At 53.5% G+C, this 132286-nt stretch overlaps 2 protein-coding genes across 6 annotated transcripts; one reads left to right on the top strand and one right to left on the bottom strand.

Annotated features, from left to right (window-relative positions):
- Window positions 1–7221: 7221 nt before the first annotated feature.
- Window positions 7222–15363, bottom strand: CREG1 (cellular repressor of E1A stimulated genes 1). 2 transcript variants are annotated; one of them, XM_079106573.1, is made up of 4 exons: window positions 14946–15363; window positions 10792–10911; window positions 9704–9892; window positions 7222–8399 (listed from the first exon to the last, which is right to left on the bottom strand). In XM_079106573.1, the coding sequence occupies exons 1-3, from the start codon at window positions 15297–15299 to the stop codon at window positions 9704–9706; spliced, it is 663 nt and encodes a 220-aa protein (XP_078962699.1). In that variant the 5' UTR covers window positions 15300–15363; the 3' UTR covers window positions 7222–8399. The 2 variants fall into 2 exon arrangements, with proteins under 2 accessions (XP_078962699.1, XP_078962698.1); XM_079106572.1 differs by having other exon boundaries at window positions 9708–9892; window positions 14946–15361.
- A 40740-nt stretch (window positions 15364–56103) lies between these two features.
- RCSD1 (RCSD domain containing 1) lies at window positions 56104–106356 on the top strand. Of its 4 annotated transcripts, none has more exons than XM_079106585.1 (7): window positions 56104–56484; window positions 90617–90718; window positions 91556–91645; window positions 95155–95226; window positions 97880–98083; window positions 99396–100079; window positions 104972–106356. In XM_079106585.1, the coding sequence occupies exons 1-7, from the start codon at window positions 56329–56331 to the stop codon at window positions 105002–105004; spliced, it is 1341 nt and encodes a 446-aa protein (XP_078962711.1). In that variant the 5' UTR covers window positions 56104–56328; the 3' UTR covers window positions 105005–106356. The 4 variants fall into 4 exon arrangements, with proteins under 4 accessions (XP_078962711.1, XP_078962712.1, XP_078962709.1 ...); XM_079106586.1 differs by having other exon boundaries at window positions 56108–56476; XM_079106583.1 differs by lacking the exon at window positions 56104–56484 and adding an exon at window positions 56500–56841.
- Window positions 106357–132286: the final 25930 nt, after the last annotated feature.

Genomic DNA, 132286 nt, shown 5'->3' with positions numbered 1-132286 from the left:
CTCCCGCAGAAGGGCTGCTTCGCACTGTACCTGCTCCTCCTCTGGGAGCACGGGCATGGCTGCTGTCCCTCTTCCTCTCCAATGGAGGAGGTGTGCCCAGGAATGAAGCCAAGGCAGAGGAGAGCAGAGCGAGAGGACACTTCCGTGCAGGGCCCGGATCGCCCTGCCCCGTGGCCTGCCCCGGCTTCCCCATCATGAGCCAGGAACTTGGGCGGAAGCCATTTGGCTCTGGCTCTGTGGCCTGCACCTGAAAAGGCCCCACGTATGGCAGATGCCACTGATGGCACCCTGCACACCCGGCCTGGGTCCAGCCTGCTGGGGGCTCACATCATGGGGCCTCCCCTTCAAAAGATAACTGTCCTTAGGAAAATCAAGCCACAGGACTTCTCAGTGAGATAGTAAGGAGGGAAAGCAAGCTTGATGTCCAAACACACCGGAAAAGCAATAAGCAAAAATAACAGACGGCGAAAAGACGTAAATGACAAAACAAGACGACAGAGGCACCGGGGACGGGCGGGATCAGGCAGGCAGCAGAAGGGCTGAGACGGAGGGCAGCCAGGAAATGCGGGCTGGAGGGCCCCAGGCGTCCCCCGAGGAAGCCCTTCCCGCTGCCCGCTGTCGGGGGCCTCTGTTCACAGACCCCTCCCACTTTTGACAGGTCAGTCTGTGACCGTGTAAGGCGGCCATCACCGCACAGCGAAGGAAACCCAAATCCGCCGGGTCACAAAGCCTGTGAGGGCTGGAGGCTGGAACCACAAGTCTGGGTCATGGTGGTGGAGCTCCAGCTCTAGAAGAGGTGGCTTCCAATTCCTGCCCATCGCTTAGCGCGGCTCACGTTTCTGAGCAAGCTAACAGGCGCCTGAGGGCCCTTGTCCCCAAGGGCTCCCAGGCCACTGCTTTGCGCTTGTGGAGGAAGGAGGAGTCCTGGGTCGGGACCCAGGTGCTGGGGGTGTCAGCCCTCCACATCACCTGGGGTCCGGGACCACACCAGAGGGTCGTCCGGGGTTCTCAGCAGGAGCCTGGTGCAAAGATCTCCCCAAGAGACAGACCCCAGAATGAGGAGTGGGCTGCGCTCCCTGGAGAGAGGGGAGGTGCAGAAAGCCCTTCCACAGGGCAGGCCGGCCCCGGGGAGCTGCTCTGCGTCCCACTTGAGCCCCAGGCTGGGGCTTGGTGTCTGCCGCACAGTGGGGACCAACGGACCATTCTGCTCCTGGAGTGACTTCAGCCTGAGAGGCCAAGAGCGTCGGCTCTGGGCCACCCAAGCAAACTCCAGGTCTTCTACAAAATGAGAGTGCTTTGTCCCCGGTCCCTCAGCAGCCAAGGGCCTTGCTGGACGCCCGACCCTCAGCAGTGACGGGAGGGGGGTGTCTTAGCAAGGTCCTCGCCTCTGCTAAGGTCCTCACTCTGTCCCCACAGGGGGTGACAGTGCAGCTGCATGGGACCACCCCAGCCTGGGGCCCAGCTTCTCCTTCACTGTGTGCCACCTGGACAAGTCACTTAAGTCACTTTCCTGCTTTGGGCCTTCCTATCTCCACCAAGACGGAGGGCCTGACCCAGCTGGCCCCACAGTGTCTCCACCGCAGGCTTCGAAGCAGTGCTGTCCCTGCCTCTCCCCTCCCCCCAGCCCCACCAGCTGTTACCTCACAGAGGGCAGGGCCACTGTGTGTGTCCCAGGGCTGTGCCCTAGGGCTCTGGCCGCTCGTGACAGGAGCAGGCAGTTGGGTCTCCATGCAGGGCAGTTTCATGCAGGCCACATCTCTGTCATTCCCAAAAGGGGTGACAGAGGGGAGGTGGCTGGGAAGTCCTCACTGACCCCGGCCTGGTCCCCATGGAGTGGTGGAGAGGCCAGCACAGGCACCTCTTGCCCCAGGAAGGACAGGCCTGCAGGGGACCACCTCGGGGGGCTGCCCACTGAGGACCCAGGGGTCCCAGCAGGAGCCCTCAACAGGTCCCCGTGGTGGCCAGCCTGAAGGAAGGGACTTGAGGAAACTGGGGCAAAGCCCATGGCCAGAGGGGCAGGTGGGCTGACCCAGAAGGAGGGCGGTAGGGCAGGTATGGCTTTCCACAGGCCCCTCAGGGCTGCAGGCTCCTGCTGAGGCCCTGGGCTCCTCCCAGGCCCAGCCTGTAGGTCTGATCTCCCTCCACAAGCCTGACCCAGCATCCATGCCTGCTCACTTCAGCTCTGTCCCCACAGCACACACAGCCAGGTGGTGTCCCCAGTGCCCATGCCAGCAGGGGACTTCCCACACTAGTCCCTGCTCAGTAGCTGGCTCTCTGCCGTGGAACTGTGGACTCCTGGGCCAACCACTGGGCATCCTGGCCCCTGGGAAACAAGAGCACAGTGTGTGCCTGTCTGGTCCCAGGCACAGAAGTTGGGGAGGTGCCGTGGCTGAACGCAGTCTATATATCTCGGCACCTTGGCAAGCAGAACTTTGTTTTTGAGAAAACTCCATGAGTTACCAAGTGGCATTTGAAGCAGAGGAAAGGAAAGCAGATGGCGTCCACGGCCGTTGAGTTCTTGCCCATTCGTACTCTGTTGCCTTACAGAGAGGCTCAGCGCCTCCCGGGCCCCACCGTCTGCCGTGCTGCTCAGTGGCACCGCGGCCGCCACCGGGGCCTTCCTCCCCAGCCCAGGGCTCCCTCTCCTTCACCTCTGGGCCCTCCTGCACAGGAAGCAGAAGTACTGAGTAGGAAATGTCCCCAAATCAGGCACTGCTGGCCCAGGGGCCAGGTGACTTTAGACAGGACACCCTGGATGCCGCCCACCCAGTTTGGGCCGCCCTCAGCCTGGTGCCATCTTGTGGGACAGCACGGACACATGGTGGCTGTGCACGCCTACAGCCTCAGGTGGGGAGCCAGCCTGAGGGCAGACCGCGTGCAGCGAGCCAAAGCTTTTCCTCAGGAGAGCTGCACCACGGTTGAGCCGTTCCTCACCCGTCATTTTGAACAGCATCTACCACCAGGTTTGGAGTACAGAGACACAGACGTAGTCCCTCAAGTCTAAAGTCCAAAGCATGATAATTAACTCATCCCAACACCCTGCTTCTTCTCTTCCTCCTACTCCTCTGGGCAGGGAGTGGGGTGCAGAGGACTGAACCCAGGGCCTCACGTGTGCTAGGCGAGTTCTGTACCTCCGACTGCGCCCCCAGCCCCATCCTCTGCTTCTGCACGGACCATCTGCAGGGGTTGCTCAGGACCCAGGAAGCAGGCGCCTCCGTCCAAGCTGTAATGTGGAGCTTGACTTCGGGGGTGCTAAGCAAAGTCTCCATGAAGTTTGCCAAGCTGGGGTTTAAACATGCTTGCACTGAGTGAGTTGGAAGGCCAACCTCCATTTTCCACTGTATTCATTAAACTTTTGAGTAGAAAGTGTGCAAGCAAAACATTTGTCGCAGTGTCACTGAGGCCTGTGACACGTGATGGACCACCGACACTGGTGTAATGCGGGTGAAGCCGCAGATCATCAGCGGCTCAGATCGTCAGCAGCTCTGCCGGCAAGGCCAGCACCCTCCTGGGGGTAAGGAGGGGTGGGCATGGGGAGGAGCCCGGTGGGAGGAGCCTGTGCAGAGGCAGAAAGCTCCCTGCGAAGGCTTGGGCCCTGGCCAGTCCACTGTGGTCACAGCATTAGGTCCGCTGAGCAGCGGGTGGCAGCGGGCGTTGGAAGCCAGCCGAGGCTTCATTGTGGTGGACCTGAGGCTTCAGCTAAGAAGCGTGCACGAGGCCTCCGGAGGCTGGAACGTGAGCCCGTCAGCAGAGCCAGACTCTGCCGACCCCGGTCCCTGTCCCAGCTGAGGGCTGCCGAGCCTTCAGAACACACTGTCCTGCTAACGGCCAAGCAAGTGGAGGAGGTGGCGCTAACTCAATGTCCTCCTACTGTTGGGAAATTCAAGTTCAAATTTGGGTTCACAGCTAGACTAAAAGATCTAAGTTCTAAATGTTCTAAAGTCCATCAAGAAAGGGACAAATGCTTTCTAAGTGGTTTGAAAAGTTTAAAGGTAAAAAATTAAGCCACAAAAATGGAAGAAAATCAGAATTGATACTTGTTGAATAGGAACAGAATAAGGTTTAAAGAAAATTAAAGAAAGAGAAATTATTAGTCTATGTTAAATTTGCTATAGAAATTTGAAAATCTATGTTTTTTGTTTATTTGGGTTTTTTCCCCCTCTTTGGTACTGGGGATTAAACCCAGGGGTGCTTTACCACTGAGGAACATACCAGAGCTTTTCATTTTTTGGAGTTGCTTAGACTTTCCTAAGTTGCTGAGACTGGCCTCGAACATGCTAACCTCCTGCCTCAGCCTCCTGAGTTGCCGGGATTACAGATGTGGCCACTGTGCCCACCTTTGTTTTCAAAAGAAAACAAACCAACGCTTGGCACCAAGTTTAGTGATTAAATGGTTTTATATACTTACGATCCTCAAGGGCTGGGGATACAGCATGGTTGTGGAAACTATGCTTAGCATGAGTTAGACCCTGGATTTGATCCCCAGCACTGGGAAAAAATAAATAAAAAATAAAAGGATCCCCCCAGAGATAACTGGGCAAAGAACATTAACCAACAGTTCACAATGAAGAAAAATTCTACTAAAAACTTTTCAATGTTACCAGTAACCTAAAAAATGCCCATTACAAAGCCACAATATTCTTTTTATCTATCAAATTCAGCACAGAGTGAGCACTGTGATAGCTGCTTGGCAGATTGCTAATTGGGATAAATTCTTAGAAGCAATTTGTAACATGTACCAACAGCTTTTGGCTTGGGAATTTCACTGCACAGAATCTAAGGAAATAAAAGAAATGTAGACAATATCCACAAATATCTCCTTTACATGACAAGGAAATGTTTGAAGTAACCCAAGTGTTAGAAAACTGGGAGAGTGGTTGCAGCCCTTTGTTCTGGTCTGCTCAGTGTCCCTTCAGTTAATATAACTCTCTTTTCCTTCCAGGAGCTCCCCTTCAAAATTCACCCAGTCCCTGTGGTTCTGGCCCATCAGAAACCCCAATCCAGAAAAGGACCTGCAATCCAGGCTTGGCCAGTGAGGGCACCAATTCCCAGACACAGAACCCAGGCTCAGTCAACAAGGACACCCATTCCCACACACAGGACCCAGGCTCAGTCAACAAGGACATCCATTCCCAGACACAGGAACCAGGCTCAGTCAACAAGGATACCCATTCCCAGACACAGGACCCAGGCTCAGTCAACAAGGACACCCATTCTCAGACTCAGGACCCAGGCTCAGTCAAGGAAGGCACCCCACTCCCAGACATTGACTGTTTAGGAGTGGGTAGGCTCAGCTGGGAAGCATGGATCCTCTTTGCTCTACAATGGCTGGCTGCAAGTAAAACCAACACAGCAGAAAGTGGAGCAAAGAAATGAAGGCAAATTTCAAGGTGGGTGAATTCCTCTTTTCTGCGTAGATTACTTCGATGGGGGTTTCTGTTTCTGTAACTAGCAGGAGTCCTGCAGAGAGGGCTCTTCCGTGGCCTGGGTGCCTGGGTGCCTGGATCTGAGGACAGACTGCGGCCACTCTGTCACCCTCCTGAATGGTTCCTAGAAGCATGACACACCTCCAGGAAGTGAAAGTGATAGGCCATCACCATGAGCAAGACCCTGACCTGGCTCAAACTTCCCACCAAGGCAGAGACTGGAAGAAGACACGGAGTATTAGCAGCCATGTTAGCTGGTAGGATTACAAATTTAAAAATCTCGTTTCCATATATAAATAAGTAAAATAGGGGTCCCTTGACAACTAAAAACTATTTTTTTAAATAAATCTTTTTCCATATTTTCTACACAAATATATAAGCCTTACAATTTGAAGGGGAAAAAAAAGAAAGAGATTGATGTGTATGGAGTCAAAGTCCCTTGAATTCCAGAAGGACTGAAGCCGGGCTTGTCTAACAGGAAAGCTGACAGACGCCCGGCTTCGAGGAGACAGTTTGGAATTCCCCTGGGAATGCTGACCAACAGCATCTCTCAGGGAGAACGCTGCGTCTTCAGCACTGAGGCCGAAGAGCAGGCCCTCAGGAGAGCAGCCTCTTCAGCGACCCGGCGACCAGCCCGAGGACGACCCCGAGGGAACATGACCTGGACACGTACCAGCAGATCACTTGTGCAGTACTTCACCTCATTGTCCTCATCCCACAGTGGATTTTTCTTCAACCCACTGCAAACCTGCAAGGACCTCAAGCCTGCTAGATGGCTCGTGCCCATGGTTCAGGGAGGACAAGTGGCTTGGGCCAGCAGAGCGGATGGATGGCCCAGACAAAACCTGGCAAGCCAGCCATTTGAGCTCGGAAGCTGCAAGGGCCTCAGCTCCCGCCCCACCGTCTTTCTGCTTTTTAATGTGGCGATGGGGGTGGACCCAGGGCCACATGCAGCTGGAGCTGCATCCAGGCCCCTCTTCTGTTTGAGACAGGGTCTCGCTAGGTTGCCTAGGCTGGCCTTGAGCCTCCTGCGTTGCTGGGGACACAGGGTGCCACCCTCTGGCCCTTTCCTACTTGTACCTGCTCTTGATGGGGGTCTGCCTTGCTCTCCGGGCCAAGGCTCTCATCCTGTACGACACCTGTCCGGGCCAGGGCTCTGTCCCGCACAGCCGCAGAGAGGGTGCCGGCAGGAGGCCCGATGGGGGAAACGCAGGGATCTAGCAGCAGCAGTAGCCTCGCTTGTGCCCTCTGCCCTCTCCAGGGTCGCCATCAAGGCCCTCCACCTCTAACCAGCCCAGGGCAACGTTCTCAGCCTGACTGGCTCCACGTACAGGAAACCCACATCTGCACAAAAAGTGGTCTAGGGTGCCCTCTCGTGGCCAATCGACGTAACAGCGGCACACGCCTCCAGGACACCTGCCGTGGGAACCCCGCTAGCTTCACCCTGACCTGCGCACGGATGCGTGTTCATATGGTGCCAAACACTGAGGACAAAGCTCAGAAAGCGGGCAAAGGGGAGACCAGATGAACGCCTTGGTCCCAGGCTCCAAGGCATGCTGGCACCCGTGCACCTGTCGGGGAGCCCGAGGCTGGCCTTGCCCAGGCCCGGACAGTGAGCCTTTGCCAGTGGGAGTGAGGCTGACTCCCCTCTGCACTGGGAACAGCCAGGGTGGCTTCAGAGTGTGCTCTACTAAAATTGCAAGAGGCTGTCAACAGAGGGCCAGGAACAGTGATAAACACCTCCATCTGAGAAAGCAAGTCCTAGACGCCTTGTTAAAGCCAGGCCTTCAGTTACTGATGCTGTGAATAAGACTATTTTATTAAGTTTAATACAAATCAGCTTTTAAAACAGAAGCTGTTTGCTGGGTTTCAGTTCATTTTCTAGCTTTCAAACATGATGAATCATCTTCTTTTCTCTTTGCCACTTTTGGATTTGGCGACTTGATGCATCTTTAAGGGAAATCTAAAACTAAATGGTGCCTTCTCTCCTGAAATGTGACTTTTCAATGCCGTCTCTTCCTCGGACAGCCTGACTCTGGAAGGCAGCTTCAGGAGCTATGCAGAGTGACCGAGGGAGCCATAGGTCACTGCCGAGATGGGATGTCCAGAGCTGTGGTGGATGGCTGGGCAGGGGGACTAACCCTGGCCAGAGCTGGTCCAGACCCGAGTCAACGCCAATTAAAAGGAGAATAGCAGAAATACACAAAACTCCCTTCCTTCTCTCTTTTTCAATTCTATTTTAGGGCACAAAGTAGACATGTGTGCTTTGGGTGGAGAAAGCTGATCATCAAATGTCTACTTAGGTGGGAAACCAAATTCAGGAAAAGTTTCTATGAATTTCCTCGGTCTAGGTAAGCGTCACTTTAAAATGTGAAAGTTTAAATGTTCTTTGTAAGAAACAGTTTTGCCCTCTGTTGGGTCAACAGCACCCGGGACGGTCAGGACAGTCAGGTGGGTCACACCAGCAGGAAGTGGCCTTTGTGCTCACATTCCAGCAGGGTCACGAGGCCCCTCTAACAGGGGCCACCCCTCTGCACCAGGCACCCGTGGCTGGGAGACAGCTGGGGTGAGGGCACACGCCCAGCATGCAGCCGCCAGGGATAAAGGACGCAGACCAGAACCCACAATGCCAACGGGCCACTGGAACCTGCACTTGGTCTTTAAGGAGCTCCGCTGCAAAATACTTGGAATTGATGAAACTAATTTTCTTTGATTATATGAAGGAATTCCTCCTTGAAAATGGCCTCAAAATATGGGGGGTGGGGGGGACCAATCTAGCAACCACAACTTCCAGGAAATCGAGTTTAGGTTCAACATTATTCTGTAAACAAGCAAGCAAACAAGCAAACCAGCACGTCAGAAAACCGGCTGGTATTCAAGGGACTTCCAGAGAAAAGCTAAGCCCGTCAATGTGCAGGAGACAGGCCAAGGAACCTCACAGGTGCCGCCCAATTCTCCATATTCCGGCTTCACCTAGAAAGACGAAAGAGAGGAAGAACTGTCTCATTAAACTGGGTTGACAATTCTTAAAAGTCAGTTCGTCCTGCGGAAGGATCATAGAAACCTGTGACCGAAAGTCTAGGATTCTGCGTAATTTCAGCCAGTCCCCACAGGTGCTCATGCCACGCGCTGCGCTCTGCCCTGTCTGGGATGTAAAGAAGAAAATCAGCTGAGTGACGTGGCACACCTGTGATCTCAACCACTCAGGAGGCTGGGGGTGTGGCACACCCGTGATCTCAACCACTCAGGAGGCTGGGGGTGTGGCACACCCGTGATCTCAACCACTCAGGAGGGTGGGGGTGTGGCACGAGGACCACAGGTTTGAGGGTAGTCTAGGCAACGTAGCAAGATCCTGTCTCAAAGTAAACCATTTACAAAGACTGGTAAGCCGGGGTAGCTCAGGGAAGAGCACTTGCCTAGCATGGGCAAGGCCCTGGGATCTGTCCCTCGTGTCGTCAAGTAAATAAATAAATTTAGCAGCTTTGCTGCCCCCAAATGTGCAATCCCGGTGGGAAGCACACACATCCACAAGACTGTTCTACAAGAGCCGGACACAGAATTCACAAACCCAGGGAGCCAAGCCCCACGGGGCTCCATGTACAACCCTGGCGAGGTCATCGCCCAGCTCCTCAGACGCCTGTCAGTCATCACGACCAGCTCCTGCTGTGAGGCCATCGCGGGCTCCTAGGTGGCTGTGCACCAGCATCGCGCTGTACAGTGCGGAGAACTCAGGGACTCACGCTGGGAAGCACCAGCAGGCCCGGCACCACTGCAGAGGAGCACTGTCTTCTTGGAGCCTCTTGCTGACACCCACCCTTTGAGTACTGACCACGTAATCATTCTAGAATCTTGTTCTCGAAGGCTGGCCAAGTGTAACTCCACGAGTAATTCACGAGTTCAAAGCCAGCCTCAGCAAGTTAGCAAGGCCCTGAGGAACTCAGCAAAACCCTGTCTCTAAATAAAATATAAAAAAGGGCCAAGATGTGGCTCAGTGGTCAAGCACCCCTGGATTCAATCCCCACTACCCCCCCCCCCCAAAAAAAAAAGCTTACTTCTATTCCATGCATTTAAAACTGTCTGTAAATACATTTTAATACAGTAGCTTTTGTAATCCTATATATTTTGTACACTTAAAAATATTGTTCTGAGAAGGGGTCACAGGCTTTCCTGACCTGCTAAAGGGTTCTGGCACATGACAAGGCTAAACCCCCTTGCCTGAGAAGGCAAAGTACCTCTGTAGGGCTGCAGTATTAGGAAGGAGAAAGGTATACAAATACTTACTGAAATGTGACGTTATAATATTCTTCAGGTGTCACTATTTTTGGCCCACCAAAGTAGTCCAGGACCCAGATATTGGTTATATTCAACTTAACAAAGAACCAGTTGTGGCTGGAAGGCCAGGTTTTCATCTCAGGGTGTCGGACGAACAATGAATGCTTTGCAAAGTCCACTTCCGTTTCGTTCACCTAAAGGACAAATGTGGAATGAGCATTCTCGTGGCTGGGCGCTTGGTGCCTCATCTGTTAAGCACGTGTGATCGGGCGTCCTGCCAGTCCCGAGAGCTTGTTCAGCCGAAATCCTGATCTTAAACTGAAGGACTCAAGCGCAAGTGAAGGGAGAGTGAGGAAGGCAGAGATCAACGAGGATCCCAGTGTTGGGGACAGCGGGTGTAAGAAGGGCCATCGCCAGCACCGGCGTTCACGGCTCAGCAGGCTCCCAGCTGCGGGTGACTGGCACAGGTAGCGAAATGAGATGCTGGAGCGGGGGGTGGGGGGGGATTGGAGGGTGGGGGGTTGGGGGGGCGGGCAGAGGCAGGTACCCTGAGCAGGCCCACCCCAGACCAGCACTCCCGCGTCCGGCCACTGGAGGGCACCAGGACAGACACACGCCCACCGAGAACTTCCAGGCAGCTCAGCACCACCTGGTGCACTGTCCCCGTGCTTGACCCGACCCTCCCGAGGGTCCAGATGCACTTGCAGCTTTTATTAGGGATGCTGTTCCTGCTGGCCTGCTCAACATTCTCTCCGCCCCAAGCCACGGTGAGAACGCGGGGGCCAGAGGCCAGACACAGGGCCCCTGTACAACTCAAACCAGGGAAACCGCCCAGCTCCTTAGCGGGAACCGCTTTCCCTGGGAGCCTTATGGTTACAAATCTGTTGGCTTCAGACAATAGTCACTTCCCTGGCGAGTATCTTCCTGGACGCCTGGAGAACAGCAACTGATGAAACTCGGAGTCCCCAAGGACTACATTACGTGCCCCAACTGCACCAGCACGAAGCCACTGAACTGTGCTCCCGAAAGGGCTCTTCTTCCACTGTCGGTGGATGGCACCCTCTGGGCCACTCTCTCCGTGTGGACCACTCACCTTGGTCACAGCTCCTGACAGTATTATGTGAGCGCAAAGGGGACTCTGGGGATCGAAGCCATTTTTCCTGCAGAAGTTGGTTTGTGCCAAAGACATGGTCAGCGTAGCATATGGATTCTCCTGCAGGGACACAATGAAGACCCTCTCGTGAGAAATACAGCTCCTGAAGATGTAATAAATTTCACATGTCGCATACATAATGTCCCCAGGGCTGGAGCAGTGGGTGGCTCTTCCATGAAAGGACAGCTTGTACAACGCCACCTTCCTCTCAGGGAAACACATGCCTGGACAGAAACTGATCCTTACCCCCCAAATGGGCCCATATTTAAAATTAAGTGACTCCATAAGAACTATTTTACTTTTTTCTTGGACTTGGAATGGGTCCATATTTGTCAGAGGAATTATAATTGCAGCACCACCCATATTTAAGGCAGATGACCGCCCTGGCTGAAATACCTAAGGAGTTAAACTCTAATGCGAACCGAGCATGAAAACACCCCAGTTGCTCAACCAGCTAATTGCCTAATTTACGCAAGAAAGTCGCTGAGTCACGCTGCTGGGTATCTCGCGGAGCAGGACACCATGTGACTTCAGCTGAGAAGTCCTCCTTCGGGATCCAGCAACAGCAGGGTTCTCAGACTCAAAACGTGAGGCAAGCAAAAGCCCCAACTCCTTGCCACCCAGAAATCAGCTTCTGACGGCACCGCTGGCAGATGGCTGTGAACGCCACACACTGCACTCCAGACCACCTCGCTCCTCAGCCCGGAGTGATGGTGGAGAATTCCGGCATCTCACAGGATGTCATCAGAAACAGTCATGACAGAGTCCTTGAAATCACTCGTCAAAACGTGTGGTCTCCCAGTGATGAGGCCGGGAGCCAGAGGAGACCCAGGAGGGAGAGAGGAAGCCCCTTAAGACCTAAGCGGCACTCAATGCTGCCAAACAAAGACACAGATATGTCAAAGGCAGAAGTGACTTGTCACCATTAGAAGGATGATATGTAGTCCAGGCTCAGTGCAAGGAGCCCTGTAATTTGCTGGACATCAGGACAGACGTGGGAGGACGCATGAAGGCAGAGGAAGGTGCAGAAGGAAGGTGCCCAAACCACAGAACTGGCACCTGGAAGCCAATGGGGAGGCCCAGCCTGCCAGGAAGAGGCCTGGAGGGCAGGGGCAGGCAGGGTGAGGGGGCTTCCCGAGCTAAGGCGCTGGACTGTGCTCTGTAGGCCAGCGTTTGGCAGCATTTCCCCCAACCACCCTGACCAGCTCAACAAGCTGATTCCTGGGTGCTCACGCCGGGGGTTCCTGGCAGCAGCAGGCGGTGGGGTGCTGGGCAGGTCTCTGGGCATGGGCGGTGCTGCAGAAGTACTGCGATAAGGTGGATCCAGGGGCAGGGTGGACGGGCAGGTGACTTAAGAGCTGTTCAGTGCTTTAGGCAGGAGGAGATAAGGGCTCAGCCCAAGAGAGGCAGAAATGGATGCAGAGAAAGCAGAAGAAAAACTGATGGGACTTTGGAACTGAGGGATTTTGGGCAGGCAGTGAATTTTCCAATGTGCCCACTGAGAACATAATGGACAGAAATGCAGAACAAGGGTGGCTGGTTTCAGGAGGAAGAGGAGAACTGGATTTAAACATACTGAATCTCTAACTGTATAATCTAAGGAAGCAAAAATGAATAGCAAGCATTAGGAATGGGGAACTTGGAAGAGGTCAGAAACACAAAATTTGGAGGTAATCTTAGTAAGAGGAAGTGAAGCCACAAGAATGCATATCATGATCAAGAATCATGAGAACAGAGGGGTAAGAATTAACTTTGGGAGATACTTATTTTTAGGGAATCAAAAAAAAAAAAAAAAAAAAAAAAATCAGGAGTGCCCAGAAACTGGAAGGTCATATCACAAGAGAAGAATGTCAAGAAGAAAGGGAGGCCAATAGTCTTGAGGTTTTGGTGCCAAGAATCAAACCCCAAGATTTCATTTCTGACTCTGGTCCTGCAACCTAACTTGGTAACATTACCACCAACATTAGCAGCACATTCCTACAAACATTTACTATCCAAAACTGCCACAAAGGAAAGGCAGATCAAAGGTGCATCCTGGTGGTGAGTACCTCTGAAGCATGCAACCTGTCCCCGAGTTTCAGAAGACAGGCATTTTACACACGAGATGTGGCCCCAAACCTGGGTCCTCTTGTTCCTCTAGAACCACTTCACTCCCTCCATGGGAAGAAGTGCATCCTGGTGGTCAGGAGGGAACACAGCAGAAACAAACTCTGTTTAACTGATGGGATCAATCAGACACATTCTGACACAGCCACATCTCTCTGCGGTCACAAAGACCTCAAGCCCTGGGTAGGTTTCTCCCCACTGTCCCACCTGATGGTCTTCGCTGGCTGGCCCCGGCCAGACCTGCACCTTTGAGTCTTCTATAATGGTAGATACTGGCACTCCCAGTCAGCTCACAGGTTTAACCACAACCACGTCTAGTTATGGTGCTCAGTCTCCCCCATGCCCCTTAGAACAATCAGCAGGGATTTGGGGGTGGGGGCGGAGTGGGTATTATTTTAGAATAAAATGTATTTTCAATGAAATACCTTGGCAGCACATTTTTAAGTCTCTCCAAGTCACTGTGATTTGCAGCCAAGTTGCACCTCACTGATGGAGTGAGAGTCTGCCCGGCGCGAAGGCCTACAGGAAGGGGTGGGCTGGGGACGAGAAGGTGGCACGCTGGAAGGATGTGCCTCGTCTGAAGCAGCAGCTCCTTCTGGTTTTGCTCAGAAAAATCTAGGCCCTCAGTGTCACTAGAGCTTCCGGATTTCCAAGAGAAGTCAGTGATTTAGACTGTTAAGTAAAACCTCAATTTAAAAAGGTGTGTAACTAACTGACACTTAATTTAGAACAAAACAGAACTCTGTGTGGGCTGAAGAAAATTGGTCTGGGGCCATGTTCAGTTCATGGGTTCCGGTCTGAAGCCTTGGGTCCACCTGCCTTCAAACTACAGGCTGTTCACCTATCTAAGCTGCATTTGCAGAACAGGGATAATAACACCTACATCAAAGATTTATTAGAAGAGACAAGGAAAAGAAAATGAATGGAACTTGAAGGTCAGTCTGGTGTATGGCAGGTGCTTAATTAAACATCAGTTTCTTTCACCTCTTTTTTGGTGATGGCAAACCCAGACCTGGTTGTGAAATGAAATTATAAAAATGTCATGGTAAGGAGCCAGTGCCTGGGGAAGGGTCAGTTCCCCTCCCCTCTCCCAGCAATTCTCCAGGAAGCCCACTCACTCATCTGTCCCTACCTTTTGGATTGTAAACCACTGCCCTGGAGTCTGACCACTCTCTCCTGATAGGTAAACAGCCCTGTGCCAGGCTTCCAGGGCTAGAGAGGCCTGTGGAAGGAGCCTTTCTTCTTACCTGTTCTGTGGGCATGCTTTACCTTAGAGACCCACCAAGGCCTTCAGCTACGTATTAGGATTTTTTTTTTTAAAGAGGAAAAAAGCTCCAATGGGAGGATGATGCCAAATAACCATAGATGCTATGAGAAACTGGATCAGGGCTCAGAATTGGGAGTTTGTTTTCCTTTGCTGCTTCTCTACCTGTTTACAGGAACACTTTGTCGATAATGTACTTTTCCAGTTAACCTGAAATCCGAGATCTGGTCAAAAGAACCCTGTTGAAATCAGGCTCCATTCCTGGGCTTTGCTGCTATGAGCTCGCCCATGGGGCAGCAGGGGTCCACCACAGCGGTGAGCTCTGCCCAGCCCTGGAAGGCGGCCGCTGCGGGCCGGAGGCCTAAAGCTTGCAACAATCCCTACTCATCTACGATGCTGTGCGGGGCTTCTTACAGCTGAAGGGGAAGCCTCCACTCAGGAGGAGGGCCCCGAAGTCACATCTGCAAAATGCTCATCTACCCAACGATCTCTGTGCCCCGTAAAACCGCTAAATAGGAGCTCGGTTAATGAAGTCACCAAGGGGACTCGTGACACTCAGGGCAAGGCGTCCTCCAGGGCGCCCAGCAAAGAACGCACTCACTTCTTCGCCCCGCGGGAAGTTCCTGCGCCTGGCCGCTCGGGATGCTGCACGGCCCGCCGGCCACGCGGGGCAGAAGAGGCAGCGCCAGGCTGTCCCCTCGGCGAGGGTGGGCGCCCCGCTCACCTGCAGGTTGTGGGCGGAGAGCTGCAGCGGGCTCAGGTAGAAGTAGGGCACGCCGCTGCCCGCGCCCGGGGGCCCGTCGCTGAGCGAGAGCACGTCGGCGAAGGGCCGGCCGCGAACCGCCTCCAGCGTGGCGGTGGTGGCTAGCGCGCCCCAGTCGCAGACGTGCGTCACGAAGCGGGCCACGCGCGCTGCGTCCTCGCGGGGCGGCAGCGGCGGCAGCCGCGCGGCCGCGTCCCAGTCCCCGTGGTCCCGGCCACCGCGGCCCCGCGCCGGCGACACCAGCAGCGCCAGCAGCGCGGGCGCCAGCAGGGCGGCCAGCAGGGCGCGCGCGGAGCCGCGGGCACGTCCGGCCATGGCCTTGGTCGCAGCAGGTCCGCGGCCTGCCCGGCCGCCCGGGTGGCCCTGAGCTCGGCCCCGCCCCGCAGCAGGCCCCGCCCCGGGGCCAATCGCAGCGCCGCAGGCCGAGGGGCGGGGCGCGGGCGGTCGCCAGGGGTGCTGGCTGCGCGTCGCTCACGAACTGATAAGCCGGTCTGGGAGGGTTCGGCCGCCGCCTCCGCCGCGCGGCGGGGAGCGGGACTTCCCGCGCGCGCCCACCCGCTCTTCAGAACGTCGGAAGTGGACGCCTGGTCTCCGTGCTTCCTGTTCACCCACCGCCCGCTCCACGGAGCGGCCAGGCGCCCAGCGGGGAAGGGCGGAAGCCCCAAGGTGCAAGACCCAGGAGAGTCTCGGGTAGAGACACCAGGAAGTGTCGCTCTCAGTGCCCAGCGCCCACATTTGAAACCCCCGCTTGGGACCTGTTAAGTCATCGGGCTTGGGGTCAGTGGTTTCACGACTGTTGCCCTCGTGAACCCTTCCTGCCCCCGGGAAGGGGCATTTCCTTTTGCTGCTTCTGGGGAGAGCGCTCTGAGTGCGCCCTCTTCGATCTGCTGTGCTGGGAATTGGTAAATAGGTTCATGCCACCGGGTCCGCATTCTGTATAATTTTAAGCCTTGGTCACAGCTGTTCAGAGAGTTTATCTTTTGGGCCTGGCCCCAAGCCCTCTATTGTTGTAAAGCTGGCGTGGGACTGCGCGTGCAGGAGTTGATCATCTTGTAAATCTGGCTCAGGCGGAAAGCTGACCCTCTGAGGGGAGGTATTTAGCAAAACTAGTTTCGCTCAGCTGCTGAGCCAGTCACGTGAAGAGGTGTGGGCCGCAGGTGCGCCAGCCACAGTCCCGCCTCTTCTTGTCTTACACCTGGTCTTCTGTGTTCGGCCAACTTCGGTTTCTCGGCAGAACTTGTGTATCTGGAACAAGATTCTCAACTGTGAACAGGAATCTCCAGTTCCCTCTGATGGCCAAGGAAGGTAACACACTCAGGTTTCCACATTCAACAAAGAGACGCCCCGAGTCAATGTGGGTCTACTTTGTAACGATTGAATTTGGAAGAATTACTGCTTGCATACAAAATAACAAGAAGCCTGTTACAGCTCCATGACACAGCAGGTGCCCAGCACTGGGTCTCATGCATCCCAGCGAGAGAATGGTTCTGCAGACCCCCCAGCTTCCAGCTCCTCGCCTCAGCGTTTCCCTACTCTTGCGCTTCCCCAGGCCCAAGTGCTCTGCCTTGGCTACTGGCATGACTATCTTTCTCCCATTGGGATCTCCTTTTGAATTTCACACTTCAGAAGTACCTCTTTCTCTTTCTAGGTGGCCTTGTTCCTGTCCATCACAGCCCTGCGTTTGGCTTCAGAACTATGAATTAAGTCTTTAATAGCTCTATTTATTTAGTTAGCTTCTTGTTAATTGTCTCCACTGCTGGAACGGAAGCAGGGGAGCAGGTTTGCAGTCTGTCTTGTCCACCACCAAATCCCTGTGCATACAGTGGGCACTCAATAAATACTTGTGGAATGGCCACCTGACTTAATGAACAACAGCTAATGGAATTATTTGCACACACAGCTGTGTAAAATCAACAACAAGAAGTGAGGCCGACTGTGTAACAGCTGGGTGCTTTAGCTCTTTACAAGCAGGCTGCCCTCCTTGGAGCCCTGGGGAGAACCTTAGGCCAGCAAGGCTGAAGTCATCATTCCAGCTCTGTGCCCCGACTGCATCTATCTGAACAGCCCCAGTGAGCCCTGCCCGCCACAGTGTTACCAAGCCAAGCCAGGGAACCTGCCTAGCCCTGGTTCAACCCACAGGACAAGCCAACAATGTAGAAAGGAACGCTGAACTTTCCACAAGTGGTCACAATTCAGGAAACAAAAGCCAGGAGATGTACGCAGGTAGATGGAGCAAGGCCTTGCTGGCCAGGGAACATCGGTTTCAGCTTCTGTGGCGCCAGCTGAGCCCAGGGTCTTTAGTTTCCATTCCCGGCAGGAGGAAGTTCAGGAGCTACAACAATTGGGAGCTTTAATATCAAATGGACTCAGTGGAGTCCACTTTGGAATAATCTAATGTCGAGGTTCAATCCTGTTGAAGGACCTCCTGTCCCTGCAAGCTCGTTCACACAGCATTTCCCTTGTTCCTTTGTCTAGGTTGCTACTTCTTCTGAAATTCCATCTAGGCCAGGAGCAGTGGCTTTGTCACCTCTGGGTCACAGCACCAAGCACAGTGCCAGGCTTCTTAACTAAGGTGCCATTGCCTGTTGTTGACAAAATGAATTGCATCAGAACAGTTATACCAAGTGCCAGGGTCCTCAGTTCTGCAGTCACGCAGGCTTTGGTCTTTAAAGAACAGACAACTTTCTGCCTCACCATGTGGATACTTTTGATAGCAGCTAGTGAGGTGGGAAGACAGCTAGCTTTGGAGCCGGCCACTTGGGTGACACTGAGCCTCAATTTCCTGAGCATTAAAAGAGGGTAAAAACAGCTCCTACCTCTTTGGACATTCATGAGGATTGAGTCAAAGAATTTTAAAATACTCAATACAGTGCTGGGAATACAGGAAGTTTTGGCAACTTTAAGCTTAGCTGTGTGTTATGTTTTGTCATTATTAGCTTTTGTCCACTATTCTGTTCCCACTTTCTACTCTATAAATCCATAAACTGCTTTGCCTAATATCTCTCTCTCTCTCTCTCTCTCTCTCTCTCTCTCTCTCTCTCTCTCTCTCTGTCTCATAAAATCTGGGGATTTTAACCCAGAGTCATTTTACCACTGAGCCACATCCCCAGCGTCTCACGGAGTTGCTTAGGGCCTTGCTAAGTTGCTGAGGTTGACCTCAAACACTTGTGATCTTCCTGTCTCAGCCTTCTGAACTGCCGGGATTACAGGTGTGTGCCACCGTGCCCAGTCCAGCTAATCTCTTTATGAACTTGAATACTTTTCACCGTAGACTCTGCAAAAACAAAACAAAAAAAATAAATAAATAAAAATAAAACAAGAGAAAACAACAACAGCAACAAAAACTAGCCTCCCACAGGGCCTGGCTCCCCACACAGCCACAAGGAAGAGGGTTTGCTGAAAGTGCATGCAGGCATCACTTCCCTTAGCAATGCCCTTCTCCACGGCTCTCCTCCTCTTGGTTTCCAGGGCTGGAAAGGCAGACATGAAAACGGCCCTTTTGTTGATACTATGGGTGTTACTTTTACTCCTTCATCACATTTACCCTTGGCTAGCCATTGTTTTCCAGACATAGGGATGTTCTTGACTCTTCTTAATCTAGAGGACATGTTTTTAAATCTCTAGAGAGTGCTTGGTATGTAAAAAGAAGGGCTCATATCTTTTGGATTACTTTTTTAAAATTAAAAGCGTTAACTAGACTTTAGAACAGTAATCTTTCCAGTATTCCAATGTATTGATAGCATTAAACAGGAAAAGAAAGTTATCAGGATAAATTTTTAAATTAGAATTTGCACTAAAATGAGTCAGACTTTTATCTTCTCATGATAGTAATTTTTAAAAAAATTTTAGATGTTGATAGATCTTTATTTTATTCATTTATTAATACACGGTGCTGAGAATTGAACCCTCACACATGCTAGGCAAGCCCCCTACCACTGAGCCACAACCCCAGGCCCCATCATGATAGTAATTTAAAAAGCATACATGAAAGAGTGTCCATGCCAGGTGCCAAAGTTCCACTACGAGTGCATTCAAATTATGCATTTAACAAGTATGAATTGATCATTGACCCAAGCCTGGGCACTACAATCGACCTGAGAAACCCAGATGTTAGTAGACATTATCCCTATCCGTAAAGAAAATTTCCTCCTAATTAACCCCCATCAGACGGCCTCTGAACCTGCACTTGATCCATGTTCTTTCCTGTGTGTATGTTTGTGTTTCTCCCTAACAAACTGCCCCAGGCTTAGTGACTTAAAGTGACAAGTATGTCTCTTTCCCCACTTCGTTGGGTGGGAGTCCAGGTGTGGATTAGCTAAATGGTTGACTCAAGGTCTCTCATGACAGCTGCAGGCAAGCTGTTGGCTGGGGCTGCAGTCATCCCCAGACGGTGCTGGACTCTCCTGGTCTCAACGATCCCAGAGCAACAACCCATCACTTGAGGATGATGCCAGGCATGATGCCAGGAGCTGGTGGGAAAGGCTTGCAATGCGAGGCTGGAGCCGAGCATGCTCTAGTGTTCAGAGAGGGGGACTGTAGGACAGAAGCACCCACAGCTCCTGTCCGTCCTCCAGCCAGCCTCCCATGCTCCACGGGCTCCCGTGTTGGTGGACGTGTGGGGAGAAGGAGGGACTCAAACAAACCTCAACCACATAAGCTGAAAGCACACACACTGACTGGCCACTGTGGAGGGTGGGTTCACTTGTGAGATGCTTCTGGTGCTGGGAGGCGCCGGGAGGGAAATGAGGTCCCACGTCACAGGAGGTGAGCGGCATTAGCAGACTGTTGAATATCTCACCTCTCTTGTCTCCTAGGCAAACAGAAACGACCTCTGTAGCTTCCCACGGACAGACGGAAAAGCCATGAGCTAGGTGCACATTGTACGGTGAGAGCTGGCCGTGGCCAGAGGTATTGGACTGGAGGCCACTGGCCGGGATTCAGAATGTTCCCGAATTCCCTTTGTTGCTCATCTACAACAAGAGGCTCTGGATCCCTCAAAGTCTATCCGTGACCCTGTGGGGAGATGTCCAGAAATAGGGAGTGATGGACCATTATTGGGATTCTCAGAAGGAAAGAAGGAAAGCAGTGACAGAGTCGCACCGTCCTGACATCGTGGCCTGCTGAGGGCCTCCTCCATGTGCGACTTGCTCCTTCGTCACTCGAGCCAGCATTCACTAGGCATCCATGTATCCAGGAAGCGGTTGGCACAATAGAAAAAGCCACACTTGCTACCTCACGCGCCTCGCTTCTGACAACGACTGTCTTCACACCTGGAGAGACTTCGTTTTCGAGGTTGTGACTCGAGGCACCCTCACCGACCTGGGTGACTACTGGAACACCAGCTACAGGAACTAGGATGAGCCAGTCCTTTAAAAGCTTTGCTTCTAAGTTGCACTAAGACCGCATGAAAATGGTAGACCCGAATGCCCTGTAAAGAGAAGCGTCCTGCTCCCAGGTAATCCCGAATGGACGGCTTCCTCCTTTGCTGGCGCCCTGCCTGTCACTCACCAGTCTCCATATCCTGCCTGGCCTGTGAGGCACCCGGACTGAGCCGGGCCTCCAGCCATGCCCTCCGCGTGCTCGCCCTGCTCTGGTCGCAGGGCCCCCGGGCCACCCCCCAAACGCTCTTGCCCCTTCTCCTCAGCAGCTGTGCCTGCTCTTCCGTCTACTCCGACTTTTCAGCTCTTCACAGCCGCCTCCTCCATCCCTCCCCATGGATGAAATGACTTCATGGCTGCGCGCCTCCCTGGCTTCCTCCACCATCTCTGCACCACCTTCTGCGCCAAAGTGGACACTCCAGGCTGGCAGGACCTCATCTGCTTTGTGCAGCCTCCAGCCCCCTGGGCACCAGACAGTGCCAGGTCCGCAGCAAACCACGGGCCTGATGGCCGAATGAGTATGTGGACGATTCCATCACAGGCCTTTCTGAACGGATGTTTGGATGTTTGGCTCTGTCTACTCTGTCGCTTTTGAAACCCGGAGCACAACCTAAGATCTCACAGCTCCACCTCAGTCTCTGTGTCCTCCTCCCCTAGAAAGAAGCCCCAGGGCCTTGTTGGGTGTGGAACCAGAGCCCTACGTGACAGGCTGCACCCGGAGACTTTATGTGGAGCTGCTGATGCTCAAGGTGTTACTGGAACAGGTGACCTAGGGCCAGGTGCAAGCCTGGCTGGAACCTCGCCCCTCGTCTCAGAGTGCAGCGTGAGGTGGCCTCCTGGGTGCTGGCCTGGGCTGCGGTCACTCTGCACCCTCAGCATGACCTCCATGGCACGTGCTTTGTGCCTAGCACCGTTCTAAATCCCTGCATGACTCTCATTTAATGTCCCCATCGGCCTTAGGCACAGAACCATAGGCCTCAAGCTCATCTCACCTCTGCATCCAAAGAGCGTAGAAAGTGGGCGGTTTCCCTAAGTCACCGGCAGCAAGCTTCCCCAGCGAGGCTCCAGAGCTTCCTCTGTTCTGCTCCCAGCGTGCGCTGCAAATCTGTAGAATTAACACTGTTGAGGGAGAAAAGCACCCAGCATGCCTGCAGCACAAGGCTGGGGGGCGCCAGGCCAAGGGCCCCGAGGGAGTGTTCTCAAGCGACTTGGGGTGGTGTCAATAGGGCCTGTTGTGGACTCTCCTCTGTAGTTCAAGAGATGGAGGTTGGTGCAGGGAAGTGGGTTGTTCAAAGCCAGACTTGAGGAAGCTGGGGGAGGCCCTTTCTGTCTCCACACACATCTCCAGGGTGTTAGCGTGGGCGGGAGGAACAGCCATGGGGGCAGGACCCGAGAGGGCCTCAGTGGAAGCTTCTCAGTCCTCAGTCTCATGGCCCCAGACCCAGCTGTGGGGCTAACGCATTCCACATGAGCTAGATGCTCCTGGGCACCTCAGCGCCCTTCTCAGATCCGAAAAGCCCCAAATTCTGAGACACACCTGGCCCCAGCAGCTTTGGGTAAGGGATTATGGGTGATTCACCAGCTGAGGGAGCTGAGGCCAGTGGGTGGACCTAGACACCTGGTTCTGAAGGTCACTCCCAGGTGCCAGAGCAGTTGGGTCAGAGGGACCAGTGCCGCATCCAGTGCCAGGCCCAGAGCTGCTCTCCCTCAGGACCACAGTCCCTGCCTGGCTGGGAGAGAGTGGCCGCCTCTCTCTGAGCTGCCTGTGGTGGAGGAGGATAAGGAAAGAGTCACTAGCCGCTGCCATACCCCTCACCTCTCCAGGGGTTGATGAGGAAGCCAGGGGTTGTTTCCCTCCCCACTTTATTTCCTCTCTGACAGACTTTCTTGGTCATTGTCAAAATTTTAAGATTTTTTTCCCCCTTAAGAATCATACAAAGTGATAAAAATGCTTATAGGGGTTGAAGGCATCCAGTCAGACCTTGGAGGCCTGACAGAGGGACCAGGGTAGCTGTTTCCTGATGCTGGGCTCCGCTGGCCCTGGGCGAACTTCCCACTGACAAGCCTACTTGAGTTTGGTGGGAGTTCAGGGACACCAAGATGGCGGAGGCAGAGTACAAGGAAGAGGCCACTGGGGCCAAGACGGGAGATGAATCCTCGTATCCCTGTTTGGGATAAGTCCCATTGTCCTGACAACTCTGGCCACTGAGGACTAACCACCCATGATAACTCCCGCCACATGTTCGGTATTCGAAAATCACCCATGGGGGCGAAGTGGACATTATTCTAACAGGTTTTCTAAAGTAACCAATGGGGGAAATCAGACACTGTTTTAATCAGATATCATTAAGTAACCAATGGGAGCAAATGGCGTAAGGCTTCAATCAGGTCCTTATAGGGAAGGGAACGTCTCACAGCTCAGCCTGTAAGACACTGGTTTCCAGACATGGGGTCTTGAGCCTCTCCCTCCCTCTTGCCTGTCCCTCTCTGCTGTACCTTATGGAGGGCTACTTTCACCTTCAGGAAATCTGTGCCATGCCTGTTATATTTGTGTGTCTTGCTCAGTTCTTTGTTGGGGACACCCAGGACCTGGACCCCAACTGGACACTTCCATAAACCTTCTCCATATGACAAGGACTCAGAGTCTTTGCTTTTGCTGAAAATGTCTGATGGGTGGCTAAATGCTTCTGTGCCCCCAGTTGGCCTGTGTCCTCTGCTCTGAGTCCCTGGGATTCTAGGACACCAGGTCTGATTCACAGACATCTGCCAAGAGTCAAAGCCACCCCCGGGCAACAACAGCTTTCTCATCCTGCCTGACCAATCCTGAGATCACCTTGGACAGACCACACCTGATGGGGGCCACCTGCTTTGGAAGCTATGAAAAGCCTCTAGCTGTGCGAACCCCGACCCTGGCCCTCTTCCCCTTTCTATGAAACCTCAAAGTCATTGTCAGCCTCATGAGGACAGGGCTGAGAACACAGGTCCCGTGTCTTCCTGGTGTAGCTGCACGGATCAAAGTTCCTTCCAGCTCTTCACCACCACCTTTTCTGTTTGCCATTTGTGGCAAGTGGCCTGACCTGACCTGTGGGATCCCCAGGGTCAGGCCTCTGGCCTAGGACAATGGTGACATCTAGCGCTTCATAGCAAAACACGGCAAACATTTTAAAAAGTTGATACAGTACCAAAATTACAAGTAGGCCCCTGGCAAAGCCAAAAACACCAAAGCCACCTCATCAGAGCTCTATGATTCTTTATTTCACTGCGACCTCTTCACAGAACCTAGTTTTGTTCTACAAATAACCTAAACCACCCGCGTCCTCCACACATAAGCTTATTCTGACCCCAGGTTCCACTTGGACTTCAGAAAATGCACTTTTCTGTTTGACAGGAGGCAGGTGGAGGTGTATTAAACCTTCGCATCCTCCTGGCTCAGAGCCCTGGAGAGGCAGGGGCTGTCAAATGACTCCCAGGAGAGCAGAGGGTCTCAGGAACAAAGCCGCACCCAAGGTCCCCTCAGCCACCCCGGGAGACAGAGGCTCCACCGGAAGTTCATTTCAATACCTGATGTGCTGAGTCTGGCTTTGCAAGAATTTCTCAGAGAAATCAACTTCAGTCACGATTTTAAAACTGCTCACCATCTGCAACCAAAACCAAACCCACGGATATTGAAGGCCTTTCTTCCTTTTCTTTTCTTCTATTTTAATCAGAAGCAGCCAGGAAACCCCCACTTCCTTCTGCTTAGTGGGGTCACTTTTTCCCTTTATTATTTAAATAAGAATCTCCTATGCTCCACCGGGAAACCCAGCGTTTCCCCAGGGAATCACTGAGACTTCCCAGGGGATTGTTTCCCACGATGGTCCTCCTGGTTCTCCGCTAGATTCTTGCCCTTGCTTGAAGCTTTCTCTACCCTGTGTCCTGAATTAACACACCCAAGACTTCGCCCTAATTCCCTGCAACAAACACTACTTAGCAAAGGGCAGCCGGCTTCCGTTGAAGATTTGGGGGTGGGGTTAAGCCCAGAGCAGAGATTTTTAAATTGAGTATCTGAATCTCCATTCTAGAAACTTTCTCAGGCCGAGTCAACAAACTCGAAATTCTTTTCTCTTTAATATGGACAGTAATTTAGCTCAATGTCTTTTCTTAGTTCACACACCCAAGTCTGGGGCTATTTTTTTTCCACAATAAAAAGGCTTTCTGAGCAGTTTGTTAAAGGAAATAAATTTCTTTTGCTGAAGAATTTCTGGGGCACGTTTTTAAACTCCCATCTTCACGTTTACAAGACTGCACAGAGAAACATCAAGTAGGCTTGGTTGATGCCCCGGGAGTACAGTCCCAGTGTCTTAGATGAATTCATCTTATTCCTCGACACATACAAAGGGGTGGGGGATATTTGGTGGGCAAATGGGACTGTTATCCTTGGGGCAATGTTGGGGTCCAGGTCCTTGGTGTCCCCAACAAAGAACAGAGCAAGACACCGAGAAGTAACAGGCAGAGCACAGACTCCCGAGGATGGAAGAGAGAGTGGCACTTGGCGAGGTGGAAGAGGGCCCCGCAAGCTGAAGGCTAGAGGCCTGGCCGGCCTTGTGCACAGCTGTGAGGCATTCCCTGGCCTACACGGACCTGGTGGGGACCTTCCTCCCCTGCTCCCAGGGGCTATTTTAGATACCAGAGCTCTGGCGGGAGTTATCACGGGTGATAAGTCCTCAGTGGCAGGAGTTGCCATGATAATGGTGTTAGGGAACACACAGACGTGAGTGGCGGAACCTGAGGTCAAGGGGCTAATCCCACAAAACGTGCCCCCTGTGCTGAGCCCCCCATGCTTCCTTTCCCAAGAAGCACTTTACCTGGAGCCCTGCCTGGCCTAAGTGGACAGGACATGTCACATTCCTCAGCAAACTACCCATTATCTGCAGGAGAAATGCAGATAAAGTCAATGAGAGGGACCCAAGTCACCCTGAAGGGGGAGATTTTGTGACCCTTTCCACAGACCAGACCCTGAAACTTAGGGAGATAAGGATAATTCCTTCTAATTACAAAGTCTGTAAGAATTTATGGTTAAGAATCCAATTAGAGGCTGGGGTTGTGGCTCAGTGGTAGAGTACCTGCCTAGCACGTGTGGGGCACTAGGTTCAATCTTCAGCACCATATGTAAATAAATAAATAAAATAAAGGTATTGTGTTCATCTACAACTAAAAATTTTTTTTAAGAATCCAATTGGAACCCATCAGCATCGGCCAAAGTAACCTAAGGGGTCACAGCAGTGGGGACTTGAAAGTCTGACGTCATCCTGCTGTCAGTCAAAAGTTAAGAGGTGGACTTGAGCAGGACTCTCTGGAAACCTCTCTGGAATCCCCAATAAAACTGGAGTACAGAGGCACATGTCCCTTCTCTCTAAGAGGACCCACTCTGTCTCTTGAGAGTGTCCCATTTCCTTTTCCTATCCCTTCAATAAACTCATGCCAGATACTCTGAGCAACATGTCTGAAATCCTTCTGACTTGATCGCAAGAATTGCAAGAATTCACTCTGCCTTGGTTTCTTGGAGTGCCCTATCCCTGTAACGGTGGGACTTACCATAAACAGGGACATGAGGTCTCGTCTCCCTGTCTTGTCCCCAGTGGCATTTTTCTTGTACCCTGCTTCTGCCACCTTGGTGTCCCTGAACTCCTACTTAACAGGGCAAAGTTGTTCTGTGTCCTAGGTGGTAGGCACTGGCCCATGTTGTCTGCCTTCTGGGCACAGGGAAGGTGCAGGTCCAGGTCAGCTCGGGGTAGCAGGGCAGGAGACCAGTCCTGGCGGCCAGTGGTGACTGAAGTGCTTGGAGCAGTGCGGAGCCGAGCACCCCTTTCCAAAGTGGCTCTGCAGCAAACCCAGCGAACGTGCACCTTCACTGGGACCCAGTAACGACACACCTTTGATGCTTGGAGTCTCGGGATTCGAGGGCTGTTGCCGTAGCATCGTCTGGTCCACTTTGACGACTGAAGTTCCTCCTGATTATGATCCCTGCAGTAGCCCTGCGACTGGTCACTTCACCTGGTTTCCTGGGGCGACACCCTCAGGCTGTTCTTTCGCCCACCTATCCCCCCCTGCCTGAGCTCACTGCCTTTGCAGTCGCTTGACTTTTGTCGGGGTGCACGGCCAGGAGGAGGCAACCTCTGCCATGGGCTGTCAGCTGCCAGCACTCCCTACCTGCGGGGGAAGAGGGCTTTCCCCTGTGGAAGGGGACAAGAGATCCCTAGGGCACACCAAGGCTTCCCAAGGGCCGCCCTTAGGCCTCTCGGGATTCAGTGCCCGAGGAACGTCCTGGTGGGCCTGTGTTCCTGGGAGAACCTCAGAGAGGATGGGTGGGGCAAGCGGTAGCCTTCACTGACAGCTGGTCCCAAGGCTGTCGCAATGCCCTCTCCCACTAGTTATTCTGGGTTCCTCAACCAGGTGGCTGACTTGGTGGGGTGACCTAGACCCTTACCCCTGAGGAGGCTGGTCTCCTGGTCCCCTGGTCCCCTGGGCCCTGCCCAGGCCATGGCGACTGCATTTGCCATCAAAATTGGCAAGAGAGTGCTGAGTGATGCCCAGGTGGGTCCCCCGCACGCCAGATGTCCCTCTCTGCCCCATCATGTGGTAGCACACCTTCATCCTCTAATGATCAGGTCTTTTCCTGCTGGTCTCACCATGAGAAAGGCAGGGCGACAAGCGAGCCCAGAGCTCTAACCCTGTGGAGCCCAGAGCCTGGAGCAGGGAGCACCCACTTCCCAAGTGGACCATGCGGAGCACTGGCCGGCAGAACTCTGGTGTCTGTCCCACCCAGGAGGACACTGAACCACTCAGCAGTTGGTGATGGACAGGGCTGCGGTCTGGGAGCGGCCGCCGCTCCCACGCACCTCAGCACGCCTTTCCGGCCTCCTGTTGCGGTCAGGAGGGTGCTTGCTTTGTAAAGAACTAGCTGGCCACTGCTGTGTGTCCTGCACTGTACAGTGGGGCCCTGGCCCAGTGCTACGTGAGGGAGGACCCGCTTCTGTGGCTGGGACCCTGGACTTCCACCGCCCATCAGGTGGGACGTTACTCTTCCCTGTCAGTCCCAATAAGTGCAAGTAAAACTGTGACTGCGCGGCGCGCTCACAAACACACACACACACACACACACACACACACACATTGAAAAAGAGCAAACATACTATTCTGAAAGGTGGAGAAAGGCGGCTGACTGGCTAGGGAGCTGGGGCCCTGGGGAACAACAGTGGTGAGCTCCTGGGTTTTCTCTTCATCTTCTGTATCCTAGACTGAAGAAGCAGGCAGCCCAGAAATGCCAATTGACGCAGACAGAAAAAAAAAAAAAAAAAAAAAAAAAAAAAGCCTGTTCTCTTTCCCCAAGGCCAGGAGAGGTCCCTCCTAACAGGACAGAACACTTTTAGAAAATAGCCACTCCATTGGAGTGGATGGAGTGCAGCCAGACACTCCAGAGAAATCTGAAGGCCCATCCGTGCTGGCAAGGGTGGGCGGAGAGCTCCCCACCTGCAGGCAGAACCTTCCCAGGGACGCAGTGGCGGAAGGGCCTGGCCACACCACTCCAGAACCAACGCCTACGTCCGGAGGGCTGAATTCACTCTGGTGAAGAAGCGCAATCGAGGGCACTGCTTGGTGGAGCTTATTGCGGCCATCCCACACCCTCGAGGGTGTCAGAATGACAAATTAAATGGCATCGTGGGGGGAGCCACCACCCTCTAGGTCTGGAGCCTGGCAGGAAGGACAGCGTTTCCCCTGCGCTGTGACACCAGGTTCGACCTGCTACCTTGGATGGGTGGGGCAGTTTCAGAGGAACACAGGGGACTTGCCTACCTAGACACCTCTCATGCCGTGGGCCAGCAGAACCACGTGAGGTTCCTGCCAACTCTCAAGTTCGTCTACTTCAAATCACATGTTTAGTGACTAGCAAATGACCACTGGCTGAATCTATGGACCCCAGAGTACCGACTGAGGGGGGGCCTGGGCCAGGACCGTTCACCGTCTGGTCCCCTCTGCGCCCCGCTAAGAGAGGGCTGTAGCTTTCCAGGTGTCAGCATCAGCTTGCCTGTGTCCTCAGGCGGTCCCAGCCCCCTCCGCCTGCGCACAGCGACCTGAGTGAACAGCGCCTGGCTTCTGCAGCGGGGCAGGGGAATCCCTCCACTTCTGTTCCTACTGCATGGCGAGGCCTCCCTCCTGGCCACTCGGCTCCTCTCCAGCAGTTGGCTCTAGGTCTGAAACTGGCTCAGGTCTCAAAAGAGTTCTTCACTGTGGATGGTGGCTGCCCTCAGCCACCTGAGCACCACTCTTGGTTTCTCCTGTTGTACAGATTGAGCAGGGGCCTGTCCGGCTGTGGCCTTACCTCTAGGACGTCACAGTCTAGGCCCTGGCTCAGTGGCTCTCTTGGGCGGCCCAAGCTGCCACTCCGGCCTTGATGCTCAGCACAGTAACTGCCCCCACCTGGCCTCCCCTACTTCATGTGCTATCTCCCCCACCCCTACGACAAGAGCCCCCCTCTGCCTCGGTCCTGAGACTATTCTCCAGGCCCTCCCTCCTGACTGTGTTGGGCCCACCTCTCCGGGGCTTCTGGTCCCTCTTCCACCGGATTCCACAGCAATTCTGGCATCTCTGCCTCACTTCTCTAAGCATCCGTGGTCATCCTAGAAGCAAGTTGGCCTCATGAGCTTGATAGGGTATTAAATTACACTGCCATATTTATAAACCACCCCCAGTCAACTTTATTTCCCAGTCTCCTTGGTCCTGGACCCTCCGAATCCAGTCCTTTATGCTGTCCCAGCTCTGACCAGCTGGACTGGCATGCATGTGGGTCCTACCGCTCCTTCTCACTGAAGTCACGTTCCTCCCAGAGCAGACCTGGCACAGTTGCTAAGCTATTCATCTAGTGGCCAGGAGGGAGGCTGGCAGCATGTCCCTCAGGAGGGTGTGTGTAGGCAAGGGACTCTGCATTGGCTTAAAGCCAGGGGTGCAGGGGAGGAGAGGCACCAGAGTGCCCGCTTTTAATAGGAAGGGGTGGGTCACTTCTGCAGGTCCACAGGGTATAGGAGAAACTAGGAAGTCAAGCTATTCTTTTTCTTTTCGATTTCATTATTAATTATTGTTATCTAATATGTATTTATCTGTTGTGATCAGATCAGTGTGGTTAGCCCTTAAACTTTGGATCTTTAAGACTATTGCATATTCTTTTTGATTGACGTGTGTCAGCTATACGTGTTGGTGGGGTCTGTGATACTTCAACACAGGCGTGCAGATCACCCTGGTCAAATCCAGCCCCACTTCACCCCTTATGCACCGGCGTCCCTGGTGATCATGGGTCCACACTCGAGTGGGCTTTCTGTGTCTCCCACGTGGGAGAAATCATGCAGTGCTCATCGTTCCACGACCGACTTGTCTCACCGACCCCACATCCCAGGTCCAGCCATGTGGCTGCAGACACAGGAGCTGTTTCTGCAGAGCTGAGTTCTGTTTCACTGTGAATGTGTTCCATGTGTTCTTTATCCATTCATCCACTGAGGGACAAGACTGGAACTTCCCTGATGCCCAGGGCTGGCCTTGGTGAGGTCAGCCCTGGGACTGAAAGGTGACCTTCTCTGGAGCTCGGTCCTATTATGACTAGAGCTCAAGTCTAACCCTCGCCTTTTCTGCAACCCAGCCACGGGAGGCGAGAGAACCTTTGCGTGCTCCTGGGCGTGCTCTGGATTTCACGCCTGGCCTTTAACTGGCACTTGATCACCTCTGGCCTTTCATTGCTCTTCTCCAAAGAGTGGGGTTTCCCTAACAGCAGTACCAAGGCTGCTGATCTGTGATTACCGTTTCCACTGTGTTCTCTGGTGTCTGATGCCGGCCCTGGCCGGCTGATTCCGTTCCACCATCAGTCTGACTTCATCCACTGCTGGTGAAATCTTAAGTGGCACCCCTACAGTGGGTTGAGGCCATCGACCCACCAGTCATTGGTCACCATTGCAAGCCGGCCAGTGGGTGCCCACACTCTCAAGTCCCAGTTTGTTAACTGTCTTCTTAGTTAGACCAATCCTGCCTCACAAACACAGCCCAGGTTCCCCGGCACCGGGCTCAGAGGTGGACAGATGGGAGTGCTCTCAGAAGCCACCCTGGGGCAGGGCAGGAGCAGGATGGGAGGTGGGGACGGGGCCAGCGGTCCATTGTGAGCTACCAGCACTCAGGGCAACTGAGGAGGAGCCTCTGTCTTGAGGGGCAAGGCTGGAGTCTGGGGCACCCTAGGCTATGCTGTGCATGACGGCTTGCCATATTTCTTTTCTTATCCTTTTTTTTTTTTTTTTTTTTTTTTTCTGGTACTGGGAATTGAACCCAGGGGCGTTTAGCCACTGAGCCACATCCCCAGCCTTTTTCATTTTTTGTTTAGAGACAGGATCTCATTAGGTTGCTTAGGGCCTCGCTAAGTTTCTGAGGCTGGCTTTGAATTGGGGATCCTCCTGCCTCAGCCTCCTGAGCCGCTGGGGTTCCAGGTGTGCACCCCTGTGCCTGGCTCAGATCTTCCTGAAAAGAGCTGGGCACACCACCGATGGTGCAAGTGAGGGTGGTGGTTTTGCCAATGAAGAGACAAATCAATGAAGTTCATCTAACCCAAAGCTCAATACTGTATTATCATTACTGTGGGACGTACGTTGGCTTCGCCTCCACGGCTTTGTCTCCCAGAGTTAAACAGACACATGCACCATCCTAGAAATCATGTCCTAGAGAAACTCTTCCTAGAAATCATGTCCTAGGAATCATGATCAGAGCAGCAAACTTTATGATGCAAAGGTAATACAGGAGAGAAGCTACCCGAATCCCACCAACAGAGGACAAGTGGCTAAATTGTGAAGCACTCACCTGCGGAATATGGCCCAACTACACAAACAGGTCTCCCAGCTGCCCACGGAAGCACAGATGCACCCGGGAAACATAAAGTGTAGTGGAACGCAATCCAGTTGCAGAGAGCTGTCTCTAAATGCTCGTTTGTAACCTCAAAATGAAGCCAAATTAATATATTAATTAATATATACATGTGCATATATACATCTGTAGTTTTACTATTAGAAAACAAAAGAGCTGAGACATAAAACTCAGGATGATGGCCTCTGGTGGGAGGTGAAGAGAGCGGGGAGGCATGCCGGTGGTGGGTCCACGGTGTCAGTGACACCACCTTGGTTGGTGGTGGGTGCACAGGTGTCATGGTGACCAGGCTGCATGAACATCTAAGCCCCACATCTGCCTTTGCACGAATCACATATTACAAAGTGAAGAGAATTCCTCAAGTCAGGTGGAAAACGAGACCACACTCAGTCTCATTTGCGCTTCAACGTGGACTAAGAAATCATCGGGAGAATGCTTCCCGGTGTCCGAGCCCCTTTAGCTTTTCCACTCTGTGAACTTTGATTCCACCGCACCTTTCCCTGTGGTGAGTAGCAGTGGTGCCCACCCTAATGCCAACTGGGCAAAGGGAAGGGTGGGGTCTTCCTAGGCCCAGCACCGACTGTGGGCGGGGCACAGGTCTTGTTTGGAAAGACCTGAGATACTAAGCAAAGCAAGCCTTGGGGTAGGCCTGGGGGAGACGCTGCACTGTTCACCCTTCTGGGTGACTTGGGTCGCTCCCAACAGCCTGGTTGCGTGGGTTTCAGAGCAGTCAGCCTGGAGGAGCGCTGGACAGTGATGTGTGGCCTGTCTGGTGTGCATCATGGACAGCTCCGCTCCCACAGGAGGACGGTGCATGCGTATCTGCTGCTGAGGTTGGAGAGGCGTTTTCCTGAGGGAAGTCCTGTGGCTTTGATGATGCCCGGAGGCTTCTGTGGTGGCCTTGTGACCTAATCTGTGTCACTGACGGCCATGGCAGACGGGCGAGACATCTGCCCCCTTTTCCTTTTGTCATTAGCCTCTTTACTTAGCTGGGTATCTGGCCAGCCAACCCCAACCCTAACTTTTTGTGGCTAAATATGGCTGTGAGACTACATTCTAGTTAATGAAATGTAAGCACATGTCCTGCTGCAAACCTGAAACGTCCTCCTTTCCCGCTAGCTGCAATGTGGAGGGAGGGTGGGCGCTCCAGCAAACATCCTGGGCATGAAGGAGAAGCTCTCTCCTGGAGCTCAGAGCCATAGAGGCAGTCTGGGCCCTGCTGCCGGAGGCGCACACTGTTCTGCACTGCCAGTCTCTGAGCCATGTTTCTGCGAGACAGAGCGTCTGTACGTTTAAGCTGCTGTGGTTCTCCTGCCCCCTGTGGCCAAACCTAACCCACCTGGTCTCATGGCTTCCACTCATCTACTTTAAAATTAAATCAATGCTGGCAGACACCCCCCAGCACGCGTTGACACGGGCAGCAATTGAACAGGGCGGGTCAAGCACTCAGCCACTTGTGCCTCGTGATCCTAACTAATTTGTCCTAGAGGATGTACCAAGAAACTATAAATTGGCATAAATCAGTGTTCGTTGAGAGAATTTATCCAAATGAACAATTGTGAGCATCTATTTTGATTGTTTTTTCTGCTTTAAGGCAGTGTCCCCATCCCCAGTTGTTTCTTCAGTGATTGTTTAAAGTGCAGGTTCACCGGCCTGGGCTACAGCACCGGAATTGAAATCTGCTGGACTCTATTTTCAGCAAGCAGTAGGTCCTCCTGTGCACACTAACATCTGAGAATCCCCTGAATGCCCTTCTTTGTATCATAAGCCAGAGGCCCAAACCGCTTTCTAAATCTACCTGGGGACCAGGATAGCAGTGCACGCCTAGAGCCCCAGCTACTGAGGAGGCAGAGGAGGAGGATGGCGTGAGCCCAGCAGCTTGGGGCCAGCCTGCCCCTGGCAGCACCCACATCTGCTCCGATGAAGTGGGCCTTGTGGTCACCTGTCTGGGTAAAACCCTTATGTCTCCTAAAGAGACTTTATTCTTTTCTCTTCTAAGTATCAAATACAAGACAATCTTCTCTTATATCAACATAGCTTCTTTTTAGAGATTGTGAAGTCACATTCTGCCATACTGAATTTCATCAAAAGCCCAGTTAGGAGAAAGAATTCCTGCGGGGATTTCCTGAGCGCATGCAGCTGCTAGTTGCTGGTTGGCTTGGTTGGTTGTTTTTAAACAGTGCTAAATTTTCTCCTTGAAGTGTGTCACGGCACCAGAGCTGCCTCCTTGGGTCGCACTGTTTGGCCCCTGTTTGGATGTACTTTTACTGGACTGTCCTTCAGAGTCACCCCAACAGCCTCACTGAACATTGTTTAAGAAAGAAATGTAGGAAATCCGTCATGGAGCCTCCCTGGGGAACATTTCCCACCCTAACCACGGTACTCCTGAATGAGAACCCATGGAGAATTTGTCAGCTGTCTGTCAGTCCACGTGATACTGCACGAGCACCGCTGGCTTGTTTGGCCTAAAGGAGGTGCTCAGTCCACGCCTGGCTGCTCTTCCTCCTGCCCTCTTCCTCCTGCAGAGGTTGCAACCAGCCGTCCGCTGCCTGCCTTGGCCCACAGGGTGGGTTGGCCCTGCTGCGCTTCTCTGACCTCTCCACTGTTGCGCACGCCCTTCTCTTCCCGCTGTCTGCCTGTCCCTTCGCTGTGTGTTTTAATAGGCCATCGCCAACCTTTGTGGCATGGGCGGGGAGGGACGGAGGGGGAGACGAACCCAGACGCTCTAAGTCCACGCGGGGCTTTCCCCCTTGATGCATCTCCGCCCGCCCGCGCCACCTGCCCGCACACTCGACGAGGGGCGAGTTTTAAAATCACATCAGAGACACTTATAAGTAAGGGGACTATTTCTAAGATTGGCGGAAGAGGGGAGGGAAAGGGCAAATGAAGGTGGGGAAGAGCGAATAGAGAGGAAGAGAAAGCACAGAGGAAGGAAGGCAGGCGGAGGAGCGCGCTCCAGGCCAGCCGACCCCGCTCCAGGCCAGGCGACCCCGCTGCAGGCCAGCCGACCCCGCTCCAGGCCAGGCGACTCCCTCCAGGCCAGGCGACCCCGCTGCAGGCCAGCCGACCCCGCTCCAGGCCAGGCGACTCCCTCCAGGCCAGGCGACCCCGCTCCAGGCCAGGCGACCCCGCTCCAGGCCAGGCGACTCCCTCCAGGCCAGGCGACCCCCTCCGGGCCAGGCGTCGCCGCGCCCCCGCGGGGCCTCGCGCGGGGATCCGCCCGCCCCGGGCGGCGTCTTGGGGTGGCCCAGATGTCCTCCCGCCTCGCCAGCACGAGGAGACAGCTCAAAGAGAAAATGAAAACGAACGAAGGACAGAGGCGGTGCAGAGTCGCCGCGTAAGCTGTTCCTCCCGAGTCCGAGCGAGCCGCGCTGGACGCACGAGGGCGCCACTTCCCGCTGCGGGGCTCACGGCGGGAATTCTTGCGGGGCCCAGGCCTGGGGGACTGCGGGTGGGGACAGGAAGCGGGGGCCTCGCGGGCTGTTCCGGGCTCGGCACGCTTTCTGGAGCGAGACCTGCCCCACGCACCACACCCTCGGCCAGAGCCACGGTGAGAGCAGGACCTGGGCGCAGGGAACGCACCGCTGTTGAAGTCTGACCTGCAATCAGATGAATGCCTCAGCCCTTTGGGGCCTAAAAATGGAAGTTTTAGGTCCCAGAGCTGTGGGGAGGCCTGCCGGGGGCGCGGTCTACCCAAGCTGTGCACGGCCCGGTTGGGGAAGCTCGGCAGTGCGGAAGAACAGCCATGGGCACAGCCAGGTTTAAGAGAAGATTTGCACAGGACTGAAGAAAACTAGTGGTTTTGCTTTAGACCCTTGAGGGATGAACTCACCTCAGGGCGAAGCAGTCGGACATTCTGTACAAGCACCCTGAGATCTGTCTTCTCCCCACCTGGCCACTGAGAAGAGGAGGTCAGAGGGAAAGGTGACATTAGAAGAGACCCCACGTCTCCTTTGAGCCCTGGCACAAAGCCTGACTGGGAGGGACCGACCTGACCCGGCCAGTAGGCAAGGTTAACATATTGAGGCTAGAACAGGCTTTGTGGTGGTTTGACTGTGCTTGTCAGGGGTGACCCACCCAAGTGTGGAAAGAGCCTCCAGCCTGCCCAGGGCCACCGCCTCCCAGTGGAGGACATCCCCCAGAGCTCCCACTTCCCCAAATGTGGCTCCGGCGTGTCTCAAGGGACCTTGGGTCACTCCTGCCTTCCTGCAACAAGATCAAAAGGGCAGTTCCCCACTCGGCCTCTTCTTTCCTGTCAACATGATCTTTGCCTTTCCGGGACCGACTCTCAGGACACAGTCCTAGCTGGCTCTTTCTAGCAGAAGGCCTCCCCAGTCTCCTGACCTAGCAGAACGCAGGACATCTCTGGCTGATGCTGCACAGGGCTGAGCAGAGTCCTCCTCTCCAATTTCCCCTCTGCTGGCAAGGAGGCCCTAGCACCTGCTGGCAGGGGGTGTGGTGAGGGTGAAGGCTGTGCAGGCGGCCCCTCTGCCTTTGATCTACTGGCAGGAAGCAATAAAAGGGGCTTTTCACATGCCTGCCATAACCATGTTTTCCAAATTCATTCAGCCAGTACACATGACTGTGTGACTTCCCTCTCTTCCTTCCTCCATTCCTCCCTCCTTTTGTGGTACTAGAGAATGAACTCAGGGTGTACAACCCCAGCCTTTTCAAATTTTTATTCTAAATCAGGACTTGCTAAGATGTCCCAGCTGGCCTCAAACTTGCCATCCCCCTGCCTCAGCCTCCTGAGTCTCTGGATTACAGGTGTGCACCACTGCCTGGCTGTACATGCCACTTTCTAAGGACTCTGGATGTAAAACTGGACCATGCCAGGAAACCTGGGCTGGACGGCTGCCAAGTGCATGCCTGTGGGCAACTCTTCCCTCTGGGGGATGCCCACTGGAAGTGCCACCTGCTCCCACCACAGGTTCGCGACTGAATGTGTGGGTCAGACTCCACTCTGCAGACCCTCAGTTCACTCCTGCTCTGGTTCTGCCAGGAAGCTGGTGCCACGGTCTGTCCAGGGCAGTTCTTCCCTGATTTCACCTGCACGTTGATCTGCACATGATCCTCCTTCCACGAGGGCTTAGCAAGGGCTCTCACCTTCAGCCCTTGGAATGGCTGTGGTTCTCCTTCACATACCAATCCAACAACCTTGCACATCCAGGGAGACCCGCACTGATCTGACCAGCTCGTCTGGGCACTGCCAGAGGAAAAGCATGGAAAACTCCACCACTTTGACTCTTGGAGTTCCTGCTGTGGGCATGAAATTGTTAGTGCTGGGGAGTAAGACGACTGGAGTCCTGGCTTCTACCCTTTCTAGCTCAACTATAATAAAAATAGTCACGGACTCAGAAGAAAGCCAGACTTGGTGCCAGAGGTCCTGGATTCAAATCTCATGTCCTCTGGTCGGGGCATATGGTACTGAGCAAGGTACTTGTGCAAACTCCAACTCCTCCTCTACCAGCAGGGAAGCCCTAGTACCTGCGGGCAGCAGGCCTGGTAACGTGTCGCTGACCCAGACTTCCGGGATGCTGGCACGTTGTTTACATGCCCATGTTGATATAGGAGGTGCTGGGAGGCTCCTTCCTTCCTTAAGGAGCTCAGCAGCTACTGGAGAAAAAAACTGGTTCTCCTGAAACCAGCACACCCTCCATGCAGAGTGCACTCAGCTGCACCAGGTGGCGGGCAGGGAAACCCTGTGTCTGTGGTCTGCTACATGGGAGGTGGGGAGAAGCAGCCCAGACCCATGGTGCTGGGGGACTGTTCACTGGTTTCCTTCCTGCCAGTCCTGGGTCAGTGTTCTGCACCCAAATCCCCTCTGCAAGGAGGAAGTTCCGGGGCTCCTCCACCACATGTGACCTGAGCTCAGGAGTAGGTGGGGGCGGGTTGCCAGTGACTCCTGCCTGAGGGAGGGGTGGGCCAGGATGGGAGTGCTCTGGGGAGTTGGGGCACAGCGGGCAGGTGGGCCAGCAAGATGAGGATGCACTCAAGCATTAGCACACTGTGTTCCAGAGTGGACACACAACGCAGGGGCCCTGAGCCAGCTGGGGAGTCCACAGGGTGCGCACAGTTTACCAAGGAAAACAAACTCAAAAGGCCCGCTGGGCATCACGCTGCCCCTTGCCTCCCACGGACCTGGTGGCCTACACCGGGCTCTCGAAACATTAGTCCACTGGCCCCCCGACATCCCAGTGAGACACCGGACTAATAGTGACCTTGTGCAGGGGAGAAACAGTTTCAGAGAGGTCACACTTTCCAAGACCACATCTAAGTTGGCAGAGCAGTGACTCTAAGCCTGGTAATGTGTCGCTGGCCCAGACTTCCTAAAGCAAGTGTAGTGGCCTCCCAACTCATGCCAGTCCCCGAGTTGTTGTGGACGTGGCTGCCACCTTTTCTTCCCAGGACTGTTTTCTCTCATAGCAACAGAAGTTTTACTGCATACATGCAGCTCAACAAAAGACTGCATTTCCCAACTTCTCTTGAGCTACAGCCATCCCTGTAATGATGTTTGGGTCAACACGAGATGGACGCAGAAGTGGTATGTACAATCTTCCAGGCTAGACCCTGGAAAAGATATTGTGGCTCTCCTGCACCCTCATGGCATGGGTGCAGAATATGATGGATGGAGCTGAAGACGCTGTCATGGTGCACACTGGCTCTGAACTACTCACCTGGAGTTTTATGTGAGATAAAAATAAGCTTAAGTTTAAGCCATCATATTTTGGATTTCTTTGTTATATCAGCCTAGCATTACTCAGCTAGCGTGAGTATATGTATCCAACTGCAGTCACAAGGAAGGGACACTGTAGGATTACAGATGTCTGGAGGTTGTACCACCAGTGTGCTCTGCTTGATGCAGTCACCTGAGTTACACTCACTGTGTTGGGCCTCAACCTTAGGCCCGTGGAAGACACACATTCACATTGAGCCAGCAAACACTTTCCCTCAAAGCAGTTTTGAGTGGCACGATTCAAAGAGCGCCAGACAAGGGGCAGAGGGCCTGAGGTCTAATCCAGCTCAGCTCTCTCTGCCTTACCAAGTTACTTACGCTCTGAGTTTAGGTTGCCTCGTCTTAGAGGTGATGATGGTATCTGCCTCCAGGATGGCACATGACAGACATTTAATACTCTCCCCCAGGCCCAGCCGCCTGCCTTGCCCCCGCAGAACAGCTTGTGACCCGTGTCACAAGGTGTGACTCCTACCACCTCCACTCTCAGCAACCCACCAGGGACAAGCACACAGGGAGTTGTGGGGAGGCACCAGCCCCCAGCAGGGGCCTAGACTTCGATGAGCAGGGAGAGGCCCTGGGCAGTGCTGCCCCTGCCAGGAGGCCTTCTACCTCAGTGGATCTGTGACACGGGAGGAGAGGACAGCCTCCAGGCATTGGGAAACACCACAGTGGGGACCCTTGTGTGGCCGAAGTGCCCAGATCATGATCAGAGCCTCTGAACTCGGTATGACCTCTGGGGTCCAAGGTGCCTGGGAAAGAATGGCTGATGGGTTCAAGTTCAGAGGGTTTGCAGTTCTGGTGGTTCCAGCCTGTCCTGAGCAACCTGGGAAAACTTCTGCTGGACAGCCCAGGGCTGACATCAACCTGAACCGCTGCCAAGTATCAGGAGATGCTTTCTTAACAAATCAGTGACAATCAGACATTGTGGGAGCAGGTGGATCACAGTCTGCGTCCAAACTCCACAAGGAGCATTCTCGAATATCAGCTTACAGCCCTGGAGACAGGCGTTGTTCAGCTGGGGACTTAAACTCCTACCCACAGCCTCCAGCCACGTTCTTGGCCCTCACCAGACCCCCCAGGCCTCCTCTTGGATCCTAGGGCCCCAACCACACGTGTGGCCCCACTCTTCAGTGATCTGCAGAGCCTGATTCCCACTTACCTGTCCTTGTCAGAGCCGACTGTCCCTCTCATGGCTGCCTCGCCCAGCCAAGCTCAGGGTCTGCAAGCAAGAGGGGCTGAGGCTCTGGGCTGAGGAGCTGAGTCAGCCCAGCCCAGCCCAGCCCTGCTGTCCCAGCTGCTTCCCCCAAAGCTCACATGCAGGTTTTAGGTAAGACAGCAATGGTTTCCGCAGATTGGAGCTACATTTCAAGAAGATGATTCTGAAGTAGGTTACCAGAAAAAAATACAGAGCACTCTATTCTATCTGAACTTCAGATTAATTATTGCACAGGACATATTTATCCTAAAAATTAGACATTCATGACCTAAAATTGAAAATTAGCCAGAAGACCATATTTTTATTTGATAATCCTGGCAGTTCCACTCTGAAAGTTCAGGTTCTGCTCAGCTCCTCCTCCCTACCCTGCCTCCCAGTCCTGGCAAGTCAAGTTGTCCTGTGGTCTTCAGACCCTCTTCCTCCTCCCAGCCCAGGCCCTTGGTGGGTCTCAGCCGAGGGACTGTGCTCTCCTGACTCGTTTTCCTGTCTGCAATGGCACTGCCCCTGAGTCCCATCTTCCTGAAATGCAAATCTGACTCCCACAAAAGCCCCTGCATGGTGGCCCCGCTGCTGGGCGAAGCCCAGACTCCTCCACGTGTCCATTGGTCTCCTTCCTCCTGGCCATAGCGGCCATGCTGGTCTTTGCTCTTTCCTTTCACGTAGCCGCTGGAGAAATCTGATTTGGGTCTTTCATTATAAATCCCAGCCATGCAGACCCAGTGTCCAGCGCTCTCTGCAACCGTGTCCCCTCAGCACACTGGCCACATCTGGTGGGTTGGAGCATGGCTTTCAGGGAGCACCTGCAGAATCCTGAGTGGGGTCCTGACCACAGCAATAGGGTCCGGGCACCCGGAGGTGAGAGGAACAGAACAGGAGCACACGGGTGGAAAGGGTGCCACTCCCAGCAGCCTGCAGGCTTCCGCTCCCTGATCTCAGGGAACTGACTACATGAGGGGATGCCTCACTGGCCTGCAAACAGGGAGCTAGCCGGAGAAATGGCCTGACCCAGGACCTCGCCTCCCAGAAGGAAAGCCAGTCTAGAACCATGTGTCCCTCCACCCCAACTTACCCCCTGTCCTCTCCCTGACCTTTGCCACTCAGGAAGAAGTCCTGGAAAACAAAACCCTTCTTATTTGCAGGCTGCATGCTTGTTATTCCACACACAGTAATTTCATTCGGCTTAGTGTGTCGGGTCGGTGATGATCAGGACTTTGTCCTGGATGTTTTTCAGATAAAACAAAATAGAAAAGAGAATGGATTCTTTAATTGCTACTGGGACAAATGGCTGGTTAAACATGGTCAATGCATTTGCAAAAAGGAAAAAGGATGGAAGTCTAGGATAGAACTGGAACCCCTTTCTGACCCTTGGACTCCAGAACATTCCAGGCAGCATTTTCCTAGCAAGAGTCGTTTGCTGAGTTAAAAACACAAAGGCTGGGCTGGGGAGATAGCTCAGTTGGTAGAGTGCTTGCCTTGTAGGCCCTGGGTTCGATCCCCAGCACCGCCAAAAAAAAAAAAAAAAAAACCAAAAACAAAAACACAAAGGCTTTTGTAGACCCTAAAAATATTATCTTAGGGCTGAGGATATGGCTTAGTGGTGGAACACTTGCCTAGCATACATGAGGCCCTGGCTTCAACCCTCAACACTGCAAAAATAAGAAAAGAAAAAAAAAAATATGTGAAATTTTACAATTCACTGACTTGAGTCTCTCTTAGAAATTCAAAATGCATCGCATCCAGCTCAGGAGTTCTTCATTTGCACAGACCAGCCCCCTTCTCTCCCAAGGCCTGCACACCCTTCCCACCAATGCAATAGCCGGGCTGTTGTTCCACTGTCCATCACCCCAGGTAGACATGTCTGTCCTGAAGCAGGAGCTCCGCCACGCCTTCTACTCAGACATAACTCAGTGTTATGTCTTTAAATTCATCTGTCAATGTGTACATCAGTAATTTCTTTTTATTGCTGAACAACGTTTTATTGTGTGAATATTACACAATTTGTTGGTCTTTTCTTTGCCATTTGGGTTGTTTCTTGTTTTACACTATTATGGATACAAGTGATTTGTGCCTGTAATCTCAGAACTCAGGAGGCTGAAACAGGTGGATCACACATTCGAGGACAGCCTCAGCAATTTATTGAGACCCTTTTTAAAATAAATTTAAATAAGGGCTGGGAGTGTAGTTCAGTGGTAGAGCCATTGCCTGGCATGTGAGAGGCCCTGGGTTCAATCCCAGCACACAGTTTATATGCTGCCATGATAAACCTGGGCACGCCTCTTGCTAGAGGAACCCATTCCTCTTGGGAGCTTGCCCAGGCGTGGCCCGCTGGGCCATGGAACAGATGCTCACATTTGAAAGGAAATGAATATAGTAACTCCTAATGACACAGCTGCCAAGCCACGCAGCCAGCCTACAGGTCCCTGCCAGGAAGCAGCAGGGGAGCACTGCAGTGACACAGTTGCAACCCGGGAGGGTTGGGACATAGCACCAAGCACTGGTGGCATGGAGCCTGCCAGGCACACAGGCAGTTCTGAGGCTCCCCACATGCCTGTCATCCTTCAGCAGTCAGCACTGAGCCCGGGCGTGACCGCCTGCTGAGAAGCCCGCTCCAGCCAGCACAACAGCCTGGAACCTGCGACCCCCGCCTGACCGCAGCCGCCTGCGTCCTGACCTGCGGGCAGCAACTGGAAGTGGGGCAGAGCTAAATGGAAGTCAGGACTTGAGAGTTGACCAACAGCAGTTAGTACTTTTCCAAACCTTAATTAGCATAAGCTTGGACCAATAACAGTGACCCAAGTGGTATATGAACCTCAGGCTGAGAAAACCTGTTATCAGATGTCCTCTGAAAGAGTTCTGTTTTTGCTCTATCTTTTTAATAAGTCTCTGTCTATGGATTTTGTTCTTCAAATTGAGACAAGAACCTGGGGAGAAGAACTTGATGGTAAACTGCTGGGCCCGCGGCACTGGAGGGCAGAGCCCTGAAGCACAACCTGCAGCTTGGTTGCAGAGGCCTGCGTCTTACCCGGGCTCCACCAGGCAGCCCAAGAGAAACTTAGTCTTCCCTGCCAGGAGAAACAGGGGGTTAAGTTTTATCTCAGAACTTTTTGGTTTTGCCAACAACTCTAGGAAGAGACTGCTCTTAAGCAGTCCACTAAAGTAAAATTGGTCCTTTTCTATACCTAAAATCTGATTTGGGTGTCCAAAGGCCCTGAGACTGGCTGTAAACTTTAGCCAGGATGAATACTCAGTATGCATCCCTGGCAGATAACACCTTTTATTTTCACATAATGATAGCATCACTATCACACCCAGGAAAAACAATGTGAATCTACCAACACTTACCTAAAACCCTGTGTTCAAATTTCCTGTTACGTACTGACGTGGTTTAAAACAGAATCCAATGAAGGTCCACCCGTGAATTTTGCTAATGGTTCAGTCTTCAAACTTAGCAAGAGTTTTGAAACTTGATTCTCCCCTTCTGTTGGCAAGTCAGGTCTGAGCAAGACAGACCCTCTATGCACAGCTCTTAGCCTCTTAGCCGTGGGCTATGCCCTCGGGCAGTGGTCATTTCTTCTTCTTGGGTTGTTGTCTCCTGAATTTGAAGAGTGAAACCCAAGGACCGGAATAAGTAAGTGATACAAATTGCTGAAAAGAAACAAGACAAAGCTCCCGCACTGCAAAACGTGACCCGACACAGTGGGCCAGTCTGAGAGTTTATGTAGCACCTAGGTTACCACTATTGGTCCAAACTTATGCTAATTAGGGTGGGAAATGCACTAACGCTATTGGTCAACTCTCCTGTCCTGACCTCCCTCCAGGTCTGCCCCACTAGCAATTTCTCCCTGCAGGTCAGGAAGCAGGGGTCCAGGTTTTTGGATGGTCAAGGGCTCGCTGGTTCACTGCTGCAGCGCTGCGTGGAGCCAGCTTCTGCTGCAGACGTCCACAGGTGCCCAGGCCTGGCCACTGAAGGGTGACACCTTCACTCGGTGCACCTTGGCTCTCTGCGCCTCAGGACGGCTATGCCTGCCTGTTAGGCTCCGCCAGGCCAGGCTTGCTGCCTGCGCTCCAGCCAACGGGGCCTTCTCGGCAGGGACCAGTGGGCCGGCTGGGAGCCTGGCAGCCAGGAGCCCTGTCAGGTCCCTTCTCTCTCTCTCTCCCCTCCCTGCTCTTGTCACTTAAGAATCAGTTCCTTAGAGCTGCCCAGGTTGAACCCTCGAGGGTCCGACGTGGGCATGCGCCATCTTTCCTGCAAACCGGGAGTTGCAGCGAGGGGCTGGCGCACAGGCCGTTGGGTTTTTGCTCTTCTTACTTTGTAGGCGGCACTGTGCCCTCTTAGTACCTCACGGCCAGAGGGCCGCATGTCTTCCTGCCTCGCTTTGGGAGCTGCTAACACAGCAGTGCTGCCACCTCTGGGCCCTCCTCTCCCTCTCCACCGGCCTGGCCCGGTGGCCGCTCCATTGCTACCCCTCCCACGGAGTCCACAGCCCCAGCCGAGCACCCGGCACCCCCTGTGTGGCTTTGCTCTGTGGCTTCAGCACACAGTTCATCTGGGGCCTAATCAGAAGATAAGGCCCAAAGCTGACCGGCCTCCGCTCTCCTGATGCCACTTCTCAGCCCACTTTTGTGGTTTCCAATCTCAAAATCTGCAGTCAGAACTACCTTGAAAGTCCAGCAGTTGGACTGTCAGAGCACAGATGTTCCTGTGACATCTCACCAGTGACTCCGGGGACTGGCTGAACAAGCCAGTGGCGTCCATACTGTAACTCTCTCCTTCATGAGGAAGACCACAGCGAGGTGGCTCGGCCTTGTAAAGGTGTTTTCTTTATCAACACCAAATCTGCTTTCTGAGAATTTTTACCCAGTGAGTCATTTGCCTGGCCTTTGACCCAGAGGAGTGCACTGATGGTGGCAATTTGTGGCCAGGCATGTTCAAGTAGTTAGACATTTTCTTCTTTTCTTTTTCTTTTTTTACTTTGAATTACTTTGAAACACACACACACACACACACACACACACACACACACATACACACATATATAATTAACCTTCTGACCCAGTTTTGAGATCAGTAGCATTGACTGTATTCACACTGTTGTATAATAGATCCTTTGCCAGGTGTGGTGGTGCACGCCTGTCATCCCAGCTACTAGAGAGGCTGTGGCAAGAAGGGTCAATTGAGTCCATGTATTCAGGGCCAGTATGGGCAACATAGCGAGACCCTGGCTCAGTAAAAGCAGATCTCTACAAGTTTTCATCTTGCAAAATTGCAACTCTATACCTATCAAATATTCCCTCTCCCCTCTCCCAGCACTGGCAACCACGATTCTACTTCCTGTTTTGTAATTTTGACTGCTCAAAATAGAAGTATGCTGGGTGTGGTGGCACCCACCTGTAATTTCCACAACTCAGGAGGCTGAGGCAGGAGGATCACAAGTTCAAGGCCAGCCTCAGCCACTTAGAGAGGCCCTCAGCAACTTAGTTATTTTAACTTAGTTACTTTAGTTATTTATTTAGTTATTATTTTAACAAAATAAGAAAGTGCTGAGGATGTAGCTCAGTGGTAAAGCATCCATGGGTTAGATCTACAGTACCAAAATAACTAACTAAATAAATATAAGCAGAATCACACAGTCCTTGGTGACAAGCTTCTTTCACTCAGCATAAGGCTCATTCACATTGTAGCACGTGGTAAGACTTCCTTCTGTTTCAAGGCGTCATAATATTCCACTACATGAATACAACACATTTCTTTTTCAGATGTAAATGGTACTTGGGCCCCTTCCATCTCTGGGCTACTGTGAACAATGCTGCAATGAATGGAGGTTTATAAATAGTTTTTGAGACTCTGCTTTCAGTACTTTTGGAGGTGTAGCCCAAAGTGGGATTGCAGGGCCACAGGGTAATCCCATTTTGGGTCCCCGACAACCTCCAATTGTTTTCCACAGGGAACTTTCTGTTTCATAGTCACACCCATGGTGCACGGAGGTGCCGGGTTCTACACATCCTTGCCAACACTTGTTATTTTCTGTTTTTCAATTACCTTGTTTTTGACAACAGTCATTCTAAGAGGGTGTGAGGTAATACTGTGGTTTTGGTTTTCATCTCTAGGGAAGGGGACATTGAGCATCCTTTTGTGCACTGTAGGCCCTTTGTGCAACTTCTCTGGATGGTTGTCTGCTGGGTCCTTTCCTGTTTTGTTCACTGGGTGGCTCGTGGTTTCATAGTTGGGTGGTTAGAGACCTTTCTGCATTCTGGGTGTAGAGCTGCGCTGGAGATGCGTGGACGTCACACCTGCATAGCCTCTCCACTCCCTCATTTCCTTTGCGGTGCAGGGTTGTTTAAGTGTGACATGGTCCTTCTCTCCTCCTGCTTTTGTCACCCGTCCTGGGGGACCACTGTCCAGGCATTACTGCCAAATCCATGCCTGGAAGATTTTTCCATTTTCTTTGAGAAGTTTTATGATTTTTGGTCTTAGGTTTAGGTCTTTAATCCATTTCCAGTTAATTTTTTATGCGATATAAGGTAAGGGTCCAACTTCATTCTTGTTTTTATTAGTGCTTTCTAGTTCATACATAGAGTGAGGTTCATTTTGATGTAATCATACATTCAGGGAATATAATTTGCTCCATTCCAGTTCCTATATTGGATGTCCAGTTTTCCTGACACCGTTCATTGAAGACATTTTTCTGTATGTGATCTCGGTAACCTTGTTGAAGATCATTTGGCCACATACACGGGGGTTAATTTCTAAACTCTATCCCGTGTGTCTGTCTTGATGCCAGTTATCACATCGTTTTGATGACTGTAGCTTTATAATGTTTTGAATTCAGGAAGTATAAGACCTCTAACTTTGTTCTTCTTTTTCAAGGTTGTTTTGGCAATTTGGGGTCCCTTGAAATTCTATATGAATTTTGGAGGTTTTTTCCCTATTTTTGTAAAAAATACCATTGAGATTTTGATACTGACTGCATCAAATCCATAGATAGCTTTGGAAATTAGGTAGTATGGAAATTTTAACACTACTATGCCTTCCAATCCATTAACACAAGATGTAGTTCTATTTATTTTTGATTTCTCAAATTTTTCTTGGCAACATTTTACAGTTTTTAGTGTAAGGTTTTTTACCTCCTTGGTTAAGTTTACTCCTAAGTATTTTACTCTTTTTGATGCTATGGTAAATGGGATTGCTTTCTTAACTTCCTTTCAAGATTGTTCATTGCTACTGTTTAGAAACACAACGTGACTTTAATGTTAATTTTGTGTCCTGAACTTTGCTGAACTCATTTATCAGTTCTAGCAGTTTTGTACGAATGTGTAATCTTTGCTTGCCTGTATATTAGATCATGCCATATGCAAACAAAGATAATTGTACTTCTCCCTTTCCAATCTGTGTGCTTTGTTTCTTTTTCTTGCCTAATTGCTCTGGCTAGGACTGCTGGTACCATGCTGAATTTAGTGACAGTGCTAGGCAAACTTGATTGCTCCTGATCTTAAGAGGAGAGATTTCAGGTTTCACAGCTGAATATGATGTTAACTATGAAACGTGTATAGTTTTACTTTGTGATTTATTTTGGAGTACTAAATGTGGCAGACACTAGTCAGGCATTAAAAACGACAGCTCAGCTGGGGTTGTAACTCAGGAGTAGAACACTTGCGTAGCATGTGTGATGTCCCAGTTTTGATCCCCAGCTCCCAAAGGAAGGAGAAAGAGGAGGAGGAGGAGGAGAAAAGAAAGGAAGGAAGGAAGAAATGCTAGCCTGCTAACCTAGGATAACTAATTGGCAACAGAAGATCTCCTTATGGGTTTTTCAGATATGGCTTTATAGAGACATGGGATATACCTGTCTTGTAAGCTATGTTCTCTCAAACTCAGGTTTCAAGAGACATGAGTATTGTGCAGTACCCAGGAAGCATATCCAACCCGAGAGACCAGCGATGAACCATCTGGTGGTCCTCCAGAGCCAACCCTGACGTTCACCGCATGGGAGCTCAATGGAGCAGCGGCTGTCAGGAACCAGGATGTTGAAGAAGGAGGACTTGGAAAGGAACTCATCACTTTCCTTCTAGGCTCTTGGTGGCTTTAGAGACCTAGGACCTCCTAGTGTAGAGATCTTTCTATCTGGACTTGAAGGGGAGGCAGTAGAAGGGGGAGCAACCAGGAAAGAGAAGGTCGTGCTCTGAAAAGTCTCAGAGCCTCAAGAAAGGGTCCTTCAGTCATCGAGGGGATGGAGCCATGACCGTAGCTTGAGCAGGCCTTGAGCGGGCCCCAGTTGCGTCCCAGAGCTGTGGTGTTTTGTTTCTGTCGTGCTCCATGTTCTAAGTGATAAGTCGACTTGGGTGAAAAGAGGAAGAGAGGCTTCACTCGTTTATTCACCAAGGGTTTCTTGTGGGTGAGAAGTGAACAGGCCGCTGTGGCTTGGGTGCCCTGGGACACTGAAAAGTCACCCCAGCACATCCTGTGCTAGAGAGGCACACCTGTGGGAGTGGGGGACAAGGCACTCGAGCGTGGCTTAGGGGTGCCTCCCAGCACTCGGTCTGCTCAGCAGTGACCCTGAGCTGGAGGGCCATCCACAGCTATCACTTCCTCACACTGCTTTCTCAACACTCATTTCCTTCTTACCAGCCCCAGTTCTCCTTCTGGTCTTCTGGCCTTACCGTAAGCGTGGCTTTGAGAAAAAGCACCAGACAGACAGAGAGACAGACAGACCAAGACACAGCCAGAGAGAGCACGTGAGCCCTTCAACACAGCTGCAGAATTAAAACAAAAACGTCAGAGGAACAGAGTGTTCCAGCTGATGAACTTCCTGTCCATGTCTCTGGGGAGCAGGGGGAGGGCTGGATCTCAGAATGGGGGAGGGGGAGGGCAGGGGCCTGGCGGGGTGGGACTTGTCTTTCCTGCATGGTCACCCAGGTCGGGGCCCACCTGCAAGGCGGAGATGCACTCGCTGAGGCTGGCCGTGGTCAGAAGAGGCCTGGGGCCACTGGTGCACCCAACTTAGAGCAAAACAGGATGTTAGCTCAGCGTGACTGAGCCAGGAGATGCAAATTCCTCCCTGCCCACCCTCTACCCCCAGCCGCTGCACCCACACCTCCCCGCCTGCTGCAGAGCATGTCTGCCTCCTGGTGACTCCATGTCCTTTGCTTCCCGGCCAGCCCTGCAGTGGGGGTCAGTTTAGTTCTCAACTCTTTTCAATAAGGTTTCAGACTTTGGGTCATTTTGACTAGGGGTCCCTTACCACATCCCTGGGGACTGAGACAATTACCCAGTGAGGAAGTGAGGTTGGCGATTTGACCTCTGCCGGCGCGTGCAGTGGCCCCTGGGTTTCCGCACTCACCGAGCCTTTGGCCGCAGTGTCCACAGGCCAGCGTCTGGAATCTCCCTCTCCTGCTCACTCTTGCCCCTTCTCTTGCTCTTCACTGCCACCAAAGTGCCCCTTCCTGTGCCTTGAAGGAATCAAAAATCGCAAACCAGAAGCGATTCTGCTCAAGTTCAATTACCTTCGAAATGCAAATATCACTTCTTTTTTCCGGGCAAGTGCCAAGCTTGAAACCCCCCAGAACAGCACTCTGGGTGTGGCCCCCTTTCCCGTGGAGGGAGGAGGGGCTCTGTGTCGACCACTGTGTGAAGGCCGCCTGTGCAGCTGGGGCGGGGGCTGTAGGCCAGGGACGCCGAGGCCGGCCCTCCCCTCAGGTCCTGGGGCCTTTCTCACAGGCTCCTTCCACCCGGAGCCCCACTGTCCACTGTCCACCTCGCTCCCAAGCACACGGAGGTGGGCTTCCTCTGCCTCCTGCCCCTGGGTCTTCCTCGACCACCCCTTCCCTGTGGACCTGCCCTTCCTCAGGACCAAGCCCCATCAGCCGTGCCTGGCCTCGGGACCCTTGGCAGTGTATCCAGGTCGCATTCTGCTTCGGACATCATGGACCTGTGGTCACCTTCTCAGATGAATGACATTCATAAGGTGGGGCTCCTGTGCGGCCTCAGGGAGCCAGCAGCACCTGGCACCCGCCAAGAAGAGAAGTCTTTTAGAATCCCCAAATCAAGGAAGCAGAAAAGTAAAGGACGGTGTCTGCGTTTAGGTGAGGTACTAATGATGCCGTCCAAAACAGCAAAACCATGGAGAAAGCTCAGGCACCAGGTGCCATGGGAGACTGTGGGATGAGAGGAGGTGGACCGGCAGGCATGAGCTGAAGGGGGGGCGGCGCTGGCACCTCCCCAGGAGTCGTGTACCTGGAGCGAGCCCAGGGCCTCACCACTGAGCCACATCCCAGCTCTTACGTTTTGTTTAGAGACAGGGTCTCACTAAGTTGCTCAGGGTCTTTCTAAGACACTGAGACTGGCTTTGAACTTGCCATCCTCCTGCCTCAGCCTCCCGAGCTGCTGGGATCACAGGTGTGCGCCACCATGCGGGGCTCCGTAGACCTTTATTGATGCACTAACTCTGGGTGACGTAAAATAGGTTTCCAAAATGAAGAGACGCTCTTCAAGAAAGTGAAATCGAGTTATGAAAACTTCCCCTTCCTCCTCCTCCTCCTCCACCTCTTTGGCAGGTGCGAGCAAAAAATACAGAATGGCCTCCAAACTTGGAATATCCAGGAACCGAAGAGACAGGGACTCCAAGGACCATCCCACGGAATACAGGTGCAGAGAGGCAAGACAAAGACACGCCCTTCCTTAGAGGCTGGGCTGCAGTCAAGACACACTCATAGGAAGAAATGGGATCACACGCAGGAGGCTGAGGACTGAGAGGCGGACTTGGAGTCCCACGGTGGAGGAGGCTCCACATGCTGCCAGGACCTGCCCCTGGGTGTCACTTTTCCTTCCTGAGAGTGTGTGGCTGCCCTTCCTATTTCTGTGGCAACCGTGACCCGCGTCCGTCACACTTGCTGCATGCTGCACATTCTCCAGCAACCCTGTGTGGTGAACCCTTTATCCACATTTTACAGATGAAGAATCTGAGGTCATGGCTGGACCCAGGAAGCCTGGTGCCAGAGCTGACCCTAAGCAGCTGTGCTACGCTCCATGTTACAACTCTCGGCTGTTACTACATTTTTAGGTGGGCATGCAAGAACTGGATTACAAAATGAATTATCTACCTTTTTGCAGGGGGATAGTATACAATTATTGGTTCATCCAACATGTATTGATACCAAATTCGAACCCAGTACTGATCATGGAATTTTAAGACAGAATGGACCGGGGCCTCGTCCAGTGTGGAGTTTAGCAGAAGATACAGTAAACAGGTGATTTAAAACCCTCACCATGACAGGAACAGGAGAGGCAGGAGTTGGCTCTTGGGCAGTGCCTCTCTCCCAGGTTCCAGGTGGTAACTGTTCCTAGGGGCCCACGCGGAGAACTGAAGGACTGTGAGAGGCAGCTCTCTGCAAAGCAGGGGTGGACTCGGGGTGGGGGATAGCCCATTGGGAGACCCAAAGGCTGCAGGGAGAAAGCCTGGGGGTTCTCTTGAGGGGAGATAAGCACTGCCCCTCAGGGAAGGGCATGAGTCCTGCAGAAAGTACTGGGGAGCCGAGGTGTTCCAGAGGAGAGCCAAGCAGGACCTGGGAGCGGTGGGAAGATAGAGCTGGAGGGCCAAGGACGGTTAGGAGCTGCTCGGCCCAGAGGTGAGTTGCTTAGACTGCAGGAGGTGGCAGGGAGCTCCCAGCAGGATCACAGCCCCGACTGGCAGAGAGAAAGGAGGAGCCCAGAGACGCCCAGGTTTCTGTCCTGAACAGAGGGATGCTTAGCGGGACCACCACAGAGGGAAAAGGACACTAGCAGGTGAGGACAAAGGTTTTTAATGATTTTTGCAAATGAGCACTTTTCCAGAGTCGCACACGGGAACACAGGGTGCAGAGGACTTCCCTCTGCCTGCTGTCCCGAGGGAAGACGGGATGCGCGCAGGCTTCCTTATCAGTGTTGAATCGCTGGGGAGCCTGCCGCTGGGGCAGAGGGCGACTGGGCTGGCAAACGCCCCGCTCTTCACCCTACTAACAAGAGCTTCAGCTGTGCGCGGCCTGGGTCCCTCAACAGATCCTCGTTTCTCTAAGTGTCACCCGGCCTGCATTCTAGAAAAATCGATTCCTTTTCTTTGTAGAAAATAAGGCAGGAAATGGTGGTCCATATCACCTGCTGCTAACCTTAGACAGCAGCGAGGTCACTACAAATTCCAATGATGACTCTAGTTTTTTCAATTTAATTCTTTTCCCTTCTCAAAGGACATTAGTTTCCAACTCCCTTTTCCGCCTGCCACACATTCTCCCTTCTCTCCATCTACCTGGGTTTCTCTTTCTGACCTTCCCTGCCGATTTCCATCTCCCCATCTCGGCTCCTCGGTTTTTGCTTCTGTGTCTGATTTTGTCTTATTGTAAGTTTGTACCTATCTGGATCAGCTGTGTACCTTCCACGGTAACAACAACAAAAATAACTCAACAAGCTTAAACTATAAAGAAATGTATTGCTTCCCATACTAAAGCCCAAGGGAAAGTCCCTCCAGGGTTGGTCAATTTAGTACCTCAACAAAGTCACTGAGTTCTCTATTAAATGAATATTTACTGAGTGCTTATTTGTGCTTGGCCTTGACTTTGGCACACAAAATACATACCAAGAAAAAAAGAAACAAAAGTATCTGTGTTCACAGAGTTTTGCCTCGTGGCAACAAAGTGGCTACTTCAGTTCCAGTTATCAGGTAGGATAATATTTCTTCTTGCACACCTCTTTATCATAAAAGGTGAACGTTTCCCCTTTTGTCTCAACCAAAATTTCTTTACTTATCCTTCCTAAAACAGTTCTGCACAGGGGAAATGGTATTTCCAGAGTTGGCTTAGACTGTTCAGGATTCACCTGTTTGTTGAAACTAAAAAAAGTAACAAATCAACCAACTAAACAAACAAACCCACAAACACTCCCTATTGGTCTGGGTGGGGCTCACGCACAGATACTTTTTCAAAGTTCCCCTGGTCATCCCAATTTACAGCCAGAAGTGGAACTGGTGGGCAGGTGGGCGGCTTGGCACACTTTTTTAGGTCTGAGGTTTATGTGTTTTTGATAGATCTGCCCACTTTCTCTCCTAAGCCTGGGATGATGCGGCAGAGGGGGAGGGTAGCCCTTGGGACCCCTGTCTGGTCCCCTTGTGGTATTTGCCAGCGCTGCTCTTGAGCCTGGGTGGTTGGACCTGCGGCCCTGCCCTCGGCTGAGGCTGCCCGGGCTCCCCAGAGCACCCAGCTGACTGCAGCCTCCATCTGCACGTCCAGGCTGCCTCACTCCAGATCGGGTCTCTTTTCCTTTTTTAAAGAATGAAATATCTCCCCAGAATTATAAAGACCCATGGGTTAACTGCAACCACTGAAACAGCACAAAAATATTGTGGCAAAGAAGGATTTGGACAACGCTGTCCACCCCTCCTCTGTCATCCCAGAAGGCAGCCCCTCTCTGCCCCCACCTCCTGACAGCGTTGCCAGCCTGGGTCCCCCTGTGGTGGGAGGAAAGGTGGGGAGGAAGGGTGCCCAAGGGGCAGGGCAGGGCAGTCCAGAGTCAGGAGGCCTGGTGCTCAGTTCTAGCCCCCTCCCCACCACCGTTTTTCTCAATTTTCTAGTTTGAAATAATTTTAAACTTTGAGAAAAATCACAAGAGTAGTATAGAATCCACCCAGGACTCCTTTTGGTTTTGCCAACTAACTTTGTAATTGTTTTAACCCTCTATAGTCACAGGGCCCTACCCGAAGCCCTGCCTTAGCCCAGCCACCTCCCTCACCAGACCTCCCGCCTGCTGGGCTTTCCTGACAGGACTCTTGGGAAGATTACCGACCAGTCACGCTGGGGAATGGCTTCCTATTTGGTTTTTCCAGCGTTTCCTCCTGATTAGATTCAGGTTATGCCCCTTTGGTCATCACAGAGTAATGGGACCTTGCCCTTGTGTCCCATCAGGTAGCGTGTGACGTCCATCTGTCGGGTTGCTGGTAGTGTTCACTTTGATGGCTTGATTCGTATGGTGCCTGTTACGTTTCGCCTCCGTAAAGTTATTTTTCCTCAATTGTAATCAATGAGTAACTTGTAGGGAGAAATTCAGTGAAATCCCACGCCTCGCCCCCGCCCTCACCCCCTAGACGTAGCATCGTGTGGGTCCTCTTCTGAAGCACCGTGGCTGGGCAGTGGGCGCGTGGCCGGTCCCCACCTCTCCCCCTTCGCTAGCTGGTAGAGTGCAGTTAGCTTCGCTTCCCACTTGCGCGCACTTGCTCACACCCCTGTGGGTGGTGGACTAAAGCTGTGTCAGTTCTGACCCACTGCTAGCACTGCTTACCTCGAAGGCTCTGCTGGTCCAGACTCGCCCGCCGGAACCGTGCAAGCTGACTTCTGTTTGTTTCAGCATCTCCCATCACGCAGGGACCGTGTTCTGGTGGTCTGGCGAGCGACGTTCCAGGTTTTCTCACTCCATACCTGCCCCCTCCCCCCCGTAGAGCCACATGCAGCCCACACCCCACTTTCTAAATAACATTCTCCACGCACAGAACAGGCCTCCTTGGGGAAAATGAAGGCCTGGAGCATCCACAGATTTTGGTATCCAAGGTGGCGGAGGGGTTCCTGGAACCAACCCCCTCCCCTAGATACCGAGGAACAAATGCGTGTGTGTGTTAATATTTATAGTTATGAAAGAATCTTTGCTTCTTGCTCTGAATTTTAAAAATAGATGATCAGCAGAATAATGTGGAGTTGAGCTTTTATAGTTCTGATTGAAAACTGATTCTGTTACTGCTCGTCATGGCCATCTGATGATCTTTTCTCTCACTGAGCCCTTTCTCCCATGGAGCCCCCACCTCAGAAAGGCTCTGTCTTGGATTTAAAGGTAAAGACTGCAAATTTGCTTCATTCATTCATTCTTCCAGGTATCCATTCATCAACTATTCGCTGGAAGCCTGGCAGGTGCCTGGGGAAGCCAGTGGTCATGGCCCTGGTAGGTGCCTGGAGAAGCCAGTGGTTATGGTCCCTGGCAGGTGCCTGGGGAAGCCAGTGGTCATGGCCCTGGTAGGTGCTTGGAGAAGCCAGTGGTTATGGCCCTGGCAGGTGCCTGGGGAAGCCAGTGGTCATGGCCCTGGTAGGTGCCTGGGGAAGCCAGTGGTTATGGCCCCTGGCTGGTGCCTGGAGAAGCCAGTGGTTATGTCCCTGGCAGGTGCCTGGAGCCCAGTGGTCATGGCCCCTGGCAGGTGCCTGGAGCCCAGTGGTCATGGCCCCTGGCAGGTGCCTGGAGCCCAGTGGTCATGGCCCCACACAGTCCCTCTCTGGTGTGCCTTGCTCTTAGTCTGCACAGACCTCTGTTTATTGCTTGGCTGGTTCAGACCATCAGGGCATGTGCAGGGAAGGACCAGGGACTGAGAAGGAAGTGGACCCTTGTGAGCCCTCCAGACCCCACAGAAGGGGAGACACTGACTCCTTAGACAGCCACTTTCCCTTCCCCCTAGTTGTCACCTCCTCCCACAGAGCTGCTGTTCACCCAGCAAGGCCCAGCTGGGTCATCTCTGTTCTGGCTTCTGGGGGTCTCCTAGAGGTCAGTTGAGAGGAACACATACCCACAGCCACTCACCCACTCCCTGTCTCCGTCCCTCCTCCTTCCCTCCCTATCTTCTGCTGCTTCCTTAGGCAAAGGTCTCCACCTGGGCCCAGACAGCTCTGGAGCAGCATTTGGGACCAGAAGCATGGGAGGCTCCGTATTTGCTTTGTGTGCCCCCCCGGGGGGGGGGGGGGCTGCGCAGGGCGTAGAGAGCAGCAACAAGGCACCTTGGGTGGCTGTGGTGTGGTCGGAGCCTAACGGTTGGTTTCCTTTGGGTAGGCATTTCCTCCTCCTGTTTGTGAAGCCAGACACCTGTACAGGGGCTGCCCATTGAGAGCTGAGAGCAGGACAGGTTGAGGAAGAAGGGAGAGTTCCAAGGTCAAAAGACATGGCTGATGATGAAGCTCCAATTGCCAGCTCAGTCCCATACCTTCAAAAAAGAAAGGGCAGAGTTATGAGCATGAGCGTGCATTGCAGCGACCCTGCTCTCACGCTGCTGGCTCTGCCCTGGCTTCCTCACTTCGGCAGCTGGACACCTTGAATGGGAGGGGCTTCCCATGAGTTCCTGGGATGAGGGTGCCTTTGCTCCAGAGTACCTGGCTCTAAGTCACAGGAGTACCAGGCTCTTATCCATTTGAAACTTATTATGAAGCTAAGTATAGCTACTCTTTCCAGAGCACCTATTACATCGTAAAGGTTAGGAAATGAGGATCAGAGGTTCAAGAGTTTAAGTGACCTGTCTAGGGAAACACAGGCAGAAAGCAGCAGGGTTGGGTTCAACCTTCCATCTGCCTGTTTCTGAAGTCGGGGTCTAACCCCTATGCTCAGCTGGATAAATGAACTGGAGACCACCCCGGCATGAGGGCTGCTAGCAGTTTAGAAGGCCAGACCTTAGAAGTTTCTATGACAGGAAGGTGGTCACGTCTCTAAGGCTGGCACCCAAAGTAGCAGCTGAGGTGTCTGAAGGCCGGGCACTGCTCGGAGAAGGGTAAGGGCTGGGGCGAGTTCTCAGCTCGTTCCTTCCCCAGTGTGTCCTGTCTCCCTTCACAGCACCTGCCTGTCCCACTGTCCACCTCTATGAAGGCCCCCTTCCCTGGCTGAGTTCCCAGGGCTTGGGGAACAGGTTAGGGGTAAGAATGCTGCAGGGGGACACTGGCGCTGCTGCCAGCCAAGTCCCTCTCCCCTTTCTCTCCGACCTGGGAAGAGGGTCCCAGGACGGCGCCTAGAGCTGTGGCCAGCACATAAACGGGCAGCGGAGGATGCCCTTGGCACTAGCAGTCCTGTGTCCTCGCATGCTGCCTCTCCGCCACTCAGAGGGCTGGGCGGACCCTGGGGGAGGATTACTAAGCCGGGCCTTATGGGAATGGGATGTTTAGGATCTTGCCCTTGCTATATTTACTGGGAATGGAGGAAAGGCCCTTTGAAATTCCCACAGAACCCGGAACACTAATCGAACCAGCTTGGAGAAGTTTTCCAACAGCAGGCTTGGAAAACTTCGCTTAGATTCCTTGGTTCTCTCCTCCTCCTGAAACACAGGTCGACGGCAGATGGGCAGATGGATCGTGTGGTTCCCAGAACTCGAGGATGCGGAGGCAGGTCGGGGAAAGGTGGCCCTGTGCTGCACGCGCGGCCGCGGTCTGCACAGCTCCCGCAGAGAGCGCGGCCGCGGCCTCGGGGACCTCGCCCGAACCCCAGGTGTGACGGTAAATGCAAGGAGGAAAGAGGCTGGAAGGATGGGCATGAAGGAAGGAGAGGGACGCAGGGGAGGAAGAGCCGCCGGCCGGCCTCACCGCCAGGCGCGCGGGAGCGGTAGCGGGGCGGGCCGCGGCCGGCGAGCGGGCGCGGCTGCTGCCACCTTGTTTGGGCAGCCCGTGGAGTCGCCGCGCCGAGTCCCGCCCGAGGAGGGACAGCGTCTGCTTAGATCTGCGTCTAAATTTAAACGCGCTCGCCGCGCTCCGCCCCGCCCTCCGCCTCGGGCCTCCTCCCCCTGCGCTCGCCTGCTCGCGGCCAGTCCTGCGCCTCGCCTCGCCCGCCGCAGCGCGACCGCCGGGGACATGGAGGTAAGGAGCGCGGCCCGAGCCCGCGGGGCGACCTGCCGCACCCCCGGGCGGGCGCGGGCGCGAGGGGCCGCGGGAGGCGCCTCTGCGGGCGCGCGGGTCCCCGCCGGGCACTTCGTGCTGGACGGAAAGTTGGGTGCGGCTACGGCTGGGGACAGGCTGAGCGTGCGGAGAAACACCGGCGGGCAGGCAGGAGCCCCAGGCTCAGAGGTGGCCTTGAAATGCAAACAGCTGGCGTGGAGGCTGGCCCCTCTGCCGGTGCGGGGCTTCCCTTTTGACTTGCAGAGTGGCCTTTCGGGAGTCCGTCTGTCCTCTTCTGAAGTCCCTCTGTCCTGTCACATCTTTCATAACTTTCTGAAAAGCACCCCTGACCTGGCGGCCGGATGACCTCATTTGTAGTGAGACTCCAGGCTCCCCGGATGCCCCTGTCTTCTGAGACCGTGTCACATCCAAGGGGAGCTCCAGAGTCAGGCCCAGGCTCCTCTGACTGCTGGGAGGAGGGCTGGGGACTTTCTGTCCTGCTCCAGTCTTAGTGGGGTGCGGGGCTACCACCTTCCACAGGAGGAGTGGCTTCCTCTCTCTACTTCTGGAGACCTCTATAAGTCTCCCCCTGGGAACAGACACCTACCATTTCTCCTAAATCAACCTTAGCCAGACCTGGGGCTTTTGAAAAGAGCAAAGAAGAAGCTGCAAATGTCACACAGTTTTGAAGGTGGTTCCCACTGGTATTGAAAAGAAAAGTGTGCTCCTCACTGGGCTGGTGGCTGTCCTCTCACTAGCCAGGTGCTGAGCCTGAGCCCTGGCTCTTTCCTAAGCTGGAGTGCTGCTTGCCTTCTCTGAAGGGACCGTGGGTTTGTCCTGGTCATTCACCTCACCCAGTTGTCTTCAAGGAACAGGGATCGCCTGGGAGATTTCAGGGAGGGAAGGACCGTGGGATCCACTGGGTTCTGAGAGGGACACTCTGTAGACACATTGCAAAGCAGAGAAAATGAGATGTGTGTGTTAGGATGCACACACAGCAGAGCTCAGCGGAGGGGGTTCCCAAGTCTATTCAAAGATCCTACTAGCTCAAAGCAACAGGACTCTTTTGGGGCTGGCTATTGCTGCAGGGCCGAGGAGGGACGTGGCCCCTGGGAAACCTGGCTTGTTGGACTAGGGACAGGCAACTAAAAAAGTGTGGTAGATGCAAGCGACCTCCTCTTGGAGGAGTAGGATGCTCCCCATCCTCTTGGAGCTGGGATACGTTAAGCCTGGTGGAAGGTGTTCAGTAGGAATCATGCCCTTTCTAACCCCTTGCAGAATGAACTGGACTTGAGAGGAAAGCAAATTTATGCTTAAAACAAGTTTGAACTTCACTCCAGTAAAGACACCGAAGGGCTCCTTCCATTGGGGTACTTTCCCCCCCACTTATTTGAGGAAGGAGCAGTGGGTGGCGGAGACCCTGAAACAGCACAGCAATTTCCTGTGCGGCTTGGGGCTGGGTGCATGAAAAGGGAAGACCCACCTCTAGGAACTGAGAGATGCAGAGAACTCCCTGGGGTGCTGGGGGCTGCAAGGGACCAGGGGATCCCTCAGCCTGCCTGGAAGCCTGGCAGACCACCCAGCAGTTGGGAATGAGCACCTTTGAAGTTTCTGTCAAAATCACCTGAAAAAATCCCCTGCAACTGCTCTCTCTGGTGAAGGAAGTGAAGGGCAGGAAATGACAATGCTTACCAGGAAGTTGGCTTGTCCTGGTGGGCATGGCATGTGGGGTGAGCTTGGGGATTCTGAAAATCTCAGGGTTAAGCCCTCTTTTGAGAGGTGAAGTCTGTTTTTGAAACGTGAAGGAACTGCTGTGTTGGGAAGAAGCTGAGTTATGTTCCTTCCATACTAGGAATTCAAACCAGACCTGTGAGGCTCACTCTGCCTCCCCCCCTAGAACTTTCTTACCTGGCAGAAGCCTTTGGGAATTTTTTTTTAAAGTCAGTTCTACCTCATTGGCAACATCAGTCCTTCTGTCAGCCTGCAGTTGGCCCTCTGGAAGGTGGGGTGGCTGCTGTCTGACCCCTGCCTTTGACACCCACAGCCCAGTAGGATTCCCTGTGTCCCATCAAGTGTGTGCTCAATGAGTGGCTGCTCAGAGCAGGAGTTCCACAGGAGCTCAGAGCAGCTGAACCTCAAAGCAAGCCTTCGAGGATGGTGAGAGGAAAGCCTGAGGAACAGGTGCAGGCAGAACATGCCCCTCTGTTCAGGAGAGCGGGCCAGCGGCTGGAGGGGAGATCAGTGTAACCTGGGGCCACTGAGTCACAGCAGGTGCTGGCCCTGCAGGTGAATGAGGGCTGGAACCAACCCAGACCACCTGGAAGAAGGAAAGTCCCCTTGCCTACCTGTGTCCCCAAAATGTGCCTTTTTCTAATTCATACAGAGATTGTCTTCTCTAGAAAAGTTTTCATGTGACGTTATTGTAGATTCCAGGTGTAAGCATTATACTGTCCTCTCAGCCCAGAGGACAGAGGGGTATAGTGAAGAAGGAACTGGAGATTTAGCACCTCAAGTTTAAATTAATATCCTCAGTTCCTTATGTGCAGCTTGCAGGCCAGCTGGTGTGTCTCGCCTTGGATTCTGCTCCCTGGTCAGTAGGAAACTTGCAAAGTGTTGCATCAGGAAGTGGCCATGAGGTGGCAGGGGTGAGAGGAGTGAGCAAGGCCTTCAGGTCAGGGAGCCCCTTCCAGGACAGTCCAGGTATATTCTGACTTGCAGAAACACAAGAATAGAGGAGATGGCAAGGAGTAAAGCCCATGTGCTGGAAGGGACCGTGGAAACCACGTCTGGGTTTGAGCTCACCAAGGTACCCAAAAGCAGGGACTGTGTGCAGCTCGGCAGGTCTTCGGAGATTAGCACAGCGCACAGCCTCAAATCACAATGCTGGACCCAAGCTGGCTTGACAGATTTAGCAGAAACTGGGAGCCCCTTCCCCCTCCATCTGCAGCTCAGAAGCCACCACCTCTGCAAGCCCTCCCAGATGTCCTCAGACTCTAGTCTCAGGGTACTTTGGGCACCACTGGGCATGGGGCAGCACTGTGATTATCACCTGCCTGGCTTTCACCAAGGCAGCTGGAGGCAGGGCCAGCCTGATGTAGTCCAGTGGCACCCTATAAAGACTTGCTGGATGCGTAAACTCGTTGCTGGAAGTGACACAAAGATCGAATTTTTTTTTAATGCAGGGTTAGGTGTGCTGGCTTTGATTGGTCTAGGCAGAAATTCCCACTGCTCCATGAGAAATACAGACCTCTTATAATACAAATGTGAGTCTTCTGTAGAAAAAATAATGGGTGAAGTTATCATAGATAGGAGCCCAGAAGACATAGGTGTTTAGTAAGAAATGCTGGAAACGTTGAACACTGAATTTAAATTAGTATTCTCAGTTCCTTATATACAAATTGTAGGCACTGCCAAATAGCCTGCGGGTGCTTGAAAAGGTTTAATTTTCTCTGCCTAAATCCTTCACTTGTTCAACTAAGTAGTAGATAACATGAAAATTAAACGAATCTCCCCACAACACGTGTCTGCTATTTAGTTGAACAAATGAAGGGTTAAAATCAGTGAAAATCAAACTTTATCACCACTGAATAAATCAGGAATTTCTGGATGGGGACAGCGAATGAGCCTTTCTTCCCTGAGGCATGCCAGGCTCCTCCTGGATATTGTCCTCCTGGAAACTGCCTGTTCAATATTCGTTGAGCATTTATTATGTGCCAAATCTTTAAAATGTTACTTAAAAACATAGAGCCTGTCTTTTCATCCTCAAGGAGCAACAGTACTGTAAGGACAAGGGCGCGCGCTCAGGTTCACCTGACCTGTTCACTTTGCGATCTCTTTTCATTTGTGCCTTTTTACCTTAAAAAACATTTCCTAACACGTGAAAACGCGTCACTAGGAGAGGAGACTCCAGCCTTAGTGAACACGATGTGAGAGGCCCCTCAGAGGCCCCCATTCTCTCACAGCCGTCTGTCCGCCATTCCTCCCCGGCTCCCCTGGGGGAGCTGGCTGCACCAGGGAAAGGCGGGAGGCGGGACCGCGGGGCGCCCTGGCGGGCGGGTGAGCCCGGAGACAGGTCGCAGAGGCCTCCGTGGGAAATCTGAGCGCCGGCGTCTCTGCAGCGGGGGAATCTTATCAGGGCCGCAAGAGAAAGCATCTCGGTTCCAGAGAAATCTCAAGGCAGCTCCGCCTCTCTCCACTGATAACACCGGAGGTCTCAGAGCCAGCCAGCCCACCCCTGCCAACTCCCTGGAACAGAGAGGTCACAAAGCTCTGGGCAGAACCGGACGCTCTGACTGCCCCTGCTGCATGGTAAGAAGCAGAGAGGTGTGCCCAGGCCCAGGTGCCGCGGCAGGGTACAGTCTGTCTCCCACGTGGGGAGAGAAGTGAGTCCTGGAGAAGTGAGTCCCGGGCTGCACCTCAGGTCCAGCCTCCAGGGGCTCATGTGGAACTTCCCTCTCTGAGCCAAAGACCACCCATTAATAATGCTGACAAGTGGGGACTTGCCACCCCTCCACCGCATAGCCCTAGGACCCTGCAGGAGCTCCTCTCCCAGGCAGCCTACCTAGGCCAGACCTGAGGACATTGCCCTGTCCCTTGGTCTTTGGGCAGTGAGTGTCCCACCTATTTCCTCTTGGGTGCTCTGAATACCTCTCTCCTGGGAATCATGGTAACACCCTGTAAAAGTGATGTCTGTGGATGGATCAAACCCTATTCTAGGGAAAGGGCCTCACTGCCCACCCAAGTCTCAGAGTCTCCTTAGGAGAGGCAAGGCGGACAGGTGGGGCCTTACCCTGGAAGGGACCCCTCTGAGATGCCAGTGAAGCTCGTCCCTAGTGTCTAGGGTAAGGGGCCCCCAGCCAGATGCTGAGATGGGGACACTGAGAAGCTGGTCCTTGGAGCTGACATCATCCCCATCAGAGAAACGGGTATGGCATCAGAGATGCCCGTTCGAATGTGTTTGCACTGTCTGTATACCTGCTGACACTCCACTGGGGCCATCCCCCTGGCCTGTGGGTTGAGATCACAGCTCTTTCCCAGGCTGGACTTTTCGTGGTCAATTGGTGGCAATATGCAGGATGCCACACACTGGCATTAGTAGATTCAGCCAACACCAACACTCCCTGGGCCCTCTCCGCCTTCCAGGCTGGGGATCCAGACCAGAGTGTATCTGCCACCTTGCTGGCCATTGAAGAGCGGGCAGTCTAGGAGGGGAAGCACCTAAACAGGATGCGACCTACCCGCAGGGAGGAGGGGCATCCCACCCAGCCTGGGGCCCACCCGTTAGCCATGGCTGCCAGTTGGGTGTTGAGGAAGGAAGAGGAGTCAGCCCGCACAGCCCTTTGAAGGGTGGAGCTCCAGTCAGAGGGTGTGGCAAGAGCAGGGGCTTTGGTGCAGGCAGTGGCACACAGCACTGGGGCACACAGCTCGTTCCTGGGAGAGGAGCCCCAAAGTGCATTTGCTGTGGGAGGACTAGATGGGGGACATGGAGAAATGTCAGGTGCTGTTGCTGCCATAAAAGGCTTTCTCTTCTATTCGGGGAAACAAAATATATGCACATGACATGACATAAAAAATACAAGGTACTATCTTGATGAACTCGGAGATATGTGGGAGTTCAAAGCCAGCTGCTTCTGTAACGGGGTGGGGACACCCTGCCTCAGCTGGGGTTCCTCTGCCAGTGCTGCCCTCCCCTCCTGGCAGCCCTGAGGGGCTGTGCAGACGGGGGACGACGTCCAAGAGTGAGCACACTCCTGCCGTGCCTGCACCCAAAGGCTCCTGGCTGAGAAGTGGATTTGAAATAGGTTCTTGGCCCCACGGGAGTCCCCAGCCGTGGCTCTCAGGTGGGGACACTGCGAAGCTCTGGAAGTTGGAGCTAATGTTCAAGAAATGGGCATTGCATGAGAGATGTCCCCAGCCTTTGTTTCTGGACTTTATGCAAACCCTGCAAAAGCACCCTTGGACCCATGAGCCAAGTAAACCACACACACACACAAGCTCCTGCCCCACTCACAGCCCCCGAAGCCCACTCATTCCTCCCAACCCAGGGCCTCACACAGGCTGCGCTCACGTCTATGGTCGAGCTCCCCGGCCCCCGCCTCTGCACCCTCTGAAAAGCCAGCATGTCTCCTCTGTGCCCAAGGCAGCCCAGGCCTGAGTCAGGTGGACCAAGGAGCAGCAGCGACTACAGACATTAGCCCCCGCCCGACAGAGTGGAGCAACAGAAACAAGAAGCAGAGCCCGCAGCTGCCATTGCACAACCAGGCACCCACCCCACAGGACACAGAGAATTTCATCATGGAAGGCTTTAGCCTCCTTGGGGCCTCCCTGCTAGACCCCCACCCCAGTAGTTCACGCTAATAATGAGCTAGACAGACCCTTCTCCCCAAGCCCATCTCGGCCTCCTGAACTACATTCTCAGACCCCAGCTTGTCGCGTGTTCCAGATATGCTCTGATGGATAGTGGATTCTCTTCTGAGCAGGCGCGCGGACACCGTGGGAGAGACCTGAAAGCCTGTCATGGGGGTACTTTCTGTGGCTTGCTGAGTGCCCACCACACGATGTCTTGCACAGATTTATGGTTTTAATCTCTAGGTGAGGATGCTGAGGCTCAGAGGTTTGCCCAGACCTGGAAGGTGATTAGCGGAACCCTCCCCAGGGGGTGGGGTCCCGGGCCCCTGTTCTTTCCCTGGCTCTTCTCCGAGGCCCTGTGGTCCCTGGGGAAGCCACAGGCCCTGACCTGGCCAGTCCTCCTCAGCTCACCCCCAGCTGTGGAGGAGGCTCGGGGCTGGAGCCTTCACATCTGGATTGACGCTTCACCCTCATCTGCACCTCTGAAAGCCCCCTGAGGGCCCTGTGTGTCTCTGGGGGCTCTGGTGCCACCACCTGAGGCAGGAAAGGAGGTGGGTCTGTAAGGGGGTGTTAGGGTCTGAGCATTCTGAGAACAGGGGCAGGGACTTTAGCACCTTTTCCTCAGCCCCCTCTATCTTAACGAGGAGGATATGAACGAAGCCAGTGGCCCAGCCATAGCGATGGTCTCATCCCCCGCAGCATGCTACAGGACGCTGTGGACCCTCGTGCCTAAGTCGACCTCCCGGCTCTCTGTGTTGCCCTGTCCGGGTCCTCAGAAGCCCTCCACAAGCCTGGCGTTCAGCTCTGCAGGTCTCCCGTCCAGCACCACCCATGCGGGTGGAGGGGGCGGGTGAACAGCTTTCATTGTCCTTTCTAAGCGAGTCAGGAGGGCTGGAGGGCCCAGCCCTGTGCAGCCCACACCTCCCTTTCTACCAAGGGCCTTTCTCAGGGCCCTGAGCCCCTCTGCCCAGTCATGCCCAGTCAAAGCCCTCATGGAGGCCTTTGAGTGTGAGGAGGAAAAGAACCAGAATGGTTCCAGACAGATTTCCCTAGGGCAGACAGATGGGAGACTCGGGGAGATGCCTGTGCTCTGGCCAAGTGCCACAGTGCTGTGCAGAGGAGGATCCAAGCCAGCAGGGTTGGCAGGTGTGTGAGTTTGAACAAGCAACCGCCAGCTGGCTGGCTTAGAATGACGGAAGTTGATTCTCCCCATTCTGGAGGCCAGAGGTCAAGGTGTCAGCGGGGCCACGTGCCTACAGAGCTCGAGGGAAGACTCCAGCATGTGCCTCTTCTGGTTCCTGGTGGTTGCTAGCTCCTGGACTTATGGATGGTCATGTCACTCAGCCTTTGCCTGGTCTTCTCCTGTGTTCCTCATAGGGACATGTGTCACTGGAATAGAACGCTCACTGACAATTCAGGTTGATCCCCTTGTTTCCAAATCTTTACGTCGGCAAAGACTTTCCAAATAAGGAGAGGAGGTCTCTGGGGTGATGTGGAGCAGCTCCACAGGGGGCACAAACTGAATGGGAGGAGCTGCTTGAGATCACCTAGGGTCCCCACCTCCGTGAAGGACCAGGCCTGGCAATATTTTAAAGTTACGTTTTGACCTCATTCAATATGTTTTCTCAAATACTGATTCCTTCATTGATTAAACTTTCGTGCACTTATTTAAAGATGTCTGCTGAGAAATTACCAAGTGAGGATGCATAAGTCACAATATTTACCCAGGAGACCCGTAGACTCTGGAGGCAGAGTGAGGAACTGAGATGAAAGAAAAGGTCACAAAACCAGAGGATTGTAAAGGTCTCCGTCACAGAAGGACAGGAGAGGCCTGAGTTGCCGTGACGTGCGATGCTATGGTTTTAGTAGCTGAAACAGAGGGGTTATTTGCTTCTCATGCATGTCGTATGTCTGTTGTGGGGCTGGGGGCTCTCTCCAGATCACTGTTTGTCCTTCCTGGAGGACCCTAGATGATGAAGCAGTTACCGCATGGAACTCGCCTGTTTGCTGTGGCAGAAGGAAGGAAGTTCTGCAGGACATGCGGTGGCCATTAAGTGCTTTCTCCTGGAAGGGACAGAAGTGGCCATGCAGCTCCACTCAGTACAGGGCTGGGAGGACTTCACCAGCATCTTTAGTGCCTGGCAGAGTCTGGGAAGACCTCACAGAGCAGTCAGCCTCTGAACTGGCCTGGACGTGAGACTGTCTTTCTGACAGACCTGGGGGAGGCTGAGGACACTCTGGCCCCGCTCCGTTGGCCTTGTGCTCTCGTGGGCGCACGTGATCTGCCTTACTGCCGTGAGAGCAGCTGCACAGGCGCAGGGTGCTTTCAATGGCATGACGCCCCTGCTCTTCATGCTCGGGGGGATCTTGAGGCAGGTGGGCTTGACCGGGAAGCCAGGGGTGCACATACATCCCATTTCTACACCAAAATGCACCAGAGAATTATAAAGCCATTAGGTGCAGCCACTGAGGCCACCTGTTGACCATCCTGGGCCACCAGCCCAAGGGCCATGCCATCAAGAGGTGCAGCTTCTAGCCCTGGCAGTGCCTGGGATTTGGAAATCTCTGCCTCTTGTGCTAAGTTATCCACAGGCCCTTCCTACGTAGAGGCTCCCCATGGTGAATGGGGACTCGGGGCCTGTTTCTCAGGTGGCGTTACGTGGCTCTTACAGTCCCATTCTTTCCAGAAGCCTCATCATAAGCCTGGCCTCTTGTGCCCATGGGAAGGTTCGTGGAAGTCAGTCTGCAGGCCATGTTGGAACCAGGCAGTAGTCAGAAGGACAGGGCAGCCACAGGCTACCTGCTGCCCTCTGCTCCCTTGGCTCACAGGTGGGCTCGTGAGAGGCCAAAGGGGGACGCTGTGAAGAAGAGAGACGGCAAGACCTGGGTTCAGGTCCAGAGTGGCAGTCAGTTCCTTCGTCTCTGAAACTGACACCTGCTTTGCTGACCTGACAGGCTGTGTTGACGAGGAACTAAGAGCACATGTGCAATAAATTAGACAATTCGTGAAATCACCTTGAGGAGTTAAGCTGTCCCATAACACCACGGTGCTGGTGTTGATTCCAATTAAACCAAAATTGTGAACTATTGCAACAGCCCTGAGGGAATCCTCTAGTGGGAGGCAGCAGAGGTGACGCTGATGACTGTGATCCAAGGGCCTGGGAGGCTTCAGATGCTGGACAGGGAGACAGAGGCCTCGGATGCAGGACAGGGAGACTTTCTACAGCAGAAAAGAGGCTCGGATCTGTGCAGTGGAACCAGGCACTGCTCTTCTGCCACTCTTTCTCTTCAAAGCACTTTCCCGTACCGCCTCTGGACTCTAAGCTCTGAAACCCCACTGCTGGCCCTCGCGTCCTGTGATGACCGTAACATGCACTCCACACGCTTCAAGAATGAGGGTGGGATGCAGCTGCACAAGGCCACGTGGAGAGGCAGCACGAGACTCTGCACGAAGGGAGCAGACCCCGCGCCGGGCAGCTCCAGACCTGCCTGCATCTCGGTTTTCAGGTTGTAAAATGGAAATGCTGCTAGCACCTACCTGGAGGGTCCTTACAAGGGTTGACTGAGTCAGGGTTGGTGTAAAGTAGGTGGTTGAATGGAGCCAGGCACACAGTAGGTATAGTAGGTTCATCAGCATTGGAGAGAACAGCCCCAACCCCCACCTGCTGTCGGTGCAGCTCTGCCTGGGACATGGGATGGACAAGAGGCCATCTGGGTCCTTTCCAGACCAGGAGTCTGGTAGAGTGCTCAGTGCTGCTGGCAAGACTCTCTGGACTTCCATGGGACACTGGGCTTTGGGGCAGGGCTGGGCCAGAGGTTGTGTCTCCTGCATCTGTCCAGACTGCAACCTGGGGAGCCCAGGCATGGAGTAGCCAGTCAAAGCTCAGCTCACAGGGCCTGGGCTTCCGCCTTCTCACGTAAAGGAAGCCCTTCATGTTTGCTTTGGCAAGTTGAATCCCCTGCATCATGGCTCTTGCACTTTGGGGCCTTTCTTAAGTACAATGAGGGTTGTTTGAACACAGGCTGTGAAGCCTCCACAGCGGATCTGGGCCAAGACAGCTGCTGGGTAACCAGTAGGAGGGTGGCACACATAGTGTGGAAACGGTGGACAGAGAGGTGATCCACATGCTGGGCAGGCAGGAACACGGCATTGTGAGATTCCTCGTGCTCCTCGGAAGGGAGTGCACCTTAAAACTGATAAGTTGTTTATTTCTGGAATTTTTCATTTCATATCTTCAGTCTGCAGCTGGCCACGGATAACTGAAACTGCAAAAAGTGAAACCCTGGCTGAGGGGTGACCAGCATGCAGCTTCCCTGCTTCCCCCTGCGCCTGCTCACTGACCTGGTTTCCTGGGTCTTGACCTGTCTTCTTTCCCACGGAGGGTAGAGTCTGAGCTGGCTGAGATAGCTGCTGGGCCTGGAGAGTGAGGCCGGTTCACACCAGAGCCATCGCAGACGCAGCAGGCCGAAGTCCCCAGCTTCTGGTGGGTTTAAGGGTCAGCATCCGTGTACCCACAGGGCATTCTCCTTCCTCAAACAGTCACGCTGCTTGTACAACCAAGGATTTTTTTGCTAAGATGAATTCAAAGCCACCTTGCCCGAATTCTTCTCATCAAGGACCCTAGGTCTTTCCTGAGGAAAGGAGTCTCTGGTGGCAGGCCACAGGGCTCTGTCCTTGGCCCTGACTTGTTAAAACATTTTTGTTAATGACTTGAATGAAAAGTAGAAAGAATCCAGATGACCCGCAGCTGGAATTGTTAATATGATACATGACATACTCAAGTCAAAAATGATTTATGTCGGATGAGACACCGGGCCAAAACCAACAGAATGAAATTAAACAGGGATGAACGGGCTTTAGGAAAATTTCCTGCACCAGCGCCCGACGGCCTGGCCTGGAAGTACACGTGCATTTTCAACCACTCCACGGATGCAGGGGGCGTACTGAACGCACAATGCTGGCTGCCGGAGAATGAGAAATGAAGGCACGGTGTGAGGTGGAGGGGAGTGACCAGGCCCCAGAGACGCGAGTCGCAGGTCCCGCAAGTGCTGCCGGACAGCACCGCCTCAGACGGGCTCCGTGGGAGGGGGCATCTCCGCACCGCAGACAGCTGGCGACAGTGAAGGGGTCAGAATGGAGGGGCTCCTGAGTGTGGGCGCGTGCGCACATGTGTGCACGCGGAGGGATCGGGCGAGCAGGTGGCCACGGCCCCAGCGTCCGCGGAGCAGGGCCGCAGAGGCCAGGAAGAGGCGGAGGGTGCATGCTTTCCCCAGGCCGGAATGGGGTCCTGGAGGGCAGGGGTCAGGCATCACCGAGGGCACCGCCTGACCCTGCGTACTGTGAGCGTGCCAAAAGGGAGGACGGCCCTGCGGCACCTCTCACGTCGGGGAGGCCCCAGGAGGACTCAGAACAGTGACAGAAAGCACCCTCCTTAGGTTCCCATGAAAAGACCTGTGCGTTTTAGCTGACCACAAACTTTTTTTTTTTTTTTTTTTTTTTTTTGGTGCTGGGGATCCAGATGTAACCTCAGCCCAACAACATTTTTTGAAAAGGGCAAGAAAAGAATTCAATCTGAGACTTTATATTCACACCCCAAATGCAGGATTTGAGTCTCTCTTCCTGCCCAGGCACCTCTGGATGCTCCTAGGGTCCTTTCCCCCGACTTTCTCTCCAGCTCTGAAAAGGATGCCCCAGGGACACGGGAGCCAGTGGACTCCGGGCTGTGACCTGAGGCTGGGGAGTGGGGTAGAGACACGTCCTTTGAGTGCTTTCAGTGGCCCCCAGGCTGTGGTCCTACAGAGATGACTTATGAGCCCCCAGCCATCCACTGAGAAAGTCTAAACAAGGAATGTTCTGGTTCTTATTTCTTAAACAATGATCAAAGTGTAATCAAGAAAAAAATCCTTGGCGCATACCTATAATCTCAGCCACTTGGAGGCCGAGGCCAGAGGATGGAAAGTTTGAGGCCAGCCTGGGCAACTTAATAATCATATCTCTAAATGAAAAATGAAAAGGACTGGGAATGTGACTTGGTGGCAGAGCACTAGGCTGGCATGCATGAGGCCTTGGGTCCCTACCCAGTAATATAAATACAGAAAGCATTGATTTGTTATTAAGATAATCTTGAACATTTTCAATCATCCTAATGCAATGACTGTTTTCTTTTTCTCTTTCATTTAAGAAAAGGGAGAAACGGACAGTTCCACTAGTGTAACTACTTTCAACTTTGTGCCTTTATTATTTTTAGCCACCCACGAGTCTTACGTAATTTGAGTCAGTATATGCGTAAGTCTGCACTCTTTATTTAATGTTGTGACACCCTTGTTCTGCATAGTCACGTTGTTGTTTTAAATGTCTTCTTGATATTCTATTATACATATACACCATCCTTTATTTAGTTGCTTTTCTATCTTGGGCCATGGCATTGGCTTCCACTTTCTCCTCGATATAAATAACCCAGCTATAAACAGTCCATGTGTCCTTTTCTTCTTTTGAATGATTTCTTTGGAAGCAATTCCCGGGAGTGGAATTATTAGGTCAGAGGATATGGATGTTTTTATGGCTCTCCATGAGTGTTGCCGATTCGGTCCTGGCTTCTTCCTTCCTTCCCCAGAGGCTCCCTGCACAAATTGCCAGCTCAGCAGGATGTACCAGTAAGGGAATGTGAGGTGAGAGGGGCCCAAGAGCCTTTCCCCCCCAAGGCATTGCTGCCAGCTGGGAGGGGAGCGGAAGAACGGGTGTGGACACCCTGGGAAATGAAGCCATCCTCTGGCACTTCCCCTGAGCATGGGCCACTAGGGGGAAATGACATACCAGTGGGGGCGGGGACAGGCACTGGTAGGACATGAGGACACAGGAGCCTCTAGTGGGGTCAGGAATGGAGCAGAACCTGAGTGTTTGAGCTGGCTTTTCAGTGATGGCTTGCAGTCATGGGCAAGCATGGTCTGGGCTGGGAAGGAGTAGCAAATCCCTGGCTCGCTGGCTTGCCTGAGAAACCTTTAACAAGCACCGGCGATGTCAGGTTCTCTGCTGGGAACTGTGGACACCTCAGGGAATGAACCCTGGCTCCTGCCCACAGGGGCCTTGCAGCCTAGTAAGGAAGTCAGACAGGCAATGGGTGATTGCAGCCAAGTACTGGGCAGACACAGATCTGCGCATGGTGACCTGGGCATCCTACCTGGAGTGGAGAGGAGTCGGGGAAGGGGAGGCCCCCAAGGAGGTGATCCTGGGCTCATCCTTCAAGGATGAGGAGGAGAGGTGTAGCAGAAGGATGCTCTAGCTGGCAGACAGAGAAAGTGTGTGTAAAATATGACCTGATTTAATGGGGGACCATGGCAGACCTCCAGAGTCTCTCTGGGGCTTGATCTGGAAGGAGTCGAGATTTCTACACAGCTGGCATTGGGGGACAGTCTAGCTACAAGGGAGCCACCTATGGGTGTCACATTCATTTCATTCCCAGAGCAGGGGAGCTGGGAGTTACATGACCAGACTTACATTTTAGGAAGCTCACTCTGGCTATGGATTGGAGAGAAATGCCATGGAGGCTTTGTGGAGGCCGTTCAATCATCCACACCAAGACCAGGGGGCTGGGCTCCAGCGGGGACCAGGGAGGAGGAGAAGAAGGAGTTCGAGAGGAGAATTCTCACCTAAACCTGGCTGGACTAGGGCAGGCAGCATGGTTCCCAGGGGACTGCTCTGATGGGCATGCCCAGAGCACCAGGACGTTTAAAAAGCAGACAGGCCAGGGAAGGCGTTTCTCATGTCCACGGCGAGAAGCACCTGTGTCTCCCGGGCACCTGGGAAGGTGCACTGTGTGAGCATGGGTGCAGGTGTGCTGGAGGAGAGCCCCCGAGCCCTCAGGGCGCTGGGCCACACTCCATCGCTAAGGCGCTGTGCCTCTTGGATCAATGGTGCAAGATTTGGGAGCCTCACCAGCTTGATAATTCCACCCCCGTCTGGCTCACAGGGAGCATTAAATGACATAATGTACTTATAGTCAAGGACTTGGAAAATGTGTGTGTGTGTTGTCACCACTGCATCTCGGAAAATGCTGGGTACATGCCAAGGGCTCCTTGGAGCGAGTGCCTGGAGCCCACCCTGCCCTCCATGCCTGCTCCCGCTGGGCTTGTGTAGACGCCGCCTAGAAAGAGCGCCAGGCGCAGTGCTGCTGACTGGCCTCCTGCTCTCGCCCCTTCTTCAGGCTCCATAAGCCAACACGGGGTGCAGTGCGCCCTCCGGCCCCTCTGCTGGGACCCGTCCCGCAGCTTTCTTCCTCTGGGGCTCTTACTCCCCAGACGTGGTTCTTGGTGGGGAACCATGTCTGCCCAGCCCAGACAGACAAGGGCCTGGCTGGAGCATGCTACGAGGGCCAGCACATCCTAATCAGGCCTCTGTCACCCCGGGGGACCAGGGGACGGCTCCAACTGGCTGCGCACCCCCCTCCTCTAGGGGTGGGCCCAGATGTTTCCTCTCAGCCAGGCTGCCCGGCCTTTCTCACAGGAGGGCGGCCCTGGCTCCATTACTCATGGAGCTGCCCCCTTATCATCTGGACTAGGAGCTGGGCCCCTTTAAAACTGAAACTTCGCCCAGACGCTCCAGGGTATTTTCAGCCTGGCCCGGTGGGGGTACAGCAGCAGCCAGACTGGAACCAGGGGCTCCTTCCAGGCAGGCTGGGGGCATCCCTGCAGGGACACACGTTTTCCACTGACGCTGTCTGACTTCGAGGCTGGCGTGGCCCAGTCCTGGTCAGTGTGCGTGCCCGTGCGGTAGGGGTGGCTGGGCCGCAGCTTCGCTGGGTGTCCACCCACTCTTGAGATTCCACAGGGACCTCGTCACTTTAGAAATGGAGCATCTGTCACCTTCAGCAGGCACATGCTGGTGTGTTACCCCGGTGCTTGGGCCTGGCAGCGCTTCTCTAAAACCTAGTGCTCGGCCTCTGACTTGGGTTCTGTGCAGGCCGCACTCTTCACTTCTGCAGTGTGTTCTCTGAAAACAGAAGGAAGCCATGCACACTGTCTCGCCGCCCCGCGTGCTGTCTCTGGACAGGCCGAGTGGTCAGCGTGCCTGCTGTGGCCATCCTGAGGAGCTGGTTTCCTGGGGTGCTGACAGCTTTGGCTTTCACCGTCGCACACGCCTGTGAAGTGGCCGTGCCACAGTGCCCGGGTCACCTTCCCTGTGCAGTGCCGTCAGGGTCACACACCCTCCTTCCCGGATGCAGACCCTGAGAGGGCTGTCTCCTCACTCCAGGACGCCCCTGCTTTTGCTCTCTGGCTGTGCACAGATTTCCTGCCTCTGGACCTGGGCTCTCCCTGGGCAAGCGTCCACCCTGGAGGACGTGGCCTCTGCTAACTTGTCTGTAGGTGAAGGCAGCAGGGCTCAGCTGGGTGGATGCTGGGGAGAGTTTCTAAAGCAGCCAAGCATGCCCCTGGTCCTGTGCTACCCACAGGGACACAAGGCCCAGCAGCGTGGAGACATGGCCACAACACAAGCCCCCGCCATTTTCCAGAGGCTGAGGCTTGAAACCAGCAAACAGTCATTGCACACCTGTCACTTGCTGGGCACGCTGCTAGGAGTCTGGGGAAGCCGAGGTGAAGGCTGCGGTACGTCGGTCACAGAGGTCACAGTCTGGTGAGAGGGACACACGGGTCATGTTAGCAAAGCAGATGCAACAGGAGAGGCTCTCAGGGTGGTTGTGATTAATACCCAAGGAAGAGGTCCATGGGGGCTTCCCAGAGGAGGCAGCAGGGAGCTGGGTCTTGGAGGAGGAAGAACTATTTGGATGAAGGTGTAAGAAGCCAGGCATGTGAGGTGGAAAATGCATGGTGTTCAGAGATCACATGGTGGGAGGGGCCAGGGCCTGGAGTTCGGCTGAACCCCAGCCCCACCGAAGTTCAGAGGCCGCCATCCACAGCCTGATGGTCAAAGCATCTGACTGGCTTGAGGCAGGCTGTGAGGTTCAGAAAAGCTGGTGTCCGTCACGTGCCCGGTGTGGCACATGGCAGGGAACACTCAGTAAGTGCTGCTGTTGTAAGAAGGTGCGACCTCAGGGGAGGGAGAGGTCTAGAAGGTAGAGTCTGCCTTATCCCAAATACTTGGGACTGGAGTGTTTTTGATTTTGATTTTTTTTTCAGATTCTGGAATATTTCATATACATACCTTGAGAGATCTTGGGGTTGAGACCCAAGTATCAACATGAAATTCATTTGTTTCACATACACAAGGACAAAGGCAATTTTGTGTGATAACTTCTAGAGTTCCTTCATCTTGGCTGTGGCCCATCATGCGAGGTCTTCCCTTGGGTGTTGTGTCGTGTGAGCATCAGAAAAGTTTCAGATTCTGGAGTTTGGGGATTTTCCGATTCCGATGCTGAGCCAGTAGGAAGATGCTGTGCTTGTGTGGGAGGTACCACACAGCAGGTAGACCAGGAGAGGACATGACTGACTTCAGTTGAGAAAGATCATTTGGGCAGCAGAGGGGAGAATGGACACAAGAGAGAAGAGTGGAGACAAAGAAACCAGGGGGGTGACCGTGATTTCCCCCACAATCGAAGGAGAGAGAATGGTAGCCTGAGGGTCAGTGGCCACAGTGAGGATGAAGAGGCCAGAGCAGAAATATACATGAAGGGCAGGACTAGGCTTGGTGACCTACTGGATGTGAGGAGCCGGGAGGCAGATCTGATGTTTCCCAGCTGCTGTCCCCAGATCTGCCCATGAGCTTAGCCACGTCCCCCGACCTTGACCTCACTGGGTGGGGCTGTCATCGCTGCTCTTCATGGCTCTGAGAGACAGACTTCCTGTGGTTGGGGAGACTGGAGGACAAACACAGGCCCCTTGTATCCAGAGCTGGATGGAGGATGCTCCTCTCCCGGGGGAAATGAGCTCAGCTTTCCTCACCCTCCCTTCCAAGCCTGGAGACTCGGCACCTGCTCCAAGACCCTCACTGACCACCACACTCAGGCATCCGGACGTCTTGAGCTGCTGAAGCGGGTGGTCCAGGCCCACCTCTGCCTGGGAGGGACGGCCCCAGGAGGGGTGTGTTTTGCAGAGAGGAAATGGCTCAAACCAGATACCACTTTGTTTGTTTTCCCTGTGAAAAAATAGAGACCATTTTTCCTCTCTTCTTTTTATTTATTCATTTTAGGGATCAGGCAGATATTTTTAATTCCTCTAATTTCCTGTTGTCTACAGGTGTTTCCTATGTACTGCTGTTGGGAAGGACAGAGCCCATAATATATGACATAATCAGCTCTGTTCCTGAGATTTCCAAAATCCTAGCTGTGGTCTGTGTGCCATCTCAGCTTCCCCGGGCTAGGCCATGAACATGCCAGCTGCCTGTGGAGCAAAACAGGGCTCCCCTTAACATAGGTGGCAGGCCCCTGACAGTGCGATTTGGAAGGTGGAAGTTCTCAAGCGCAGCAGTGTCCTGTGGCTGCTGAGTCCCTGGTGAATGTGGCGTTCATGACAGAGCAGAAGCATCATCTTTGCTTCTGATTCACCAGACAGCTCTCCCTTCTCCACCCAGTGGTAGCAGCCCTGCAGGACAGGCAGGGAGGATGGGTACTGAAAAGATGGAATGCTCGTTCATTAAAAAAAAAAATGCTTTGCATAAGCGAAAACTAGGGAGAACAGTGTGTTCTCTGCGCCCTCAGAGAAGCCCATCATGGGAAATCCTTTTGTAAAGTGAAGAAACTATTAGGAAAACAGCAGTACTCTCTCGCAACTTATTTGTTTACCATCTGCGTGGATTTATGGAGCCTCATGTCTGTCTCTTAGAAGGAGTGGAACAAATATTTACGGAGCATTTTTATTCCGCAGCTTATCTTTGAAAGCCTCATGGTCATTCTGCGAGCTGGTAATTCTGACTCATTCTGCTGATTAGGAAACTAACATCAAGGAGTCTGGTGGCTGCCTGGGACAGAGGACGCTAACCCAGGTCTTCTCACCCTGCCTGGGTTCTGTGTTAAGATTTGGTCCTCCTTAGATGTCAGTGAGAAGTGGTGGGAGCTTATTTGATACTAAGAACAGTAATAAAATGATGTGTATAGAATAATTAGAAATGAACTCATAGAGTAAACCAGAAGCCACCACCTGGAATTGTCTAGAAAATGGCAGGGTGGGATGAAGGCATTCTTCCCAGAAATCAGGAGTCACCAGCAGGGCCCTGTGGATGAAACGCAGCAGGCAACGCCACCCACCCACTCAGATTCTCCCGTTTTTTAAACATCCAGCTGATTTTTTAAAATCTTCTCTTGAAACATCAGAGCATTTGACCCATCTTTTGAAAAATGACCCACTGTGCACATGCAGGTGTGGACTGGAGCTGGGAGTGTAGCGGGCTCAGGTCACCACCCACCCACTCCTCACGCTGCCCACCTGCCTCTGAGGACCCTAGAGATGGCAGCACGCCCCCCATGATGGCCAAGAGGGGAGCGGAAACAGCTGCACAGGCACCCCGTCCAGGTGGACCCCACACTGGGGAGGCCCCGCCCCATCCCCTCTGAGGGGCCGTGGCTCCCAGGTGTCCAGCAGCAATCTCAGACTGGCAGCTTCTGCTCGGAATTTACACCGCTGAGTCGTGGAGTGGAAATGGCGACTCCTGGGGACGCAGGCTGGGAAGTGCCCGGATGGGAATCCACGCAGACCAGTCCAAGACCTACGGAGATCAGGCTGGGGCCTGGTGGAAAGCACCTGTGTGCCTGCGTCCTTCTGCTTGTCCTGGAATTTGCCTTTTCTGAGTCTGTGGTGAGGTGGAAGGGGCTGTTGGGCTTCACGTGGTCATTTTCTAGAGCAGAGGGCAATGGGAGTGGAGAAGGGACAGCATTTCGGAAGGAGTCCGGGCCACTGCAAGTGGGGCCAGCTGGCCTGGGTTTTCATGAGCCTCCGACTTCCTAACCGAGCTTCAGGTGGCATAGATTTAAATTTAGCAACAAAATATCTCTGTAGAAGCATTAGTAACCCTCCTCTCTGCCTCCCTTCTGGGCATGCCTGCCCTCTCCCCAGGCCCCTGGGACTTGGTCTTGAGGTCTTGACATTTTGAGGACGTGGGGTGTTCCAAGTGTTTGTCCTCCTGCTCAAGCCAGGCTTCCCAGAGCAATTGGAGAGCAAAGCTTGAAACTCTCATTCCAGCCTTTCAAAAGCTTGACTTGGTATTTTTCATTTTGTAATATAGCTTAGCAACTTGCCTTATAAATCAGCTCTACCTAGTAGAGTAGGAAGGGGCAGGGGAGGGGGGAGGGAGGGAAAGGGAGGTCCTGGAGAGTGAGACGGACCGAATCGTGTTGTCTGCGTGTGTGTGTGCGTGTGTGTGTGTGTGACAGGGCATCCCGCTCATGTGTATAGTTGTCATGTGCCAGTGAAAAATAAAAAGTCAGACTACAGCTGAAAACCCAGGAGATGTGTGACATATAGCACAAAGTGCAAAATATGACATGTCAAGAATTCTTAACTTTGGAAAGAATGAAAAGCCCAAAAACCTGAGAAAGAAAAGTGAGCAAAAGATAAGTAGCTGTCACAAAAACATGTAAAATCATCTTCAATCATATGAAAAGACTCCACTTATAACAAGACAAAACTAAACCCACCCTGAGGTACCGTGTCTTCCTACCTTCCAGACTGGCAAGAAGTTAGATAGTGTTCGACACACCCTGGGCAAGGCTGTGGGGACACAGGCTCACTCACATGTGGCTGGGGACTCGCAAAGGGCACCACCTCCGTGGCAGGCATCGGTCAACCCGCCAAGTGTACACACGCACACACCGGGGTTCCTAGCAAGCCCACCTGGGAGAACCCACCCAAGAGCTGTACATCCGTCAGTCTGGACGTACAGGAGCACAGGATTATCACGGCAGTGCCTTCGTAACTGTGACGTGCTGCAAAATGGCCTAAGTGACCGCACATCAGAGAACAGTGGTGTGCAGCGTGGTCCACCCCCTCGGTGGATCAGTCAGTGGTGGAAGGAATCCCGGTGTAGTGGTGCGGGTGGATTTCCGGTGTAAGTGGAAGCGAGATGCTAAAGACTTTCTGCAGCGTGTTTCATGAACATGTGCACAGGGTAGATCTAAGAATGTGTCAAAAATGAAAGAAAAACAGGCCAATCGGCTCTCGCTTACTCGTGCACACGTTTAAGTTCGCCAGGTAGAGCCAGCGGCTGGGCCTTGACAGCAGTACTGTTCATTCAGCCGCTTCCCGAATGGCTCCGGCCCGCCCACCTCCACCACGTTCTTCGGGTGCTCTTCTAACAGACATACTGACACAAGTGTGCACACTCGCGTGCTCACACATGCACACCTAGGGTCAGGTTCTTAGAGGTCGCTTCTCTAGCCAGCTGGCCTTATACTCCCTGCCCGCCTCCTACTGTTCTCACCAGGCTGGTGAAGTTGGTCTCGGTCATTCATTCTTCCTAACAGTCCATGATGGCCCATATGCAGATGCATGCAAACCACTTCCTTCTGCTGGGTCTTCCTTTCTCTCCTGGGTCCTGCTGTGGTAAACAGCTGTCCACGGCCTCCTGCCCTTAAATGGAGGGCCTTAGAAGGCTGAGGGCAGGGCGGGAGGCAAGGCCTGAGGGTTGGGTGATCTCATTTCATAGGTGCTGCTGGATTTCTTTCCCAGAAGGCTGTACCCCTTGCATCTCCTCCTGCAGCGCTGGAGGGCCCCTCCCCTGCTCCCAGGGCTCCACCCCTCCTCCTCCCTCCCCTCCCCTTGCGGTCTGATAAGCACAGAGAAATCTCAGGGTTAGGTTAACTCTCATTTCCCTGGTGTATTGTTCTTGTCGTGGGAGAGTGCCTACGTGACAGATGCCACCTCTGCTTCCAGAGCTATTGTTTTCTTCTCATTTCATTTTTACCATAAAAAAACTCTTCATTTCCACCAAAAGAAGTTTTACATTTTTAAATAGTGAGACAAGTATTTGTTTGGGTTTTTTGGGGGGAAAGTTCTGGAATTTCTTAGTTAAAAAGGGAAACATTTCACTTTTTTTTCCTTTCGAATAGTTTATTGTTTAAAAATTTTATTGGTGCATTATAATCACACGTAATGGTGGGATTCGTTGTTACGTGTTGGCACGTGTACAGCTTGGAACAACATAATCTGGTCGATTTTGTTCCAGGTACCTCTGCTTCCCCTCCCTCACCCCCTCCCTCACCCCCTCCCTCTGGTCCCCTTCCTTCTACTGGTCTCTTATCCTACAATCTGTTGTCACATACTCTGTTTCAGCTAAGCAACCTCAGTTTGTCTTCAAAATGTCACGAACTCCAGAGCCCTATGTGGGAAATCAGCAAAGCCACAGGTCCCCAGGACCACGCGCCCATCCTCTGGTCAGATGCTGCAGCTGACGCCAGTCTGGAATGTTTCTGTCTCCAGCGCTTAGCCTCCTCTTCTCTTCTGTTCCCTGCTGCCCCTCCCCCGTTCACTCCTTAGATGGAAGGTTTCCTTCCATTTTCCCACCTCTCTTCTATTTTTTGCCCTTTTCCTCCAGTGGCGTGGATGTGGAATGTCCCTGCTCCAGGACCTCCCAGAGTGGCAGATCCCTTCCCTGTGGTCTCGCTGGGTTGCTCACTCTTCCCTGGACTTTCCTCGGCACCCGTTGGTCCCAACCTGTCTGAACTTAATCGGGTCACCCAGCTCCGCTTTCTCCACAGAAGAGAAACCAAGTCTTTGCAGTTTTCTTCACATTGAGTTAAAGTTAAAATATAAGCAGCCGCGAGTAGAGGGGCCCCAGGAGCCTCCTCTGGGAGGCCATCTCGAAGGCGCTGCATCTTCCCTGCCCTCCAAGAGAGGCTGCGCTTGCCTGCCCAGGGACCTGCCCCGGTGGGCACAGGCAGTGTCCCGGAGGCCTGTTCAGCGCCTGCTCAGCAGCCCTTAGGCCCAGGCTCCCATGGGCAACCATCCCCCTCAAGCTCGACAGGCAGGGGCAGGCTCTGCCTCACACCCAAACCCGGTAACACCCCCGACCCCCTGCCGGGGGCTGTCCTTCTACGGCCCCTTCACAGTGCAGACCTGGGGGCAATAAGCCAAACTCCCCACCTGAGCAGGCTTCCCTCCCAGGGCTGGTCCTGCCCCTTTACCCCACCCGAGCCTGCATATACCCCGTGACCCCAGCACGAATGTCCCTGATAGCTGAGCAGAGTGGCCCCAGGCCAGAATCACACTGCACCTGGCCAGCTGCTCTTCACCTTGACTCAGAAGCCTCCAGTTTGTGAATTCCTCTGATGCTAAGAGGCAGTGCCAACCCCTCTGGTCTGCCGACTTGTTCTGCAAGTTGGGAATGAACAAAACTTGGCAGTAGCAGATCCCTGCCACCCCTGCAGTTCTTCAGGGCCACACTGGCACCCGCCTGGCATCCCCACAGAGTGCAGGGGAGCCAGCCAACCCTACGGTGAGCCAGCGAGCACCTGCGACCTCGACGGCAGTCGCCGAGGTGGGAGAAGCTTCTGGGCACTGCACTGGGCACTGTGCTGGAGTGGTGCGCAGGCTGCTTTAGGCTCAGAAAAGTCCTGCGGGAGAAGTGTGTCCTAAACTTGTCTCAGGAGCGGATGGCATTGAGTCTGGGGGAGGTCAAGTGTTTTGCCTGAGATCACAGGTGTAGGAAGGGGCAGGATTTGAGTGTGCACCCAAACCCTCCAATCAAACACCATCTCCCGGTATCCTTGTCCCTGGAGAGGGTGTTGTGACCCACATCTCAGGGACTCAAAGCCGTTAAGTCAGTTGCCCAAGATTCCACAGCCCATAAGTTGGAGAGCGGGATTTGAACCCTGGCTTGTCGAGTCACCCATTCTGTTCTCTCTCTGCTATGTTGTTGTGGGAGCCCCAGGCAGGATGTAAACAGCCAAATGTGGTCTGCTCCTGGCAGGTCTGGTCCCAGGCCTGCTCCCTGGGCTCCTGGGGTTAGCACACACGAGAGGGAGTACACCTCAGCCTTTGTACTTGGACAGTGATCAGTGCTTTAAAATGTTTAGCTACCTTTACAGCATGAAGCGGATGTGCAGTAAGATTCGCCCGCGTTAGTGCACAGCGCTGTGAGTGCTGAGCATGTGCGGTCACACCCACCGCTCCTAGACACCAGGACCCGTTCCAGGTACTGAGCCTGTCCTCATGCCAAGTTCTTCCTGCCCCTGAGTCAACTCCCCACCTGGCTCCACCCAGGCCCAGGCAATCAGTGACCTGCTCTTTCGTTGCAGTTTTGCCTTTTTAAGAACGTTGAGTAAATGAAATCCTGCGGGCAGTCTGTGGTGGCAGCTTCCTCCACTTGCCACAAAGCTTCCGGGATCCGCCTGTGTGGGTGGGTCAGCCTCTGCCCTCTCACTTTGAGTGGCCATCTGTGGTGCACATAACACAGTTGGCTTGTCCATTCCTGCCAGGTGACCTTAGTCCTGGGCTAGGAGTCGTGGAATTTTCCTGAAGATCTGCATGCCAGTCTTCATGTGCACGTGTGCCTTCTCTTCTTTGGGGTAAATACCTGCAAGTGCAATCGAGGGGTCCTTTTGAGGATGTTTGTTTAACTTCGGGAGCAGCTGCCGGAATATTTTTTCAAAGTGGCTGCACACTTAGCACTTCCACAAAGATGTCCTGCTGTGGGCCAGGCAGCAGACCAGGGCTGGGGACATGGATAAGACATGCCATCCGGGCTCTGGGCTTCCATAGGAGACAGGCTTGCAAACTGGGGACCTGGTGAGCGCTCTCCGAGTCCCAGCTACGCAGGCCCCCTTCTTCAGTTCCCTTTGTCCCCTCTGGCCAAGGCTTTGTGCAAACTCCTCGTGGGGTGCTTTCAGCCACCTCAGTCCCCTCACATGCACACTCCTCGCTTGGCTGGGGTCCCTTCTACTTGACTCAGTGTAAAGGTCTCACCTTGGGGTCGGGCTCCCTTCTCACATGACCTCGGAGTCCTTTCTGCCTGTGACATTTGCTGCCCTAATAAATGAAGTTAAGGTGGCCGTGTTGGTGGCATGCCTCCCAATGGACAGTGACTAGGTTAGGAAGGGACCTGGGGCAGGGCACGGGATCCAGGAAGAAGGAGTGGCTGAGTCAGAGGACCATGAAGCACAAAGAGGGGCCAGCGGTTTTGCTGAGTGGGACGGGGGCACAGGGGACCCCTCGGGGTTTGCTGGAAGTATCAGCAGCACGACTCAGGTGGTCCGTTTCCCAGGCCATGTCCTCTGTACAGCCAGGATCCCAGAGATTCCTTCTACGATGTCGTACGGGGTTTTCTGAATGTAGTTAAACAGGTTTGTGAACTTGATAACTCAGGTTTTCCTTCTTCTGATGTTATTTGAATCCAGTTATTTTCTTCTGCTTCCAAATTAGATGCTTTCACATGTGATTCCAAATAGAATCGAGTATCGAGAAAGTAAATGGTGCACGTGAGGAAGCTTCTTCGTGTTTGCTAATGACCTAATGACCCTGTGACAGCCAGGGGTGGGAGTGCATGCCTCTACCCCAGCTACTCGGGAGGCCAAGGCAGGAGGATTGCAAATTCAAGGCCATCTTGGGCAACTTAGCCAGACCCTGTCCCAAAATAAAATAAGAAGGGTTGGGGGTGTCGCTCAGTGGTAGAGGGATTTCCTGGAATGTATGCGGCCCTGAGTTCAGTTCCCAGCCCTGGGAAGATAATGTTGGAAGAGCCTCCATCTGTGAGGTTAGGGATTCTCATCTGGAGTTTCCAAGGACTGTGGTCACTTTGATCACGTGGCCATATTCTGGAACACCATCAATGCAGTACATATTGATTAAGTGGAAAACGCTCCTCTTCCTCCCTCGCCTCCTGCTCACATGGCCTCAGTGATGTGAGGAGGTCCTCAGCTGTGCCCTGGGCATCTGTCCTGCCTGGCCTGTCCCCTCCAGGCCAGCCCAGGCCTCTGAAAGCAGGTGCACTGCAGCAGAGCCAGGCGCCCTCGTGGTCCTTGCCGGGCTCCTCCTTACGCTGCACGTGACAGTTGTCATTCATGGGACAGATTCGCGGCTTCCTGCCACCACTCACTCAGTGCGGCTTTGGCAAAACCACCTAACTGCTCTGTGCCTTAGTTTCCTCAGCCGATAGGGTGATTCAGTGACTCCCCTCTCGGGTGCAGTTGTGTGAGTCTGGTGAGACCGCCCACGTAGAGGGCTGGCCCAATGGCAGCTCCTACAATCGTATCGGGATCCCTTCTGCCTGTGACCTTCACTCTGGAGCCAGGTATAAATGCCATGTCCTCATGATGCCCAGCGGCTCCTCACCTGGCCCCTGTCCACCTCCTCCACAGCCTTCCCACCCTGCCAGTCTGCAGGCCCTCCCACCTTGTAACACAGCCAAGCTTCAACCCCAGGCTGCTCTTGTCCCCCACTATAGTATCACCTCCAGGGCAGGCACCCGGGGGGCCTCCCATCCTCCCCACTGAGCGTCCAGCTCCAGAGCTGCTCTGCTCAGCCAGAAGGGAGGGCTGAAACAGGAGAGGCCACAGCTGACTGGGAGGCAGGCCTGGCCTTGGGGGCTTGCTCTAATCTTAGAAGGCAGGCCTCCTGTGGCTTGAAGGACAAACGTCCCAGACCCTGGACACACACACTGTCACCTGACTCCCGCTCAGGCAGCAGGAATGGCTCCAGCCAAGGGTGTTTGTGCAGGGGCTTCAGGTGTGCAGCATGCCCAGGACCCAGGCAGCCTGGCTTACCAGGCGTGTTACTGAGCTAACCAGCGTGAGGGCAGCATGGGGAGGGAATTTCTGGACGTCCTTTGCACAGAAAGGAATTACACATTCCCTGCAGGTGCCAGTGAGGGGTCCATCCAGATCACAAGTGCCCATGTACTAGGCACTCCCTTCTCTTCCCGTCTGCCCTCGACAAGCAGTCCAAAAGCTACTGACCCACCGGGCTGAAGTCGCCCTGCTTCTGCCTCTGGCAAGAGGAAGAAGAAAGAAATGTGGCCCAGATTCCTGGAGAGTGCCGGCCTCTCCTCCCCCAGCCCCTGTCTACCTCCTCTGCAGCATTCCCGTCTGCCAGTCTGCAGGCTTGGCCACTTGTAACATAGCCAAGCTTCAACCATGGCCCTGACTCTGAAATTCCCGAGCAGGTGCTTCTGGGTCTGTCCGGCCTCTGCTCTGTCCGCCACCCCTCTGAGCTCTCATCCTGTGACTTGCCATCTCTCCTCCCAGCCCTGCTCTTGCCTGGGCTCCTCTTCCACGCAAGTGACACTCCACCCTGCAGAAGCCAGAGCTGGAAATTCAGGTGGCGGCTCGACTCTTCCCTGTACCTACTGGACAGTCACCCAATCTGGCCAGTCTTTCCTCCTGACTTGCCCTGAGACCCTTGCTAGTTGGCTTTCCGGCACTGTACTGGACACTTGAGATAATCAACTTACAAGGAGGAGCGTGTGTTTGGCTCAAGGTTTAGGGTTTACAGTTCATGATTGGTGCCATTGCTCTTGGGCCCGTGGTGGAAGTCCGTGGCAAAACGGCTCGCCCTGTGGCCCAGGACAAGAGAGAGGACAACACCAGGTCCTGCGGTCCTTCCTAGAGCCCGCCTCCCTGTGACCCACATACTCCCCCATGTCCTGCCCTCTTAAAGCCTCTATAGCCTCCCAGGAGTGCCAGGCTGGGGACCAAGTAACTAACACATAGGCCTAAGGGACAGTCCACCTGTGGTGAGTTCTACTAAAGTCTCTATTTCCGTGACCCTTGGAGTCCTATTAATGACCTCTAGCTCCTCTGACCCCGTGCCAGTCAGTCTACCATCCACTCTGATTCCTCAGACTCCTGAGGTCAACAGAATGTTGGCACCAACCTCGGCCCCAACCTCCACCTGAGGCCACCCTTAAGACCTCGACTCATTCCCAGATGGGCCATGTGCCCGGGGTCACAGCTGGGCCAGTCTTCTGCCTCTGCTGACTCCTTGTTCTCCATTCCCCTACAGCCTGTTAGACTATGGGGGGAGCCAGCCACACCTGCCCTGCTCTCTGGTCCCTAGACTGGACCAGGCCTGACTGGTGGTAGGACTCATGTCCTCTGAATGGCTGAGTCAACGAACTGCAGATCTGAAGCTATTCCCTCCCCCTCGGAAGGCGGCCACAGACTCTTGAGTCTTGCTCTACGCACAGTGAAAGGGTCTGTGGACGGCGGGAGGTGTCCACACAGCAACGGGAGTTAGGCATGAAGATCTATGACTCCAGGCCCTCGCGTCCTGGCCAGAGGCTTCCCTCCTGCCTTCACCCCAGAGGTGACCCCTGCTGTTCACTTGTTCCCTCCCTGCTCACCTGCCCTTCCACCCACTCTTTCCAATGCAGCTCCCTGCTCGCCTAGACCCGGGCCAGCAGACTCAGCTCAGAGGGTCTGCGCTCTGAAGGCGGTGTGCTTGTCGGCTGGCTCACTTTTTATCTTCTGTTTTATCTTTATCTTCTGTGACAAGGGCTGTGGCCTCCAAATGGGCCTCCCTGCCTGCCTCCCCTGCCCCCAGCCTGCCCAGCCCCTACACTGCAGCCAGACAGTGCTGCAAATAACCCTGATGGCTCTGCTCTTTTGCTTCAAACCCCCCAGGGACTGTGGAGGCCCTCGGCCCCTTCAGAGCCCTTGGCACTCCGGCTGTTTTCCTCCCCAGCCTGTCTTGCCCTCTGGCCTGGGAGCCCTGCTCCAGGCTCAGAGCTCCTCCCTCTCCCAGTGATTCCCGGCCGCGAAGTCTTCCCGTGTGCCCCCACTGGAGTGCCCGGATCCGCACAGCTTCCCATCCAGCTTGGCCCGGCTGCCCTTCCTCCCAGAAGCTGCTTGGTGCCCTGGCCAGGTCGGGAGCTCCCATTGTGCATGTCACCCTGTGGCTCCAGATCACAGCAGCCTCCACTCTGTCTGTTCCTCCTCCCCTCCTCCCTGGCAGAGGGCAGTGGTGCCCAGCGCCATCTCTGCCGTCTCTGGGATCAGCCCTGCTGCCCACATTCCTGCCTCTCAGTACCGCCTGCAGGCAACGCACTTGCTGGCTCCTTTGTTGCCATCTGTGTTCACATCCCGCTGGAGTGGGGGTGCCAGGGAAGAGCAGGGTCTGCCTCTTCTTTCCCGCTGCACCGTTCCCGAGCTCAGAGCACGGGGCTTCCGAAGGCTCACAGAGGTATCGGTGCCCGTGGCTGCTGTAACAGGCGCTCACCCCTGGGGCTCACCCGATGCAGACGTAACACCCGATGGCTCAGGAGGTCACAGGTTCAAAGCAGTTCTCAGGGAGCACGTTGCCTCTAGGGAGGAGCCCTCTGGCCTTGAACTTCTAGAAGCACCTGTGTTTGGCAGGCTTCTGGCCTCTTCCTCAGGGTTCCAAGCCAACGGCAGTGGCCGAGTCTTTCTGACTTCCCTCACTCTGACCCTGATTCTTCTGCCACCTCTTGTACTCTAATGACCCTGTGATTATAAGGGGTCCACCCAGACAACCTGGATGATCTGCCTGGTTTTTTTTCTTTTTCATTTTTGTTTTGGTTTTGGTTTTGGTACCGGGGAGTGAATCCAAGGGTGCTTAACCACGGACCCACATCCCCAGTCCTTTTGTGTTTTATTTAGAGGCATGTTCTCACTGAGTTACTTAGGACCTTGCCAAGTTGCTAAGGCTGGCTTTGAACGTGTGATCATCCTGCCTCAGTCCCCGCCCCCAGCCTCTGGGAATACGGGCGAGTGTGTCTGCGCCCAGCGTGACCTGCCTGTTTCAAGGCCCGCTGCTAGAAATAATTCCATCCGCAACCTCAGTCGCCCTTAGCCACGTAGCTTAACTAGCTGGCAGGTTCCAGGGTCACTGGAATGCACTGAAATACCCCTCCTTACGGTACCTGCCTCGGGGTGGTCCTTCTGGAGCAGGTCCTGGGCCCCACCCCATCGCCCCCGCCAGAGGAGTGAAGCCGGCCTGCAGCATAGCCTCAGCCACGGCTGTCACCGGGCACTTCTCACGTTCTGAGTGGGCACTTGAGGCAAGGCTGGCACGGAGGACACGTCCAGCAAGTGCTGGCCGTGCCGACATTGCGTCCGAGGTGATTCTCACCGCTGCCTCTGTGAAGCTCCCTGACCCACCCCGATCCCCGGCCCAGAAGTCCCACCATCCCAGCCGGACATCCAGGAGTCATCCCGAAGCCCTGGGTCCTTTCCTCCCCCTGCACCAGGCGTTCCCGCACTTCCACCCCCAGGTCCTCCTCCCCACCCCACCCCACCCCACCTGTGACAGGCCTGGTCCCCTCCACTGTCACCTCTCAGCTGGACCTTTGCCAGGACATGCCTCCTGGTCTCTGCTTCTGCTCATCCATCCTCCTCAGATGACCTCTTGATGGCAGGTCACATCCCTCCTTGAAACCCCCAAGTGGCACCCCATTCTTTCACGAGGAGGCACAGACTGCTTGCGGTAGAGGCTGGCCCCAAATTGCCTCTGGCCTTTCCTCCTTCCAGCCCCTCTGGTGCACGGCATGGCCCTGCCTCACTCTCTTTTCCCGTCCCTCAACCTTGGTTCCTGTCTGTGTGCTTCTGTTCAAGAGTAATTTTCCTCCTGGCTTGTCCCTGACCGGGGTTGAACTCAGATCACCCCTCCTCAGGAGGTCTTCCCACCGCCCAGGGAGAAGCTGCCCTACTTTGCTCTCACAGGGTTGGCAGATGCTTGTCTGTTCGGGGTGCACCTGTCTGCTGTGGGCTTCTCCCCGGAAGGGCAATTCTGGAAGGGCAGGACTTCTGTCTTGTCAGCGTCAGCCCCAGAGGCTGGAACAGCACCAGAGACGGTTGGGATCAGTCTTCAGGGAAGCAGGAGGGCAGGTGCCATGTGCGTTGACCAGGAGAGAGCTGGAGAGCCAGGCGCCAGGTGTCCCTGCGCCGGTACTTACTAACCTGAAGAGCAAGTTACCGGCCGCTCTGCTGCCTCCCTTCCAGAAGTGGTCAGCCTCGGGGGGAACACGCTCACTCCAGCCACACGTGCCCTGGGTCAGCAGGGAGGGTGAGTGGCCCATGTGGTCCAGTCCAGGGGCCTTTCCTTCACCTCCAGTGGTGCTCAGACCCTGGGACGGCTCTGGAAGTCAGAGGAAAGGGAAGAGTTAAAGGAATCGGGAGCATCCGGAGACTTCGCACTGGTCTGAAGTGGCGACCTGGGGGCCTCAGAAGGGATGGCTGGCCATCTCAGAGGGCGTGCACCTCGCAAGATTGTCTTGAGATCCTCTGCAGTTCTGGAGGACGGAAGGAGCACCCGCCTTCTCTGCGGTCCTGGAGGACGGAAGGAGCGCCCGCCTTCTCTGCGGTCCTGGAGGACGGAAGGAGCACCCGCCGTGCAGGCTCTGGGTTCTCTGGCCTGCTTCTCAGAGCGAGAGAACCTTCCTTCTATCAGGGGCTCCGCGGCCCCAGCAGAGCCTCTCGTTGCTGCCCAGGCCGAGGGCCCAGTGCCTCGTTTCCCTAAGCCGAGGCCCAGAGGCTACAGACGCCTGGACCCTGGAGGAGGCGGGTGGAGGAGCAGGGCAGAGGCGGGGACGGAGGAAGAGCGTCGCTCACTCCGCACGCCCACTGTGTGGATGGTCACCGCTTCCAGTCCCTGTGTCCTCCGCAGGCCAACGCAGGAGAGGTCCATGCCTCTAGTCACAGGGCCCCTCGGTTCTTTCAGAAGAACGTGCGAGAGGAATGGAGAGAAAACCCCAGAGGCGACTTTCTTCTGGCCTGGGCACCGTGGGCAGCGCCCACCGGCGTGGAGTCTAAGCCGGCAGGTGCAGCCAGGCTGGTGTGGGGAGAGAGCAGGCAGGGGGAGGAGTGTCCGGGCGTGGAGACTGGCCCAGGAGAAGGGACAAGCTGAGGTCGCGGGGGCACAAAGACCCAGAGTGCGGCTGCAGCGTTGGGGGCTGCAGTGGCCCCGGTGCCCAGACCCCAGCTGAGGGGGTGCTTGAGCATGACGTCTGGAGCGCAAGCCCTGATCTGGCAGGCCGGCCGGAGGCAGGAGGGGCGGAGCCAGCCCTGATGAGCTCCTCCCACACCGGCCCGGGCTAGGTACCTTGTGGGCCAGGGGCTGGGGGGTCTCGGGAAAGCCTGAAAGTAGATGGGGACCCTGAAGTCCTTCCCAGAACCAGGATGACAGTCCAGGTGAGAGTCTGGCCTTCCCGAGCCAGCTCAGGGCTGAGACAGCCACTGGCTGGGGGCAGAACTGGGCGGGCGAGGTTAGTGGTTTGCTGCCAGAATTGCTAGGCGGAGCCTTATGTAGGCAGAGCCGACAGCCCCTGTCCATCCCCCAGGCCATGCATCCTCCACTGCACCTGTGCCGCCCAGTGGCTAATAACAATCTGAATCACATCGCGCTTTACAGTTTTCAAGGCATGCTCCTTAGCTCTACTCCTAACTGATGTCCATCGCTGTGTTACCAGGCGTGAGGTTCAGCTGTTCCACAGCTTATTCCACGTGACTTCTCCTATGTGACTAAGGCCACGTTACTTGTCCTGTCCGGGCTCTAATGTGCCCAGTGGGCAGCAGGCAGTAATCAGTCTCCTGCAGCATGGCAAATGCCTGGGCTCACCAGATCTCAACCAGCTCTGGTGTCTGGGAGTCTAAAGAAGACCCAGTCCCTGGGCTCCGGGAAAATAAACTCAGAAGCGCTGGGCTTCCCTGCGACCCAGCTCTGCCGCTCTAAATGCATCCAGAAGCCTCACAGTCCTCCTGCCCAGCCCCTTGCCAAGCCTGGTTTCAAGACGGGGAGTTCCGGAGGAGATTGGTGCCGACATTGCTCTATTTTTAACTGGAATGTGTGCTGCTGCGGCACCCGCGACAGGCGCCTGGGAAGCCGAGGTAGATTGCGCTGTCAGCAGGACCCGCGGAATAAATAGTCGTGGACGGAGGCTGATCCGCTATGTGGGCAGGAAGCTAGACAGATGGACCGGCCGGTGGGCCAAGAGTGGCTGGGTACACCACACCCGCCCCATGGCTGTCCCCTGTTCCAGGAGGACGAGGTTTTGGTGCCTGATGTGGCAGGTGTGAAGTCCAAAGCGGTGTGAGCCCTGTGAGCCCGGCCCTGTGGGGTGCTGCTGGGGCCAGCCTTGGACGGTTTTCAGCGCTGGAGGAAGTCGGGCATCGTCAGGAGCCGTGAATCTTCTAACCTCTAGTGAAATCAGCCTCCAGTGTTTGGGTTGGAATCAGGTGAACTGGAATCACGGCAGGCAATGGGAACAAGGCACCTGCCTTTCCCCCAGCAGAGCCTCTCACGGGCCAGAAGTTCTGTGACCCCATGGACGTTCCCACCTCTGAAGGAATCTTCTCCAAATCACCCCATTTACTTAACTCACTGCCACAAGTTGGGGGTGGGATTGGTGGGAGAAGCCTGAGAGCCTGCGACACTTGTAGCACACACAGTAGGATCGAGGACATGTGTCGCCCCTGGGCAGCCAGTGCCCCCCACTGGCTGGAGGGGCCTTGTTATTAGGGCCAGAGGCTCATGCGCAGACAAAGAGGGACTTTCTCAAACTGCTGCCAGGTCCTCCCAGCTTCAGGCTCGACATGGGAAGGGGAGTGGCAGAGGGAGCTTGCAGTCTGTAAGAAATGGCCCCGTGGGGAAAGGAAAGGAGACGCCTAATCCTGGGACTGGACATGTAAACGTCATTGAAACCAGGCGTCCGAGGGCTGTGCGTACCGAGGTGGAGGCAAGGGCCCTCCTAGGGTGGCTGACTTGCCCTGCCTCAGGGACACAGCTAAGGACACCTGCTGGACACCTCCTGGCCCCAGACATGACAGTGGCCAGTGACCGGAACCAGGCAGGCGCCATCGCCGGCAATAATGACAAGAACCCTAAGGCACTTGCAGGGCTCTGGGCCTCAGCCTGACCTGCCCCTGACCCACAGAGCGGCCCTGCGAGGGGCACACTGCTCTCCCTGTGGAGGAAGGAGGGGCACGACAGTGCAGGCGGCGGCCGGTTCTCCCCCTGCACAATACCCGCCTCCCAAGGCATTTTCTTAATTTGGTGGGTGTCTACTGAACGGCTTTTCGCCCAAGGCACTCAGGAAGGTAGGGCAGTCAAGCCCCATGTGTGTTAAGATTCAGCACGAGGCATCTGCTCACCCGCTTCCTACAATCACAGGCCCCTCTCTCTAGATGCACCGGGCCAGCCCCCATTTTTCAAAGTCGCTGAACAACGAAGGGAGACACTATGCAGACAGCCTTTTTCTGGGTCCTTGAGAATGAGAATCCCTGGCCTGTGTTGCCTACCCATCCCTGGGCCGCCCTCCGGGACAGGACCGAGCTTTATTTGTCCCCAGGTCCCGGGAGGCATATCCAGGGCGGAGTGCATTGCAGATATTCAGGGAACGTGTTGACTGCTTGCTTCATAAGTTCCTGACCACAGGCGCAACCCCAGAGCCTGTACATGTGGTCACAGCATTCCTGCACGTGGCCACCAAACAAGTGTCTCTCGCAGCGCCGGGTGTGGACACTCTGCAGGGGTGAGTGCACACTTGCTGACCCACTCTTGCTTCTCTTTGGTTTGCCAGGAAAGGCCAGCAGAGACAAATGCCAATGTGGACAGCTCAGCGTCCCCGTCGGTGGCCCAGCTGGCCGGGCTGTTTCGGGAGCAGGCAGCTACAGCCACGGAGGTGAGCCTCCCGCTTCTTATCTGGAGGGGCTGGAGCGGGGCGTCTGCTCAGGTGAGGAGGGAGAGGAGGAAGGTTTGCTGTTGCCAGATTAGGAAGAGAAACCAGGGTCCCTCTGGACAGGAGGAGCGGGCCATCAGGGAGCGGGCTGGTGCAGGGTGGCTTACACTGGTCTGGGACACGGGCGGCCAAGGGGGCTGCTCTTCCTCTTGCTTTCCACTGATGCAGACTGAGCACTGGCCAGGCTCAGAGTGCCGACGTCCCCAATCCCAGGAATCAGGAGCAAGGCCTGGTCGCCCTTCTGAGCTGAGAAGGAAGAGAGAACTTGGGAGGAAGCCAGGGATGGGGAGGGGGCCCGAGGAGGAAGCGTGGAGCGTACCTGTCTTGGGGCGAGCTGGGCTCTGTCTCAGGAGAGCAAGGGCAGCGGGCAGCGTCCAAGCAGCCTTCTGGCCTTCTCACGGCCACTCTTTTGACCTTCGATTTTCTCAACTGAAACATGGAGCCAATAATTTCCAGAAGCCATAGTAATGTCCTAAAGGACAAAGGCGATGACCTCCAAACAGCTGAACAGGCTGGCTGTGGCTGTCCTCTCGAGATGCCCGTTCATCAGGGAGTCAGGGAAGCAGGGTGTTGTGCAGGGAAGGAGACGCTGACTCCCAGTGCACCCCGTGGGGAGAGTCCTGCAGCGCTAGGCAGCCCAAGGACACCGGCCTCCTCCATCCGCCTTCTCCAGGCCGCCTCGACTCTCCTGCTGGCCTCCTCCAGGCCCTCCTCTTCCTCCCTGTGGCCTGATGGGCTGTCTCTCTCTGTTTGTCTGTCCGTCTGTCGCCCTCCCTCTAGACACCAGCCTCTAAGCCAACAAGAAGGAAACCACCCTGCTCCCTCCCCTTGTTCCCCCCCAAGGCAGAGCTGGGCCAGAATGGTGAGCAGGTAAGTACGGCTGGGCCTGGAGCAGGTCCCCACGGGTGTCTTCCTCCTTTCAGGCCTCAGCAATCTGTGCAGGAATGTCTCCATTCCATATCCGAGGAGGACTCTCTTTATTTTTATTTTTTCCTGTTGTGTTTATTAGTAGTAGTGATGGTGCTGGGGATTGAACCCAGGGCCTTGCATGTCCTGAGCTACAGCCCCTCCCGGCATCTCTTCTTTCTGATTCTCGGATCCTTTACTCTGGAATCTAAGTGCCTGCTGAGCCTGGTATGCTCTGTCGAGGCAGGGACACCACTTTTCACTCTTAAGAACCTCAGCCACAGCGGCCACGTATTGTCACCACACCAGGGTCAAGCTTCAGGAGAGCCATGTCCTGGTCCCAGGCCTGACAGGAGGGCCTCAGGATAAGGTGTGGAGAAGGGGCTGTGCTGGCCTCAGGCAGAACTGCTGCGTGAGAGACCCTCGCGGGTCCCCCACAGAGCACGCCAGCCATTGTTCTGGGCCACCGAGGAAAACCAGAGCGCCAGGAGCACGATGCCACCAGCACAATAAAGGCTCTGGCGGACAGGCCACGCGGGGGTCCCCAGCCCTGGTGCAGCGGGAGCTGTGAGGGGAGCCCTCGCACCCTGTCCCACAGCCCAAGGACTTCACTGCTTCGTGGCCCTGCCAGGAATGAATCCGCACCTGCCGCCGTCCAGCCTGAGAGGCCCCCAAACAGCCAGTGAGCGGAGGCAGCTCCGCTCCCGGCCCTCTTGGGCCACCTCGGCTGTCCTGCCCTCCTTCCTTGGGACCAGCACTAGGCGCACACCCTGAACACCTGTGTGAGCTGAGCAGGCCCCGAGGGCCTCGATTCAGTGGAACTGGCCTGGACGCTTTCCAGCCCCCTTCCGAGTGCTAGCGTTGGGTTCTTGGTTCCGTGGGGCTACTGGCCTACGCTGTGACGAGATCCCGACGGCAGCTTCTCTTACAGAGCACCAGCTTCCCCTGCAACCTTCCCCCTCGGGACTTGGTGTCTCTGCTGCTGTGCAGCAGGCTGGCCTACCAGTGTGTCCTCTGATGCCCTGGGCTTGCCCAGAGGTCACCACACTACACTGACTGTTTCTTTATTCACAAAGTGAGGCCAAAAATGCTAACCAGAGAAATCCCATAGGCTGGGAAAGCGTTTGCCAGGGGAACAAGAGCAGCACAGCTCAGGTTCCCGTGTTGGATTTATCAGCTCCGTTTCGGTGACTCTGTAGAAGCATGCCTAGAGGATGTGCCCCATGGGCAACCACCTGGAAGTCAAAGGCATACCGCCAGGTGTAGGGAATGTAAGGGCAGATTTGAGACTGAAAGTCCTGTTTGGAGTGACCAGCTTCTTGCACATAGGAAGGAGCTGTCGCCAGGAATCAGCGACTTTTTGTCACCTTGAAATTCATACTGAAATAAAATGGGTAGCTAGTTCTGTCCAACTAGATTGGGTGGAGGCTGCTGGCCACACTTCTCCTGTGCTCTGGTAGATGCCAGAAAACTAGGGGTCTGCTGGAGGGGGACCCCATTAGGTGCCCTCCTTCCTGGGAAGTGCTGGGAAGGGCCACTGCATCCCTCTTTTTTTTTTTTTTTTTTAGGTACTAGGGATTGAACTCAGGGTGCTTTACTACTGAGCACCTTCTTATCTTCATTTCTGAGACAGTGTCTGGCCAAGTAGTCCATGCTGGCCTCAAGCTTGAGGTCCTCCTGCCTCAGCCTCCCAAGTCACTGGGATCACAGACACATGCCCTGACCCCTCTTTACCCCTGCCCCCTCCCCATGCCTGTTGGGGCCCGAGGCCATGTGGTCAGCCCCTGGACAGGGTCTGCTGGCCACAGGGCCCTTCAGACAGGTGACCAGGAGGCTCCCCTTTCTGCAAGAACCAGGAGGTTTAATGCAATCCCAGATCCAGCCTCATCTGCTCATAAAAAGGCTGAAAATCACTCCCTTATGAAAAATTATGTCCACAACTTCTGGGCAGTATGGACATGATTGGCATGTAAGCACGCACAATACACATTCGCCGACGTGAGGCGGTGTCCTCAACCTGTGTCAGCCGGCCTCTTGTCTGGAGCCCCTTGTTAAACTGTGAGGGAAATGCTGCCACCTGCTGTCGGTCATAGGAACTGCAACAGCGACTTCACAAAATTCGCCTTTGGTTGGAATCACCCGTGCTTTTTGGCACATGGACGCGCCCCCAGTACTGTCCTGTGGCTAACAGCTAGCACTCATTGAGTTTCTTCTGCCTTCAGAATGCAATGTTCAGTCGGGGAAACATGTATAGCATTACCTAGAGTGAGCTCTGAAGCAAAATTGCTGCAGTTCCTGAAACGGCACCTTCAGACACACATTCCACCACAAAGCACAGCGGCTAGGGACCCACCCACTGGGACTGGGAGCTCTGTACCCACCATTGAAGGCTGCTCTGGAGCCCCCCTGATGTGGCGGCAGAGGAGCAGGGAGAGTCCTTGGCCTCCTGCATTCCAACCCACCTGTGCAGAGTTGCTGCGGCCAGCATATTCACCTGGCTCGCGCCGAGTGAGGAGCAGAAGGGCGCGTGTCCCCAGCCCCAGTCAGGGATCGTCCCTCTTCAGCATGCTCCCCCTTGGCGATGGGCCTTAAAGGTGACAGGGGATCTGTTGAGTTAGTCTCCCTCCTGCCATCTCACTCCATTGCTGCTCAGACGCCCCTGAGGCCAGCCTTCGTCCTCCTATGGGTCAGGTAAACTAGTACCTGGGTGAGGGGCAGGCAGGATACCTTGGCCCAAGCTCTGGGAAAACCCCTTCCATGACTTGGATGATGACAAGATAACTTGGAGAGGAGTCTTCTTCACCAGAGTGTCACACCCTGGCCACCCCATCACCTGGCTGCAAGGAGTCCGTCTTTCCAGAAGTGTAGAATCCAAAGGCAGACGAGGTCCCTGACCTGTGACGGACAGCCCGGGGCCTGTGGTTAGAGTGCAGGTCAGCCTGGATGGCTGCCTATGGGGCAGCAGCTGAGCCGTCCTCACACCACCCACGAGGGGCTGGGGACACGGCAGACAGGCCACCGTGTCCTCCTGATTAAAATGTGCTTTGGGAAATGATGTGGTCTAAACAGTGGCCCCGCAGGAGCAGGGGAATCTCAGCAGTGTCTCTCTCTCTACTGAAATCCCATCCCTGGCCTGCAGCTCCTTAGCCCCCAGCAGTGGACTCCCCTTGCTGGAGGTCACAGGTGCAGATGGGGTGCCCACAGATGCAAAGTGGTCATTCTCCTGGCAGGGGAACTCCTGTGTTGGGGCTCTGTGTTGTGCCTCTGCCCTGTCCTAGGTTCAGGTGCTTTTGCCGGTGCTGAGATGGGGGAGCTGGACTGGCCTGGCCTGTGAGCCGGGTGGGCAGTGGAAACTGAGCAGTGGGGTTGGGAAGGCAGCGTCTCCTCCTGGCGGCCTCCCCGGCTCTGGCCTCCACAGAACCCGCCCCCCTTCGCCTCTCTCACTTGCTTGTTTTGGTTCATTTGCTCCGTAGAAATCGCCGCCCAGTGTCAGCCACCCTCCCAAGATCAAGGTGAAGAGCTCACCCCTGATCGAGAAGCTCCAGGTAGGTGCAGGTTGCACGGCCTGCTGCTGGCTTTCTTCCAGCTCCTCCTGTCATCCAAAAGCTTTGGATCCAAAAGTCTTTGTCCTTATTGTCACCTGGATAGTTGGCCCCTGGAACCAGTTAATGACCAAATTGCCCTAAAGGAGGAGACTCACAGCCTTCACCCAGGGCAAAGGTCTGTCAAGGACCATGCCAGGCATGGAGTGGCCAGGCAAGGGGGTGCCTTGAGAGTTTTATGGGAAAGTATGTTTTAGCCTCAAGAAACACCCCAGGAAGACGGAGCCCTCCGCTTGCCACTTCAGCCCTCCTCAGGCTGCAACAGAGCTGCTATGCACTGCAGCGGCCAGGCCAGAATCCTCGTGCCTCTCCACCGATCACCTGTGTGCCCAGAACACTTGCGAACTGCACCCACGGCTGGGCTGGCCCATGAGGTATCCAGGAAGCAGACGACTCTGCCCAGAGCTCAGAACCGCATTGGGGAGACAAGATTTTCACCCTGATACAGTAAAAGACACGGGAGAGAAACCAGAATCTCTGTGTGTTGTGGTCAGCTCCTGATGGCCCAGTCGGAGCTTCCAACCTTCCTTGGGGGCCTGAACACCCTTGTTACCGGGGACTGTCCTAAACTCTAGGAGGCTCGGGGATCCCAGGTACCCTCCAGGGATCTCAGAAGGCCTCAGAACACCAGCGTCCCTCCTGGCAGTCAGCTGAGGGGGTCACCAGGATCCTGCCCCCTGCACCCCCCACACTCTGGTCCAAGGGCGAGAGGTCAGCCCCCGAGTTCTGTGCCCCACGGTACTGCTCGTTCCCCTTTCCAGTCACTAACACGGCAAGTTCATAATGAGGGCTGGACAGGGTTCACTGTTGAGCCCTGTTGAGAATATGTCAGCGAGAGTGTGGAGACTCAGCCAAAGCCCAGGGCCTGTCGGGAGCAGGCGTGGGGAGGAACGGGCAGCGCCTCGTCAGTTAGGGTTTCCACTCAGGTCTTCCAGGATCAGTTAGAAACTCTGATTTTTCTGCACTAGAATGTCCTCTGTTCAAAGTTCAACTTTATCGTTGTCGTTGGTTAGTAAGAGCCACTTAACCTGCAAGCCACAGGGGGGACTTTCCTGTGAGAGAGCGGAGGAGGGGGAGCCCTCCTTTAACAGCCAGGCCAAGCCGCTGTGCCCCGAAGTCCTGAGCTGGCACCCGCACTGATTCCATCGGCATCCATGGGCCAAGTCCCCACCTGGGTACTGATTATGTGCTGCTTTTTTTTTTTTTTTTTTTTTTTTTGGGACCGGGGATTGAACTCAGGGGTACTCCACCACGGAGCCACATCCCCAGCCCCATTTTGTATTTTATTTAGAGTTGGGGTCTCACTGAGTTGCTTAGTGCCTCACTGATTTTGAGGCTGGCTTTGAACTCACAGTCCTCCTTCCTCAGCCTCCCAAGCCACTGGGATTACAGGCATGCGCCACCATGCAGGGCTGTGCTGCTTATTGACACGGCTTGGGCTCTTGGTGTTGTTTCTTCACTTCAATACTTTATCAATTTAACTATTCCCACGATTCGTTCTTGCCTTCAACATTCTTTCTTACATCACAACAACACCACTGCTCTCCGAAAGGTGTTCAGCTTTGCATTTTGAAAGTCCTAAGTGCACAGGGGGTTCTGCAGGGCAGTCAGCAGGGTGTGCCTGTGGGGTACGAGCCAGGAGCTAGAGGACCCAGCAAACAGGGTCCCTATAAAGACTGGAGCTGAGCCTAAAAGGCGTGGAGAGATGATGAACCCGAGTCTCAGAAAGACTACTGAGCTTGCGGAAGGTCACACAGCTGCTGTGAAGTGGAGTCCAGTATTTGCAGTCAGTTATGGAGAACGTGTGGACTTCCGGCTGCTCCGGCCTGTCCCTGCTCTGCGAGGTCTCACTGCTGCCTGGAGGACACACAGCACGATGACCTGGAGAAGAGAGGACACTCCTCCGCTGGAGCCTCCTGCTCTGCTCCTCCTGGGGAGTGGGGGGACTGGGGTCTACCACCCTCCCTTACTGACTCAGACCCCCTTGGGCTTCAGATACCTGTGGGTCACCCTCCCTGTAGTGGTCCTTGGCAGGCTTTGGTCCAGACGCACCTGCATCATGATGCCGGAGCGAGGCATGCGCCCGTATGTTCTGCCCCTCCCACCAGAGAGGCTGCGGTGGCCCCCACGCTGGCCGTCCACTGGCTCGGCTCTGGGAGCAGGTTCCTTGCTCTTGTCCCCAGTGTGCCCAGTGAGAACAGATCTGACGTGCCCGACTGCGGCGGAGGTGGCTCTGCGTGTGCCCAGGGGGCCTTCCCCGCGTAGTCGCTGCTGCTAGTGGCCTGGCTGAGTCGGGACCAACCTGCTGTGAGGTCCTGGGACCTGTGGGCACTGCTGGCAGCTGCTGTTTTGGCTACCAGTGGGTGCGGTCCAGCCCCTTAGCTGGGGCTGCGAAGGTGCTGTCTGAGTGTTCTGGAAGACAGTGTGGCAAGCCCAGGTGCAGGAGAGGGCAGGCCATGCGCCAGGAGCGGCCCTGCAGGGGCTCAGCGTTGGCCGGGAAGTGACAGGAGAAGTGGGAGTCCCACCAGTTCCGAGCCCAAGTGGACGCTCTGCTCCTCCCCCACCCCACTTGAAACCCCTCACCTTTTCTCAACAGGCCAATTTAGCCTTCGACCCAGCGGCTCTGCTGCCCGGGGCCTCGCCCAAGAGTCCGGGACTCAAGGCCATGGTGTCGCCGTTTCACAGCCCCCCCTCCACCCCCAGCAGCCCTGGTGTGTGGCCTCGGCCTGGCGAGGCGGAGCAGGTGCCTGTCAGCTTCGACCAGCCTCCGGAAGGTAGTCATCTGCCCTGTTACAACAAGGTAAACTTCGGTTCCCAGGTGCTCCGCCTGCCCGGTGTCCCCTCCCTGCTGTTGTCCTGGAGAGGAGGACCAACCCCCTCCTTTGCTAGTGATTCCTGAACTAAGACCGCCCTTCCTCCAGCCACCCCTCTCCTGTCCTCTCCTGGTCCTTGTCCCTGTGGCCTAACTGGCAGTCTGGGGATGGAATGTGCTCTGCTGTCTGGAGAGAGCGGTGGGAATTCAGAGTGGACCCAGCTGCACATAAAGGTAATGCCAGAAGCTGGAAACAGCAGTGAAGAGCCCACTGTCACTCACACAGAGGGTGTCAGGGTCCCTAGGACTTCAGGACACCCATTCTGACTGGTGAGGGGGCAGGCCTGAGCCCTGCTTGGGAGCAGAGTGGACGTCCCCCATCACAGGGCGCATGGAGGGCTCTGTCCTCCCGCAGGACATCCGGGAGGGAGCAGCAGGGAGGCAGGGCTGCTTCGGGGTCACCGCACCCAGGGGCTTCCAACAGCAGCAAGGGAGCAGGCCCAGGGAAGTCCCCCCGAAACAAGAACTGATTCCAAGCCTCTGAGAAAGAATGGGATTGACAAATACCAAAATGTGAATCATGGGAAACAAGTTTTACAAAAAATTTAGTGTTAAAGGAGACATCACTTCAGCCAAGTAGGGATCCAATTGGAACATTTCAGGCCAAGCCTGGAGGCCAGATGAAGCCTGATCCTGAGCCCCATGTGCTTTTGACACAGGATCATTTCCGGCAGCTCAGTGGAGCTGCTGAGGTAGGGCTGCTGGCGGCGGGGGCCTGACTCCCAGGAAGCGGAGGATGGCTGCTCAGCTTTGCCAGAATGAGCCAGCTTTGAGGGACGGGGCAGACCCGGCAGGGCAAGAGGAAGCTCCTCGCAGCTGTCCAGCTCAGCAGGGCCAGGCCATCTCCAGACCTCAGCCCTCTTCTCTGGTGGCTCTCCTTTGTCTATCATTTTCAAAATGTTGAAGCGTGACTCTTACAAAATAGAGCTAGATGGTATTCGATCCGTCGACGTAGGAAGAAACCAGGAAATGATGAGGTTCACTCAGAGAGCATTTGAAGGACTTTTTAAAAACTTTCCAGTAAAACTGCTAAGTTACACACCAAACTGGTCAGCGCCTCACAGTGGCGTCCAGTCACCGTGCTTCGCTTGACAGACAGCACCTGCAGCCTTGGGCCACAAAGGCCCCACAGCTTCCCCTAGGAAGCTGAGCGGGCCAGGTGAGTTCATGGAAGGATGAGCATCCTCCTCTGGGCCTTTGTCACAGGTTTTGGATGATTTTTCTTTATCCCTTTCTCCAGGTGCGGACAAGGGGCTCCATAAAAAGGCGCCCTCCCTCCAGGCGGTTCCGAAGGTCTCAGTCGGACTGCGGGGAGCTGGGAGATCTCAGGGCCCCGGAGGCATCTCAGGAGAATGGCACCAGGGAAGAGAACGGAGATGAAGTGTTCACAGCCTCGAGCAAGGCCCCAGGGGCGCCCCCGGCCAGCGAGGGGGCAGAGGGCGAGGGATCCAGGAGAGGCCCTGGACCGGCAGAGACGTCCAGCAGGACAGAGAACCAGGAGGAGGCCAGCACCCCAGGGGAGGCCAAGCAAGGCGAGAAGGCCGGGCAGAATTCCAAAACCGCCAGCCAGGGCCCAGCACAGGAGGCCCCAGAACCTCCAGGAACAGCAAGCCCAGAGAGAGAGGCTGGAGGAGGGGGCCCAGGGCAGGAGGAAACAGCTGGCGAGGAGAGGGCGGCGTCCACAGAGGAGGAGGTGCAGAGGGCCGAAAACCAAGAGGACAGGCCTGGACGCAAGAGCCAAGATGCCGAGGAGCCAGAGCAGGGTGCTGTCGGGGACCAGGCCCCACAACGTCCTCCTGAAGACCTGAAGGGTAGCAATGTCCCTGCGCAGGAGAAAGGCCCGGGAGAGCAAGAGGAGGGGGCAGCTCTGGAGCCAGGCTCCGGCCCTGGCACTCGCCAGGAGACCAGCAGCGAGATGCCCACGGTAGGTGGCCGGGCTCGTTCACCCAGGGCCAGAGAGTGCCCGTCACATGCCCTCGTGCTGTCAGTCCCGGGATAAATCAGCTCAGTATGCAGAACAAAGGCGCCTGGCTCCTGCCTCGTGCAGGCTGTATTGGGACGGGCAGCGACGGTGGACAGGCAGGTATGGGAAGTGAGTCTCCTCCGCCTGGAGGTGAGCCGAGCGTGTGTGGAGGGAGCCGCCCTGGCACCATCGGAAGCAGGCCCACCAGAGCCCAGCAAGGGTCGCTGAGGCAGGGCCCTGGGCTCACCGCTGTCGGGGGTCCAGAGGTGAAAACGGGGTGCTCCTCCCAAAAAGGGAAAAGTGAAAAAGAAACTCAGTCTAGCAAGTCTGCCGGGGCTCCTCAGCAGGTCACAGGGAGAATGCGGAAGCGGGCGGGACACTCCCAGGGAAGCCCAAAGCACCAGGGACCAAGGAAGGTAGGGGGCGGACAGGGGCAGGAGCAGAGGACCCTTGCAGTGAAGGCGGCATGTGAGTGGGCAGTTAGCAAGGGAGACCCTCTGTGCCATCTGCTCGCTCTCAGGCACCGGGCTCCTGCTGCTCGAGCAGGAGAGGGCGCCGTCCCCACCCTCCCACCGGGGCCAGCACTTCTGGACCTTCCACCGTCCTCTGGCTGTTCCCCTCCCCGACTCCCAGGAAGCCCATCTGGCACTCACCTGTCTATGCTTTAGGGACAGAACCAGCCCTAAAAACTTGGGAAATTCCCCCGCAAAAGCTCACTGTGCCGAGGGTGTAGCGCCTGCCTCCTGCGTCCAAGCCCCTGTGTCCAAGCCCCTGAGTTCAATGCCCAGCGCCACAAAGACGAAGGAAAAGAAAAGTTTGGCAGGACCCCCGCCAGTTCTTGGCATCCCAGCAGCTGGGCACCCCATGTCCCCCACTGCGGGCTGTGCGTCCTGGGCCCACTCATCCACCACCACATCCTCGTAGGAAGCCTCCCCCGATTCTGCTCCCACCTTATGTCAGGCTTTCTGTTCCTGTACAGCACCAGGGGTGGGTGCTGGGTGCGGGGTGCGGGGTTAGTTTGGGTCATCTAGTCTTGGCTGAAACCACTCGCCTCTTTACTCATGGTGTCCCACAAACGTGGTGGCTTAAAACATTAGAAGATGCTTCCTCACCGTTCTGGGGGCAGGGCGCCAATATTAAGATGCCTGCAGGCCACTCCCTCTGGAGGGCCTCGGGCTAGCTTCCCTCCCCTGTGTGGGACCTGCACCTGGGGAGCGGCCTGCCTGCTCCAGCCCTGGGGTCGACAGCCCTGCTGGCCGGCTCGTCCTGCAGCTTCTTTCGCATGGCCTTGGGTGGCACCTGTGGGGTTCAGGTCTTCCTCTCCTCGCCCTTGTTAGGCACCAGTCATTGGGCGTAGGGTCTGCCCTAAACCCAGAGTGATCTCACCATGAAAGCCTTAATCATATCTGCAAAGATCCCATTTCCAAAGAAGGCTGCTCTGCAGGTCCCAGGGGCAGGCCTGGCTGTGCCGCTCCCCACCCCTCCCCTCGGTGCGCTCTGGCTGCACTGATGACCGACAGTGTTCCTCAGACACAGGTGCACTCATTCCCACCTGTGAGCTCCCTTCCACGGCTCATCTGGAACACTCCACCTCCCGCCCTTGCATGGCCACTACCACCCGCCAGCTCCAGCTTAGCCGGCCCCTCCTCGCTTAAACCTGTCTGGATCTCAATCTCAGAGCGTCCACCCCGCCCTCAGTCACTCTGTCCCACTGTGTCATCGCGGTGCGTATCACAATATGAGATTCTCATGTTTATTCTATTTATTATGATTCTTTTCTACTCTTTTCCCCAGGGCATCCCTGGTACTTTCTCCAAAACTTGGAATGTAAAAGGTTCCTAAAAAATATTTGTTGAGTGAATGAGTGAACTTTAAAAGAGGCGAGAAAATTGCTCAGGCAGAGCGATGATCCCTCAGGACAGCACTGCGGTGGAAGGGAAGCCGGTGGCTTTTAGAGCTCCCCAGGAGCCCTCTGCTCCATCATGCACACTAGAGGGGGCAGAGGCGGGACTAAGACCCCGAAGGTTCAGGTTCAGGGTTTCAGACGTCCGTGAAGCAAAGATGCTTCAGATTTCCTTAGGCCTTTCATTCGAAGGAATGAGATTTATAATGAACAATCTAGATTTATAACCTCTGGAGCTCGGAGAGTCCACCATGCCTCCAAATGGCAAGTAACTGCCCAGTCTTGGTCCTTCTCGAGTCCAAGCAGTCCCCATGGTGCCCACATCTGAGTATGCTCAGGTAGAGGCACCTGCCTCGCCAAGAGGCCTTCCCAGCTCACTGACAGCAGCTTCCCCCCCTGAAGTGCTGAAAAGGTACCTCGGATTCAGAGCTAGCGGGGCAGGGGCTCGCCTCAGGGAGGTCTCAGGAAGGAGGCTTCTTGCAGCCTCCAGGAGCCTGGGCAGGCTCCAGGGTCTCTCTGAAGCCTTGGCACATGCCTGACAAAGGAATGCTAGCAAAGGCCAGGCCAGGGGAAGAGTGGCCCCAGCACCCACCCAGGGGGCTGTCCCAGACAGCAGCTCCACTGACCACCAGGCTTCTCCTTTCCTTGTCCATCACTGAGATGCAAAACCTCAACGCCAATTCACCCAGTCGCCTGGGTTTACAGAGACAAAAACCAAGGCTTCACGAGGGCCCAGGAGTTGCCCAAGGTCACTGACTTCAATCAGTGTTGGCAGATTGGGACCTGCTGTGGTCATCAGCTCAAACTACCTGCAGAGCGCCTCTGCCCCCACACAACTCTAATCCATGAGGGGCGTCGCCTCCCACCTTCTCTCAACCCTTTCCACCTGGTCAAGGGCAGAATCAAAGGGCCCAGGCCCTAGTGCAGAGGCATCCACCCGTGAGGGTGTGGGGGAGGCCCTTGGAGCTGCCCCCAGCTCCTGCTGCCCTGGGTCCTCCCTGGATATGGCAGAGGCAGCACAGCCCACTAAGTGGTGCCTCCTGCAGCTACTCTAATCCTTGTCTTGCACCTTGATTGGCAGAAATAAATCGGTCAGATAAACTGGTTCTGATTGCATGAATGCAATCAGCATTTAACAGGCACCAGTCATCCATACAGCCGTGGGGAGACGGGACGCAAAATGGAAAAGACAGGAAAGGCCTGCCAGTAGAGTCAAGGGGACGCTGCCCTCCCAGGGTGCTCTGCGGAGCCCCCGGATGGAGCGCTTTGTTCTTCAAGAGAAAGCAGGGCAGGTTCACAAGAGACCAGAGGCCGAGATGTGAGAGGGCTCCGAAGGGCCAGCTCCCTCTTGGGTCACCCCTCACGGGCATTTGATATCTCCTGCCAGAAGAAGGAGCCTTCCTGGGATTGCAGCCTGGGCTGCTGGGCCACTGGGAGAGTGCCGGAGGAAAGAGGTGCTGGGAGGAGCGTCCCCTGCCACGGAGCTGAGCGTGGGCCTCCATGCCCACTGCCTCCGTGCTGGGTGGGAAGCCCAGCTTTGCCACAGACAGGCCTCGCCAGAGGACAAGCCAGAGGCTGGACAGGCTGGCATGGGCCACTTCCTCTCCCAGCTCCAGGCAGCGCTCCGTGCTCTGCACTTCTGCCTGGAACCCTTCCTCCTCCGCTGAGAGACACTGCCCCCAAGCGCCCGCCTGCCTTTGGAGCTCTCTGGGCAGGTCCCTGGCTGCTCTTCCTCAGCCTCCCAGACACTGGGGCAGGTCGTGGGGACTCCACTGATGGCCCTGTCCCTTCAGTTCTCGGGCACATGCCCTGCATTCCCACTCCGCCCTCCTCAGCCACGGCCCTTCCCGGGGCCCTTCTGCTCTCCCTCCCAACACTGCCACAGACTGGCCTGTCCTTCTCCCTCTGTGGTGGCCACAACTCCCACCAGAGCTCTTGGTCTCCAGACCAAACACGAGCTCCAAATTCATCTTCCTAAAAATACCACCTCTGTTGTCCACCCTCCTGCCCCAGACCTTGTTACTGCTGTTGGGGAAATTGAATCCACTGCTCTCCACCTACTGAGCTGTGCTGGAGTCCTTGCCCTTTTGTCTTCCCACTGCCTCACGGTGGGACCCAGGGCTGCAGCCAGCCAGCCTCTGCGCCCACCATCCCCCACCAGGCAGCTCGCCTCTCCCCTGCTTTGCTGTCCTTCGGCGGCGGCGGCGAAGCTTCCACCACCACTGCAGCGGCTGCAGACCTCCTGGGCCCAGCCCTGGCCGCTGCACATCTCTGTCCTCCCTCCTGGGCCTTCCTGATTGTCCCCAGGACAAGCACCCTCGCTCCTGCTGCGTCTCCTTGGGCACATTCATTAAAGTCTCCATTTCTCAGCTAAGAGTTGATGCAGACGAGGCCTGGGTCCCAGTCCAGCTGCTGGCCCGGAGGAGTGAACAGGGAAATTTTTGAATGAACAGCAAATGAATCGCTGCTTGGTTGTCCTACTTGGTGTTTGCAGGGCTGGGCTTCAAACTCAGGGCCTTACACAGGGCAGGCAAGCGCTCTACCTCTGAGCTGCACCCTCGGCCCAGCGATCTTTTCTTTTCAGTTCTCTGTGATCTTTTTCCATGTGTATGTTGTCATAGAACTTTGAGCGATATTTCAGGAAAAGGAAATTGAATGGGAACCACCTCTTAGTGGAGGACTCAAGCTCTGGCCCCTGGATTTACTTACTAGCTGTGTGACCCAGGGGAATCCACTTCCCCTCTCTCTGCCCCGTTGTCTTGCCTACACACAGAGTTGGTGGGAGTGCCCAGGTCATTGCTTTTGTGAGGACTGAAGGAGTGGGTGCCTGTAAGGATGATGTAGTCGCCCTGCTCCCACTCTCAATTTTGCATGGGGCATCCCCAGGGAGGCCTGCCGAGTGTCCAGACTGCCACTGGCTTCCAACTCATCCTTTCCCCCCTCATTACAGGATGACAGCCCCTTCCAGGATACTAAAATGTGAAGAAGAGCTCGGGTCCCCAGGGCAAAGCTGCTAGGGACAGCTCTTTGGAAGTGACAGCAACAATGGTAGCAGCAGTGAATGAAGCCATCACAGAAGCAGAAGGCACTGTGTCTGGAGCCGGCAGGGGACACAGGGTCCACTGCTTCCTGGCCCCCATGCTGACCGTTCCCTGGCAGGTGGAGAGTGACTCCAAGGGCAGCAGGCCTATCAGCTTGAGTCTGTGTCATCTGATGGACTCAGTCGGTGCTTAAAGCAATTGACCCCATGTGGTGACAGCCCCCAGCAGCCCATGGGGCCCTGGACACCACCCTTTTCCCCTTTCCTTGCAGCCCGAGCTGGTCAGATGCCACCTGTGTAAAGTTACAGACTTTTCACTGTTCTAAGATTTTCATGGTTCTCAAATGTCAGTAAAAATTAATTTTAGGTGGACGGAAACAAAAGAAAATCGTCCAGCTGAAAATAGAATTACTGTAAGTCATAGAAAGCCTTAAATCATGTCAAGGCCCTAGAGGCGGCTCTTCAGCTTGCTGCAAGTGTGAGCTGGCCAGCCAATTTTGGAAACATTGGATCCAAAGAGATAATCATTGAAACCTTAAAAAAAAAAAAAATTAAAAAAAGCTTGCCGTTCTGAGCTCAGGAGCTTTCCTGTCCCTGATTCTCTAGCTGAGACTCCAGCAGGTGCTGGCTCCGTGCACTGCCTGCCGCCACCAGGAGGGGGCCAGAGGGCCTCCCACAGACAGGCAGGTGGCCGGAGAAGAGCCATGGGGGCCGATTCCTCCCTTTGAGGCTGTTGGTGACCCTCAAGTGCCCACTGGATGTCTGCAGGAGGAGCCTCGAGTGCCAGGATCACGTCCCCTGTGGAAACAGCCTTCCTGGCTTCCCTGGTCGGAGCCTTTCCTGAACCTCTGCCCACGCTTCTCCCGGACTCATGCAGTTGGGCCTGTCCGCTGGTGGCGCTCGCTCCAGCCCTGTTGGAGAGAGCGTGAGGGCGCCAGGGCCTGGACACCGCTTTTGACCTGTGCCCCTGCCTCTCACGCCTGCTGGCCTTGCTCCGGCCTGTTGGCTAGAGCCTCAGCTGCTGGCGTGTCAGCAGGAGCCCCTGTTCTGGAGGCCTGCTGGGCACTCGGCCCTGACGTCACAGACCGTGCCAGACAGCAAGGCCCGATGTCACCAGCAGTACCTCAGTTTCCTCATCCAATTTAGAGTTCTTCTAAATCCAGCATAGTGTTAATATTTGGGATATATCTATTTTTTTCAAATTGTTTTTAAATAGTTTGTAACTTGTAACAAATTTGGAACCTGGCTGAGCCTCCTACTGTCATTGCTACAATAAACTCTGGATTTTAACAGAACTGGGGAGGTCCATGTGTCCGTTACTTTGAGGTCTCCATGCTGTCCATCCGTCTCTGTCACCTGTGGCTGGGGTCTGCTCACACGTGGCGAGTTCCTGGGGGATGTGCACATGATCGTGCATGTGTGACCAGCGGCCTTGTCCTCTGGCAGAGATAGGTGTGGAAGGCATTGTACTTCTCAAGGGTCTAAACCTGGTGGCAGATGAGAAAGGAACAGGGAAACGGGGGGCAGGCGGGTGAGGCTCTAGAGCGGGCCTGACGGCGGAGCCCCTTCCAACCCTGGCCCTTGCCAGCCACAGCATTTGGTCCACGTGGGAAAGCAGTGCCCCCTTCCCAGGGCACACTGACTGTCGAGGGTCCTCTGGGCAGGGCACCCCCAGGGGCAGGGTGCCCCTTTCTGGTGCTGCCACAGAAGTGTCTTCTCTACCTCCCAGAGCCCCCATGACCAGGCCTTGCCCCTGCCTGGCTGACGTAGGGATTTCCGACTGGGGATCACAGAAGCCCATCAGTGTCCAGGTGACACAAAGTCAGAACCAGGCCAGGAAGACCTTTTCGGTTCCCTTAGAGGCTAAAAAAGGAAAACTGAATCTTCCACAGCAGGAAGGCAGGAGAGAGGACTACCACTCTCCCTGTAGTCTGCCTCTGACTTCAGAGGCCTTCCTTACTCCAGAGAGGGAGCAAGGAAAGAAATCCAGATGCTGTGAACAGACATGCTGGTGATCACAAGGGGGCCTTGCTGCTGTTCGAGCCGCACGCGGGGCACAGCGACTCTGTGACCACCAGGAGCTGCAGGCCTCTGAGCCCCACGCTCTCACATGGGAATCCAAAGTCCAGGCGGCTGTTCAGACTGGGACCGGGACTGGCCGGGTAGATCCTCCATAGATACCTGTCAGACAAAGAAGCGCCTGAGTGGGAAGGAAAGCGGTGGATGTCTTCTGACTGGGCTCTTCCGATCTGGAGAAGGTTTGATGCCACTGAACGCGTGGGGACAGGAGCCCAGCTCAGACTGGTGAGGAAGGCAGAACTCTGTCCCGATCCCTTGCACGAACTCTGTCCCGATCCCTCGCACACCTCTCCACCTCCGTGCACAACTGGACGTTCACTTGGGGCATATCAGGGATCTCTCTTGGGGCTCTGCTTTACTCTCTGTCAGGCAATGGCTTGGCTCTGGACTGTCCCTGAAAGCTCACACGTTGGCAACACAGTCCCCAGCACAGGGAGGTTCCGGGTGCCTGAATAAACTAGCTCAAGGTGGGACCCAGTTAAGGGGCAGTAGGTCACTGGGCTGGTCTAGTCCCCAGCCCCTCTTCTCCCTTCCTCTGCTTCTGGGCTGCTGTGAGCTCAGCTGCTTTCTTCTCCATGCCCTCGGCCATGAAGTGTCTGCAACAGAGCCAGCTGACCATGGACCTAGACCCCACCATGGTGTCTGCAATGGAGCCAGCTGACCATGGACTGAGACCCCACCGTGGTGTCTGCAATGGAGCCAGCTAACCATGGACTGAGACCCCACCGTGGTGTCTGCAATGGAGCCAGCTAACCATGGACTGAGACCCCACCGTCGTGTCTGCAATGGAGCCAGTTGACCACAGACTGAGCCCTCTGAAACCATAAGCCAAAATGCACATTTCTTCCTCTAAGATGTTCTTGTAAAGTATTTTGGTCACAGTGACAAAAAGCTGACTGACACAGTAGGCCACAGACTCAGACAGGCTCTTTGCAGCCTGCAAAGCCAAGGGCACAGTCCACACGTTCCAGAACTGCAGAGGGCTCCCGTAGCCATGATGCTCGCGCGCCTGCACCTGAACCACCACATGACCAAGGAGAGGCAGGATGTGGTGTCCGCTCCTGCGGCCAGGCACAGGTGAGTTAGTCCTGTTTCTCTACATGGACCGTGACTGGGAATAGGTGGTTTGCAAAGTGTGGTTACCAAAGACACCATGGTGGGCAGGCAGAAAACGACTGACCCCAGCCAGGCAGCACCCCAAGCACTCTTCCTTTGTTTGATTCAAAGTTAAATTTTGCTTCGTTCTAGGGAACTTTGGGCTTTATGATCCAGGTTAAAATGGCATGAGCAGAATGTCTCACAAAGTGGGATCAGCTGGCCACAAAGATGTCACTAGCACTGGACCAAATCAAATGCCACTCAGATAAAATGGGACTAGGTTTCATGAGCCATCGAGGAAACCAGCCGTGTTGTCCTGTGTGATGATGTGCTGCTGTGTCAGTCACCTGAGCTCCAGGAGGCACAGGACCGTGCCGCCATTACCCTTCACTGTGCCCCGTGCCTCTCACCTAGCAGGTGCTCCCTAGGGAGTTGCCAGATAGCGGATGGCTGAATGGGTCTCACAGCGGGAAGAGGGCGTCTTCAGACTCGCTGCCTCCCAAGGCCCCCCCTTGTCTCAGCCCAGTCCTGTAAAATGTCAAAATTAGCAATCGACTCCCCTGGTGTCTTTCTTCCCAATCAAAAGACCAAATCAAGAGAGAGAGAGAGCGAGAGAGAGAGAGAGAGAGAGAGAGAGAGAGAGAGGAAAGAGTGTTAGTTTTGCACCTCCCTGTCATTCACCCTTTGGTGGGAAGAGCAAAGGGCACAGAAGTCTTGGGGAGGAGACCGCGTCTCTGGCTGCCCACTCTCCCCGTGGCCCTGGTTTCCAGCAGCCCTGGTCTCCTGACCACTGTGGAGGCTGAAGAAAGAGCATTATTCCAGTTCTGCCCTCACGTCCTGTCCAGGATTGCTGTGGGAATGCACTCCAGGGAGCCCCCTGTGGTCAAGCGGGCAGGAAGCTGTGGCTGTGCTCTGAGACTCAGAGGAGGAGCTGGTGACAAATGTGTGACAGGCCTGGCACAAAAGCGGCGTCTGCAGAGTGAAACCTGCTCCTGCAAAGCAGGCAAACGGCTCTTACGCCCCTCCTGCTCCGGGTGGTGCCGTCTGTCCACCGGAGCTGGGAGGCCTTGGCTCTGGCCCAGCCAAGGAGTTGCTGGGAGGGAAAGAGGGTGCAGGTGCAAGAGGAGGCCGGCCAGGATCCCAGCTGGGTGCCCTGGTAAGTGAGGACTGGGACCCTTCACTGTGTAGTCCTACCTAGAAATTTAGGGAAATTCCTTGAAAGTGGGTGAACCTATAAAAGTCATTGTCACACATATTGATTCCTTGGTTTTGTTTTTATTTTTTTGGTTTTGGTACCAGGGACTGAACCCAGGGAGCTTAACCTCTGAGTCACATCCCCAGTCCTTTTTATAATATTTTATTTAGAGACAGGGTCTTGCTGAGTTCCTTAGGGCCTAGATAACTTGCTGAGTCTGGCTTTGAACTCATGAATGAATAGTGGAGATACACTTGGCCAGCCTTTGAGAACAAGGTTCTAGAATGGTTACATGGTCAGTACTCAAAGGGTAGATTTCAGCAAGAGGCCGACAGTCAATCCTCCAAGAAAACAGTGTTCTTCAGATGCCAGGGCCTCTGGTCCTCCTTGTGCTGCTGGACTCCCCAGTCAGAGCTTCTGAGTGGTGTCAGGCTCTGCCCCATCCAGGCCACGCCTGGCCTCGTGGGAGCCACACACCCTTACTGACCTCTGGAAGCAGGATTGGGAGAGCACAGCAGGAAGGTTTTCCTCATGACCTAGACCTTAGGTTCACATCACCTCTGTTACCTCATGTGCTCCCCAAACTTAAATCAAGCAAAAATGTCTGAGTGAAAACTGTAGGGGCCAGGCAGTCCAACAAGGAAGGCAGCGGTGGAGACTCGCGGCAGGGTCAGGAACTTCAGAGGGAGGCACGAGGCACACCTCCGGAGAGGCATCACCGAGGGAGCCAGAAAGTGCGCTTAGTGAAATGTAGCTGAAGCCGTTTCAGAACAGCGGCGGGGAGCCGGAGAGGGCCACAGGTGTTCCGACCCAGATCTGTTTCCGGTAAGTTGGGACGGGCCTGGAGGGGCGAGGCCAGTCTGCCCGGCGATTGCCCCTGGGGTTGGTCACTCAGGGCTCCACAGCAGCAGGCTGGTCTGGGCGCACAGGCCGCTCTCACCACCCACTGAGCAAGAACAGCGAACTTACTGCTGATTCTACTCTCACCCCCAAGGGCTGGCCATTCCAAGCAGGCCAAATCAGCGCCTCTGAAACCCAAGTTGGGGCCGAATTCAGCAAACATTAGTTGTGAGTCACCAACTCCCCAAACAAACGATTGAACAGCCCGTTCTGAGCTTCAGTAACACCACCCAGAGTCACCCTCACTGTCCTCCCCTCCTGCCCCGGGACGGGGGCTCTTCCAGTGGGCGACAGCCCCATCATCCTGTCTGTCTGATTTTAGAGTCTTGCCAGGCAGCAGAGGCTGGCCCCCCACCTGTCCTCCTCCTGCTGCTACTCTTGCCTGACCTCATCTGCACCTCTCATATGTTTGGCCCCAAGTCAACATTATCTTCAGTAATTCCTTTTATAATATCACTGTTTTCGAAATGTTGTTTGCCACCAAAACCCTTAAGTGGAATTAGAAGACTGAATCATGGGTTTCAAAGTTCTCTAAGAGCCACTGATCCTCTTCCATGTTTTCGTCTTGCTTGCTAACCTACCGGGTCAAGCTCCTTGGTGATGAATTGCATCAAGAGCCAGTACCAAAAATAAATAAATAAATAAAAATCACACTCACAAAAGTAGTCGAGGCTAAAGTGCCCATCCCTTTGACCATGCCAACTCGGGAAGTATAGCCTTGGGAAATGCCCAGACAATGGAAAAGGTTCATACACAAATAGGCTAATCGGACCATATCTATCTCAATGCAACTCTGGACACCAGTTGTTTACCAAATGCAACAGAAGAATAAAGAAAAGGATGCTCTCTTGTCTTGCTGGAATAGCTGGAAGCCATTACAAATAACATTAAATGGATGGGAAAGTGGGCAGAACAGCAAAGGCACCGCAGGGATGCTCTGCGCAGCCGGGACAGGCCTCCAGCTTGGCCTTGGTGCAGCTCAGGCAGGGCCCAGCACCATGTCAGACGCAAGGCTGAGGGAGGCTCGGGCTTGCCCTGAAGTGTCTCCTCTCTTCACGCTCACACATCTCCCAGTCAGCCCCAAACTACCAAAGCGCGGGCTAAGAACAATATCCTGCTTTCAAACCTCGGTCCAGTAGGAGGACAGAAGCCGAGAGGGGGTCGGCGCTTTTACAGTCCCTCAGGGTACATGCAGGCTAGACAGGCCACCCTCCTCGCAGACGTGGTCCCTGCACCAGGACCATCGGGTCTCTGCACCTCTTTGTTCTCAGGTATCCTCACTTGTATTTCACACTGCCTGCGGGCTTGAGCACTGGCTCTGACCTCCTCTCATTAAGTGGTGCCCCAAGAGCCACATCATGGAGAGGGGAAGGAGGACAGGCAGGGCAGGGAAGCTTCTGGTCAACAGGTGGGAGGGCAGCCCGGTGCAGTGGTGCAGGCCTGTTATCCCAGCGATTCCGGAGGCCGAGGCAGGAGGATGGCAAATTCGAAACCAGCCAGCAAGCAGCTAAGTGAGGCCCTAAGCAACTTGGCGAGACCCTGCTTCAAAATAAAAAGGGCTGAGGATGTGGCTCAGTGATAGAGTGTCCCTGGGATCACTCCCAAGTGCCCCACCCCCAAAGAAGTGAGAGGGCAAAAAGACCATCTGGATCCCCCGGCGACAGGCAAGGATTCCATGCACCCAGTTAAAGGTAGTCTAAGGATGGAAGAGGACTTTGGAAATAGGGGCCTCTGCCACGCTGCTGTCCACCGCCAGGCGCAGGGCAGGAAGCGGTCTTAGTAGGCTCAGATTTGCGCGCGGGTGGAGAAGACCCGCTCCTTCAAGCCACAAATCCTCCGCAGCCGCAGCCCCATCAACCGCCACTGCCCACGTTCGCGCACCTACCCAGGTCGCCTCCGCTTCTGCTTCTTAGTTCTGTGACCTTAAGTGACCTACCGAACATCCCTCGGCCTCCCTTTCTTCGTCTGCGAAATGGGGCAAGAGCAGAACCCACGGGTCGACCAAGCTAGCAGAGTGACGGAGAGTGCAGTAGCCCGCGGGGGGCTGTCCCGTCCTCCGGTACTTCGCTCACCTCCCTCCCTTCCGACCAGGACACAGGGCTTTCCTGTCCTCGCCTGCCCTCGCCGACACGCCCCGGTGCACTGGCTCACCCGGGTCCCCTGGCTCCAGGGGCGCCGAAGTCCCTGGCGAGAGTCGCCGTCAGAGTTGCGCGGGACTCGGGTGGAGGGGTCCCGGCCCCTTCCCGGGGTGCAGCGAGGGGTCCGGGTGGAGAGGTCCCGGCCCCTCCCCGGGGTGCAGCGAGGGGTCCGGGTGGAGGGGTCCCGGCCCCTCCCCGGGGTGCAGCGAGGGGTCCGGGTGGAGGGGTCCCGGCCCCTCCCCGGGGTGCAGCGAGGGGTCCGGATGGAGGGGTCCCGGCCCCTCCCCGGGGTGCAGCGAGGGGTCCGGATGGAGGGGTCCCGGCCACTCCCCGGGGTGCAGCGAGGGGCCCGGGTGGAGGGGTCCCGGCCCCTTTCCGGGGCGCTTCGCGGGCCCGCGGCGATGCAGGCCCCTCGGCTGCGGCCCGGCGCGGTGGGAGGGCTTCCGCCCGGGAGCTGAGTCTCTGTAAGCCCAGCATCGCGGGCCGGGAAGCTCAGCGAGTGATGAAGCTGAAGGGCGGCGCCGGGAGCGCTGTTGCCGAGAGCGGCTCGTTGGTCTAGGGGTATGATTCTCGCTTCGGGTGCGAGAGGTCCCGGGTTCAAATCCCGGACGAGCCCAGGCTTTTTCTCGAGCTCCAGCTGCATGGAGGACGATTTTATTTTCCTCGCACAGCCCATTCCTGAGACTGTTCGGGCCCCACCAGCTCCGTGTCGGCGCCTTGCGAAGCTGGATCAAGAGCTGAGCTCGCACGGTGGCCGGAACCCTGCGGCCGAGCACAGGGCCCAGCGAACAGGCGCCGCGCGCGCTCCGCGGCCCGCGCCCCCTGCGGCGGCGCCGAAGGCCTGGGGGCCGCGACGCCCCGGAGTCCGCGAGCCAGGGTGCGGCCCGCAGGGAGCACGAACCGGGCGGGCGGACCCCGCCGAGCTCGCTGCGCGCCGCCGCACTCGCGGGCGGAGGGCCAGGCTTCACGGAGCTGGAATCGCTAGCGAACTTCGCACGTCTTAGTCACTGGAGTTGAGGACGTGTCGGGTGTACGTTTCGCTCGACCCTGACCTCATTGCCTTTATCTACCTATTCCCCCAAAAGTCAATTTCGGTGTGCAAAAGAGGGCTCGTCCGGGATTTGAACCCGGGACCTCTCGCACCCTAAGCGAGAATCATACCCCTAGACCAACGAGCCGCCGAGGGTTTCGCCTTTCAGGCATCGTAAAGGAAGCTGAGCAGTTCCGTCAACGCGCCCCCACGCGGTCATGCGCGTTTATATTCTTTGACTGCTTTTTTTTTTTTTTTTTAAATAGATCTCCAGTTTTTTTTATTTTCTTCTTCCCTTTTTGCTCTTCGAGAATAAGTAACAAAGAAAGCAACGATGTTATCACCAGTGTAATAGCGACCTCATTTCAAAAACCATGATTCTATTTATATTCATGGCTAATAAATTGCACGAGGATGTGCAGTGGGCCAGTGGCAACCCCTGACGCTCCGCTCGCTGAGTTTCGGGTGTTGCACTCGTTCTCTTTCCCGTTAGGTAAGATTGTTGATTTCTCGCAGATGCTTTTAACGCTAGGGTTCTAAGTCTCGCCTTCTTGCTTTGCGCATTGCCACGCCACGTTCTTACTCAGTGTTCTCTTCAGCAGGAGAACCTGGCTGCTTTTGGCCTCAGACTCGGGCCGTCCCATAAAAAGATCCTTCGGCATATCAGAAACAATTTATGTGGCATATGATTGGGTTGAACCTGGTCTGCTCTGATTTACGGCGGGCAAGACACCCAGCACCGACACCGAGTTTTATTGTATAACTTGCCAACAATTGTGTAATTGTTGCCTCTCGTCCCAATATCTTTAATCCGAGGCCTGGCTTCTTACCTACATTTTAAATCCTTAAATACTTTGCATTGAGGTTGACCATCATTACCAAAGATGGGACTCAATGGATAATTCTGAAGGACTTCAATTCGTCTCGAATTCCTCATCAATACTGAATCGTCAATTTACCACATCACTAACAAGAGAGGAAACAAGTTGGGTGACCATCCAACAAGTAGACTCATTTATTTCACCATTCATTCACTCATGTTTGTTCATTGTTCATTCATTCAACACACATCTGGCATATTCTGTGCTGGACAGTGAATTGTTAACTTTCTTCTTATGGTCTGACCTCAGAAAATCGCAGGTGGGGAGTTCTGACTTTCAGCCTCCACCTTGTTTTATTTGAAACTGACTCCAATTCTTGGGGCTCAAGGCAAGAAGGATAAAAATACCCTTTAAAATGCTAATGAGGTCTAGATGCCAAGAGAGTTTATTCACCAACACCTAACTGGGAGAAAAATGTGCCCTGACACCCAAGGCGCTTGTCCCTCTCCCTAAAATGAGGAAGCCACAGCGTGCAACTCAGAGGCAGAGTAACTGACCACTTCGGACTTCTGAAGGCCTCGTATCCACAAGCAAGCAGGACTCGACGCTCTCTTCCTCACTGGAATCTAGAAGGGTTACTGTCCTTTTAGGGTTTTTCCCCCCTTTGTTCTTCTCTCTAGTGACTGAAAAGGCATTTTTACTCCACACGCTGGATACTAGCACGTTTCATTTGTCCCTCACAAAGATGCAGGACGCTGACAGTAACAAAACTCAGAATGTCCACTGCCCATTTTCAGTGGGAAGTGTCCATCTCTGGGTAGGCAGTCTCTCAAGTCACAGCATACACTACCCAGTCCAGGCAAAGGGCAGACCTTGGGGGCAGGGCGGGGCGGGGCGGGCAGAACCCGAAGCCCCGTGCCGGAGGCCTGGAGCAGAGGTCTGCTGCCCCCCGCACTCTGACTCTTCTTTTCCTTCCTTTTTTTTTTAGCTAGGTGAACTGCCTCCACCCTAGCGCGGCCAGGAGAAGGCAAGCAGGGCGAAACGGCGCGGTCGGCCCGGGAGAAGCCCCGCGGCGCCGGAGACAACGGGGCGCTGGGCCAGCCCCGCGGGCAGCAGAGCGCTGGACGGCGGCGCTGGACTCCCGCCTGGCGCGGGGCTGCCGGGCCGCGGCGCCGGGGCGGGGCGGGGCGGGGCCCGCCGTCGGGAGGGGCTGACGGACCGACGGTTCTCCCAATAGGGAGCCGTGAGCGGCGCCGGCGGGCCAATGAGCGGGCAGCGGGGCGGGGCCGCGGCGGGACGAAGGCAGCGCCCGCCGGAGCCCGGGCGGGGAAGGCAGGCGCTGGCCGCGGCGCGCGCGCTGAGGGGTCCCGGGGCCGCGGCCCTGCGTTGCAGGCCCGCCCGGGCCTCGCTGGGGACCGGCTCGCGGTCGTCTCCGCCCTGGGGAGGTGGCGGAAGGCGGCAGTCTCCCTGTGGGGCCTTCCGTTGGCTCGCGTCCTCGAGAGCCGGGCGGAGTCTGGCGGTGCAAGGCCCCTTTCCAGCGCATTCGCTTCCAAACTGGAGCCCGCGTGGCGGAGGAGCCCTGGGTCGCATCTCGGGTCTGCAAAGCACACGGAGAAAAATACCTTGCCTCCGGGCTACCACGAATGCCAGCGAGGCGGCCTGGCTTAGCAGTGTGGCGGAATCCGCGGTGGTTCCAGAAATAGTCACCGTGACTGACACCCATACTTTTAAAAACAAACTCATGGTGGTTTTTGTTTGTTTGTTTTGTTTTGTTTTTTTCTCATCAAATATCCGGACTCAGGTTTAGGGTAAGCCTCAACCTCGGTTTAGGTGAATTGGATGAGTCGTTTTAGGGACATCTTAAGTAGTGTCTGCCCCAGGACTTTTCCTGTGTTGTTGTTCAAAGCAGAGACTTGTTGCTGTCTCAGAATTTGGTGAAGTAATGCTTATAAAGCTGGCCGACTGCTGAGAAGCCACAGATCTCTTCATTTCTTTTGTTCTGCCACACATCAGTTGCATCACGGGATCTGAGTATGAGCTTAACAGTAATGTGTCTCACGGAAGGGTCCTTAGTGGGGTCTGTGGAGCCTGGGACAACTGATGGAATTCTGCTGGATTGCCAACCGCTCCTTTTCACCGTGCTCCAGGGGCTGTGAAGTAGGAACGCGAAGCCCTCTGCCCTGCGGGGGTTGACAGATGGAGATGCCTGCTGTGTTTGCAGCTCTTCTGAGGAAGAGAAGATGTGGTGGGGGGACAGATGTGGTGGTGGTGCTTAATCAAGGAAGTAAACTAATGCTGTACTACTGAGCTACATTTCCAGCCTTTTTAATTTTGAGACAGGGTCTCATGAAGTTGCCCAGGCTGGCCTCGGAACTGCCATCCTCTGGCCTCAGCCTCCCGAGGCACCAGGCATAATTACAGGTGTAATTTATTTTCCCTCTTTAATTACCCTTTCATATTTCTTCAGAGATTTAAGGGATAAATTAACATTCATAGACCAAACACCATGATTTTGAAATTAATACATATTAAATTATTTTGGTTGTTGTCCTTAAGTTTTTTATGAATAGAATTCTTCAGTTTTTTGATGCTTCTTTACTGAATTTACACTTAGACTCTGCCTCTGCAGTTGAAAGACCCCAAGTCTTGTTACCATTTCCTTGGCCTTTTACTTGTTTACTGGTTGTGATAGTAAAATAAAAACTTTTATTTTACTATCAGCCTTAAGGACCAAGAGTCAGAGACATGGGAGGAATAGTATAGCTAGCTCAATAGCAGGCACTTGCCTGCCATGCAGGAGACCCTGGGTTGCCTCTCCAGCACTACCAGAAACAAAAACTCTAAGTGTGGGCTGGGGTAATGTTCTGTGGCAAAGCCTCAGCCGTGCATTTGCAAAGCCCTGGGTTCAACCTCCAGTTCCAAAAAGCAAACAAACGAAAAAGACAAAGTGCATATATATAACATATATATGTATGCACACACACAATCTAGCTGTATATACATATATATATCACATTTTATATGTGCATGTATATTCATGTGTGTGCATGTATATATGTGTATATATATGTATATATATATACATATATATATATATATATTTTTTTTTTTTTAACCACTTGTTTTTTACTTCAACTCCAGGATATTGTCTAGGCTCAGATGCTGTCAAAAAAGAACTAAAGACAAATACTAAGTGAAAGACAACTGTATGTAGAAGTTCATAAAATGTAAACTTGTTTTCACAACCTCTTTATTCACTTCTTCAGTTAAATGACCACCTACTGGGCACCAGTTCTGTGTTACACACAGGATACAGGGGAGCCTGGGTTCTAGTGGGGGCATCAGACAGGATTCCTGTACTCAAATAAATTGTAAATATAAGTAATGAATGCCAAAGGACAGGTCACATTGCTTTTAAGAAAATGATTTGCTTACTATGAAAATGTGTACTAGTTTTTTGAAAATGGAGAACACTTATGCACATTAAAATGTTTGTTTGTTTTTGTAGCAGAGATTGAACCCAGGGGCACTTAACACTGAGCCTCATCGCCAGCCCTTTTTTATTGTTTTGATTTGAGACAGGATCTTGCTGAGTTGCTGAGGCTGAACTTGAACTGACAATCCTCCTGCCTCAGGCTCCCATCTGGGTGATTAGAGCCTTCTAACTGAAGCCCAAGAGTTTTTTTGTTTGTTTGTTTGTTTGCTTGTTTTTAATATACTTTTTAGCTAGTAGTGGACCTTTATTTTATTTATATGAAGTTTTGAGAATCAAACCCACTTGCTAGGCAAGCGCTCTGCTGCTGAGCCCTAACCCCAGCCCAAGAGTTTTTATTAAGTTGTGTCCCTTACCTGGGAATTTGAATTCTCCATGTAGGACATGCATTTCACCTGTGTTTCAGACTTGGAAGTATTTTAATCTTACTAAGACCCTTGATGCCATTTTAAAAGGGAGAATAAAACGGTTTGCTCTGGCATAGACTTCTTTAGAGGTCAGTTCAGTCTTTACACCCACCCCACCTTGGGAAGTTAGTTCTTGGGAGAGCTAGAAGCATCTCATTGTGTGCTCAAGCTTCCCGTGGCTCTGACTCTTGGGCCTTAGGGCTGATGAGATATTACTTTGCCAAGTGCTTGACATTAACAGTGTCCTTGAGTCCAGACAAAAGTCCCTGGAATTTTGAGTATATAAGCAGCAGAGGTCAGCTGGTTGTGAGACCATTGGTGATGCCCAAATTGAGGGACTATAGTTTCCTCCTGAGACTTATGTTTTTTGCCCTTAAACCCTTTTTTTCATTTATTATCTTTTTTAAATCTTTTTTTAAAATTTTTTTATTGTAAACAAATGGGATACATGTTGTCTCTGTACATGGAGTAACAGCATACCATTTGCATAATCATACATTTACATATGGTAATGATGTTTGATTCATTCTGTTATTTTTTCCTTCCCCCCACCCCTCCCACCCCTCTTTCCCCTCTATACAGTCCCTCCTTCCTCCATTCTTGCCCCCCCATCCCCCATTATGTGTCATCATTCACTTATCAGTGAGATCATTTGTCCTTTGAGACTGGCTTATCTCACTTAGCATGATATTCTCCAATTTCATCCATTTGCCTGCAAATGCCATAATTTTATAGGGCATCTAGGTTGGTTCCACAATCTGGCAATTGTGAATTGAGCAGTTATGAACATTGATGTGGCTGTGTCTCTGTAGTATGCTGATTTTAAGTCCTTTGGGTATAGGCCAAGGAGTGGGATAGCTGGTCAAATGGTGGGTCCATTCCAAGTTTTCTAAGGAATCTCCACCTTGCTTTCCAGAGTGGCTGCACTAATTTGCATCCCCACCAGCAATGTATGAGTGTACCTTTTTCCCCACATCCTCTCCAGCACCTATTGTTGCTTGTATTCTTGATAATCGCCTTTCTAATTGGGGTGAGATGGAATCTTAGTGTAGTTTTGATTTGCATTTCTCTTATTACTAAAGATGTTGAACATTTTTTCATATATCTGTTGATTGCTTGTACATCTTCTTCTGTGAAGTGTCTGTTCATTTCCTTAGCCCATTTGTTGATTGGGTTATTTGTATTCTTGGTGTAGAGTTTTATGAGTTCTTTATATATTCTGGAAATTAGTGCTCTATCTGAAGTATGAGTGGCAAAGATATTCTCCCACTCTGTAGGCTCTCTCTTCACATTACTGATAGTTTCCTTTGCTGAGAGAAAGCTGTAAGGCCCCCAAAAAGGAAACCCCAACTCTGTCCCATGGATGGATGGCAACCCCAATCAACCGCAGGAGGCGTCACTTGATGCAAACCGCAAGAGGTGTTTATTCCAGCGCGCTGGGACCCAACTCAAGGAGTCGAGTCCCTAGCAGAAAATCTTGTAGGTTTATAAAGGCAGAAACCACACATCGGGAGGGGTCACACATGAAAGGGGGAAAAGGGGGAACAAAGCTGCCAGGAAATTTCAAAGGGGGTCTGGGTTTGCTGACAACATGTTTCACAATGTTTTACAACAGGCTGTAGATTCTGGTCAATAGTTTCTGGTAATCCTACTGTTTGAGCACTATCTGGCTATCAGGCTCAATTTACTCTTTTACTCTCTGTTTGGGAACAGAGAACAGCTTTAAGGGCTTTGTTCCCATTACTGGGAGGGAAACCTTAGGGAGTTGAGATAAAACAGCTTAAAAAAATGTCCATTCTTTCAAAAGCTATTTAGTTTGAATCTATCCCAGTTATTGATTCTTGCTTTTATTTCTTTTTTTTAAACTTTCCTATGTCTTTATTTATTTTTTAATTTTTTAAAATTTATTTTTATTATAAACAAATGGGATACATGTTCTTTCTGTTTGTACATGGAGTAACAGCATACCATTTGCATAATCATACATTTACATAGGGTAATGATGTTTGATTCATTCTGTTATTTTTCCCTTTTCCCCCACCCCTCCCACCTCTCTTTTCCCTCTACACAGTCCCTCCTTCCTCCATTCTTCCCCCCCTCCCACCCCCCATTATGTGTCATCATCTGCTTATCAGTGAGATGATTCATCTTTTGGATTTTTGAGATTGGCTTATCTCACTTAACATGATATTCTCCAATTTCATCCATTTGCCTGCAAATGCCATAATTTTATTATTCTTTATATCTGAGTAATATTCCATTGTATATATACACCACAGTTTCTTTATCCATTCATCAATTGAAGGGCATCTAGGTTGGTTCCACAGTCTGGCTATTGTGAATTGAGCAGCTCTGAACATTGATGTGGCTGTATCTCTGTAGTATGCTGATTTTAAGTCCTTTGGGTATAGGCCAAGGAGTGGGATAGCTGGTCAAATGGTGGGTCCATTCCAAGTTTTCTAAGGAATCTCCACCTTGCTTTCCAGAGTGGCTGCACTAATTTGCAGCCCCACCAGCAATGTATGAGTGTACCTTTTTCCCCACATCCTCTCCAACACCTATTGTTGCTTGTGTTCTTGATAATCCCCTTTCTAATTGGGGTGAGATGCAATCTTAGTGTAGTTTTGATTTGCATTTCTCTTATTACTAAAGATGGTGAACATTTTTTCATATGTTTGTTGATTGCTTGTAGATCTTCTTCTGTGAAGCATCTGTTCATATCCTTAGCCCTTTCGTTGATGGGGTTATTTGTATTTTTCGTGTAGAGTTTTTTGAGTTCTTTATATATTCTGGAAATTAGTGCTCTATCTGAAGTATGAGTGGCAAAGATATTCTCCCACTCTGTAGGCTCTCTCTTCGCATTGCTGATAGTTTTCTTTGCTGAGAGAAAGCTATTTAGTTTGAATCTATCCCAGTTATTGATTCTTGCTTTTATTTCTTGTGCTATGGGAGTCCTGTTAAGGAAGTCTGATTCTAAGCCAACAAGGTGAAGATTTGGACCTACTTTTTCTTCTATAAGATGCAGGGTCTCTGGTCTGATTTCAAGGTCCTTGATCCATTGTGAGTTGAGTTTTGTGCAGGGTGAGAGATAGGGGTTTAGTTTCATTCTGTTGCATATGGATTTCCAGTTTTCCCAGCACCATTTGTTGAAGAGGCTATCTTTTCTCCATTGCATATTTTTGGCACCTTTGTCTAGTATGAGAAAATTGTATTTATTTGGGTTTGTGTCCACGTCCTCTATTCCATACCATTGATCTACCTATTTTGGTGCCAATACCATGCTGTTTTTGTTACTATTGCTTTGTAGTATAGTTGAAGTTCTGGTATTGTGATACCCCCTGTTTCATTCTTCCTGCTAAGGATTGCTTTAGCTATTCTGGGTTTCTTATTCTTTCAGATGAATTTCATGACTGCTTGCTCTATTTCTGTAAGGAACGTCATTGGGATTTTAATTGAAATTGCATTGAATCTGTATAGCACTTTTGGTAGTATGGCCGTTTTGACAATATTAATTCCGCCTATCCAAGAACATGGGAGATCTTTCCATCTTCTAAGGTCTTCCTCAAATTCTTTCTTCAATGTTTTGTAGTTTTCATTGTAGAGATCTTTTACCTCTTTGGTTGATTTTTTTTTTTTTTTTTTGAGGCTATTGCAAATGGGGTTGTTTTCCTCATTTCCCTTTCAGCTGTTTCGTCGCTTTCGTATAACAATGCTTTAGATTTCTGCATGTTGATTTTGTAGCCTGCTATTTTGCTGAATTCATTGATGAGGTCTAGAAGTTTTCTGGAGGAGGTTTTTGGATCCTCTAAATATAGAATCATGTCATCCGCAAATAGTGACAGCTTAAGTTCCTCTTTTCCTATTTGTATCCCTTTAATTTCTTTAGTCTGCCTAATTGCTCTGGCTAGAGTTTCGAGGACAATGTTGAACAGAAGTGGTGAAAGAGGACACCCCTGTCTTGTTCCCATTTTTAAAGGGAATGGTTTCAGTTTTTCTCCATTAAGAATGGTGTTGGCCACGGGCTTAGCGTAGCTAACCTTTACAATGTTGAGGTTATGTTCCTACTATCCCTATTGTTTCTAGTGTTTTGAGCATGAAGGTGTATTGTATTTTGTCGAACACTTTTTCTGCATCAATTGATATAGCCATATGATTCTTATCCTTAAGTCTATTGACATGATGGATTATGTTTATTGATTTACGGATGCTAAACCATCCTTGCATTCCAGGGATGAACCCCACTTGATCGTGCTGCACGATTTTCTTAATATATTTTTGGATACAGTTTGCCAATATTTTGTTAAGGATCTTTGCATCTATATTCATCAAGGATATTGGTCTAAAATTTTCTTTCCTTGATGTGTCTTTTCCTGGTTTGGGTATGAGGGTGATATTAGCTTCCTAGAATGAGTTTGGTAGGGTACCCTCCTTTTCTATTTCCTGGAATACTTTGAGAAGTATTGGAATGAGTTCTTCTTTGAAAGTCTTGTAGAACTTGGCTGAGAATCTGTCTGGTCCTGGGCTTTTCTTGGATGGTAGGTTTTTAATGGCTTCTTCTATTTCATTGCTTGATATTGATCTGTTTAAATTGTGTATGTCCTCCTGGTTCAGTTTGGGAGGAGCATATGTCTCCAGAAATTTGTCAATGCCTTCAGTAGATTCTATTTTGTTGGAAAACAGATTTTCAAAGTAGCTTCTCTTTATGTTATGTATCTCAGTGGTATCTGTCATGATATTTCCTTTTCATCATGAATTTTAGTAATTTGAGTTTTCTCTCTCCTTCTCTTTGTTAGTGTGGCTAAGGGTTTGTCTATTTTATTTACTTTTTCAAAGAACCAACTTTTTGTTTTGTCAATATTTTGAATTGTTTCTTTTGTTTCAATTTCATTGATTTCAGCTCTGATTTTAATTATTTCCTGTCTTCTACTACTTTTGCTGTTATTCTGTTCCTCTTTTTCTAGGACTTTGAGCTGTAATGTTAGGTCATTTAATTGTTGACTTTTCATTCTTTTCTGGAATGCACTCTATGCAATGAATTTTCCTCTTAGTTCCGCTTTCATAGTGTCCCAGAGATTTTGATATGTTATATCGTCATTCTCATTGACCTCTAAGAATTTTTTTATCTCCTCCTTGATGTTTTCTGTTATCCATGTTTCATTCAAAAGCATATTATTTAGTCTTCAGGTGTTCGAGTAATTTCTGTTTTTTATTTTGTCATTCATTTCTACTCTCAGTCCATTATGATCTGATAGAACACAAGGCAGTATCTCTTGTTTTTTTGCATTTCCTAAGGGCTGCTTTGTGGCATAACATATGGTCTATTTTCAAGAAAGTTCCATGTGCTGCTGAGAAGAAAGTGAATCTGCTCGTTGATGGATGGAATATTCTATATATGTCTATTAAGTCTAGGTTATTGATTGTGTTATTGAGTTCTGTGGTTTCTTTGGTTGGATTTTGTTTGGAAGATCTATCTAGTGGTGACAGTGGTGCATTAAAGTCACCCAGAATTATTGTTTTGTGGTCTATGTGATTATTGAAATTGAGAAGGATTTGTTTGATGTACAGGGATGCACCATTGTTTGGGGCATAAATATTTACTATTGTTATTTCTTCCTGATTTATGGTTCCCTTAAGCAGTATGAAATGTCCTTCTTTATCCCTTCTGACTAACTTTGGCTTGAAGTCTACTTTATCTGATATAAGGATGGAAACCCCCACTTTTTTTCTGAGTCCATGTGCGTGGTAGGTTTTTTCTCATCCTTTCACCATTAGTCTGTGGACATCTTTTTCTATGAGATGAGTCTCTTGCAGGCAGCATATTGTTGGGTCTTTCTTCTTAATCCATTCTGCCAGTCTATGTCTTTTGATTGATGAGTTTAGGCCATTAATGTTCAGGGTTATTATTGAGATATGATTCATATTCCCAGTCATTTGGGCTTATTTTTGGTTTTTAAGTTGGCTTGGTTTCTCCTTTGAGTGGTTTTTCTCTAAGGCAGTTCCTCCCTTTGCTGACCTCCATTGTTGTTTTTCATTTCCTCCTCATGGAATATTTTGTTGAGAACATTCTGTAGCACAGGCTTTCTATTTATAAATTCTTTTAACTTTTGTTTATCATGGAAGGATTTTATTTCATCTTCAAATCTGAAGGTTAGTTTTGCTGGGTATAGGATTCTTGATTGGCAAACATGTTCTTTCAGAGTTTGAAATATGTCATTCCAGGCCCTTCTAGCTTTTAGAGTCTGGGTTGAGAAGTCAGCTGCTATCCGTATTGGTCTCCCCCTATATGTAATCTGATGCTTTTCTCTCGCGGCCTTCAAAATTCTATCTTTATTTTGAATTTTAGACATTTTCATTATAATGTGCCTTGGTGTGGATCTGTTGGGATTTTGTGCATTTGGTGTTCTGTAAGCCTCTTGTATTTGACTTTCCATTTCATTCTTCAGATAGGGAAATTTTCTGATATTACTTCATTGAATAGGTTGTTCATTCCTTTGGTTTGTATCTCTGTGCCTTCCTCAATCCCAATAATTCTTAAATTTTGTCTTTTCATGATGTCCCATAGTTCTTGGAGATTCTGTTCATGATTTCTTATCATCTTCTCTGTTCGGGCAACTTTATTTTCAAGATTAAATATTTTGTCTTCATTGTCTGAGGTTCTGTCTTCCAAGTGGTCTAGTCTTTTGGTGATGCTTTCCATTGAGTTTTTTATTTGGTTTATTGTGTCCTTCATTTCAAGGATTTCCGTTTGGTTTTTTTTTTGAGAATCTCTACCTCTTTGTTGAAATTATCTTTTGCTTCCTGCAGTTGCTCTGTCAGCTTATTGGCATTATCATTCATTGCCTGCATTTCCTCTCTTATCTCATGCTTTGCTTCGCGAATCATCTTAATCATGTATAATCTGAAGTCCTTTTTAGACATTTCTTCTAACATACTGTCATTGGATTCTATTACTATAGAATCTAGATTTGTTTGGATCATTTTCTTCCCTTGATTTTTCATGTTGCTCATGTATCTTCCCCTCTAGCAGTGCAGATCTGGGGTATTGCGGATTTCCCCCTATAGCCTTATAGTGGCCCTATAGGTTTCCAAAACCCTTTCTTTAAGGGAAGATCAGTATTAGCAGTGCCCAATTCAGACACTATGCAATCCTAGACCAAATAGCCCCTATGAGGACAATAACAAAATTGTCATAATAAACAGAATAAGTTCAAATATTATCTTCAGTAAAACAAACAGATTTGCAATAAGGTCTGCAGTTTCTAGTGGAGGACTAAGAGGATGCAGAGGGATGTAGAATGTGGCTGTTAATGGGATAATAAAAGAATATACAGAAGTTCTAGATTAAAGAAAGTGTGAGAGTGTAATCAAAAGAAATTGGGTGTTAGCATGCAAAAAAGGGTGAAAGAGACTCTGAGGGAACAGGTAAACAAAAGGAAAAGAGAGCAAGAAAAGTAAAGAAATGAAAACTTAAAATTTTTCAATAAGGAGAACAAAGAAAATCTACAGTGTAACAGTCATATAGTAATAAAATCTCCCAGTCTTTAGTAGCCTGATGCATGAGAGGTACCTGATAATGAGCTTCAAACCTCCAGCAGGCATCTCAGGATGGGATTTGCCCCATCCAAATATCGGAGCTATGGCTTCCAGGATTATCCAAGATGGCCGCTCTGGCTTCGAAATGTGTTGGCAAATGGGGAGCTGCAGCTCAGGGGTGGACGTGGTGAGCTGGGGGTCCTGGGGGCGGGGTGTGGTTGGTCAGGCAGGGGTCCTGGAGTTTGGGTGTGTTTGGTGTAGTTGGGGTATCCTGGAGGCTGGGTGCAGTCGGTCTGGAGTCCCGGTGGTAGGGCGCAGTCAGTTGGTCTGGGGGTCCTGGTGGCAGGGAGCATTCAGTCGATGTGAGGGCCCCAGAGGCAGGGAGTGATTTGTCGGGCTGAGGAATCCTGGAGACGGGGCTCAGTCAGTCTGGCCAGGGGTCCTATGGGGCTTGGCTGTTCATTTATCTTTTTAAATATATGTGACTGCTATGGTTTTTTTTATTCACTTAAAAATTTCCCTTGATTCTGTTAGGCCTTATAGAAAAAATCGGAGTCTTGTTTAAGAGTGCTTTCAAATAGTGAAATCAGGGCAAGGAGGAAACAACTTGCTTGAGAAACTTAGTGGTTTGGCAGTGCCCCCGTTCAAGGACAGATAAGCTCTCTGCCTGAGAACAAAACAAAAAAACTTAAAGACATCTGGTTTCTGCTCTCAAGGCCTGGCTCCTGGCCAGATCCAGGTCTGGAGACCAAACGTATTGAAGTCACTGGGCCCAGTGGCTCCAGACAATAACTTTGTATGTTTACTCCAGTGTATTTAAGAGAGATGGGAAAAACTCAAAGGTGACAAGACTGCTTTCTTTGGTTATGTATGTTGCGAAATGCCCGTGATGTCTCTCCAGTGCTGAGTTGGTGTGCTACCTGGGATGGTTTTCCTTTTGTATATACTTTATATGTCTTAATAAATACTATCTTTTCCTATATGGCTTGTGGTGGTACATTCAGCAGATCGGCCCATATAAATTATAAGTCTGTGCACAGCCACGGGAAATACGTTCCCAGATAGGCCTTCATCCAAGATGATTTTTTTTTTCATCCAAACCCAGAATCACTTTCAAAATGATGTTACTTGGTGACGACACTGGTCTGTTGTCAGGCTTGTAGGTTAGATAGTTTCTTAGCAATGGCGACCCAACTGACCAGGCTCTGAACTTGCAATGCACATTTTCTCTGTTGGGAGTCTGGTACTCCACATACAAATCTGGGGAGTTATTTTATGTTATTGGAATCATCTACAAATTGGTTTTGTCAAAATTAATAGTGTATTTTTTTTCTTCACACTTTAAGGACAACACACAGGATAGAGGTTTCTAGTCAATATTGTAATGCTTGAGCTGGAGAATTTGAATTCCAGAGCTTATCCCTCCTGCCCCTCTTGTCCAGTGATAGGAGTGGCAACCGATTTCTTTACACTCATCAGTTCCTCACAAATGTTCAAGGTTGACTGCAGAATGCTTGTTCAGCAGGCATGAGACCCTGGGTAAATCCCGGCACCGTGAGGGAGAGCTTTTGAGGAACTGGCCTGTATGACTAGACACTTGGAAGGCTAGAGTCGGTGAGGTGGGCTGGCAGTCTGCAGACCCAGGGAGGAGCTGCAGTTCAGTCCAAAGGCAGTCCTCCAGCAGAGGTCCTCGGGGAGGGCACACCCTTACATTAACTGATTGGATGAGGCCCACCCGCAGTATGGAAGGTCATCTGCTTTACTTGAGGTTCACCAATTTCAATGTAAATCTCATTCAAAACTCAGCTCTGCAGAAACATCGAGAATAATGTGTAACCAGACATCTGGGCACTGTGACCTGGCCAAGTTGACACATAAATTAACCACCATACTAGAAATGAGCAATGAAAGCCAGGCCCTAAGCGGAGGTGTCCAGTTGTAGGTTTCTGGTGGTCTTTGATGTCTCTATTTGAGCACCTCCTGTTCACCTACCTCTATTAATCAACCTCTGTCACTGGCAAGATGCCTGCCATAATCAACTAAATAAGGGAAAGGGTTTGTTTAGGCTCAGGGTTTTAGACGTTTCAGTTGCTGGTTGCTTCCCTCTGTTGTTCTGGGCCCTCGGCAGTGGCCCAGTCAGGCAGGGCGGGAGCGCAGGGAGGAGGGAGGCCCTCACCTCCAGGTGGCCGGGAAGCGAGGAGACGGTGGAAAGCTGGCTCCCAGCATCTCCTCCGTGGGCACACCTTGTCCAGCTGCCTTCTCCACCAGGCCTTGCCGCGCAGCAGTCCCACCACCTCCCCATAGCACCAGAGGCTGGGGACCAGGCTGTCAGCACATGGACCGTCCAGGGACATCCCAGGTGGGAGTGGCGATTCCTCCACTCAGTGCCACCTGGCTCCTGCCCCCCCTCACCTACTTGGCACTTTGCTAAAGGCAACCTGATATTGCCAACTGACCCGCCCCAAGCTGAGGCTGCCTGATTGTTTTCCTTGACCTTATTGACCACGGATCTTAAGTGGTCCCCGCCTGTGCCCCAGTGTTGACCTACTGACTTTCTTGAGCCTGTCCTGCTTTCAGCCCTTGGCTGGGCTTGCCTGCACGTCTTTGCTGATCCCATTCAGCTTGCCGTAGAAGGCACATGGGGCAGACACAGAGCCTCAGTTGGGATTTGTTGATAAATATGCCCCTGGTGCTCTGAACTGCAGGTTCCCAGCCAGCTGACATCATTCTTCAGACACAGACGGCTGGCTGCAGGTCCAGAGCCGCTAGGGCTCTGTGTTCAGATGCGCTCCTCATCGCCTTCTCTGGCTGTCCTCCGGTCCTCTCCCCTGGGTACCATCTCCTTTCCTGCGGTCTCCGTGCATTTCTCCCAGTCACCTGAGCCCCAGACAGGCTCCATCCTAGAATGCTTTCCTTCCTTCCTCCACCCGGCCTCCCTGATTTCATCAGCACCTTGCCAAATGTGCCTCCACCTCTCAGCCCACCCCTCCTGTCCCTTGGGCTTCGACAGCTGTCAGTCATTTTTAAGTTCAGATTACTGTAGGAGCCCCCTAAATGGTCTCCCTGAAGCGGGTCATGTTCCCTTCAGATCTGCCCCTCTGCCTCTCTTGTGGGCAGCCTTACCTGGGCCACTCACTGAGCTCCACATCCGTCCCACTCCCCCAGGATGGACCTGGATCCTTGGCTCGACTCATGTCCTGCCATGTTATCTGTGGGCCACCCCCTCACACGTCTGACATTTCCCACCTGCTCTGTGTGGTGTGCTGCTGTCTCCTTGCTCTTGTGCACAATAGCACGTTCTCTCTCCTGGTTATCCTTCCCATTGACCTTTCCCGTCAGCCATCGAGTGGAGCCTCAAGTGCCTTGGCCTTGGGGGTCAGAGTGCACAGAGACGAGCTGAGCAGCCGCCTCACGCCCTCCACTGTCTGGGGGAATGGAGTGAAAGGGCCACATACAGATCCTGTTATTTGCTCACTTCCATTGCTATTTATAGCTGGAAGTATATTAATTTTTATTACATTTATTCTTCTGTGGCTTTCCCACTAGAATATAAACCTCTAGTGAGCCCTAGGAAAGTGTCTGGGACATGGTGGGAATTCAGTAGGTACTTACTGGATGTGTTTATTGGTGGTGCTCAGTGTTGCCATGCTTTGTTGAAGTTGTTACAAGAAAGTTTTTCAGGGGGGAAGTTTTTGAATCTGTACTCATTTAAGCTGCCTTAGATTGTAAGGTGGGTGGTTCACCTTATGCAGGTGTGGAAACTGAGTTGCAGGCTGTGCCAGGGTACCCAGGAAGCCCCAGGGGCCTGGCTAGCATGCTGGCCTGGGGACCACAGCCAGGCCCTTGTTTGGTACCTCACTCAGTCTGGACTGACCCCTTCGTTGGTCATCTCCCCCTTGACCACCATCACATGCAGGCAGCCCTGGCCCCCAAGCACCTGCCTGACCACGCTGGCCCTCTCCCTGACCCCTCTTATCTCCTCTGACCCGTGTCATTACCAGGAAGTGTGCCAACTTGAACTCCTGTCCCTGTCTCCAGCGCCAGCCCTGTCTCACCGCAGCGGTTCCCGGAGCTCTGGTGACTTCTGACCCCTCCCCACCGTCTTGTTTGCATCAGTCACCTCCTGGCTGGTCCCCTCTGCCCAGCCCGTCCACAGTGCATGTTCTGGTCACTCCCAGGCATGCCCGTCCCCTGGCAATGGGAGGCCTGCGCCTCTCTGCGTGGGTCTTTACTGCTTTGTGCTGCCTCTGCCCTCGAGGCCCTTACTGTGGCAGAGACGTGCGCTGGAGCTTCCCTCCGTCCCACGGTCCACCTTAGCCTCACTTGCAGGCTCCGGACCTCAGCACAGCGTCCCAGGCAGTGTCTGCACTCCAGCCTGGCACGCACCTCTCCGGTCAGGGTCGCCCGTGGACTCCAAGCCGTCTGACCCCGTGGGTCCTTCTGTGTGGTCCCTCGGCATGGCCTCTCAGCCCTTCTCACCCCCTGGCTTCGGGACACCAGTTCTCTGGCTCCTCCCCTCTCACCATCTGCTCCCTTCCCCCGCCTGGCGTGATCCCTTAGCCCTGTGCTCCCGCTTCCTCCGGGCTCCTGCCCTCGGCCTCTGCTCCAAGGGAGGGCATCTGCTACTGCTCCTTCCTGCCACCATGCTGGTAGCCTCCGGTGTGGCTGCCCCCTACCTCTCCAAGCTCCACAGCTGCACACCCACTTACTGCTTGACTTCGCTTGGATGTGTCATGATGTCATGGACATTTCAAACTTAGCACTTCCAAAAACTGCAGGTTGCTTTCCTTCTTTCCAGTTACGTCTCTGGCCCTGTGCTCACCTGTATTTATCCTGTCACTCGGGCCAGAAGCCCAGAAGCTTTTCTTAAGATTCTTCTCTCGCATGTCCCTCCACCTGAGAGTCCTGTCTGACCCAGTTCTCTCTTGCCATTCCCTCCTGTCCAGTGGGCTCACCACTGCATTGCATGGTACTGGAACTCGGCCGTAGCTTCTTCTTCCCCTTCTTCTTTAATTTAATTTAGTTTTTGAAACAGGTCTGACTCTTGCCTGGACGGGCCACAAACTCCTGGGCTCAGTCAATCCTCCAGCCTCAGCGCCCCAGGTGCCTGGTGCGGTGGTTCCTAAGCTTCCTTTTTTATTGTAGCAGCAGGAACTGTTTAAAATCAAATCCTGTCACTTTTTTGTTTAAAACCCTGCGGTCCTCAAAATAAATGAATAACATCCTTCAGTCCTACCAGATTATTCTTGTCATTAGTAATATCAGAGCCCAACATAAGCGTGTGTACATTGTTTAAATGCAAGATTATATGCAGATGCTTTTTTTTTTTTTTTGTACCAGGGATTGAATGCGGGTCGGGTCGCTTTACCACTGAGCGACATCCCGAACCCTTTTTATTTTTCACTTTGAGATAGGCTCACTAAGTTGCTCAGGGCCTCAGTAAGTTGCTGAGGCTGGCTTTGAACTTGCATCCTCCTGCCTCAGCCTCCTGAGCCACAGGGATCACAGGCATGTACACGGTGCCCAGCCGTTTCTTCATTTCTGTCTCCATTTTTTGCTCTTTCACTTCCAGTCTTTGGTGTGTGTCCACCTCCAGGAGATGACAAGCAGAGTTGTGTTCTCACTGCCAAGACTCATAGCAGCATGGGCTTATGTTCAAGAACTTCCCAGTTCATGGTGGGCCGGCTCTGAGTTCCCTGCGCAGTGTCCCAGGCAGTGTCCAGATGGATGGTGCCCCCTCCCCCTGCACCCCAGACAAGTGCATGAGAAGGGGCACCAGAGGCCTCAGTCCCCTGGGGCAGTGGGGCGTGGGGGGTCAGCACGCACTTCTGGGCCCATTCTGCAGGATTCTGTGGCTGCACAGGCATGCAGCTAGTGGAGTCACGCAGGGCCTCACCCTCGAAAGCTCCTGCAGCCAGCTCTGGTGTTGTCTTAAGCTTCTTCATGATTTTATCTCTGTGTTTTGCACGTGAGGTCTGATGGGACCGTGGAGCACGTGCGGGAACTTGGAGTGGCCCCGCCAAGCCCTGCATCCCAGGGATGAGTTTTGGGGTTTTCAGCCTGTGCTCTTTGCCCTTGGTTCTCTGGGCCCCACACAGCCTTCCGCCCTGGGACTGCTGCCTTTCCCTGGGCAAGCAGTCAGCCCACAGGAGGGAAACCCATGTCTGCCCTTGTCCTTTGCCTCTGGGTTTGACACAGGCCCAGCAGGGGCCTGGGAGGATCAGGGTCGGGGTGTGCCCGGAGCAGCAGAGCAAGTTAGTGGCAGCTCACTCTCCAGGAGCCGTGCGCCCTGCTCTCCTCGGTGCCAAGCACTTTTCCCCTTCTGGCTTGGGCTCTGCAGATTATAGAGCCATAGACTGTTGGGTGACTCAGGAAATTTGGGGGCAAAAGTCATATTGCCTTTGCTCTGTGGTCCAGAGTTGGGGTGTGGTCCATCCCTTGTGCTTTATTCTAGAGCAAGCCCCAGCTCACTCTCTGAGGAGAGCGCTGCCCCTGCTACCAAGGGCCACCCCACCGCTCACCTCCCACCTG

This window comes from Sciurus vulgaris (assembly GCF_902686455.1).
Source record: "Sciurus vulgaris genome assembly, chromosome: 12".
Taxonomy (NCBI): Eukaryota; Metazoa; Chordata; class Mammalia; order Rodentia; family Sciuridae; genus Sciurus; species Sciurus vulgaris.
This window is presented reverse-complemented; position numbering and strand designations above follow the sequence as displayed.

What these genes read in the sequence shown, in the direction of transcription:
- CREG1 (XM_079106573.1), bottom strand. Translation starts at nt 15,299, where the DNA reads ATGGCCGGACGTGCCCGCGGCTCCGCGCGCGCCCTGCTGGCCGCCCTG. An exon ending in TCTCCGCCCACAACCTGCAG is followed by an intron (nt 10,912 to 14,945) that starts GTGAGCGGGGCG and finishes GTGTCCCTGCAG; the next exon opens with GAGAATCCATATGCTACGCT. An exon ending in TGTCAGGAGCTGTGACCAAG is followed by an intron (nt 9,893 to 10,791) that starts GTGAGTGGTCCA and finishes TTTGTCCTTTAG; the next exon opens with GTGAACGAAACGGAAGTGGA.
- RCSD1 (XM_079106583.1), top strand. Translation starts at nt 56,515, where the DNA reads ATGGGCATGAAGGAAGGAGAGGGACGCAGGGGAGGAAGAGCCGCCGGC. An exon ending in AGGCAGCTACAGCCACGGAG is followed by an intron (nt 90,719 to 91,555) that starts GTGAGCCTCCCG and finishes CCCTCCCTCTAG; the next exon opens with ACACCAGCCTCTAAGCCAAC. An exon ending in CCCTGATCGAGAAGCTCCAG is followed by an intron (nt 95,227 to 97,879) that starts GTAGGTGCAGGT and finishes TTTTCTCAACAG; the next exon opens with GCCAATTTAGCCTTCGACCC.